At 47.5% G+C, this 117,478-nt stretch overlaps 3 protein-coding genes and 3 long non-coding RNA genes across 11 annotated transcripts; 3 read left to right on the plus strand and 3 right to left on the minus strand.

Annotated features, from left to right (window-relative positions):
* Positions 1 to 20,598: 20,598 nt before the first annotated feature.
* LOC122233409 lies at positions 20,599 to 21,637 on the minus strand. Its single transcript, XR_006210955.1, has 2 exons — positions 20,873 to 21,637; positions 20,599 to 20,709 (listed from the first exon to the last, which is right to left on the minus strand). It is a non-coding gene; the product is annotated as an uncharacterized LOC122233409 (long non-coding RNA).
* A 40,986-nt stretch (positions 21,638 to 62,623) lies between these two features.
* LOC102953686 lies at positions 62,624 to 67,799 on the plus strand. Its single transcript, XR_006210953.1, has 3 exons — positions 62,624 to 65,317; positions 65,416 to 65,542; positions 67,405 to 67,799. It is a non-coding gene; the product is annotated as an uncharacterized LOC102953686 (long non-coding RNA).
* Positions 67,800 to 70,556: 2,757 nt separating this feature from the next.
* Positions 70,557 to 76,464, minus strand: RNF112 (ring finger protein 112). The gene is made up of 14 exons (XM_042965402.1): positions 76,394 to 76,464; positions 76,158 to 76,198; positions 75,120 to 75,405; positions 74,722 to 74,928; positions 74,505 to 74,633; positions 74,156 to 74,260; positions 73,670 to 73,720; positions 73,305 to 73,361; positions 73,150 to 73,224; positions 72,892 to 73,009; positions 72,566 to 72,732; positions 72,421 to 72,474; positions 72,214 to 72,288; positions 70,557 to 72,099 (listed from the first exon to the last, which is right to left on the minus strand). The coding sequence occupies exons 1-14, from the start codon at positions 76,445 to 76,447 to the stop codon at positions 71,629 to 71,631; spliced, it is 1,890 nt and encodes a 629-aa protein (XP_042821336.1). The 5' UTR covers positions 76,448 to 76,464; the 3' UTR covers positions 70,557 to 71,628.
* A 92-nt stretch (positions 76,465 to 76,556) lies between these two features.
* MAPK7 (mitogen-activated protein kinase 7) lies at positions 76,557 to 106,258 on the minus strand. 4 transcript variants are annotated; one of them, XR_006210952.1, is made up of 7 exons: positions 105,397 to 106,105; positions 104,348 to 104,513; positions 102,644 to 103,722; positions 101,887 to 102,536; positions 101,336 to 101,469; positions 100,819 to 101,189; positions 76,557 to 76,612 (listed from the first exon to the last, which is right to left on the minus strand). XR_006210952.1 is itself a non-coding variant. In XM_042965401.1 (7 exons), the coding sequence occupies exons 2-7, from the start codon at positions 105,626 to 105,628 to the stop codon at positions 101,036 to 101,038; spliced, it is 2,415 nt and encodes an 804-aa protein (XP_042821335.1). In that variant the 5' UTR covers positions 105,629 to 105,633; positions 106,200 to 106,258; the 3' UTR covers positions 100,707 to 101,035. The 4 variants fall into 4 exon arrangements, 3 of the variants coding, with proteins under 3 accessions (XP_042821335.1, XP_042821334.1, XP_042821333.1); XM_042965401.1 differs by lacking the exon at positions 76,557 to 76,612 and adding an exon at positions 106,200 to 106,258 and having other exon boundaries at positions 100,707 to 101,189; positions 105,397 to 105,633; XM_042965400.1 differs by lacking the exon at positions 76,557 to 76,612 and having other exon boundaries at positions 100,707 to 101,189; positions 105,397 to 105,633; positions 106,039 to 106,116.
* On the plus strand, positions 97,366 to 100,667 carry MFAP4 (microfibril associated protein 4). Its single transcript, XM_042965403.1, has 6 exons — positions 97,366 to 97,438; positions 97,770 to 97,848; positions 98,090 to 98,244; positions 98,737 to 98,833; positions 98,932 to 99,114; positions 99,509 to 100,667. Exons 1-6 carry the CDS (start codon positions 97,433 to 97,435, stop codon positions 99,754 to 99,756), a joined length of 768 nt encoding a protein of 255 aa, XP_042821337.1. The 5' UTR covers positions 97,366 to 97,432; the 3' UTR covers positions 99,757 to 100,667.
* A 106-nt stretch (positions 106,259 to 106,364) lies between the features above and the next one.
* LOC122233741 lies at positions 106,365 to 117,241 on the plus strand. Of its 3 annotated transcripts, XR_006211435.1 has the most exons (4): positions 106,497 to 107,027; positions 114,894 to 115,016; positions 115,863 to 116,816; positions 116,948 to 117,241. It is a non-coding gene; the product is annotated as an uncharacterized LOC122233741 (long non-coding RNA). The 3 variants fall into 3 exon arrangements; XR_006211434.1 differs by lacking the exon at positions 106,497 to 107,027 and adding an exon at positions 106,365 to 106,452 and having other exon boundaries at positions 115,863 to 117,241; XR_006211433.1 differs by having other exon boundaries at positions 106,505 to 107,027; positions 115,863 to 117,241.
* Positions 117,242 to 117,478: the final 237 nt, after the last annotated feature.

A 117,478-nucleotide genomic window follows, 5' to 3' on the forward strand; every position in this document is an offset into this window, starting at 1 on the left:
TTAAAGGCTAAATAGTTCTAGAATCCTGTATTAAAACAGCACCCCAGACCCCCCCCCAGTCCATTTCTTTCTCTCGCGGGAAGCCATTTTCAGAGTTTTGTGCTTCTTTCTTTGTTTCTGTGCACCCCACGTTTATTTCACCTTCTGTTGTCTTGCCTTCTGCCTGAGCTGTGGGATCTGTGCATGTGCCTCCTATTTACAAAGGGGATGGCTCCGTTAAGTTAAATATTTTGATGACAAGTTTTGATCATAGTTTTCATTCCCTCTGACACCTTGTTTTCGTGAGCTAGACAAACTTTGTTTTTACTCATAGTTTCTTTGTGTAGACCTTGTGCTGGTTACTTTTTTAACTTTTGTTTTTTTAAGTTTATTTTGAGAGAGAGAGTGTATGTGAGCGGGGGAGGGGCAGAGAGAGAGAGAGAGAGAGAGAGAGATAACCCCAGAAAGCAGTGCTGAGCTCCTTGGAAGCGAGGGGTCGGGGGTCGATCCCATCAACCAGGAGATCATTACCTGAGCCGAAATTCAGAGTCCGTGGCTTGACCACTGAGTCACCAAGGCGCCCCTGGTTTCTTTTAAATAATATTTTTGTATTAGGTAAATTCTCCTTGAAAGGGCTTCTTTGCCAGGGATTGTTTCCCTTCTCATGAAAAAAAAAGAGACATGATATATTACAGCTATGTGTCTTATATGGTAGCCTCTGGCTACTATATTGTGGTATTTAGATATAAAGGTATTCACACCTTGACGATATTGTTTTTCAATTCATGAACATGAGTTATCTTTCCATTCTTGCACATCTGCTTTCATTTCTTTCAGCAATGTTCTGTAGTTTTCAGTGTACAAATCTTTTTGCCTTCTTGGTTAAGGTTATACCTAAATATTGGATTCTTTTTGATGCTGTTGTAAATGGAATTGTCTTCTTAATTTCCTTTGGGGATTGTGCATTGTTAGTATATAGAAATGCAATAGACTTTTGTGTGTTGATTTTGTATCTTATTACTTTGCTGAATTCATGTATTCTAAGTTTGTGTGTGTATTCTTAAGGATTTTCAACATATAAGATCATGTCATCTGTGGTTTTACTTCTTCCTTTCCCATTTGAATGCTCTTGTTTCTTTTTCATGCCCAATTCCTCTGGCTAGTATTACGTTGAATAGAAGTGGAGAGAGTGGGCATCCTTGCCTTGTTCCTGATGTTGGAGGAAAAGCTTTCAGTCTTTCGTCATTGAGTATGTTCACTGTGGGTTTTTATATATGACTCGTATTGTGTTGAAAGGGGATTGAATTGGTCAGATGTTTACTCTGTATCCATTGAGATGATCATGTGTTTTTAGTCCTTTATTCTGTTAATGTGCCATATTACACAGAGTGATTTTCGAATGTTGAACCATTCTTGCATTCCAGGAATAAACTCCATTTGGGCATGTTGGATAATACTTTAAATATACTGCTGAATTCAGTTTGCTAGTATTTTGTTGAGGATTTTTACATCAATGTTTATTAGAGATATTTTGGTCTGTAGTTTTTTTTTTTTTTTTTTTTTTCTTACAGTATCTTTGTCTGGCTTTGGTATTAGGACAATGCCGGCCTCATAGAATGAGTTAGAATGTGTTCCCTCCTCTTCAGTTTTTTTTTTTAATTTTTTTTTTTTAACGTTTGTTTTTTTTATTTATTTTTGAGACAGAGAGAGACAGAGCATGAACGGGGGAGGGTCAGAGAGAGAGAGGGAGACACAGAATCGGAAGCAGGCTCCAGGCTCTGAGCCATCAGCCCAGAGCCCGACGCGGGGCTCGAACTCACGGACCGCGAGATCGTGACCTGAGCCGAAGTCGGACGCTCAACCGACTGAGCCACCCAGGTGCCCCAAAGTTTTTTAAGAGTTTGAGCAGGATGGTGCAAGTTTTTCTTTAAAGCTTTTTAAAAAAAATTATTATTTTCAGTAGGCTCCATGCCCAACAGGAGACTTGAACTCACAACCCTGAGATCAAGAGTTGCATGCTCTACAGACTGAGCCAGCCAGGTACCCCGGTATAAGTTGTCCTTTAAATGTTTGGTGGAATTCACCAGTGAGACCATCAGGTTCTTTGTTGGGAGGTTTTTTTTTTGTTTTTGTTTTTGTTTTTTTTTTTTGTTTTTGATTGATTTAATCTCCTTACTAGTTATCATCTATGGGTTTTCTAATTTTTTCTATTTTTAGTGTTATTAGCAATCGGTCCATCCCATCTAGGCTATCCAGTTTGTGGGCATACAGATGTTCACAGTGCTCTTAATACGTTTTATTTCTGCAGAATTGGGAGTCACGTCCCCACTTTCATTCTGAATGTTATTTATTTTAAGTAATTCCAGCTAATGGTTTGTCAATTTTGTTGGTCTTTTCAAAGAACGAGCTTTTGATTTCATTGATTTCTCCATGGTCTATTCTGTCTGTTCGAATCTTCACCATTTCCCTCCGGACAGGTTTATGTTTGCTTTACTCTTTTTCTGGTTTCTTAAGCTGTAAATTTAAGGTTGTCACGTCAAGATTTTTCTTTATTGAGGAAAAGACTTTTTTATTTAAAAAAAAATTTTAATGCTTGTTTTTGAGGGGGAGGGGCAGAGAGACAGGGAGACGCAGAATCCCAAGCAGCTCCAGGCTCCGAGCTGTCAGCACAGGGCACGACGCGGGGCCCGAACTCACCAACTGCGAGATCATGACCTGAGCCGAAGTCAGACGCTTCCCTGACTGAGCCACCCAGGTGCCCCTCTACACCACTCATCTTAAGACATGGAACAGAATCAGTATCTTTGATGCTTTCTATGTGCCCCCCTCATTGCATCTCCTTCCTTTACCTCCTCTCACAATCACTAACAGGCAATTGATAATTACAAAATTAAGGACACTCATCCTTCAGAGGTAGTGATTGAAGGAACTCCTCACACTGCTGGGTCATAGGGCATGGCCACATACAGATACTAAGTCGCGTCTAAATGCATTCCAACATGCAACAACACATGCCTTCACCTCTGTGTAAGAGAACCCCGCCTTAATTCCTTGCAGACTTCCTGTTTTAATGTTTCTTTTTAGGCTTTGCTTCTCACCCAGACAATAGTAAAGAACAATCACTCCTTTCTTCTGAATTATAGTTCCCTGCATATGTGTCTTCTATCTCCGGGTTGACAGGGTGAGTCACATTTGTCCCTGCTTCCCTTTGTTCCCTGCTCAGGTGCAGAGTCCAGAGGGAGTCCTGCCCCAGCCTGTGCAACTTGTCGCCTTTCTTTTAAGGGAGGAGTTTGGGTCGTGCTTTCAGGATGCCACTCTCCTCTTGGAAATACGCACTCGGATGCTTTCCTTTGCATCTTCTGTCCCACTTTACCCACACATATGTTCAGTCTTTACTGTTCATTTTGTGGATCTGAATTTGTAGCTGTTTCCCCTGCATTTTTGGAGAAAAGAAGTGGAATAGGACCATCTTAAACCCAAAACACCCTGGGAAGCATTTAAAAGAAAAGAAAAAAAAAAAAAAAGAAGATAACTCAGTCCAATCCCAGGCCTAACAAGGCAGCATTTCCGAATGGAGCTCCCAAGCCTCTGTATATTTTTTTTAATGCTTATTTATTTTGAGAGAGAGAGTGCGTGTGTGTGAGCAGGGGAGGGGCAGAGAGAGGGGGAGAGAGAATCCCAAGCAGGCTCTGTGCTGCCAGCACCATGCCCGACTTGGGGCTCAAACTCACGAAACCACGAGATCACAACCTGAGCCTAAATCAAGAATCAGACACGTAACAAGCATCTGTATTTTTTTTTAAATTTTTTTAACATTTATTTATTTTTGAGACAGAGAGAGAGAGAGCATGAACAGGGGAGGGGCAGAGAGAGAGGGAGACACAGAATCTGAAACAGGCTCCAGGCTCTGAGCTGTCAGCACAGAGCCCATCGCGGGGCTCGAACTCATGGACCGTGAGATCATGACCTGAGCCGAAGTCGGACACTTAACCGACCAAGCCACCCAGGTGCCCCAAGCATCTGTGTTTTTAAACAAGCATAAAGCCAAGTTTAACAACCACTCAACTAAAATGCCTGTGTTCGATTTAAGTCATTTTCTCTTTTATTCTTTCATGGGCAAACATTTCTTTCATCCTTCGAGAAAAGACTATTATTCCTAAATACTTCCTGTGTACATTAGTTTTCTTGTTGCTATTATCACGTATTAACACAAACTTATCATCATCCTTCTCTGGAGGTCTGACATCCAAAATCAAGGTGTTACCAGGGCTGCATTCCTCTTGGAGCTTCCAGGAGAGGATCGGTGTCCTTGTCTTTTCCGGATGCAAGAGGCCTCTGCATCGCATGGTTTGGGGCCCCTTCCTCACGTCACTCCATTCTCCTTGCTTGGGTGATGGTATCTCCTACCGGTGATGTGTCTCCATCCAGATAATCCAGCATAATCTCCCCTTCTCAAGATTCTTTTTTTTTTTTTTTAATTTTTTTTTTTAATGTTTATTTATTTTTGAGACAGAGAGAGACAGAGCATGAATGGGGAAGGGTCAGAGAGAGGGAGACACAGAATCTGAAACAGGCTCCAGGCTCTGAGCTGTCAGCACAGAGCCCGACACGGGGCTCGAACTCACGGACCACGAGATCATGACCTGAGCTGAAGTCGGCCGCTTAACTGACTGAGCCACCCAGGCGCCCCTCCCCTTCTCAAGATTCTTAATCGTACCTACAAAGTCCCTTTTGCCATGTAGGGTGACGTATTCATGTTCTAATGTCCTGATGATTAGATGTGGATGTATTTGTGTTTTTTTTTTAATTTTAATAATATATTTTATTCAACCCAATATTCTAAAATACTACCATTTTGATATGTCATCAATAGAAAACATTATCAATGACATACTTTCTAGTATTTTTTCCCCTACTAAGTCTTTGAAATATGATACATATTTTACACTTAGAGCACATCTCAATTTGGACTAGCCAAATTTCAAACGACATGTGGCTGGTGAATAGTATATTAGTGTGATTCAATACCATGCCAATCTTACTCAGTAACCATCACTTTGATCAAAGTAGATTCTTTTAAGATTTTTTTGGTTTTCATTTTTGTTTTTTGTTTGTTTCTTTATTTATTTACATCCAAGTTAGCATATAGTGCAATAATGATTTCAGGAGTAGATTCCTTAGTGCCCCTTATCCATTGAGCCCATCCCCCCTCCCACCACCCCTCCTGTAACCCTCCGTTTGTTCTCCATATTTATGAGTCTCTTCTGTTTTGTCCCCCTCCCTGTTTTTGTATTATTTTTGTTTCCCTTCCCTTACGTTCATCTGTTGTCTCTTAAAGTCCTCATATGAGTGAAGTCATACGATTTTTGTCTTTTTCTAATTTCACTTAGCATAGTACCCTCCAGTTCCATCCACGTAGTTGCAAATGGCAAGATTGCATTCTTTTTGATTGCCGAGTAATCCTCCATTGTATATATATACCGCATCTTCTTTATCCATTCATCCATTGATGGACATGTGGGCTCTTTCCATACTTTGGCTACTGTCAATAGGGCTGCTATAAACTTTGGGGTGCATGTGCCCCTATGAATCAGCGCTCCTGTATACTTTGGATAAGCTCTTAGTAGTGCAATTGCTGGGTCATAAGGTAGTTCTATTTTTAATTTTTTGAGGAACCTCCATACTGTCTTCCAGAGTGGCTGCACCAGTTTGCATTCCCAAGATGTGGATATATTTGGATGGCCATTATTCACCTTACCACATGAGTTAGAAAATTTATTTATATTCTCAAGGTCTACTCCAAGCATTTTTTTTTTTTTTTTTTTGGTCTGTGAATCTTGCTACTCCTTTCTTCAGAGGTTGTATTTCTGTATTCAAACTCTCAGATAATTGTGCTCAGATTTTAAACTATCCTATTATAGATCCAGTATATTTTCTTGAGTAATATTACGATCAGTGATGATAGGAATTCGTCTCCACTTGTTTCTTTTTTCAGTGAGGGTGATGGGGAGTGGGGCGGGGTGGGGGGAGAAGCTAGGAAAACATGTCTCTTCCCTATTCTAGTGTATTTTTCACCATTTTTACAAGATTTAAAAAAAAATGTTTATTCATTTTTGAGAGAGAGAGACAGAGCATGAGCAGGGCAGGGAGAGGCAGGGGGAGAGAGACAGAATCCCAAGCAGGCTCCAGGCTCTGAGCTGTCAGCACAGAGCCCGACGCGGGGCTCGAACCCACAAACCGTGCAATCGTGACCTGAGCTGAAGTTGGAAGCTTAACAAACTGAGGCACCCAGGCACCCCCATTTGTCACCAATTGGATACAGCTCTGGTTTTCTAGCAATGAATTCTGTGGTAGAAGGATGCTGCTGACCTGGCGAAATGTGGGCATTTGCAAGTTGTGCATTTATATTTGTTGAATTCTTACCACATGTTGGATACAGTATTAGGTGCCTAATTTAAAGCATCTCATTTAATGTATTTAATTTATCCTTTACAAAAGCCCTATCAGCAGATGATAGTTGAATATGTAGTGTATCAATTTTCTAGGGCTGCCATAACAAAGTGCCACAGACTAGGTGGCTTGAACAACAGAAACGCATTTCCTTGCCATTCCCGAAGGTAGAAGTCCAAGATCAAGGTGTCAGCATGGTTGGGCTCTTGTGGGGCCTCTCTCCTTGGCTTGTAGATGGCCACCTTCTCCTGTGTCTTTACATCCTCTGTATATGCTATTGAATATCCTCCTCTTATAAGAACACCAGTCATATCGGATTAGAACCCACCCATACGATTCATTTTAACTTAATTATTTCTTTAAAGGCCCCATCTCCAAATAGAGCTGGTTAGGACTCCAACATATGAATTTTAAGAGGGCCACGATTCAGCCAATAACATAGAGTAAAATGTCTTTTAGCAACTGGATAGCAGGGGTGGGATTTAAACTCCAGTCCCGGGGCGCCTGGGTGGTGCAGTCGGTTAAGCTTCCGACTTCAGCCAGGTCACGATCTCGCGGTCTGTGAGTTCGAGCCCCGCGTCAGGCTCTGGGCTGATGGCTCGGAGCCTGGAGCCTGTTTCCGATTCTGTGTCTCCCTCTCTCTCTGCCCCTCCCCAGTTCATGCTCTGTCTCTCTCTGTCCCAAAAATAAAAAATAAATAAAAAACGTTGAAAAAAAAATTTATAAAAAAAAAAATAAAATAAAATAAACTCCAGTCCATCTGTCTGTAACTCAAGAGCTGTGCTTAACTCTTTTACTTCATTCTGCTTTGGATTATTCATCCTTTTTCGTTAAGTTCCTATTTCTTGTGCAAAGGGATCCCTATTATTTGGGCCCTCTTCTGTAAGAGTTAACTTAAACAACGGGCACCATGCCTAAAATGGATTATTTCTTAAGTTTGATGCTAGTGTGTGCGTGTTTTTTGTTTTAATGTAAATTTTTTTTTTAATTAAAAAAAAAAGGAAGGGGTACCTGGGTGACTCAGCTGGTCAAGCGTCCGACTTCGGCTCGGGTCATGTTCTCACGGTTCGTGGGTTCGAGCCTGGTGTCAGGCTCTGTGCTGACTGCTCGGAGCCTGGAACCTGCTTTGGATTCTGTGTCTCCCTCTCTCTCTGCTCCTCCCCCTGTCTCTGTCTCTCTCTGAAAAATAAACATTAAAAATTTTTGAATTAAAAATTGTTAATTTTAATGTCAATTTTAGATATTTTTAAAACTCTTTTTGGGGCGCCTGGGTGCTCAGTCGGTTAAGCGTCTGACTTCAGCTCAGGTCACGATCTCGCAGTCCGTGAGTTCGAGCCCCGCGTCGGGCTCTGGGCTGACTGCTCAGAGCCTGGAGCCTGCTTCCGATTCTGTGTCTCCCTCTCTCTCTGTCCCTCCCCCATTCATGCTCTGTCTCTCTCTGTCTCAAAAATAAATAAACGTTAAAAAAAATTAAGAAAAAACTCTTTTTAAAAATATATGTATATATATTTTTTTATTTTAGGGGAGAGGAGCAGAGGGAGAGAGAGAATTCCACGCAGTCTCTACACTCAGCGTGGAGCCTGACACAGGGGTCAGTCCAATGACCCTGAGATCATGACCTGAGCCGAAATCAAGAGTCGGACACTCAACTGACTGAGCCACCCACTGCCCTTTAAATTTTAGTTAACGTATACTGCAATATGGGTTTCAGGAGTAGAATTCAGTGATTGATCACTTACATACAACACCCACTGCTCATCACAGCAAGTGCCCTCCTTAATACCCATCAACCATCTAGCCCCTCCCCCACCCCACTTCCCTCCATCAGTCCTCAGTTTGTTCTGTCATTATGAGTCTCCTGTGGTTTGTTTCCCTCTCTACTTTTCCCCCTTCCCGTATGTTCATCTGTTTTGTTTCTTAAATTCCACAAATCAGTGAAATCATACGGTATTTGTCCTTCTCTGCTGACTTATTTTCTTTTGCAGAATACAGTCTAGCTCCATCCAGGTCATTGCAAATGGCAAGATTTCTTTTCTTTTCTTTTTTTTTTTTTTTTGTATTAGAGAGCATTTTCTGAATTTATTCAGAACGGCTCCGTTCTTTCCTAAAAGGTTATCAGTTCACATCCAAATGATGAGCTCTCATGCAGTTATGAAGGCGCACTTGTACAGAATTTTACCGAGCTCAGACGGTATGAGAGGTTTTGCATCCTGACCTTTTTCTTTCTGCGTTACATCACAAGCACTTTCCCACGCAATTAACATTCTTCACACATAGTTGGCAAACACATGGCAAGCATGAATACGCATATACATAGTCTGTTTGTAAATGCTTTTCAATGTCTTTCGGTTATTTTTTTCAACAAGTGCTTTTTAAATGCTTTGCTGGCACTTACTAATTGAGGAGAAAAAGGGACATCAGGAAAAAGGTAAAGAACAATGATAGGCTGATGGGGATCCAAGAATAGGCCAGGTCACAGATATTTCAGCTGTTTAGAAGAGGCAGTAATGAAGTGAAGAATAAGGATACTTGGCGGGAATTTCTGTAGGAGAGGAAATTGAAATTCATCAAAAAGGGGTGGGACTCAGAGAAGATAATGAAAAGAAATTTTCATGCTGGGGAATGGAATAGGTTAAGATTTGAAGTTAGAGACCTGTCCATCCTATTCAGGAAATGATAGGAGAAGTGAAAGGAGAAAAGTCTGGATTCCCAGGTAGCAGTGAGGTGGTCGATTTTGCTTTAATTTTCATTTTGTTTGCGTTTCATAAATATGAAAGATTTCAAACTTATGAAAATGTGTAGAACATTACATAGCAGACATCCAGTGTTTGATTCTTGGGCATTTTTTTTTAACTTGTTTTATTTTTTATTTTTTTTTAATTTACATCCAAACTAGCATATAGTGGAACAATGATTTCAGGACTGGATTCCTTAGCGCCCCTCCCCCATTGAGCCCATCCCCCCTCCCACCACCCCTCCCGTAACCCTCCGTTTGTTCTCCATATTTATGAGTCTCTTCTGTTTTGTCCCCCTTCCTGTTTTTGTATTATTTTTGCTTCCCTTCTCTTATGTTCATCTGTTTTGTCTCTTAAAGTCCTCATATGAGTGAAGTCCTATGATTTTTGTCTTTCTCTGACTGACCAATTTCACTTAGCATAATACCCTCCAGTTCCACCCACGTAGTTGCAAATGGCAAGATTGCATTCTTTTTGATTGCCGAGTAATACTCCATTGTATAGATATACCACATCTTCTTTATCCATTCATCCATCGACGGACATGTGGGCTCTTTCCATACTTTGCCTATTGTCGATAGTGCTGCTAGAAACACGGGGGTGCATGTGTCCCTTCGAAACAGCACACCTGTATCCTGTGGATAAATGCCTAGTAGTGCAATTGCTGGGACGTAGGGTAGTTCTATTTTTAGTTTTTTGAGGAACCTCCATACTGTCTTCCAGGGTGGCCGCACCAGCTTGCATTCCCACCAACAAGATTTCATTCTTTTTGATGGCTGAGTAATTGGTTTCGGTATATATAGCAAACACTAAGAGTATCGTATTTTTCTTCCCTAGTAGTTCAACTTTATTTCTGGTGATTTTCCCCGTTAACAATTAACGATGTATTAACAATGTAATTGTTAATAGCCTCTCGTCTGCTTTAGCACACTCATTTCATAGTCTCGATCCATCGTTTCTCAGGCTTCTTTGCCCCATGCCATACGCCGTCCAGTGATTGTTCCTCTTTCGTGGAAGTCGTGCTGCTCTTTGCCCTGAGTTCATCTTTCTGCCCTCGCTCTGAGGGGTGACTTCCTCTGGCAGAGTATTGAGAGGAGATGGTGGCCAGACCCCGCTCTACGTCCGGCAACGGAGAGTTTGAGGAATAGGAGCTCTGGCGCTGAGAGCACATAGCATACCCCGTGGCCACTGACATTGGGAGCCTTAGACTCCAAGAAACCCTTCAGGTCAGGGCTTCACCTTCAAGCATCCAAGAAGGGGCAGCATTGGGATTACACTGGAGTCCGCTGGGCCTGGAGGCCCGGAGAGAAAGAGGGGAGTCACGATTCCCTGGGAATGTTGGTTCCCATCCACTGTCCCCATTTCCTCATCTCGTGTTACTTGGATGTCACCTCTGATAACACCCATCTCAGCAGACTTGACCTTTGCTACTGATTGCTGCTGTGAGGGTGCGGGACAAACAGTGACTGTCAACAGGCAATGGTTGAGGAAAGCCCAGAACAGAGCTGAAATCTTTACTGTTTTCCTCTCATAGCTGGAGTCTCCCTGTGCCCCAGGCTGCAGACACACCCCACTTAGCCCCCAACCGCCCCCCCCCCCCACACACACACAGACATGCACACACCACAGGCCAACCTTCCCTCCTTCCAGAGGTTTCTCATAATGTGGGTCTGCTGGTTCCTGGCTCCGTGTTTTCCGCCACAGGTTTTGTCAGGGGTGGATTTTTATGGACAGAGCCAGCAGCCTCGGCTATTGCCTCATTGTGGCAGGAACCAAACCTCCTGTTTGTGTTTTCAGGTCTATTTTAAATGCACATAGGGGCGCCTGGGTGGCTCAGTCGGTTGAGCATCCGACTTCGGCTCAGGTCGTGATCTCACGGTTCATGAGTTCGGGCCCCATGTCGGGCTCTCTGCTGTCAGCGCAGATCCCACTTCAGATCCTCTTTCTCTCTCTCTCTCTGCCCTTCCCCTGCTTGTGCTCTCTCTCTCTAACAAAAATAAATAAACATTAAAAAAGTAAAATGCACATATTTTCTACAACTCTGATGAGTGCTGGGAACTCTGTGGCCTTTTCTTTCTTAATGTTTTTATTTATTTTTGAAGGAGAGAGAGAGAGGGCATGAGCAGGGGAGGGGCAGAGAGAGAGGGAGACACAGAACGCGAAGCAGGCTCCAGGCTCTGAGCCGTCAGCACAGAGCCTGATGCGGGGCTCGAACCCACGAACTGTGAGATCATGACCTGAGCTGAAGTCGGACGCTTAACTGACTCAGCCACCCAGGTGCCCCTTTACTTTACTAAAGAAAAGGTGTGGCCTTCTCTTTACTCCAAACCTCAGCCTTCAGTCCTCCTGATGACCAGTGACTGGGACTGTCCCCAGAAGCCACATTCTCCACCCACCTCTGATGGCACTCCTCCCAGGTTCAAGCAGCTTCCAAGGCCCCATTGATTCCAGCCCAATGCTCAAAATCCTTTGAAAGCCTTGATTTCTCTGCTTGGTTTTCATGGTCACTGCCTGGTCTCTCCTTCCCAACCCAGCTTTACCTCCACTGCTCCCCAATATTTGCGTGTGCCCTTGCCATGCTGGTCTCCATGCACCTCGTCTAAAACTCCCTGTCACCTGGCCCTCTAGCCTCAACTGAAGTCCTGCCGTCCTCCAGCTTTTGACTTTCAATCTGTCCTTCACCCAAACCATATTAGGGGAGTTTTCCTTGACTAACTCCATACCGTTAAAATAATTTTATGATTTTATGGGGATGGAGCCAGGCTTTCAGCAAATAATTTCTGAAATGATTCCAATATGCAGTCAGTGTTGTGAACTATAATAGTAGAAAGTCTCTAAAATCCTTCAAAATTTTACAGTCTTCATATCAATACCCTTGTTGGAGGAGGCCAGCTGATCAGAAGGCGTGTGTTTATTTTCAGACAGACTAAACTTTTGCCCATTGCTAACTCCTCGTAGCGAGCTGGGTTACCCCCACACAATATCAAAACCCCTGCAGCATTTCCAACAAAAGAAACAAATAATAGTGATTGCATTAATTTTTGAAGGCTACTATAACAAAGCACCATAGAGTGGGTGGCTTATTAACAGAAACTTACTTTCTCACAATTCTGGAGCCCAGAAGTCCAAGATTAAGGGGTCGTCAGATTCTATTTCACCTGAGGCCTCTCTCCATGACTTGTAGATGGCTGCCTTTTCCCTATGCTTTCACATGGTCTTTCCTCTGTGTGTCCCTGTCCTAATTTCCTCTTCTTATGGAGACAGCCATCATATTAAATTAAGCCCCACCCCAGTGACCTCACTTTAACATAATTACCTCTTTAAAGACCCTATCTCCAAATGTGGTCACATTCTGAGTTACTGGGGATTAGGACTTCAACATCTGAAGCCGGGGCTGGGGGGTGGGGGGCAGGGAGAGTTACAATAACAGTATTCTTTATATTCTTTGTTTCTTTTCTCTTTTTTTCCCCCTTCTTTGGTTCCAGGTGCTTAATTAAGATACAGTTAAAAATGCTAGCTGACCACTAAGCTAACGGCCGCATGACAGTGAATGAGTTTTTTTAGGGCATCTGGGTGGCTCAGTCGGTTGAGCGTCCAACTTTGGCTCAGGTCACGATCTCCCAATTCATGGATTCAGGCCCCGCGTTGGGCTCTGTGCTGACAGATCAGAGCCTGAAGCCTGCTTCAGATTCTGTGTCTTCCTCTGTCTCTGCCTCTCCCCTGCTTTTGCTCTCTCTCTCTCTCTCTCAAAAATAAATTAAAAAAAATTTCTTTAAGATGCAAAATTAGTTTTTTTTTTTAAAAGTCACTAACAAGCAAATAACAACAGCTCACAACAAGCAGTAGCAACAGGCCCCAGGGAGGTGGGAGAATTGTTTTCCAGTGTTGCCACATTATAATATTCAAAAGGTCTAATTTTCAACAAAAAACTATGAGACATGTGAAGAAACAAGAAATGAAGGACAATTCAGTGGAAATGGGGAATGAATAGAAACTGTCTCTGAGGAAACCCAGGTGTTCACTTATTAAACAAAGACTTTATATCAACATCCAAAGAGTGAGAGGAAACCGTGGACACAAGACAAAAGGATACCAGAGAAACAACGTCTCACCGAATAAAGAGTGTCAGTAAAAAGAAATTATAAAACAAATTCTGGAGATGAAAAGTACAACCACTGAAATTAAAAATTCACGAGAGTCCAACAGACCTGAGGAAGCAGAAGAATCCGTGAACTTGAAGATAAGCAAATTGGTATTATTCCATCTGAGGAGTAGAAAAAGAATAGAGAAAAATTAACAGAACCTAAGACGTCATGCATACCACCAGAAACTCCAGAGGGAGAGGAGAAAAAGAAATGAGCACAAAGATAGATAGTACCCAAGAATTTCCCAAATTTGATGGAAGACATGAATCTACACTTTCAACAAGGTCAAATAGGCGCCAAACAAGATAAACTCAAATAGAGTCATACCAAGACATATTAAAGTCAAATCATCAAAAACAAAAGATAAAGAATCTGGAAAGTAGCAAGAGAGAAGCAACCTCTCACATACAAGTGATCTTCAATAATATTAATAGCTAATTTCTCTTCAGAAACCACGGAAGCCAGAAAGCAGATGGCATATTTCAATGCTGAGACTTTAAAACATCAACCAAGAATTCTATATCCACCAAAACTAGCCTTCAAAAGAGAAAGAAATTAAGACTTTGCAGGTAAAAGCTGAGATAATTGACCACTAGTAGACCTGCTCCACAAGAAAGGCTAAAGAGAGTCAGGAACAAGGCGGGGATGTCCACTCTCACCACTTTTATTCAAAACAGTACTGGAAGTCTTAACCACAGCCATTAGACAATAAAAAGAAATAAAAGGCGTCCAAACTGGTAGGGAGGAAGTAAAAATGTCACTATTTGCAGATAACATGATACTGTATCTAGCAAACACTAAAGACTCCACAAAAAAACTATTACAACTAATAAATGAGTTCAGTAAAGTTGCAGGATACAAAATTAATATAAAAAAAATCTGTTGCATTTCTATACAGTAGTAACAAAATAGCAGAAAAATTAATTGCAAAAACAATCCCACTTACAGCTGTACCAAAAAGAATGAAATACCTAGGAATAAATTTAACCAAAGAGGTGAAGGACCTGTACTCTGAAAACTATAAGATATGGATGGGGAAAAAAAAAAAAATGACACAAATGGAAAGATATACTATGCTCATGGATTGGAAGAATCAATATTATTAAATTTTTCATACTACCCAATGCAATCTACACATTTAATGCAATCCTTATTATAATCCCAATAGTATTTTTCACAGAACTAAAACAAATCATCCTAAAATATGTGTGGAACCACAAAAGACCCTGAATAGCAAAAGCAATCTTGAGAAAGAACAAAGCTGGAGGTATCACAATCCCACGTTTCGAGACACACTGCAATTCTATAATAATCAAAACAGTATGGCACTGATACAAAGACAGACATATAGATCAATGGAACAAAATAGAGAGCCCAGAAATAAACTCATAATTATATGGTCAATTAATCTATGGCAGAGGAGGCAAAAATATACAATAGGGAAAAGACAGTCCCTTCAATAAATGGTGTTGGAAAAACAAGACAGCTACACGCAAAAGAATGAAACTGGGCCACTTTTTCACACCATATAAACTCAAAATGGACAAAAGACCTAAGGGTAAGACCTGAACTCATAAAACTCCTAAAAGAAAGCATAGGCAGTAATCTCTTGGACATTGACCGTAGCAACTTTCTCTGGATTTGTCCTCCTTGGGCAAGGGAAAGAAAAGCAAAAATAAACCATTGGGGCTACTACAAACTAAAAAAGCTTTGCACAGCGTACAAAACCATCAACAAAATCAAAAAGCAACCTACTGAATGGGAGGAGATATCTAGAAACGATAAGGGGTTAATGTCTAAACTATGTAAATAACTCAAACAACTCAACACCAAAAAACCCAAATAATCTGATTGAACATGGGCAGAAGATCTGACCAGAAATTTTTCCAAAGAAGACACAGATGGTCAACAGACACATGAAAAGATGCTCAACATCACTGATCACCATGGAAATACAAATCAAAACCACAATGAGCTATCTTTTCACACCAGTCAGAATGGCTAGTATCAAAAAGGCAAGATATAACAAGTGTTGGCAAGGAGGTGGAGAAAAGGAAACCCTCGTGCACTGTTGGAGGGAGTGTAAATTTGTGCAGTCGCTGTGGAAAACAGTATGGAGATCCCTCAAAAACATTAAAAATACAAATATCATACATACAACCCAGTAACGCCACTCCTGAGTCTTCACCCAAAGAAAATGAAAACAGTAATTTGAAAAGATACATGGGTCCATATATTTATCTCCGTGCTATTTACAGTAGCCAAAATATGGAAGCCACCTACGTGTCCATCAACAGATGACAGATAGGGAAATTGTAGGGTATAAATACACATAACATAATTCAGCCATAAAAGAGAACGAAACTTGCCACTCATGGCAACACGGATGCACCTAGAGGATATACGCTAAGTGACATAAGTCAGAAAAAGACAAACATCGTAGGATTTCACTTATATGTGGAATCTAAAAAGCAAAACAAAGGAACACACACACAAACCAGAAACAGTCTCCTAAATACAAAGAACAAACTGGTAGTTGCTCAAGGGGAGGGGAGGTGGGGGTGGGCAAAGTAAGCGAAAGGGATTAAGAGGTACAGTCTTGCAGCTATAAAACAAGTAAGTCACAGGGGTTCAAAGTACAGCAGAGGGAATAACTCTGTATGGTAACAAGATGGTAACCAGGCTTACGGTGGGGACCACGGTGCAATGTACAAGATTGCTGAATCACTATGTTGTACAGCTGAAAACAATAGAACATTGTATGTCAACTACACTTCAGTTTAAAAAAAAAAAAAAGTGAGGGGCGCCTGGGTGGCTCAGTCGGTTAAGCGTCCGACTTCAGCTCAGGTCACGATCTCGCGGTCCGCGAGTTCGAGCCTCGCGTCGGGCTCTGGGCTGATGGCTCAGAGCCTGGAGCTTGCTTCCGATTCTGTGTCTCCCTCTCTCTCTGCCCCTCCCCCGTTCATGCTGTGTCTCTCTCTGTCTCAAAAATAAATAAACGTTAAAAAAAAAATTAAAAAAAAAAAAGTGAAAAGGCAACCCATGTAAAGAGAGTACATATATTTGCAAATGGTGTATCTGACAAGGAACTTGTATCCAGAATATAGAAGGAATTCTTTCAATTCAATAGTAAAAAGACAACCCAATGAAAAAATCTGAATAGGCATTTTCCCCCTAAAAAAGATATACCAGTGGCCTAAGGCGTGTGAAAGGACACTCGACATTGTCATCAGGGAAAAGAAAATCCAAACCACACCGAGGTGCCACCTCATGCCCACTAGGATGAGTATAATTAAAAAGACAGATTAAAAAAAAAAAAGTGTTGGCAAGAAATGGAGAAATATTGAAATATTTTTTTAGTTCTCTGTATTTAAGCATCTCTTATGATTTGTCCCCCGCCCTGTTTTTATATTATTTTTACTTCCCTTCCCTTATGTTCATCTGTTTTCTATCTTAAAGTCCTCATATGAGTGAAGTCATATGATATTTGTTTTTTTGCAACTGACTAATTTCGCTTTGCATAATACCTTCCAGTTCAATCCACGTAGTTGCAAATGGCAATATTTTATTCTTTTTGATCACCGAGTAATATTCCATTGTATATATATATATACCACATCTTCTTTATCCATTCATCCCTCGATGGACATTTGAGCTCTTTCCATACGTTGGCTATTGCCAATAGTGCTGCTATAAACAAGGGGGTGCATGTGCCTCTTTGAATCAGCATTTTTGTACCCTTTGCATAAATACGTAGCAGTGCAATTGCTGGGTGGTAGGGTAGTTCTATTTTTAATTTTCTGAGCAACCTCCACACTGTTTTCCAGAGTGGCTGCACCAGTTTGCATTCCCACCAGCACTGCAAAAGGGTTCCTCTCTCTCCGCATTCTTGCCAACATCTGTTGTTGCCTGAGTTGTTAATTTTAGTAGAATAAGTTTCTATAAACAAAGTTTAATTTGGTCCTTAAGTCCTAGATGAATTTTCTTTCTCAGGTCACAGGCTGAGCTATATTCCCCCACCCCCCAGCCGGATCCCTTCCAGCTGATGTCCCAGTAAAGTCTCGGCTTCCTGAGTCAAACTTCAGGGCTGGTCGCTGCAGGGTTGTAACCACCAGTCGGTGCTCAGTTCAGGGCTGGGATGTGAGGGGTGTCTTGGTGGGAAGAAGCTTCCAAGAGATGGATGTGCCAGGGAGGGAAGGAACCTTCTGGAGAGGCGGGCAGGACTAGCCACTGAGTCCTCCAGGAGGGACGAAGTTCGAGGAATCCAAGGATTCAGGACGAAAACGTCCATCCTCGGGGAACATTTTACTGATGCATGTTTTCCCCACATGTACACTGACGGGGGAGGCGAAGTTGCCAAAGAGGAGTGTGCAAGACCCTCTCTCTTCCTGACAATGTCTTGTCTTGCATGAAGACATTAGAGGGAACTACGGTTGTTACCGAATTAGCCATCGGGGGGCACTCCAGGCACAGAAGAAAAATCCCATGCCTGATCCTGCAGGCCCTGAACTGGGGACCTATATGGCAGCCCAAAGCCTCAGGCAGGGAAATGTGCAACTCGTGGCATTCCCCTTGGGTGAACACAGGCAAGGAAGCCACCAAATAAAGTTTCCTGAGGGTAAGAAAGGTTATATGCCGCTGGACTTGTACAGGATTTATAACAGGTAGCAGGCATCCAACTTACGACTATGCTTTTGTTTCTGGGGTTTTTTGTTTGTGTTTTTTTTGTTTCTTTTTGTTTTGTTTTTTTAGAGAGAGACAGAGCACATGAGTGGGGTAGGGGCAGAGAGAAAGAGGGAGACACAGAATCCGAAGCAAGCTCCAGGCTCCCAGCCTTCAGCACGGAACCCATCGCAGGGCTCGAACCCACGAATTGCGAGATCGTGACCTGAGCTGAAGTCAGACGCTTAACCGACTGAGCCACCCAGGCACCCCCCATGCTTTTGTTTCTGTTCTCACATCCTGAGTTTGTAGTTTGATTTGGACAACTGTTCTTTGGCCCACAGGCTCTCTATCTGCAGAGTGGAAATTTTGGATGGGTGGCATATGAGGTCACATCTGGCTCGGACTTTCTGGAGTTCACATATTTGCCGAGATGGGAGGAACTTCCATCATACCGGTCTGAAAATTTTCCTGGGTTGTGGAGATGATTGAAATCAGATAAAAGGAATGAACCCTGTCTCCATGTATTGCCAGACTCAATAACCACAACCATCCCACAGAGCCCTAGGCCAGCCCGGTGCTGGGTTAAGAAGTCTTCCCCACACTTGTCCTGGTGCCCACCCTGGCCAGTCCTGCTGGGAACATCACACATGGCTTCAAGTGCCTCAGCCTTAGGGCACGTCAGGAATCACCTCACCTCAGTATGGAGGTGTTGGGTTTTGGGGGGGGGATTTGGTTTTAATTAATTGAGGCACTAAGAAACTTCTCTTCTGCTGGAGAAAAACATATGTGCCATTATCATTTCCCCCCCCAGGCCCTCCCACCCCTACCCTAACTCAGTCCCCAGAACCCCTGAAATTATTCAAAGTGGCCAATCCCAAGCCTGTTTCCCCTGTTTCACCCAAACCTTCCAGCAAAAACTAAAGGCTTTTGTCTTTTGCCTCCCGACTGACCTGGGTGCCTCCCCCAACGTGGCCCTGCATGGTGTGATATGCCCCCTCCTCTTAGGAACTATAACAGACTGTCTCTCAAGAGCAACCATTTTCTGATGTTGGCCTCACCATACCTTTTTTTTTTTTTTTTAATGTTTATTTTTGAGAGCGAGAGACAGACACACAGAGCATGAGCGGAGGAGGGACAGAGAGAGGGGGAGACACAGAATGTGAAGCAGGCTCCAGGCTCCGAGCTGTCAGCACAGAGTCCGACGTGGGGCTCGAACTCACGAGCCGTCAGGTCACGACCTGAGAGCCGAAGTTGGACGCTTAACCGACTGAGCCACCCAGGCGCCCCGGCCTCACCATACGTGAATAAAGCCAACATCTTGGGTACATTTTAAAAAGCACTGACTGTCACGGGAGTTGGGCACTAGGTGTATGAAAGATGACATGAAATGGGGTCATAATGTCAAGGGGCTGTAAAACGAAGCGGGAGGCCGTTAAGGAGATGGGCTTTATGTATGTTCTCACCAGCGGAACCACGAACTTTTGAAGTGGGCCAAACCGAAAACTTTCCCAGGACTCACCGTGAATACCAGCAACTTGCTACAGCAAGAGACTTCGCTTACGGATATTATAGCAACCCATTATATTCAGTAAGGATGACCTTTCTGCCACCAACACCGATCAAAGGTTGTTTGTAAACAGCAGATACAAGCATTCCCTTTTTGCTTTAAAAACTTGACTTTTGGGGCGCCCGGGTGGTTCAGTCGGTTAAGCGTCCGACTTCGGCTCAGGTCATGATCTCACGGTTTCGTGGATCTGAGCCCCGCGTCAGGCTCTGTGCTGACAGCTCGGAGCCTGGAGCCTGCCCCAGATTCTGTGTCTGCCTCTCCCTCTGTCCCTCCCCTGCTCGTGCTCTCTGTCTCTCTCTCTCAAAAATAAATAAACATTAAAAAAAGATTTTTTTTTTAACTTGACTTTTGCTTTCTAGTGGGACACTATTTGGGTAACTACCCATGTCTGTACCCCAAATAGCAATTCTTTAATCCCAAATAAATGCTCTCGCCTAATTATTACCTCCTGACAATTTTAGGTTGACGAGGGAAGCAGTGTGCAGAGTCCCATGTGGAGCTTACACGGAGGGGTGACTCTGGGGCCGCAAGGGACTGGAGAGGGCAGATGGGGAAAGGACACCCCATCTCTAACCATCGCTGAATAATTGTGGGTAGTTTTGGACTCACAGACTGTCAGGCCCATAGTGAGCCCCAGAACGGAGCTAATCTTCTCTCTTGGCACATGGAGAAAATGAAGCTGGGAGGGGAAGGGACATACACACAGTGAATCAGAAATTTGATCTCATTGCCTCTCCCTGACCTGCTCAGAGTCTGAGCCCAGACTAAAGGCGAAAGGGGAAAACCAATCCCTTTTTGCCACCCCTAGAAGCTTGGGAGCTAATCTCAAGGCTGTAAAATGGATATGGGGAGCCTGAGTTAATGGAGTCCTAAAGTTCAACCACCATGACTCCATCCAAACAACGCGGAGGACCACTGATGTCAGAGACCGCTTTCCTGGGTGTGCCCAGCCTTGTCATGTGACCCTGGGCAAGGTCTTCCACTGGTCCTTATACCCCCATAAATGATGAAATGTATTTGGTCTCCAGATGCTACGATAACCCCACCAAAAGATATGTACCAGGATACCCAAGGCAGCTTTATTCATAATATCCTTTACGTGGAAATAGCCCGGGTTTCCAGCAACAGGAGAACGGAAAGTATGTATGATCATCCGCATGATGGAGAACTGCCCAGCAATAAAAAGGACATGCTTCTGATACAAGCAACAGCATTATGTCGAGAGAAGAAAACCCTACCCAACACAGCACACACTGTATGCTTCCACGAACATGAAATTCTAGAATAGGCAGGACGGACACTGGTGGTCTTTGTGGGCTCAGAGGCCTTACCTGATCAGAGGGGAGCCGCGGAACACAAGGAGGATGGATATGGCCGTCCGAAGGACGTACTGCTCCCTAAGTACGCCTGGTTGGGTAATGATTCATCTCACAGGAGGGGAAAGGCTTTGTGCAGGCTGCTGTCTCATGAATAAGCCATGATTGTGGACTCAGGTTCATTCATCACTTGGGTGGAGAAAATACCATATGGGAAGTGAGAGCCCAGCACGACTTTTGCTCTCTTCCGCAGTACCTCTGATGAAGTGCTCATTAGGATTCTGAGTTTTCTTCCAAGGTTTTACATTTTAAAACCCTAGGATTTCCCATGACTTTGGTGAAGCTCACTGAGCTCGCGATATTGATCATTCTGGCGATGGGCTTCCCTTTGTTACTGATCCACAAGGTTCCAGATTTGGGGGCTCAGCTTGGTGTCTTTCTGCTTTTCTGTTTCTTTTTAGTTGCCTCAGGATAGAAAAGGTAGATGGGGGAAATGGGAGACCTGAGTCTATACCGGAAGCCTGGGAGACTGGGAAAGGGGCCCTGAGTGGGTGCTGAGGCGGTGGGGAGGACGAGACCAGCAGAAAACGAGGTACACCCCTCCCCAGGGACTCTCAGTACAAGGTCTGCTCTGAGCCCGGCTTTTTATCCCACCCTGTGCCCACCCGGCCAATCCCAGCTAAGACTCCACCCGCGTCACAATGGGACGTCTGTGATGCCCTGCACCCCCCTGCCCCCATGTGACTCCATCCATGGAAGTCTACTCAGCCTGTCCAGAGTTCTCCCTTACAGCAGGTCAGGGGACATCCCTTAGTTTCTTGTTACATCCACCGTCGAATTCATCATGGTCTGTTGCTCATGCGGGCACAGGTGAGCTCGCAAGGAAAATCTAAGAACGCAGGAAATGAGAAGGTAGATTTCTAAGGTTGACTCTTAACTTGCTGAGGGGTGTGGAGTCTTGCGAGAGTTTGTTCTTGAACTACTGCATTGGCTGCTCTGGTGACAGTGAACACTATCCCAACAGAGTAAATAATTAAAGAATTAATAAGAGTTACAACATATGTCCCCCAAGGGGTTTCCCTGAAGGAATCTCTGTGAAGTGGGTCAGACAGCAAAGTGGTAACAAACGTGTACAGCTTTCTCTAAAGTGTGGCTCACCGTAGCTGACCCGCAGCTCCTTCCCCCTACAATCAATCTAAAGTTTCCAGGAAGCACAATGAGATGGTGTACATAACGCCCACATCTCGAGAATAATCAAGATGCTTTGGAGCTGGGCTATCTGAATCTGAGTTCTGACCCGTCACTAACCCTCATGTGGGTCTCGAGTGTGTCTTGTTTAAACTCCCTCACCCTCGGGGCGCCTGGGTGGCTCAGTCGGTTGAGCTTCCGGCTCCGGCTCAGGTCATGATCTCTCGGTTCGTGAGTTCGAGTCCCGCGTTGGGCTCTGTGCTGACAGCCTGGAGCCCGCTTCGGATTCTGTGTCTCCCTCTCTCTCTGCCCCTCACCTGCTCACCTTCTGTCTCCATCTCTCAAAAATAAATAAACATTAAAAAAAAATTTTTTTTAAACTCCCTCGCTCTCACCATCTGGAAAGAGGAGGACAGCAAGGGCCTGACCCGGGGCTGTGTACGGTTAATGTGGGTGCCATTTGTGGAGTTTGTTCATGTTTGTCCATCTTTGTGGTGACAAAGCAGATGGAATCACGTGACCAGAAGACGGCCATGGGTGTGTGGAATAAGACTGAAGATTTCCCATGGGAAGCAGGTGGAGGAGTGAGAACAGGGGTGAGAACTCGAAGACGAATGACAAAAACTTTCACCTAGAGCAGAGTGCTGCAGGGAGAGTGTCAAAACCATCCCCTGCCAGGCCTCCCTCAGTCCTTGCGGCTCCTCACCTGCATTTGGACTCCGAACCCTAAGACACCAACGTTACCTGATTGGCAGCCCCCTTTGGGCCACTGTGGAGGAAGACATAATGTAAAGGGTTTCCATCCATATTTGTGATTTTCAAACAGTTTCCGTTGAAAGACGTTTCATGGGTTGGGAAAAACTAGGGACTGGGTTTACCTTATGCTGGCACTATTTTCTCAGGTACTTTGTAGTTTTTAAATCTGCAGGCTAGGGGTGGAGTAGTCGAACAAAGCCCTTTAGATGACAGAAACTTGAGGCTATATCACAAGCTCTAACTTTACAGGAAGAAGCTTCCAGCTTCAGGATTTCTGCATTTTTTAATTAATTATTATTTTTTTTAATTTGAGAGAGTGGGCACGAGTGGGGGAGGGGGGGAGAGGGGGAGAGGGAGGGAGAATCTTAAGCAGGTTCTGCACTGATGGAGCCCAACGCAGGGCTCAATTCCATGACCCTGGGATCATGATCTTAGGTGAAATCAAGAGTTGGATGCTCAACTGATTGATCTAGGCACCCCTGGAATTTCTGCATTTGGATGAAGGGATTGGCTCACGCGATTATGGAGACTGAGAAGTACCAAGGCCTGTAGTCAGAGGCCTGGGAACCAGGAGAGCCGATGGTGTCACTCCAGTCCAAGTCTGAGTACAGGAGAAAACCAAAGTTTCAGCTCAGAGACAGGCAACTAGACAGCACATTTTCCTTTATTCCATCATTTTGTTCGATTCAGGCCTTCGACAGGTTGGATGAGGCCCACCCACATTGGGGAGGACAATCTGCTTAATCTACCAACTCAAATTTCATCTCATCCAGAAACACCTGCCCAGAGAGGTCCAGAATAATGTTTAACCAAATATCTGGGCACATTGTGGCCCAGCCAACTGACACATAAAATTGCCTGGGTGGCTCCGTTGTTTAAGTGTCCGACTCTTGGTTTTGGCTCAGGTCATGATCTCACAGTTTGTGGGTTCAAGCCCCACATCAGGCTCTGCGCTGACAGTGTGGAGCTTGCTCAGGATTCTCTCTCTTTCCCTGCCCCTGCCCTGCTTGAGCTCTCACTGTCTCTCTCAAAATAAATAAATAAACTTTAAAAAATTAAAAAAAAATTAAACATGTACTAACAAAGACATTTTTCAGGGAAATCTGACTATGTGAACTGAAAAAAAAATGTGTCACTAGAACAAATAACTTTATCATATATTTAGATTACCTCTTTTTGAAAAAAAAAATACAGATCCACAAAGAGGTATGTAAAGATTATTCATGCTTATTGATTTATAGCTGCAAACGCAGAAGAAATGCTCTCTATACCCACCAACTTAAAATATTTAAATGGATTGCTGCCATTCATTGTATTATGTGGCTTTATATTATGTGGAAATTAAAAATAATGGCATAGATATATATTCTGTTACCTGGAAATATCTCTAAAGCTTAATATGCTTTAAAAAATAAGTTGAAAGGGTGCCTGGGTGGCTCAGTCAGTTAAGCGTCAGACTCTCGATTTCATCTCAGGTCATGATCTCGCTGTCATGAGATTAAGCCCCAAATCGGGCTCCAAGCTTGGCATGGATCCTGCTTGGGATTTTCTCTCTCCCTCTGCCTCTCCCCTGCTCACACTTATGTGCTCGTGCTCTCTCAATAAACAAACAAGTTGAAGAATTATGAATATAATATAATCGCCTAAATGATATATTTGTGCATGTTTTTTTTAAGTATATGTTTTCACTCCTATGTGGAATTTGAGAAACTTAACAGAAGACCAAGGGGGAGGGAAGGAAAAAAAATAGTTTCAAACAGAGAGGGAGACAAACCATAGGAGACTCTTAAATACAGAGAACAAACTGAGGGTTGATGGGGGCAGGGTGGGGCGGGGAAAGGGGGTGATGGGCAATAAGGAGGGCACTTGTTGGGGTGAGCACTGGGTATTGTATGTAAGTGATGAATCACAGGAATCTACTCCTGAAGCCAAGAACACACCGCATATACTATTTGTTAGCTAACTTGACAATAAATTCTATATTTTTAAAAAGTATATCAGGGGCGCCTGGGTGGCGCAGTCGGTTGAGCGTCCGACTTCAGCCAGGTCACGATCTCGCGGTCCGTGAGTTCGAGCCCCGCGTCAGGCTCTGGGCTGATGGCTCGGAGCCTGGAGCCTGTTTCCGATTCTGTGTCTCCCTCTCTCTCTGCCCCTCCCCCGTTCATGCTCTGTCTCTCTCTGTCCCAAAAAATAAATTAAAAAAAAAAAAGTTGAAAAAAAAAATTAAAAAAAAAAAAGTATATCAAATGAATGGGACAATATCAAAATCATATAAACAAAAATTCTAACAAGTACCTCTAGAGAAGATTATATAACTCTGGGAAGGAGATGTTCACTCTTTCTATACATTTCTATTTACTTATCTATGTCTTTACAAGTTTGCTACCCAATCATCATGGTATGAGAGTGCCTGGGACCCTTACTCCTTTCTCATGGCCTTTGGTGGGATTAAATACAGAGACCAAACTTTTAATGTTTATTTATTTTTGAGACAGAGAGAGACAGAGCATGAACAGGGGAGGGGCAGAGAGAGAGGGAGACACAGAATCGGAAACAGGCTCCAGGCTCTGAGCTGTCAGCACAGAGCCCGACGCGGGGCTCGAACTCACGGACCGTGAGATCTTGACCTGAGCCGAAGTCGGACGCTTAACCGACCGAGCCACCCAGGCGCCCCGAGACCAAACTTTTAAACCATGAATGGATGTTACACTTACACAAGTGCATCTGTTTTTCTGCATCTGTTGAAATGATCATATTGGTCTCTTGCTGATGTGATAGGTCATGTTGATGCATTTACGAATATTGAACAACCTTGCATCCCAGGAATAAATTCCACCTAATTGTTGTGAATAATTTTTTTAATGTATTGTTACATTTGATTTGCTTATATTTTGTTGATGATTTTTGCATCCATGTTCACCAGAGATATTGGCTTCTCTCTCTCTCTCTCTTTGATAGTGTCTTTACTTGGTTTTGGTATCAGAGTAATTCCAGTTTCATAGAACGAAATTGGAAGCTTTCCTCCCTCTTTTTTGGAAGAGTTTGAGAAGAATAGGCATTCACTCTTCTTTAAATGTTTTGTAGAATTCACCTGTGAAGCCATTTGGTCCTGGACTTTTCTTTGTTGGGAATTTGTTGATTACTGATTCAATTTTGCTGCAACGTAGCTGGAATTCTTAGCTACAGAAATTAGGCAATAAAAAGAAATAAAAGACATACAAATTGGAAAAAGAGAAGTAAAACATCATCTGTTTGCAGATGACATAATCATATGTATGGAAGATCCTAAAGACTGAGGCAAAAAACCTTAGACCTAATAAGCAAATTCAGCAAAGTTGCAGGATGCAAAATCAATACGCAAAAATCAGCTACATTTCCATACACTAATAATGAGCAGATCAAAAAGGAAATTAAGAAAACTATTCTTTCTATTGACAATAGCATCAAGAAGAACAAAATACCATGGAGGCAAAAAAACCAAACAAACCCAAAAAAACCCTTATACACAGAAAGTTATAAAACATTTGCCAAAAGAAATGAAAGAACACACGCACACAAATGGAAAAACATTTCCTGTTCATGATTGAAGGAGTTAATGTTGGGGGCACCTGGGTGGCTTATTTGATTAATTGTCTGACTCTTGATTTCGGCTCAGGTCATGATCTCACAGCACCCCCCCCCCCATGTCAGGCTCTGCACAGAGCCTGCTTGGGTTTCTCTCTCCCTCTCTGCCTGCCCCCAAAATAAATAAATAAACATTTACAATAACAATAAAAAGAAAGAATTATTGTTGTTTAAATAATGTCAATACTTACCCAAAGCAATCTATAGATTCAATTCAATTCAATCCTTATTAGAATCCCAATGGCATTCCCCCCCACCCCCTGCCGGAAATAGACAAAAACATCCTAAAATTCACACAGAATTTCAAAGGACCCTGAATAGCCAAAACAATGTTGAGAAAGACCAAAGCTAGAGACCTCACACTTCATAATTACAAAATACATTACAAAGTTACAGTAATCAAAACAGTATCAGACTGACATAAAGACAGACATATAGGTCAATAGAATACAAGAAGAGTCCAGAAATAAACTTTCATGTATATGGTCAAATGTCTTCAAAAAGGGTATTAAGAATACACAGAGGGGAAAGGATAGTCTCTTCAACAGATGGTTCTGGGAAAACTGAATATCCCCATGCTGGAGAATGAAATTGGTCTCTTATCTCGCACCATATACAAACATTGGCCAAAGTGGATTAAAGACCTAAAATCAGACCTGAAACCATAAAACTACTAAAATAAAACATAGGGAAAAAGCTTCTTGACATGGGTCTTTGCAGTGATGTTTTTGGATATGATGCTAAAAATACAGGCAACAAAAGCAAAACTAGACAAGTGGAATTGCATCAAACTAAACAAACAAACAAACAAAAACCAAACTTCTGCACCACAAAGGAAACCACAGAGTGAAACAGCAGGGAATGGAGAAAATATTTGCAAACCCTACGTTGATAAGGGGTTCATATCCAAAACATATAAGGGATTCACACAACCCCGCAGCAAAAACAGAACAAAAACCAAATAATCCAATTAAATGAGCAAAGGACTGGAATAGATATTTCTGAAAATAAGACATACAAAAAGACAGCAGGTCCATGGGGAGGTGTGCTCAGCCTCACTCGTCATCGGGAAAACGCAAATCAAAACCTCAGTGAGATCACCTCACACCTGTCAGAAGAGCTGTTATCGAAACGACAGCGGACACTCACAAGCGTTGGTGAGGACGCGGAATAAAGGGAACCTTTCGACAATGCTGACGGGAATGTGAGTTGGCACAACCATTACGGGAAGTAGTGTGGAGGTTCCTAAAAAAATAAAAATTAAAAAAAAAAGCACTACCCTGTGATCCAGCAATTCCATTTCTGGGTAGATCGCCAAAGGAATTGAAGTCATCATCTCAAACACCTATCTGCACCCATATTTCCAGTTGGGGCAGGCCTTCTTTCTTCTGTAAGTAAAACTTGAATCTGAAGACAATCGTGTGATCTGACTACCGAAATTGCTTTAATGTCTCTTTGTTTTTGAGAGAGAGCGCAGGAGAGGAGCAGAGAGAAAGGGAGAGAAGAGCCAAAGCGGGCCCTGCACGGACAGCAGAGAGCCCTGTGTGGGGCTCAAACTCACCCACTGTGAGATCATGACCTGAGCTGAGGTCAGACTCTCAACCGACTGAACCATCCAGATGCCCCTGACTATAGGATTTTTTTTTTTTTTTTTTTTAACAAACAGGCATTTAAGGCTAAGATAGCAAGGAATTTCTCTGAATTTCTAACTCGGAAGTAACGATCACAGGGAAATCTGCTTTATTTTAGTATTCTGGGGTCAGTTTTTCCGCAACTGGTCCAGTTGGAGGAAGACAGAGGTAAAGAGATAAAGAAATAATTGTATAATGACAAAATAGATGAACGTCCTGAAGACAGAGTTTTATTCAAGAGGACAGGCGGGGAGAATGGAAAGGAATGGGACTCAATGTTGAGTTCAGAGAAGGGATTTCCAAGGAATTAACATTGAAACTAAGGCTGAAAGAAAATGGGAATGGGATGAGAATATGTCTGTGGGACTTGAGTGGAAATGAAGGATGTCAACAGGGCTCGGTGTAGAGACAACACCAACACTTAATTGTATTTGCATAGTTCTGAGAAGGGTTGCAAAGACTGATCCCTGGGTGCCTATCTAGGGACATTATTAACTAAGATTAGTAACTAAAGGAAGAAGATGTTTTACTTGTTTGGGGAGAAGGTAATGGCTTCACTATATGACAGATTTCATTTTAGGTTTCTATAGCACAAACACGTAGGGATTGAAACTCAGAAATGAAATCCATACAAAAGTTATGGACGTTGTTATAGAGAGACAGTGATGGAATAAATAGAAGAATATTCTGGATACTAAGCCCTTACTAAATAAATGATTTGAAAATACTTTCTCACCTTCTTTGGGTTGTCTTTTCACTCTCTTGATAGTGTCCTTTGATGCACAAAACCCTTTAATTTTGGTGAAGTCCTATTTATCTCATTTATCTTTTGTGGCTTGTGCTTTTAGTGTCATATCTAAGACTCCATTGCCAAATTGAAGGCCATGAAGGTTTACCTCTATTTGTTTTTCCAAGACCTTTACACTTTTTAGCCCTTATATTTAGAGATTGATTCCATTTTTAGTTGATTGGTATGAGGTAAGGGCTGAACTGCATTCTTTGTATATGAATATGAAGTTGTCCCATCCTCTTTTGATGAAAAGTCTATTCTTTCTGCACTGAAGAGACTTGACATCTTGTCAAAAATCACTGACTAAAGATAAATGAGTTTATTTCTGCCCCGTAAATTCTATTCCATTGATTGATATATCTATCCTTATGCCAATACCACACTGTTTTGATTACTATAGCTTGGTAGTAAGTTTTGAAATTAAGTGTAAATCCTCTACCTTTGTTGTTCTTTTCCAAGATTTTTTGGCTATTTGGGGGCCCTTGAAATTCCATATGAAAAATGTTTTAAAGCTTTATTGAGGTATAATTCACATACTACACAAGTTACCAATTTAAAGTGTATAATTCAGTAGATATTAGTATATTCACAAATATGTGCAACCATCACAATTTTAGAGCATTTTGTCACCTCAAAAAAAAACCCTATACTCTTTAGATATTACTCTCATATAATTGTGCACACCTGCATGCACACACATGCGTGTGCACACACACATACACACACACACACACACACATCTGGCCCAGGAAACAATTATGTATTATGTTTCAACCTATTTGTATCTTCAAATCTAAAGTCTATCTCCTAGGGGTGCCTGGGTGGCTCAGTCCGTTAAGTGTCTGACTCTTGATTTCAGCTCAGGTCATGATCCCCAGGTTGTGGGATCAAGCCCTGTGTAAGGCTGACCATGGAGCTTGCTTAAGATTCTCTCCCTCTGCTCCTCTCCCCTGCTCATGCTCTCTCTCTAAAATACAATGAAATAAATACGATGTGGAGCACCCGGGTGGCTCAGTCAGTTAAGTGTCCGACTTTGGCCACTTTGGCCACTTTGGTCACATTTTCTTTATCCATTCATCAGTTGATGGACACTGTTTCCATGTTTTGTCTATTGTTGATAATGCTGCTATAGCCATTAGTATGTATGTGTCCCTTCGAATTAGTATTTTTGTGTCCTTTGGGTAAATACCTAGTAGTGCAATTGCTAGATCATGTAGTTCAATTTTTAACTTTTGTTATTGAGTTGTAATAACCCTATATATTCAAGATACAAGTCCCTTGTCAGATATATGATTTGCAGATATATGATTTGCAACTAACGTCTCCCAATCTGTGGGAGATATTCAGGGCTAATGTCCTTTGAAGCACACAAATTTCTAATTTTTTTTGAAGTCTAGTTTATCTAGTTTTCTTTTGGTGCTTGTGCTTTTGCTGTCATCTATAAGAATTCATTGAAAAATTCAACTTCCTGAAAATTTACCACTTTTTTCTTCTATTTTTCAATTTTTTCTTTCTTTCTTCTACCAATTCTTTCTCCATTTATAGTCTTGGCTCTTACATTTAGGTCTTTGATCCATTTTGACTTAATTTTGTATATGGTGTGAGGTAGGGATCCAAATACATTCTTTGGCATGTCAATATCCAGTACCATATGTCAAATAAATATATACACATATATACATATATACATATACATATGTATACATATGTATACATATGTATATGTATATATGTGTATATTACATATACATATCCTGATCCCAGCTGACGTCCTCGCAGAAATTGAGATGCTTAGTAAAAAATTCATAGGAATTGCCAGGGGCAACCAATAGACAAAGACACGGTAACTGAATATATATACAATACTGTATATATACAATATACACTGAATATTACAATATATAATGGTGTGTGTATATATATATACACACACACATACATACATACACATATATATAATGGAATATTACTCAGCCCTAAAAAAGGATGAAATCTTGCCATTTGCAATGACATGGAAGGAGCTAGAGAGTATTATGCTAAGTGAAATAAGTCGGTCGGAGAAAGACAAATACCAAATACTATTTCACTCATATGTGGAATTTAAGAAAAAAAAATGGTCATAGAGGAAAAATGATCATAGAGGATCCTCTCTGATCATAGAGATCAGAGAGGAAAACCAGGAAACAGACTCCTAAATTCAGAGAACAAATTGATGGTCACCAGAGGGGAGGTGGGGAGATGGGTAAACGGGCAATGGGGATTAAGGAGGGCACTTGTCATGCACACCCAGTGTTGTATGTGAATGTTGAATCACTAAATTGTACACCTGAAACTAATATTACACTGTATGTTAACTAACTGCAATTTAAACAAAAACTTGAAAAAAAGAGAAAGAAGGCCACCTGGGTGGCTCTGTTGTTTGAGCATCTAACTTTTGATTTTTGGCTCAGGTCATGATCCCAGGGTCATGGGATTGAGCCCCGTGTTGGGCTCCACGTTGGGAATGAAGCCTGCTTAAGATTCTCTCTCCCCCTCTCCCCCTCTCCCCTGTTTGTGCAGTCTCTCTCTCTCTCAAATTTAAAAAAGAGAGAAAGAAAGAAAAGGCATCCAAATCAGTAAGGAAGAAGTAAAGACTTACACTGTTTGCATACGACACGATATTACATAGAGCAAAATCAAAAGACTCCACCAAAAAATTGCTAGAAATAATAAATGAACTCAGTAAAATTACAGGATACAGAAATCAATGTCCAGAAACCCTCTGCCGTTCTATATGCCAATAATGAAACAGCAGAAAGGCAATTTAAGAAAACAATCCCATTTACAACTGCATCAAAAGCCAAAGAGGCGAAAGATCCATACTCTGCAACTATAAAACACTGATGAAAAAAACTGAAGATGATACAAAGAAATGGAAAGACATTCCATGCTTATGGACTGGAAGAACAAATATCGTTAAAATGTCTTTACTACCCAAAGTAATCTATACATTTAATGTAATCCCTATCAAAATATCAACAGCGTTTTTCACAGAACTAGAACAAACCTAAAACTTGTATGGAACCACAAAAGACCCGGAATGGCCAAAGCATTCCTGAAAAAGAAAAACAAAGCTGGAGGCGTCACAATTCCGGACCTCAAGTGATAGCTGTAGAAATCAAAACAGTATGGTACTGGCACAAATACAGACACATAGATCAATAGAACAGAATAGAAAACCTAGAAATAAATCCACAGCTATATGGTCAATTAATCTTCAACAAAGCAGGAAAGAATATTCAGCGGGGAAAGGACAGTCTCTTCAAAATGGTGTCAGGACAACTGAACAGCGACGTGGAAAAGAATGAAAATGGACCACTTCCTTACAGCATACACAAAAATAAATCCAAAACAGATGAAAGATCTAACTGTGAGACCTGAAGCCATAAAAATCCTAGAAGAGAACACAGGCGCTAACCTCTTTGACATCAGCCGTCGCAACTTTTTTCTAGATATGTCTCCCAAGGCGAGGGAAACAAAAGCAAAAATAAACTCCTGGGACTACATCAAAATAAAAAGCTTCTGCACAGTGAAGGAACAATCAGCAAAACAAAAAGGCAACTATGGACTAGGAGAAGACAGTTGCAAATGACATATCTGATATAAAGGGTTAATACCCAAAATTTATAAAGAACTTATAAAACTCAACACCCCCCAAAAACAAATAATCTGATGAAACTCAGTGTCTTTTAAAGAAGCTTAGAGAAGAAAGGAGAACAAGTATATATTTATCACTTTAGTCATAATAACCTATTTATCTTTTCTGCTTATCTTTATTTGTTCTTGTAAATTCAAGTTACCATCTGGACTCATTTCCTTTTGCCATTCACCTCTGTTAAAATAAAAAACAAATGGACACCAGCCTTGAAAATTCCCTGAGCAGACAAAACCCGTTTAGTCATACAAACAAAGCTTAATTTAGCTTATTATGCAATGCTAACTTGACCAGGGTCACTTTTGCTTATGCCTCTGGAAATCATAAGCAAAACTTCAACTGTTTCCCAAGACTGATATAAGGTAACCACTGACCAATTCCCTATCATTTAAGGAAATTCTAATATTATGACCAATCACTGTGAAAAATAAACAGTCACTGCTTTCTCTCCATATATAGGCTGCTTTATCACAATATACCTCTGAGCCTCATTGACATGTTTTTGTTTGTGTGCTCCTGGCTTGCAAACTGTCTTTTTGGTGTGTGCACAATAAACTTTTACTGATTACTGCTTCAGCGATTCATGGTTTTGCTTCTGTTATTTCTGAACTTTTGGCACCTTTAGCCAATATCATATCACATTTTTTTTTTTTTGTTACAGGCCTAAGAGTACATTATGTATGTATTGCTTTATATAATGTCTCTCTAAATAAGAGATTAAAGGAGAAAAATGTGCATCTATACTATTCTAATTACATAGTTGCCTTTACTTTTGCTCTTTGCTTTTTCATGTGGATCTGAATTACCATCTGGGATCACTTGCTTTCAATTTATTAAATTTTTTTTAAACGTTTATTCATTTTTGAGAGACAAAGTGTGAGTGGGGGAAGGGCAGAGACAGAGGGAGGCACAGAATCGGAAGCAGGCTCCGGGCTCCGAGCTGTTGGCACACATGGGGAGGGCTTAAACCCATGAACTGTGAGATCACGACCTGAGCTGAAGTCAGATGCTTAACCAACTGAGCCACCCAGGTGCCCCGTCCCTTGCTTTCAATTTAAAGAATTTCCTTTAGAATTTCATGTAAGTTTAGTCTGCTAGTAACAAATTCTCAATTTTTGTTTAGGTGGAAATGTCTCATTTCGCTTTCATTTTTGAAAAAAAGCTTTTACAGGGTTCATGGTTGACTGTAGTTTTCTTTAAGCACTTGGAATGTTATCCCACTTCTTTCTAGTATTGTTTCCTGGGAAGAAGTTAACTGCTAATCTTACCGGGGTTCTCTTGTAAGGGATGTGTCTTTTCTTCTCTTGCTGCTTTTTCAAGATTTTCTCTGTGGTTTGCTTTCAGCATTTTTGCAATGATGTGTCTGTTTACGGATCTCTTTCCATTTATCCTACTTTGAGTTTGTTGAGTCCACTGAACATTCTTCCCCCCACCCCAAGGAATTTGGGAAGTTTTAGCTATCATTTCTCAGATGATTTTTTTTTTTTTTTTTTTTTTTTTTTTTTTTTTACCGTTGTGCAGCCCTAGTGATTTTTAAATTTCAGGTAGTGTCCTTTAAATGCCAGGATATCCAGGGGCGTCTGGGCGGCTCAGTCAGTTGAGCGTCCAACTTCGGCTCAGGTCACGATCTCACAGGTTGTGGGTTCGAGCCCCGCGTCGGGCTCTGTGCTGACAGCTCAGAGCCTGGAGCCTGTTTCAGATTCTGTGTCTCCCAATCTCTCTCTGCCCCTCCCCCGTTCATGCTCTGTCTCTCTCTGTCTGAAAAATAAATAAAACGTTTAAAAAAATTTAAAAAAAATAAAAACAAAAAAAATAAATGCCAGGATATCCATTTGATCCCTTTTTCAAACAATTTCTATCTCTTTGTTTATATTCTCTATTTGACACAGTACCTTTATGACACCTTCCTTTAGTCCTTGAACCTACTTATAATGGCTACTTGAAGGCTTTATCTGTTAAAACCAACATCTGTTCTCATTCACCGGCGGTTTCTGTCCTTGCTTTTTTTATTTTCCTGGTATATGGATCAAACTTTCCAGTTTTTTGGCATGTCTTTTTTTTTTTTTGGACCCTGGACATTTTGGACAATACATTGCAGTCACTGTGGGTACTGGTCCTCCTCCCGGGCACGCTATTGTTATTTGCTTATTGTTTCATTTAGTGACTGGCTGGGTTATTTTTGTGGCGTCTATTTCCATCCCTGCAGTGGTAAGCCTGGGATGTTGCTTCTCAGTGGGCACAGCCTTGGCCGTATCTACTCACAGTTGCCTTGGAATGACACTGGTCTGGGCAGGGCTCTCTTTTCTCTTTTCCTAACTACATCCAGCTGTTAATTTGTGCCTATCCCTCTATTATTTCGACAATAACCTGAGGGCAGAAATTCCTCCACGGACCAAACCCATCACATTCCCACTCCTTTAATGCATATTTGTAGAGGTCAGTATTAGGGATCTCTTCTGACCCCCAAGTGGACTCCTCCCAGCTCTTGGTTCTCTTGGGCAAACCAGCCAGCCTACAGTTTAGCTTATATTGCCAGTTGCCTTCCAGTTGCCTTTCACCACATCCTCTGCTGCTGAGAGCCCCCTCGGGCTTACACTTCTCCACACCCTACTGCAGTGAAGTCAGTTCCTCTGGGAAAAGATGAGGATTTATCTGCTTCTGTGACCTGTTTCCCTCCCCACCTCCCCACCTCCCCCACCCCCGTTGGGGGAGAAAAGGAAGCCCCCACCTCTTGGCCACAGTTGTACAGAATATAGTTCCACAGCAAGTAGGTGGGAACAAAATAAGCAAGGCTGAGTCCTGCCTTCTGGGAAATCAGCCCTCTGGTGGGGAGTTGGGGGGAGAGGGAGCTCTGTGTTTTTGGCTGCCCCAGTCTAGAATGGGTTTTCCATCTCGCCGAGCTGGGAGGGAGTAGGAAGTGAGTGAGCCCTGATTCAAACACCACCACTGTTTGGCATTCTTACTCAACTGTAGTAGATCTTCTTGAGTGAATGTGTCCCCCGACCATTTCTAGAGACTTTAAATGGCTGTACTTTTCCAATTTTCACTAGTTTCACTGGAAAGTGGGCCCACGGAGTTCCTCACACTGTCATGTCTATTATGTTTTTCTTCATATACATGTTCCCCTTTTTAAGTTTTTAAGCTGCTTTCATTAGGGAGCAAACCACCACACCCCCACCTTGCTCTCATAACCCTTCAGAAGTCTTGCTCACCAGTTATCTGTGACTGTCACCCATACACTGGCCAATGAGTCCTGGCCCTGTGTAGGGACAGCCTGTGCCCCGTGATCCTGAAAAATACACAGGGATCCCTATGAATTTTACAGTCTGCCTTTCCATTTTTGCAAGAAAGGACCAAGGCACCGAGTCAATGTCTCACTGGGGGTAGCGACATCTTAACGTTAAGGGTTCCCCTCCATGAACAGAGGGTGTCCTTCCACTTATTTACGTCTTCTTTGATTTTTTTCGGCGCCGTTCCGTACTTTTTGGTTGTACGAGTCTTACACCTCCTTGGTTAAATTTATTCCTATGTATTTCATTCTTTTAAATATTATTGCAAGTGCAATTGTTTTCTTACTTTCTTTTGAGGATTATTCATTGTAATTGTATAGAAACACAACCGATTTCTCTCTATTCATCTCGTAGTTGTACATCTTTGTTACATTGATTAGATTTAGTAGTCTTTCTGTGAATTCACTAAGATTTTCTATATATAAGTTCATGTTATCTGCAAGCAGCAATAATTTTACCTCTTACTTTCCAATATGGATGGTTTTAATTTACTGATCTTGCCGAACCGCTCTGACTGGAGCTGCCCAGGAGAACATTGAGAGGCGTGGCAAAAAATGGGCATCCTTGTCTTGTTCCTGATCTCAGAGGATAAACTTTCTTTCCTTCGGCTTGATTATGTTAGCTTGGGGTTTTTCATCTATGTCTGTATCAGGTTGAGGATATTCCTTTCTATTTAGAGTTTATAGCATGATTTTATCATGAAAGAGTTTTGGAGTTTGTCAATGTCTTTCTGCATCAATCGAGATGATCGTATATTTAAAACCTTCATTCTATTGATATGGTGTATTACATTGATGAATTTTCATATGCGAACCATCCTTGCATTTCTGGGATAAATATCACTGGTCATGATATACAGTCCTATTAATGTGATGCTGGATTTGGTTGACTAGTATTTTGGTGAATATTTTTTGCATCTGTATTCATAGGGGACATTTGCCTGCGGTTTATTTTCTTGTGATGTCTTTGTCTGGCTTTTGTATCAGGTTATCATAGTATGAGGATGTGTTTCCTAATCTTCAGTGTTATTCAGAGAGTTTGAGAAAGATTGGTGTCAGTTCCCCTTTTCTCTTCAATCATCCAGGAAAAAAAAGAGGAGTTACAAACCAAAATACAATCATAGTTTTTAATATTACCTTTTCTCCCCCCTCCTTCCCCAGTGTTACTGTTTTCTTCATATTGTAAGGGTTAAATTGTAGTGTAGGGCTAACCTGTAGCCTTGGGAAATAACAGCTTTGTTTTGACACTGTAGGTTAAGAGATAACAGCCTTGTCCTATCAATCAAGGGGACAAAAGTTCAAGGGAAATCAACTGGATTAGTGTTTGATTGGATTGGGGTAAGGGCATGTTGAGAACTTTGAAAAAGTGGCGCTGGAGGCAGGGTCAAGGGGGTCAACTGGTTGCGGCTTAACCACAGAAGATCTGAACTGTTTCCACCCCCATCTGGGAACTATTTCTTTGTTCTGTTCCCAGGTGATGATAAGACGATGTGGTCGGCTATAAAAACTCTGTTCTCCGGCTGTTCGAGGCCGCACTCTGATCAAGAGTGTTGGTCCCGATCGGTCGGCCTTGCCTCTCGTTGCAATAAACTTTGCTGTGACTGTCACTGGTGCCCTTAGCATTCTGTTTCAGGAGTCGTGTGGATGCAACAATATGACTTTGAATTGCTGTCTAATTTCCTTTCTTTTCAGCCTGAAGGATCCTCATAGGTTTTCTTGTAGGGTATGTTTGCTAGTGACCAACTCCTTCACTTTCTGTTCTTCCAGGAATGCCTTAATTTCTCCTTTTTAAAGTTTATTTTTATTTATTTTGTGAGAGAGAGAGAGAGAGCAAGTGGGGGAAGGTCAGAGAAAGAGGGAGACAGAATCCCAAGCAGGCTCCACACTGTCAGCACCGAGCCCAATGTGGGGCTTAAACTCATGAACCGTGAGATCATGCCCTGAGCCAAAGTCGGACGTGTAACTGACCAAGTCACCCAGGCACCCCTTAATTTCTCCTTTTTAAAGGATGGTTTTACCAGGTGTGGAATTCTTGGTTGGTATGTTTAACTTTCAGCACTTTGACTGTCTTTCCACTGCCTTGTGATCTCTGTGGACTCTGATGAGAAATTAAATGTTAACATTATCAAGGATCTTGGGGCGCCTGGGTGGCTCAGTCGGTTAAGCGTCCTACTTCGGCTCAGGTCATGAACCCGCGGTTCGTGAGTTCAAGCCCCGCGTCGGGCTCTGTGCTGACAGCTCAGAGCCTGGAGCCTGCTTCTGATCCTGTGTCTCCTTCTCTCTCTGCCCCTAACCCAGTCACGCTCTGTTTCTCTCTCAAAAATAAATAAACATCAAAAAAAATTAAAAAATATATTATTGAGGATCTCTTGTATATGACGAGTCGTCACTTTCTCTTGCTGCCAAGATTTGCTTTTTGTCTTTGGCATTTGACAGTTTGATTATAATGTATCTCCGTGTGGATCTCTTTGACTTTATCCTTCTTGGAAGTTTGTTGAGCTTCTAGAATGTGTAGATTCATGTGTGTTATCAAATTTGCGAAGTTAGGCCACTCTCCACGTAGTTTCTCTGTTCCTTTCTGCCCATCTTCCTCTGGGAATCCCATTGTTTGTATGTCGGAGCTCATAGATCTCTTAGGCTCTGCTCATTTTTCTTCATTCTTTTTCTTTCTGCACCTCAACCTGGATAATTTCAATTGAGCTATCAAGTTTTGTGATTCTTTCTTCTGCCTGCTTAAACCTGGTGTTGAAATACCATACTGAATTTTTAAATTTCAGTTATTGTACTTCCAGATCCAAAATCCCTATTCCTTTTTAAAATTTTCCACCCATTTAATGATCCTCTATTGTCTCCTTTGCGTTTTTGTCCTTGATTCCATGTAGCCCTTTGAACATATTTAAGACAAATAATCTAAAATCTTTGTCTAGTAAGTCCAATGTCTGCGTTTCCTCAGGGACAGTTTCTATTAATTTTTTTTTTTTTAACCTGTGCATGGACCTAGGAATGGTCCATAATTTCTGCTTCCTTTACAGGCTTTGTCATTTTTTTAATTAAATTTTTTTTTTTTTTTTTTTTTTTTGCTGAAAATGGAACTTTTTGGATATTATAATGTGGTAACTCCAGAAATCAGATCCCCTTATCTCTCTATTGCTTGGAGTTGTTTGGTTTTTTTTAAGGAATCTTTCTAAACCATTTTTGTAAAGGATGTAGTTTCTTGTTGTATAGAGTCTCTGAAAGGACTGTGCCTTTAGTGAGTCCAGTTAGTTGGTTGACAGAGATTTCCTTCAGCATCGGGAGAGAAAAGAGGAAAAAGAAAACACTGTCTCTGTATTTAGCAGATTGGCTCTGTGTTGGGGGCACTCCTTCAGAGCTTAGCCTAGCTGTCTACAGCTCTGCCTCAGTCTTTACTTCTTGCTAATGGGAAGCCTACAGATCAGCCAGAAGTGAAAATGGTGGTCTTCTCAGATCTTTCCCCAGTCACTCAGAGCCATTATTACCGGAAGTCCCTGACTGCCCATTTTTCCTCCCAGGTTTTTGGCCTTGAGTGTTATCTTGTGCCACGGGCAGCCGCAAATTGCCCCCTTGTCTTTCAATGTTTTTGAGGGATGCCTTTCTATGTAATCATTTCCACACCCTAAGAGAGTTCTGAGTTAGGGAAATAAAAGCAAGGCTCGTCGAGCAGTATGTCAAGGGAATTCCAGACATGTGAACACAGACAAGCACAAATCATTTAGAAGATTGTCGTGGGCTGACTTCTATGCCCCTAAAACTCATGCATTAAATTCCTAACCTCTGGTACCTGAGAATACGATGGTATTTGGAGATAAGCTCTTTAAAGAATATGGGGGGCAAGTAACCCCATATCACTGGTGTCCCTATAGAGCAAGAAGAGATTAGAAATGCACCCACACTCTCTTCGTGTGCTTCGGTCAGCCTGTCCTCCGTAAGCCATCACAACCAAGGTTGTGCTAGGCCTTTGGCCATTTCCAGAGCTGACAAAGTTGAGACTGACTGCTCTTGCCCATTTTTGGTTTGTTGGTGGGTTGGTGTGGTGTCTCTTTGGAAGGATCGGTCCCTGGGGCCTCTTGACACTGTCATCTACTCCCCTGGTGCTGTTCATTTTTCCTCATTATTTTTCCTTTCTGCTCTTCAGAGTGGATCATTTCAGGGGGCCTGTCTTCAAGTTTGCTGGTTCTTTTATACTCAAGCTGGAGTTGAAGCACTCTGGGGAATTTTTTGTTTCAGTTATCGCACTATTCAGCTCCAAAATTTCTATGTGAATCTTTTTTTTTTTTTTTTAAGTTTTTAATTTCCAGTTAGTTAACATACAGTGTAATATAGTTTCAGGTGTCTAATCTAGTGATTCGGTGATTCTGTACAACATCCAGGGCTCATCACATGTGCACCCTTAATCCCCATCACCTGTTTCACCTGTCCAAACCCCCCAACCTCCCGTCTGGTAACCATGAGTTTGTTATCTATAGTTAAGAGTCTGTTTCTTGGTTTCTCTCTGTCTCTCCCTTTGCCCATTTGTTTTGTGTCTTAAATTCCACATATAAATGAGATCATACGGTATTTTTCTTTTGCTGACTGACTTATTTTGCTTAGCACAATACTCTCTAGCACCATGCATGTTGCAAATGGCAAGACTTTCTTTTTTAAGGCTGAGTAATATTCCAGTGTGTGTGTGTGTGTGTGTGTGTGTACCTCATCATCTTTACCCATTCATCAGTTGACGGACACTTGGGCTGTTTCCATAATTTGGCTGTTGTTGATGCTGCTGCTATAAACATCGGGTTGCATGTATCCCTTTGAATGAATAGTTTTTTATTCTTTGGGTAAATACCTAGTAGTGTAGTTGCTGGGTTGTAGGGTGGTCAATGAATCTTTGACAAAGCAGGAAAGAATATCCAATGCTAAAGCAAAAGTCTCTTCAAATGGTGTTGGGAATACCAGACAGCTACAAGCAAAAGAAAAACTGGACGGCTTTCTTACACCATATACAAAAATAAATACAAAATGGATTAACGACCTATATATGTGACTCAAAACCATAATAATCCTACAGAAAAACACAGGCAGTAACTTTTTTGACATTGGCCATTGAAACCTCTTTCTATATATATCTCCGGAGGCGAGGGAAACAAAAGCAAAAATAAACTATCGGGACATCAAAATACAAAGCTTCTGCACAGTGACAGAAACGATCAACAAAACTAAAAGGCAACCTACAGAATGTGAGAAGATATTTGCAAATGATATATCTAATGAGGTTAACACTCAACATACATAAAGAACTTCCAAAACTCAACACCCCAAAAATGAATAATCCGATTTAAAAATGGGCAGAAGATGTGAACAGACATTTCCCCAAAGAAGACATCCAGATGGCCAACAGACACATGAATAGATGCTGAACATCACTCATCATCAGGGAAATGCAAATCAAAACCACAAGGAGATATCACCTCACACCTGTCAGAATGGCTAAAATCAACAAAACAAGGAAGGACCGGTGTTAGGGAGACTCCAGAGAAAGGGGAATCCTCTTGCACTGTTGGGAACGCAAAGTGGTGCAACCACTCTGGAAAACAGTACGGAGGTTCTTCAAAAAATTAACAATAGAACTACCCTACAATCCAGCAATTGCGTTACGAACTATCTACCCCCAAGATGCAAAAATACTAATTCCATGTGGATCCTTTTAATAATTTCTACCTCTTTATGATATTTTCTGCTTGTTGAGACATTATTCTCCTGGTTTCCTTTAGTGCTTTTCTAGTGGTTTCTTTTAGCCCTTTGAGCATGTTTGAGACAGTTTATTTAAAGGCTTTGTAGGGGCGCCTGGGTGGCTTAGTCAGTTAAGCATCCCACTTCAGCTCAGGTCATGATCTCACAGTTCATGAGTTTGAGCTCTGTGTCAGGCTCTGTGCTGACAGCTCAGAGCCTGGAGCCTGGTTCGGATTCTGTGTCTCCCTCTCTCTCTGCCCCTTCTCCACTCGTGCTGTGTCTCTCTTTCTCTCTCTCTCAAAAATAAATAAACATTAAAAAAATGTTAAAGGCTTTGTATAATAAGCCCAATGTCTGTGTTTCTTCAACAACAGTTTCTTTCTTTTTTTTTTCCTATATGTAAGTCTTACTTTGTTTCTTTGTCGTTTTTGCTGATAACTAGACATTTGACTCTTACAGTAGGTAACTCTGGAAATCAGATTCCCCACCCTCAGGGTCTGTTTTTGCTGCTTGCTACAGGTTATAGTTGATTGATTGTTTAATGACTTTTCTAAGTTATTTTTGCAAAGACTGCATTTTTTGGTCACGTGTGGTCAAAGAAGTCTCTTTCCACTGGCTCAGTTGTCAGCTAGTGATTTGACAGATGTGTCCTCGAACGCCTGTATCCAACAAAAATCCTAACCCTAATAGCGTGTTTGTTGTCACTGTGTGATGTATGCACTCCTTTCCTTGTGGCACGTGTTGGGACCCTATAAACAAGCGAGGTGAAGGGAAGCCACCTATGGGGAAGTCACTGTGGAACACTGCTCAGCACCGTGCGGTGGAGGACGCCATTGTTGGTGACCTTATGTTGAAATCACAGAACTAGGGGCGTGACTGATTCAGTAGTGATGTCTCTGAAAACTTTTCTTTGGCAGGGTACGGTGTCTGAACTTCCTTTTTAGTGATGTCGAAGCTGTGCATTCAATAGGGAGCAAGTGATTTTGTTTTCAGTGAAGTGACATCTCTTTGAATCACTGTTTAGCATTGTGTCATGCATGTAGTCTACATTTAGTGACATGTTTCGAAACTTTGGGTTTTATAAGACTAATTTCCTGATTCATCCGGTAATGTAATGTCTCTGAAAACAAAAACAAAAACAAAACATGCTTGGCAATGTGTGACACAGGCACATCCGTTCCTTTCTTTTGAGACATATTTTTGAACTCTGGTTTTATTTATTTTTATTTTATTTTATTTTATTTTATTTTATTTTATTTTAGAGAGAGAGAACATGTGAGTGGGGAGAGGGGCAGAGGGAGAGAGAAAGAGAGAGAGAATCTTAAGCAGGATCCTTGCTCAGCACAAAGCCCAACACGGGGCTCGATCTCACGGCCCTGGGATCATGACCTGAGCTAAAATCAAGAGTCAAATGCTCAACCAACTGAGCCACCCAGGCACCCCGAACTCTGTTTTATTTAAAAAAAAATTTTTTTTAAGTTTATTTATTTTTGGGACAGAGAGAGACAGAGCATGAATGGGGGAGGGTTAGAGAGAGAAGGAGACACAGAATCTGAAACGGGCTCCAGGCTCCGAGCTGTCAGCCCAGAGCCCGACGCGGGGTTGAACTCACGGACCGCGAGATCATGACCTGAGCCGAAGTCGGCCACTCAACCGACTGAGCCACCCAGGCGCCCCCTGAACTCTGTTTTAAAAGCTCTGTGTGCATGATTGATAACGTCTCTGTGACGCACCATGGTTAGCAATCAATGGCGTGCGTATCTTTCCCTTTAGTGACGTATGTTGAAACTTGGGGTTTATCAGATGTCGGTGCACGAGAGATTCTGTTAAGTGATACCTTTCTTTCACACAGAATTTCAACATATGTTACTAGAGAAAAGAGTGCTTGCACATTTCAGTACTATACACAGTCTTTCAAAGAGACATCATTCTACTGAATCAACCATGCTCCTGGTGGAGCTAAGTGTGTAGTTTAAACATATGTCACTAAAACCAGAGCATGTGGACCACAGAGTGCTAAACAGTATTACAAACACACATTTCTATACTGACTCAATCAAACACCACCTTCTTTTAAATGCACCTTCAACATATGTCATTAAAAAGTAGCACATATAGGGGCACCCGTGTGACTCGGTCGAGCAACCGACTTCAGCTCAGGTCATGATCTCGCAGTCTGTGAGTTCGAACCTCGCGCCGGGCTCTGTGCCGCCAGCTCGGAGCCTGGAGCCTGCTTTGGATTCTGTGTCTCCCTCTCTCTCTGACCCTCCTCTACTCGCACTCTGTCTCTCTGTCTCTCTCTCAAAAATAAAATAAACATAATTTTTTTTTTTTTACGAAGGTAGCACATGCATCACATAGGCCCAGACACAGATCCCTCATAGAGATCTGTTGAACATGAGTTTCAATATATGTGACTATAGAAAGGACTCTTTGCAACCACTCAGTACTAACCACTGTGTGTCCCAGAGCACCATACTGAATTGATCGTGCACCAAGATAGATGAAGCGCAGTGTTTTAACTTATGTCACTCGAGATGAAATTATATGCACCACATAGCGTCAGCACCATATGGACTCAATATGCTGGTTCCATATTGATTCTATATCCGTACCCGTGCACACATACGCACTGAGCTCTTTTAATAGTTTCATTATGTCACCCTAAAGAAAGAAGCCCACACACCACAAAAGCCTAAACTCAGAGACATCACTATGCTAAGTAAATAACAACACAGAGCTATGTTACTACAATATACAACAGCTATTCCTCAAGAAAGGACTCCAGGCACCACACAATCTTAAGCATAAAGCTTTTCACAGAGACACCACTCTACTGAGGACGACACGCACGTGACTAGCGTAAAAAACAGTTTCATCAGATGTTATCAAAGAAAGGGCCACATGCACTGTATAATGCTAAACACAGGGTTTCACGGGGACATCACCATGCTGAATCAGTCACATACCTAGCTCTGGTAACACAGAGCTTCAACGTTTTTCAATAAAGAATGAGCATATTTCTGCACAGCAAAGGAAATCATCAAGAAATGAAAAAGCAACCTCCCAAATGGGGAGAAAATAGTTGCAAACTGTCTATCTGATAAGGGGTTAATATACAAAATATATAAAGAATTCATACAACTCAATAGCCAGAAGAAGAAGAAGAAGAAGAAGAAGAAGAAGAAAGAAAGAAAAAGAAAAAGGAAAAAAATCAAACCAATTTTTAAAAAATGGCCAGAGGATCAGAACAGATTTTCCAAAGAAGACCTGCCAATGGCCAATAGGTACATGAAAAGCTGTTCAACATCACTGATCGTCAATGAAATGCAAATAAACCCCCCAGTGAGATAGACCACCATACCTATTAGAATGGCTAGAGTCAAAAAGACAAGAGATAAGTGTTGGTGAAGATGTAGAGAAAAGATGTAAATAAGTGTTGGTGAAGATGGGTTCAAGCCCCACATCAGGTTCTGTGCTGATAGCTCAGAGCCTGGAGCCTGCTTCTGATTCTGTGTCTCTGTCTCTCTCTGACCCTCCCCATTTGTGCTTTGTCTCTCTCTCTCTCTCAAAAATAAATAAACATTAAAAAAAAACTTAAAAGAAAAAGATATCTGTACATCCATGTTCATTGCAGCATTATTTACAATAGCCAAGATATGGAAACAACCTAAGCGTCCATCGATGGATAAATGAATAAAGAAAATGTGACATACACACACATGTGCATACAGTGAAATATTATTCAGCCATCAAAAAAGGAAATCCTGCCACTTGCAACAACATGGATGGACCTTGAGGGCATTGTGCTAAGCGATATAAGTCAGACAGAGAAAGCCACATACTGTATGATCTCACCTATATGTGGAATCCTGAAACACACACACACAGGGGGAGAAGCCAAGATGGAAGAACAGCATGGAAGTTGTGTTGTTGTTGTTTTTTTTTTTTTTTGCATCTTGCGTCCATGAGATACAACCAGATCAACACCAAGCCATCCTGCACACCTAGAAAACTGATCTGAGGATGAACACAACAATCTGCACAACCTGAACCACAGAATTCAGCAAGCATGTGGCGTGGAGAGGTGAACTGGGAGAGAGCGAAGCCACAGAGGGCAGGGAGCTGTTTTTGCTTGTGGAGAGAGGGTGGAGACGGGGGAAGAGTACAAGAAAAGCACCCCCCACCAAAAGCAGCTGGAGAGAAAGTGGGAAAGTGGAAACAGCCGCAGAGACTGAACTAAAACAGGACAAAGGAAGGAGAGGGTTTAAATTCCATGAAGACTCTATAAACAGGGGGAGCGCAGAGTCTGAAACTCCGCAGCTCGATACCTGGTGGTGCTCTGGTGGGAAGGGCGAATCCGCAAGAGTGGAGAGTGAGGTCTAGGTGTCCTCGGGCCAGCAGACCCTGGAGAACAACCACATTCACTGGTGCTGGACAAGGTCATTAAGGGTGAAGCCTGGCGCCAGATGTGTGTTGTGATTCTCCATAATCCCGGAAGCGCTGCTGCTACACGATCGCGTGAACTTTTTCTGGGGTGGGCTGGCACCTGGATGCAGTCTCTGGGCCTCGGCAGCAGCACGGTCCCTCGAAAGGTCCTGGATGAGGCAGGCACCTGGCCATTGCTCAGTGAGACCCTCCCACAGAGGGTCTGAGCGGGTTAAAGCCACAGTCCCTCAGAAGTGAGGGGTCGGGAAACACAGCCGCATCTGAGATAAAACTCAGGAGGGCGGGGCCACCTGGCAACCTGACAGCTTGGTCAAGGACTGTGCAAAAGTGGGGAGTGGATGGAAGCCAGAGACAAAAGACGGGTGCCCGATTGCTGGTCAGGGAGAGCACAGAGTTCTGATACTAGAGACTGGGTAGCTGGGTGACGCCATTTTCACCGCTCCCGTGCATGCACATAAGCACCTGCGATGCACCACAACAAAATCCACCCCAGTAAGCTGAGCAGCGCCATCTGGTGGAGAACGGAGCCATTACGGTAAGCCCCGGCCAACTGGGCAAACCTCATTCTTCAGGAACACAAGTCTCTCCACCTGCTTAGGTGCTTTAGCACTTTAGCACTTTAAAGTGCTTCATAGTTTGACTTCTAAGGGAAAACGAAGTAATTTCAATCATATTTCAGTCTGTTTGCTGATCCATCTATGCAATTTTCTTTTTTCTCTTTTTCATTTCTTTTTCTTGAATACAGAAAGAGAAAAAATTTATTTTTATTTTCAATTTTTATTAAAATATTTTTATTTTTTCTATTATATTTTTTACTTGTTTGTAAATTTTTCAAATTCTAATTTACTTCCAACATTTCATTTTATTCTATTTTATTGTATTCATTTTTTCAAGTTTTCAAACGTTTTATTCCCCCCCCCACCTTTTTTCTCTAATCTATTAAGCTTCTTTTGACACCCGATCCAAAACACACCTAACGTCTAGCATCATTTATTTGATTTTGTGTGTGTGTTGTTTTTAATTTTTTAATTTTTTTTACCTTATTCCTTTTCTTCCTTCAAAATGATGAAAACAAAGGAATTCACTCCAAAAGAAAGAGCAGGGAGAAAAGACAGCCAGGGACTTAATCAACACAGATACAAAGAAGATGTTTGAACCAGAATTTAGAATCACGATAATAAGAATACTGGCTGGGGTAAAAAATAGATTACAATCCCTTTCTGCAGAGATAAAGCAAGTAAAAGTTACACAGGATGGAATAAAAAATGCTGTAACTGAGCTGCAATCTCGAATGGATGCCACAGCGGCAAAGATGGATGGGGCAGAGCAGTGAATCAACGATATAGAGGACAAACTTATGGAGAATAATGAAGCAGAAAAAAAAAAGAGGGAAACTAAAGCAAAATAGCATGATTTAAGAATTAGAGAAATCAGTGACCCATTAAAAAAGAACAACATCAGAATGAGAGGGGTCCCAGAAGACGAAGACAGAAAAAGGGGTAGAGGGTTATGTGAGGAAATCATAGTGGAAAACTTTCCTAACCTGGAGAAAGACACAGACATCAAAATCCAGGAAGCACAGAGGACTCCCATTAGATTAAACAAAAACCTACCATCAACAAGGCATATCATAATCAAATTCACAAAATACTCAGGCAAGGAAAGAATTATGAAAGCAGCAAGGGAAAAAAGTCCTTAACCTATAAGGGAAGACAGATCAGGTTTGCAGCAAACCTACCCACAGAAACTTGGCAGGCCAGAAAAGAGTGGCAGGATATATTCAATGTGCTGAATCAGAAAAATTTGCAGCCAAGAATTCTTTATCCAACAAAGCTGTCATTCAAAATAGAAGGAGAGATGAAAACTTTCCCAGACAAACAAAAATTAAAAGAGTTCGTGACCACTAAACTAGCCTTGCAAGAAATGTTAAGGGGGATTCTCTGAGGGAAGAAAAGATGAAAAAAGAAAAAAGAAAAGAAAAGAAAAGACCAAAAGCAACAAAGACTAGAAAGGACCAGAGAACACCACCAGAAACTCCAACTCTACAAGAAACATAATGGCAATAAATTAATATCTTTCAGTACTCACTCTAAACGTCAATGGACTAAATGCTCCAATCAAAAGACATAGGGTAATAGAATGGATAAGAAAACAAGATCCATCTATATGCTCTTTACAAGAGACCCACTTTAGACCTAAAGACACCTTGAGATTGAAAGTAAGGGGGTGGAGAACCATCTATCATGCTAATGATTGACAAACGAAAGCTGGAGTAGCCATACTTATATCAGACAATCTAGACTTTAAAATAAAGACTGTAACAAGAGATGAAGAAGGGCATTATATCATAATTAAGGGGTCTATCCACCAAGAAGATCCAACAGTTGTAAACATTTCTGCTCCAAATGTGGAGGCACCCAAATATATAAGTCAATTAATCATAAACATAAAGAAACTCATTGATAATAATACCATAATAGTAGGGGACTTCACCACCCCACTTACAACAATTGACAGATCATCTAAACAGAAAATCAACAAGGAAACAATGGCTTTGAATGACACACTGGACCAGATGGACTTAACAGATATATTCAGAACATTTTATCTTAGAGCAACGGAATATACATTCTTCTCCAGTGTACATGGAACATTCTCCAGAACAGATCACATACTGAGGCACAAATCAGCCTCAACACGTATGAAAAGATAAAAATCATACCATGCATATTTTCAGACCACAATGCTGTGAAACTTGAAATCAACCACAAGAAAAAATTTGGAAAGGTAACAAATACTTGGAGACTAAAGAACATCCTACTAAAGAATGAATGGGTTAACCAAGAAGTTAAAGAGGAAATTAAAAAGTACATGGAAACCAATGAAAATGATACCTCCACAATCCAAAACCTCTGGGATGCAGCAAAGGCAGTCATAAGAGGAAAGTATATAGCAATCCAGGCCTTCCTAAAGAAGAAAGAAAGGTCTAGGTACACAACCTAGCCTTACAGCTTAAAGAGCTGGAAAAAGAACAGCAAACAAAACCCAAAACCAGAAGAATACCGGAAATAATAAATATATTAGAGCAGAAATCAATACTATCGAAACCAAAAAAAAATAGTAGAACAGATCAATGAAACCAGAAGCTGGTTCTTTGAAAGAATTAACAAAATTGATAAACCACTAGCTAGTTGGATCAACAAGAAAAAGGAAAGGACCCAAATAAATAAAATCAAGAATGAAAGAGAAGAGATCACAACCAACACAGCAGAAATAAAAACAGTAATAAGAGAATATTATGAGCAATTATATGCCAATAAAATGGACAATCTGGAAGAAAGGACAAATTCCTAGAAACATATAAACTACCAAAACTGAAACAGGAAGAAACAGAGAATTTGAACAGACCCAAAACCCGTAAAGAAATCGAATTAGTAATAAAAAATCTCCCCAAAAATAAGAGTCCAGGGCCAGATGGCTTTCCAGGGGAATTCTACCAAACATTTAAGGAAGAGTTAACACCTATTCTCTTGAAGCTGTTCCAAAAAATAGAAATGTAAGGGAAACTTCCAAATTCTTTCTATGAGGCCAGCATTACCTTGATTCCAAAATCAGACAAAGACCCCACTAAAAAGGAGAACTATAGACCATTTTCCCTGATGACCATGGATGCAAAAATCCTCAAGAAGATACTAGCCAACTGGATCCAACAATACATTAAAAGAATTATTCACCACGACCAAGTGGGATTTATACCTGGGATGCAGGGCTGGTTCAATATCCGCAAAACAATCAATGTGATTCATCACATCAATAAAAGAAAGGACAAGAACCACAAGATCCTCTCAACAGATGCAGAGCAAGCATTTGACAAAATACAACATCCTTTCTTGATAAAAACCCTCAAGAAAGTAGGGATAGAAGGATCATACCTTGAGATCATAAGATCATAAACGCCATCTAATGCTAATATCCTCAATGGAGAAAAACTGAGAGCTTTCTCCCTAAGGTCAGGAACAAGACAGGTCAGACAACACAAAGAAATAAATGGCATCCAAATTGGCCAGGAGGAGGTCAAACTTTCACTCTTTGCAGATGACATGATACTGTATGTGGAAAACCCAAAAGATTCCACCAAAAAACTGCTATAACTGATCCATGAATTCAGCCAAGTTACAGGATATAAAATCAATGCACAGAAATTGGTTGCATTCCTATACACCAACAATGAAGCAACAGAAAGAAAAATCAAGGAATTGATCCCATTTACAATTGCACCAAAAACCATAAAATACCTAGGAATAAATCGAACCAAAGAGGTGAAAAATCTCTACACTGAAAACTATAGAAAGCTTATGAAAGAAATCGAAGAAGACACAAAAAAAAAGGAAAACGATTCCATGCTCCTGGATAAGAAGAACAAATATTGTTAAAGAACAAATATTGTTAAAATGTCAATACTACCCAAAGCAATCTATATATTCAATGCAATACCTATCAAAATAACACTAGCATTCTTCATAGAACTAGAACAAACAATCCTAAAATTTGTATGGAACCGTAAAAGACCCTGAATAGCCAAAGCAATCTTGAAAAAGAAATCCAAAGCAGGAAGCATCACAATCCCGGACTTAGAGCTGTATTACAAAGCTGTAATCATCAAGACAGTATGGTACTGGCACAAGAACAGACACTCAGATCAATGGAACAGAATACAGAACCCAGAAATGGACCCACAAACGTATGGCCAACAGATCGTTGACAAAGCAGGAAAGAATATCCAATGGAACAATGACAGTCTCTTCGGCAAGTGGTGCTGGGAAAACTGGACAGCGACATGCAGGAGAATGAACCTGGACCACTTTCTTACATCATACACAAAAATAAACTCAAAATGCATGAAAGACCTCAATGTAAGACAGGAAGCCATCGAAATGCTCGAGGAGAAAGCAGGCAACAACCTCTTTGACCTTGGCCTCAGCAACTTCTTACTCAACACATCTCCGGAGGCAAGGGAAACAAAAGCAAAAATGAACTACTGGGACCTCATCAAAATAAAAAGCTTCTGCATAGAGAAGGAAACAATCAGCAAAACTAAAAGGCAACTGATGGAATGGGAGAAGATATTCACAAATGACATATCAGATAAAGGGTTAGTATCCAAAATCTATAAAGAACTTCTCAAACTCAACACCCAAAAAACAAATAACCCATTGGAGAAATGGGCAAAAGACATGAATAGACACTTCTCCAAAGAAGACATCCAGATGGCCGACTGACACATGAAGAAATGGTCAACATCACTCCTCATTAGGGAAATGTAAGTCAAAACAGCAATGATATACTTCACACCTGTCAGAATGGCTAACATCAACAACTTAGGCAACAAAAGATGTTGGTGAGGATGTGGAGAAAAAGGAACCCTCTTGCTCTGCTGGTGGGAATGCAAACTGGTGCAGCCACTCTGGAAAACAGTATGGAGGTTCCTCAAAAAATTAAAAATAGAACTACCCTACGACCCACAATTGCACTACTAGGTATTTATCCAAGGGATACAGGTGTGCTGTTTTGAAGGGACACATGCACCCCAATGTTTACAGCAGCACTATCAACAATAGCCAAAGTATGGAAAGAGCCCAAATGCCCATCGATGGATGAATGGATAAAGAAGATGTGGTATATATATATACAATGGAGTATTACTCGAGAATCAAAAAGAATGAAATCTTGCCGTTTGCAACTATGTGGATGAAACTAGAGGGTATTAAGCTAAGCAAAATTAGTCAATCAGAGAAAGATAAATATCATACGACTCCACTGGTATGAAGAATTTAAGATACAAAACAGATGAACATAAGGGAAGGGAAGCAAAAATAATATGAAAACAGAGAGGGAGACAAAACATAAGAAACTTAGATATGGATGGGGCACCTGTGTGGCTCAGTCGGTTGAGCGTCCGACTTTGGCTCAGGTCATGATCTCGCGGTTGACGAGTTCGAGCCCCTCGTCGGGCTCCGTGCTGATGGCTCGGAGCCTGGAGCCTGCTTCAGATTCTGTGTCTCCCTCTCTCTCTGCCCCTCCCCACTCATGCTCTGTCTCTCTCTGTCTCAAAAATAAATAAACATTAAAAAAATTATTCAAAAAAGAAAATTAAATATGGAGAGCAAACAAAGGGTTACTGGAAAGTTTTGGGAGGGGGTGTGGGCTAAATGGGTAAGGGCATTAAGGAATCTACTCCTGAAATCATTGTTGCACTATATGCTAACTAAACTTGGATGTAAATTTAAAAAAAAAAAAAAAAAGAACATGATAAAAATAAAAAATAAAATAAAATAAAATAAAATTAAATTAAATTAAAAAACACACACAACAAAAAAAACAAAAACTGAGTCCATAGATACAGAGAACAGATTGGTGATTGCCAGAGGTGAGTGGTAGGAAATGGTCAAAATGGGGGAAGATGGTCAAAAGATTGCACAACTCCCAGTTAAAAATAAATAAGCCTTAGAGATGTAATATGCAGCATAATGACTATAGTTAACATACTGTATTATATATGTGAAAGCTTCTAAGAGGGTATATCTTTTTTTGATGTTGATTTTTGAGAGAGAGAGAGAGCGAGCGTGAGCAGGGGAAGCAGAGAGACAGGGGAACAGAGGATCCAAAACAGGCTCTGCACCGACAGCAGAGAGCCCAATGGGGGGGCTCGAACTCACAAACTGTGAGATCATGATCTGAGCTGAAGTCGGACGCTTAACCGCCTGAGCCACCCAGGCACCCCTATATCGCAATTTTTATTTTATTTTATTTTTTTATTAAAAAATTTTTTTTCAAATGTTTATTTATTATTGAGAGACAGAGACACAGAGTGTGAGCAGGGGAGGGGTAGAGAGAGGGGGAGACACAGAATGTGAAGCAGGCTCCAGGCTCTGAGCTGTCAGCCCAGAGCCCGACACGGGGCTTGAACTCACAGAGTGTGAGATCATGACCCGAGCCGAAGTCGGTCGCCTAACCAACTGAGCCACCCAGGCGCCCCTATATCTCAATTTTTAAATAGAACCAGGGAACAAGAGAAGAAGCCCAGGCAGCTCAGGCTGCTAAACACAGCGCTTCCCTGACATGGTACTGATTCAATCACGTGCGGGCTCAGATGCAGAGTTTTGTGACTTAGATAGTAACACACTACATACTAAGTAAAGAATATTTTAGTTACATGTTACTAAAAACAGAGCAACCCCCCACCCTCTCCAAAACACAGTGTTTCACAGATCTATCACCCCTGCATCAATCCTGCAAAGAGCTCAGTTAGACACTGTTTCCACATAGGCAACTAGAGAAAGTTGGACACCTATGACACCGCGGCTAAACGGTAAAACAAGCTTTAGAAGAGAGGTCGTTAGGCTGACTTTATTCCAGAGGGGGCTTGCGGGACACAGGTTTCAATCCATGGCACTAAGCCAAAGAGCCCATATGCTAAACATTTCTCCACGACATCGCTGTTCTGAGTCAACTATGCACCCAGCTCCGGTGGGATGGTTTCCACGCATACCAATAAGAGAGGAAAGAACACCTGCTAACCAGAAATTCACAGAGATGTCACTGCACTGACTCAACCTCTCCCAGAGCTCTTTCAAACGTGGAGTCTCAGGGCGCCTGCGTGGCTCAGTTGGTTAAGCATCCAGCTTTGGCTTGGGTCATGATCTCACAGCTCATGGGTTCGAGCCCCGCGTCCGGCTCTGTGCTGACCGCTCGGAGCCCGGAGCCTGCTTCGGATTCCGTGTCTCCCTCTCTCTCTGCCCCTCCCCCACTGCACTCTGTCTCTGTCTCTCTCTCAAAAATAAATAAAAACCATTTAAAAATTTTTAGAAAAACACTGAGTTTCGACACATGTCGCAAATGACAAAATACGCGAGTCACACAACGTTAAACACGGTGGATATCACTATATTTCATCATTCATGCACCTAGTCCTTCAAACGCAGAGTGCCAACTCTGATCACTAAAAACAGAGTGCACACACAACCGTGTGCTAACGTCACTAAAGAGGAGTAAATGATGCATAAATTCTTTTTTTATATGTTGAAAAATTTATATTTAGATTTAGCCAGCTGGGCTTAGCTCAGATGATCCCAATTTTGCTGGCAACGTCCAAAGCATCATAGTCAGGAGTCAGCCGAACATATGCCTTCTTCTCTCCATCGGGCCGGATCAGCGTGTTGACCTTGGCCACGTCAGCGTCCTAGAACTTCTTCGTAGCCTGTTTGATCGGGTGCTTGTTGCCCTGGACGTCCCCAGTGAACACAAGTGTGCTGTGTTTTTCTATTTTCTTCATGGCCGACCCGGAAGTCAGGGGGAACTTGGTGATGGCATAGCGGTCAAGCTTGTATCTCCTGGGGGTGCTCTTTGGAGGCTATTTGGGCTGCCTTCGGAAGGTGGATGCAGATCTTGTTCGTATGTGACTTTGGACACCTTTCAGCACAGCTTTCTCGGCTTTCAAAGCCTTTGCGGGCTTTGGCTTTGGGAAGGGCAAGGGCTTCCTCCTTCTCTTTCAGTTCCATCCTCCTGAAAGGGCCATGATGCACCAATTCTTAATCACAATGGTTCCCAGAGACTTCACCACGACAAAGAAAACATGCACCTAGTTCTGGCAGGACAGAGTCTCAACAGATGTCAGCAAGGGACATGCGTGACAGAGAACTGAACACAGCGATTCAGTCATCGCCGTACTGAATCGGTCACGCACAGAGCTCTGATGAACAGAGTCTCAATATATGGCGATAAAGAAATGAGTACACACGCACACCGTGTCGCACGCATCCTTCCACACGGTCATCTATGTACCAAGCCGGTCACCACCTGTCGTACTTGTGTGAAGAGTTTCAACGTATGGCACGAGGTCAGGAGCAAATGTACCACACAGGGCTCCACGGAATGCATCAGGCAGACGTCGTATACGAAATATTCAGGCCCCCAGCTCTGTTCTGCAAAGTTTCCACTCCTGGAAAGGAGTATGTGCATAAACACGCTCTTTTACAGGGATGTCCCTCCAAGGAATAAATCACACGCGCTGGCCTATTATTCCAATGCCAACATGCGTCAGTTGGTGACATGCACCATGCATTTCTAAGCAGTTTTTCACAGAGACTTCACTTTCTGGAATCAATCATGTACCCAAGCTTTATATATATATATATATATATATATATATATATATATATATATATATATTAATATATATATTTATATATATAAATATATATATATTATATATATAAATATATATATATTTATTTATTTAAATGATGGTTTCTAGATCATAGGATAGTTTTTCCTTTTAATTTTTTCAATGTTTACTTATTTTAGAGACAGACAGAGACAGAGTGTGAGCGGGGGAGGGGGAGAGGGAGAGGGAGACACGGAATCCGAAGCAGGCTCCCGGCTCCGAGCTTTCAGCCCAGAGCCCGATGTGGGGCCCGAACCCACGAGACACAAGATCACGACCTGCGCCAAAGTCGGACGCTTTCCCCACCGAGCCACCCAGGCGCTCCCCTACTCTATTTTTAAAACGCTTTAAGCATGCGCCACCAAGAAAGGTATACATCCGTTGCAAGTTGCTAAACACTGTAGGTGTGTCCGTGATTCGGTACAGTGCTGTCTCTGATACACTGTGGTTAGTGCCGTGTGGCACATGCACCTTTTGTTCAGGGACACGTGCTGCAACTTGGCTTTTAAGAGCGAGGCGTGTGATTGATTCAGTATATGATTCCTCTGTGAAGCAGTGTTTTCAGCACTGGGTGGTGCACGAATGAATTGCTTTGTTGAGATATGTGCGAACGCTGCGTTTAACAGGGCATGGTGTGTAATAGCTTTGTGAAACACTGTATTTAGTTGTACTGTTTCACGGATGTACTTGCTTAACAGTATGTGTTAAAACTTGGCGTTTAACAGAGTCCAGTGTATTTAGATTCTGTGTAGCATGTCTCTGTGTTTAACACTAGTATGGTGGGATATGTGTAGACCTTTCCTTAATGACATATGTGAAAATTCTGTGTTCAGGGCCCTTGGGTGGCTTGGTCTGTTAAGCATCCAGACTGTCGACTTCGGCTCAGGTTGAACTCACGGGTTTGTGAGTTTAAGCCCCGCATCGGGCTCCATGCTGACAGTGCAGAGCCTGATTGGGATTCTCTCTCTCTCTCTCTCTCTCTCTGCTTCTCCCCCTCTTGCACACGCCTGCTCTCTCTCACTCAAAATAGATAAATAAACATTAAAAAAAAAAAGAAATTATATGCAAGAATCAAATGGTGGGGGGGTTGCCTGCGTGGCTCAGTCAGTTGAGCATCCGACTTTGGCTCAGGTCATGGTCTCAGAGTCTATGATTTCAAGCCCCTCATTGGGCTCTGTGCTGACGGCTCAGAGCCTGGAGCCTGCTTTGGATTCTCTGACTCCCTCTGTGTCTGCCCCTCCCCTGCTTGTGCGCACTCTCTCTTTCTCTATCAAAAATAAATCAGCATTAAAAAAAAAAAGACATACTGAAGAATATTCTTCAGGCTGAAAGCAACTAAACTCAGATGGGAATTCATACACACACACACACACACACACACACACAAACAGAACTGATAAAGGTATCTCTAATCATAAAAAATTATATAAATGCATATTTCATCTACTCTTTTCCCTTAACTGATTTACAAATTAAGTTTTAAATCGATGATCAACATATAAGAGCTGAATCCATGAAACTTTTAGGAGAAAACATAGGGGTGAATCTTCACGACTTTGGATTTAGCAGTCGATTCCTATATAACACCAAAAGCACAAGTAACAAAAGAAACACAGATAAATTGGACTCCATAAAAATTAAAAATGTCTATGCATCAAAGGACACCATTAAGAAAGGGCAAGGACAACTTATAGCAGGAGAAAAAACATTTACAAATCATATATTTGATAAAGGTCTAGTATCTAGAATACATAAAGAACTCTTCTCCAAAGAAGATGTATGAATGGCCAATAAGCCTATGAAAAGATGCCCAGCATCATTAATCATTAGGGGGATGCAAAATGAAGATCACAGTGAAATATCATTACAACCTATGAGAATGGCTATTAGTAAACAAAACAAAACAAAACAAAACAAAAACACAGGGCTACCAAGGGTTTGGAATAGTTGAATCCCTTGTGCACCGCTGGTGGGAATGGAGAACACTGCTGACTACAGACAAAATGGTGGTTCCTGAGAACATTAAATACAAAATTAATATACGATATTCATAGCAGCATTACCAACAACAGGTGGAAATGTCAAATATCCACCCACAAATGAACGGAGAAACAAATACGTATATACACACGATGGAATATTATTTTTTTTTTAATTTTTTAACATTTATTTATTATTGAGAGACAGAGACAGAGCATGAGCGAGGGAGGGGCAGAGAGAGAGGGAGACACAGAATCCGAAGCAGGCTCTGCGCTCCGAGCCGTCAGCACAGAGCCCGACGCGGGGCTCGAACTCACGGACCACGAGATCGTGACCTGAGCCCAAGTCAGACGCTTAACCGACTGAGCCACCCAGGTGCCCCGACAATGGAATATTATTAGGCCATAAACAGGAATTTGATTTTGACACGTGGTAGAACAGGGATGACCCTTGAGAACATTATGCTAAGTGAAATAAGCTAGACACAAAAGAATGAATACTGTCTGATTCCACTTATATGAGTACCTAGAATAATCAGATTCATAGAGACAGAAGGGAGGGTGGTGGTCACCAGGGGCTGGGGGAGAGGGAAGGATGGGAAGATATGATTTAATGGGTCTGAAGTTTCCGTGTGAGATCATGAGAAAAGTCCTGGAGATGGATGGCGGTGACGTCTGCACGAGAACGTGAATGTACTCAATGCCACAGAATTGTACACTGGGAGTTAAAATGGTCAAGCTTATGTTATGTGGATCTTACCACCATAAAAATAAATAGATTTTTTAACTGAAAAAGAAATGTTAAAGGGTGTTGCGTGAATTGCAACTCGCAATCCATTGCTGCATCGTGGGGAAAGGATACAGGGCTGGGCTGGGAGGAGATGTCTGCTGCAATCCCCTCTCTTCTGCTGAGGGAGGGTGGGTTACAGACAGGGCTCAGCCCTCAGTAGAAGGTGAGGTCTGACCACCTCTTTGTTTAAAAAAGCCGCACCCTTGGGGCGCCTGGGTGGCTCAGTCGGTTGAGCGTCCGACTTGGGCTCAGGTCACGATCTCACGGCTCGTGAGTTCGAGCCCCGCGTCAGGCCCTGTGCTGATGGCTCAGAGCCCGGGGCCTGCTTCGGATTCTGTGTCTCCCTCTCTCTCTGCCCCTCCCCTGCTCGTGCTCTCTCTCTCAAAAATAAATAAAGATTAAAAATAAATAAATAATAAAAAGCCCCACCCTTGTGGAATTAGAAGATAATCTCTAGATTCCGGAAGGAGTTGGCTATATAGACATTAAAGCTAACGGCAATGCTTCCATCCATGGTAGGTGTGAGGGGAGCGGGGGAGGCTGGCTGAGTTCTACAGGAGATGGAGGGGAAATAGGTCTGTGAGCCTTTCTGCTTCACTTGGAGAATGAGCCTGCCCTGAGCCAGCCTGGCCCACTTGGATGGCTTAAGGAGCCGCAGTAGTGGCTGTGACACTTGGGGCCCTGCCTGGCGAGGTGCTGTGCCTAAACCCTTGAAGACTGTGGCCAGCACAGCCTGCCCTACCCCCACCGCCTGGACCCAGCTCCCATCTGACCCACTCCGCCCAGCTCATGCCAGGGAAGAAGTGGTAAGGACCAGAGGGGCAGTGGGCAGGGCTGAGTGCAGACAGGCATGCTCCTGGCCGGCTGCAGTCCTCTTACAGGGCCCAAATTAGTTTGGCCTCCTGGGAAGATCTGCATCTCTGGAGCCCAGATCTTGAGCTGTGGATGGGATGATTTACGATAGTAACAATTAAGAATGGTAAACAGTCCCTGTTTGTGGCCAGCTCCCTTTGAAAGAGAATGCTCCTAGGTTTTTTTTTGCGTCTGGGGAAACTGAGACAGGGAGAGCAACAGTGTATGGGACACGGGCACACAGCTGGTAAGTGGCCCAGCTAGAACCCTGGCCACGCCCGCTCCACAGCCCCTGTGCTAGGCAAAAAAAAAAACCTGTTACAGGATTTGGGCATTGGGTGGGTCATTTGGTCCAGATGGAGTGCTATTAGAAAGCCGGCAACATGGGGCGCCTGGGTGGCTCAGTCGGTTGAGCATCCGACTTCAGCTCAGGTCACGATCTCGCGGTCCGTGAGTTCGAGCCCCACGTCGGGCTCTGGGCTGATGGCTCGGAGCCTGGAGCCTGCTTCCGATTCTGTGTCTCCCTCTCTCTCTGCCCCTCCCCCGTTCATGCTCTGTCTCTCTCTGTCTCAAAAATAAATAAACGTAAAAAAAAATAAATAAATAAAAAAAAAAAAAAAAGAAAGCCGGCGACAGTTTTATCATTGGGCACTTCGTGGGATGGACAGTGGGCTTATTTGCATCCGTTCTTAGATGAAATTATGAAGCGGCTTTGTTTTGTTTCATTTTTACCCCTGGTCTCAGAGTAACCCTCTGAGGCTGGTAAGTCTATGAAGGTCCTTACATCCAACAGAACAAAATGGCCTGGCTGTGAGCCTCAGACGGGCTCATGATCATGCTGAGATCTAGCTACAACTGTTAGATCAGTTCCAGATGTCAGGGGCTGCTTTTCCCCTCTCAGTTTCTCTTTTGGCCAAGGACAGATGACGTCAGGCTCCAGGACATGAATTCATGATGTCTAGATTTTCACTCTTGTCAAGATGTTGTTGATTAAGATCAAAAGCCTGTGCATCGAACATACTCCATAGTTGACCCAAGGTCAATCTCTGTTTTTCTCTCTGTCGTAGGACCTGATGTGACAGTGACCACGCAGTAGCATTTAAAACTCTGGACAGGACAGGGGCGCCTGGGTGGCTCAGTCGCTTAAGCGTCCGACTTCAGCTCAGGTCATGATCTCACAGCTCAAGGGTTCGAGCCCCGTGACGGGCTCTGTGCCGACAGCTCAGAGCCTGGAGCCTGCTTCGGATTCTGCGTCTCCCTCTCTGCCCCTCCCCGACTCACGCTCTGTCTCTCTCTCTCTCTCAAAAATAAATAAACATTAAAAAACTTCTTTTTAATAAAAAAAAACCACAACTCTGGACAGGACATATAAATCAACAGTAACATAGGCAATTAACACAAACAAAATGACTATTAACGCCGGTAATAGGTCTCCAAGCCAATAGGTCCCGCAACCTAGTGGGTCTGTTTTAGAGAGTCAGGTCTTTTCCTTTAGCCAATCATGGACCTTTCTACTTGCCCCATAGCACTTACATAGGTATCACAAGATGTGCTTTAGCCTTAGCTCCCCTTGACTGGCTAGGAGCAAATCAAAGCTTACAGGATTGCCATGGCTACGTTAGCTGATGCATTTAGATTGGTTTGTTGGGCCTTCAGAACAGAAGGGTCCTCTTTTATGACTTTGGTGAAGGTTAGAGGAAAGTGTGAACACGTTTTCTAGTTGTTTCGTTCCCTTTGTGGTCGTTGTATTTTGGGGGAGTGTGCAGGAAATGAGAACCGATGATCCTTCTGAAAGCTTTGAAGAATAATTTGTGTTTCTTTTGTTTTAGGAATTTCTGGATGTCCCTTTTAGGACGCATGATTGACTAGAGGGGTGGTGGTTTTAAATATCTGGATACCTCTAGGGGCGCCTGGGTGGCGCAGTCGGTTAAGCGTCCGACTTCAGCCAGGTCACGATCTCGCGGTCCATGAGTTCGAGCCCCGCGTCAGGCTCTGGGCTGATGGCTCGGAGCCTGGAGCCTGTTTCCGATTCTGTGTCTCCCTCTCTCTCTGCCCCTCTCCCGTTCATGCTCTGTCTCTCTCTGTCCCAAAAATAAAATAAAAAACGTTGAAAAAAAAAATTAAAAAAAAAAATATCTGGATACCTCTAACCATTACTCAGGTTACACAGAATAAATGAGAATGTGGTAGACAAGTATAAGCCTGATGTCCATATGAGAAGTAATATCCTAGTGAAGTTTATATTATATTAGGAGGATAAATATCATTTCTTATAATAGGAATGAGCCAATTAGGACTGTGTTTCTAGATTTATGGTGTCTTGAGTCTTCGTGGATACCAATACAATATTTAAAATTGGCCTTTGGGGGCACCTGAGTGGTTCAGTAGGTTAAGTGTCCGACTTTGGGGTCACGTCATGATCTCATGGGTCATGAGTTGGAGCCCCGCTTCAGGCTCTGTGCTGACAGCTCGGAGCCTGGAGCCTGCTTCAGATTCTGTCTCCTTCTCTCTTTGCCCCTCCCCCACTTGCGTTCTGTCTGTCTCAAATATAAATAAACATTAAAAATTTTTTTTTAATTGGCCTTTTGCTTAGTGCCCCTAAGGAAGCTTTTTTCTTTTTTTTTTTTTTTTCCCCAGAAATCTGATTTGGAACTTGTAGACTGAATAGTCATTGGCACTCACGCAGAGCTGGGAAAAAATCCAGCATGGAAAGAGGCCTTGTAGTACACGAGACTAGATATTGTCTTTCTCGAAAGACTGCTGTACTTTGTTCTGGAAAACAGCTAAGCTACTAGAGATCCATTTGATCCTTTCAAGCTGTTTGTTAGAAGAAAATCCCACACTCTTTAAAGGAATTCAACAACATTTGGGACCTGACAATGGGACCTCACAAGGTCTAGCATTCGATTAAAAATCAGTAGGCCTTGGGGTGCCTGGGTGGCTCAGTTGGTTCAGCACCAACTTCGGCTCAGGTCATGATCTCACAGCTCATGGGTTCAAGCCCCGTGTCAGGCTCTGTGCTGACAGCTCAGAGCCTGGAGCCTGCTTCAGATTCTGTATCTCTCTCTCTCTCTCTCTCTGTCCCTCCTCTGCTCGCACTCTCTCAAAAATAAATAAACGTTAAAAAATCTTTTTAAAAATCGGTAGGCGTGGGGCGCCTCAGTGGCTCAGTCAGTTAAGTGGCGAGCTCTTGATTTCAGCTTAAGTCATGATCTCGGGGTCGTGGGATCGAGCCCTGTGTAGGGCTCTGCACTGAGTGTGGACTCTGCTTGAGATTCTTTCTCTATTCCCCCCACCCCCTGCTTCACTTGTGTATTCCCTCTCTCTCTCTCTCTCTCTCTCTCTCAAATATAAATAAATAAATAAATATCAGTAGGCCTGACTCAAAAAGGGGAAAAATCCTGTCACAGGCTACGATGTGGATGCACCTTAAAGATGTTATGCTAAATGAAATAAGCAAATCACAAGAGGACAAATATTGCATGATTCCAATCATATGAGGTCCCCAGAGTACTCAGACTCATAGAGACAGAAAGTAGAGTGGTGGCCGCCAGGGCTGGGGGGGGGGGGGGGGGGGGGAGGGACATTATTTTTTAAGGGAGACAGGGTTTCAGCTTTGCAAGTTTGGAGTCTGGCAGTGATGGTCACACAGTAATGTGAATGTAGTTAACACATTGACTAGCACACTGAACGGCACACTTAGAAAACAGTTACGATGGTAAATTTTGTGTTATATATATTTTACCAGTATTTAACTTTTTTTCAGAAAAAAATCAATAGGCATGGAAAGAAGCGGGAAGATATTACCCATAATCAAGGGGAAATCTATCAGGAGAAGCAGATCGCTAAGTGGCAGAGATGAGGCAATTAATGGACAAAGACACAGAAACAGTTATAAATATCCTCTGTGTACTCAAGAATGCAGAGGATCGGGAGTGAAAAAGAAGATACTTTAAAAAGAAAGACTAGATGGGATTTACAGCAGAGTGGATATTAGAGAGTAAAGATCAGAGAAGGCAAATACAGAGACGGGAGAAAAGAACTTCAAGGACTTGTCGGACAATAGCAGATGGTCCAGCGTTCATGTCATTGAAGTCCCAGAATGAGAAGAGGCAGGAAAAAGTTCAAAGAATAATGTCCTGAAATATTCTGAATTTGACAGAAGCCAACAGATCGAGGTTCAGTGAACCTGAAGCACAAGGAAACATAAAGAAAACCACACCGAGGCACGTCCGATTAATAATTACTTTAAATGTAAATGGCCTAAAGACTGCAAACAAAAGGCAGGTATTATCAGACCGGGTAAAAAAGCAAGACCCGAAATATGCCCTCCATAAGAACCACGCTTTAAATATAAAGACACGGCTGGTTAAAAGTGCAAGAATGAAAGAGATATACCAGCCAAGCACTCCATAATACACACATGAAGCAGCTGTATCAGTATCAGACAGAGAAGACCGCAAAAGGACTATTAGCGGGGTGATAGGGAAACATTTCATAATATGCTGCATTCAGGGGAGGACAGGACATTCCTGAACATGCACGCACTTAAATAACAGGACTTCGAAACGCACGAGGCAGAAACTGATAGAATTGCCAGGGGAAGTAGACCACCATTTATGCACATCCTATTTGGAATGTATTTATAAATAATCCACCATTATAGTTAGAAATGTTCACATCCCTCTCTCAGTAGTTGATAACTGTAGATAAAATCGGTAGGGACACAGAAGGTTTAGCAATGCTGTAAACAATGTTGACCTAATTACCATTTTTTAAAAGACTCCACCCAAAAGCAAGAGTTCTCAACGGTTCCTCTTTCTCTGTGGTTCCCTCCCTGGCTGAGGAACAGCATTCTTACTCTCTCCTGATTCCCGAGTAAATCCGCAGGGGACATGCTTGCTGTGCACGTGAGAACCTACCGTATTCTGTGCTCCAATGGAGTGTTTGTGGACCTCCCTGGACAAAAGGCTGACCCGGCGACCCTGTGCCTCCTGAAAGAAAGGGGGAATCGCGGAGTGGCAGTCTCAGACCATGCTGGAAAAGCACCCAGCTGAGACAGATCCATGCAGCACTCTGGGGCTTTGGGATTTAGTATCCTGGTTTAACTGGGGATATAGAACTGATAAAAATACCTTACCGAAAAGGTAAGCCAGGGCCATGTGGAAAACCAGATCCTTCGTCAAGGGCTCAGCTGGAGAAAATCAAACACGTTATTGAAAAAGATCAGAAAACAAGCCATCATTTTTTCAAAGGGACACTCACTCTGTCATATTCCCATACCTCCAGCAAGGAGGGAAGGTGACCTTGAGATAGAGAGTTGGCCCCTGTAGGGCTTTGTACCAGATCTGAGAGAGGTGAATGAGTTTGTCGTTTCATTAAGCTCCGTGGTCCCCCTGCAACTTTTCTGACTTTGATTCTGTCGCCTACAGTTTTTCTCTACATTCTGCTGTGTTGTTTTTTTTTTTTTTCTTTCTTCTGTTCCTCTAGCTAATGAGTTCCAATTCCCATTTGCTTTTACCTTTGAAGGAGTCCAGTGTTTAGAGCAAAGTGTTCCTCAGGATTTGGGGGACTCCTACTGTTTTGTCTAGCCCGTTTAGGGAAATCTGTCTCGCCGAGTGATCTATAATTATTCGGTATGGGGATGATTTGCTGGTAGCTTCAGAAACTGAAGTGTAACGCAGAAGTGATACTTTGGCTTCTCGCCATTCCTCACCTGGCGGGGACATACGGCCTCACTAGACAAACTGCAATATTGCCAAACTGGGGTCACGTATTTAGGGAATTTGTCGTGGAAGTCCACAAAGTGTTAGAATGCCGGAGTTAGCCAATTTCTCGGATGAAATAGCCAACAACAACAACGAAGCAACAATTTGGGGGACAAGTGACATATTCTCCACGGTAGATTCCAGCTTTTTCAAGAGCGGGCAAATCCTCTGCTAGACCAACCGACGGATAATACTCTAGACCCTTGTGTCGGATCCCTAGAATCCGCAGGAAGCTTTTGAACCATTGAAATTGGTCACGGTCTCTCCCCACGCTGTGAGGATTCCAAATTTTGAAAAAGCTTTCCACGTGATTTACCATGGAAACCAAGACACTGACTGCCGGCAGAATTGAGCTCTGAAGCTGGCATTTGACTCTAGACCGATAGCATTATTTCTCAGTTCTTCTGGATGCCTCCACGCTGTGGTGGTAGCAGCCACACTTACGCAAAGAGCTCAAGCCTTTCTTTGGATCGTTTGACTTCTGTGTATGTCCTGGACCGTCTTTTAAGTGCAGAAGCGCTGCAGGTGCACGATCAGACCAGTAATGTGTCATCAACAAAATCATCTGAGTCAAACATCTGAGAGGAATTTTAAAGGCACTAGACTCTTACCAATGACGACCAAACAGGTGACCTTATCCAAAATGTATCAGAGACGTGCTGTCTGTCGGTAGAATTCTTTTCGGGCCACTGCCAAGGTGAGCACAGGAGACACTTGGTGGCAGTTCAATTCCATAGAATTGACACCTGTGGAAAGTAAGAGATCTTTGTCTCGTTGTGTCTGCGGGATTTGCAGGTGACCTGACATCCGCTGTCATTCGGGAGGCGTGCAAATCATGCTGGGATCTGCCCTGTCCCCTCAGCCCTGCAGACAAGTGGAGTGGATGAATCCAACACTGCAAACTTCATTTAGAAGTCTATAGGTGAGGGGATGCCTGGGTGGCTCAGTCGGTCGAGCGTTTGACTCTTGCTTTTGGCTCAGGTCATGATCTCACGGTTGGTGGGATTGAGCCCCGCATCAGGCTCTGCTCTCTTTCTGCCCCTCCCCTGTTCGTGCTCTCCCGCTCTCTCTCTCTCTCTAAAAATAAATAAACATTTAAAAAAAAAAGATGTCTATAGGTGAAAATGGCCTATAGCACCCCCTCAGAAAGTATGGTGTCTCTCCCTTTGAACTTATGAACTTCAGTTTGATAGGCTGATGAATTGGGGTCTGTGCCCAATTTGGTGAATCCTCTCATAATCATGTTCAATACTTAAAAGGGCTGTGAGACCTAAAATCATAAGGACCTGGAAGGGCCCATTGGAGGACATCGGAGGAGGCCTGCCATCCTCTGCTGGGGGGATTTCATGTACATAAAGGTGTTCCAGAGGAGGGGTGCCTAGGTGGCTTGGTCAGTTGAGTGGCCAACTCTTGATTTTGGCTCAGGACATGATCCCAGGGGCGTGGGATCGAGCCCCACATCGGGCTCTGCGTGGAGCATGGGGCCTGCTTAAGATTCTTTCTCTCCCCTCTGCCCCTCTCCCCACTCACATGCACACTCTCTCTATAATCTAAATAAATAAGCACATAAATAAGTAAATAAGTAAATAAGTAAATAAATAAATAAATAAATAAATGGCATTCTAGAGGAAAGATGCCTGTCACCACACTGGGAGGGACCCTTTTACATGTTTTGATATGGTTATCAAACTGAAAGAAAAATCCAGTTGGATTCAGGCTTCTGATGTGAAGTCAGCATCTCAGGAGGAAAGGACTGGGGTTCCCACAAGGACTTGAAACAAGTTTTCTAGAATCACTGACATTGATTCTGAGCTCAATAGAAAAGAGCTTGCTTTTTTTTTTTTTTTAAGAAAAGAGCTTTTCTAGTGAAATTATTACCATTATCATAATATTTGTTTAATGATTCAATCGAGTAGCATCTAATCTAGCAGATAGGAAGGAGCTCCACAGAGCTGTATGAAACAGAAGACTTTTATAAGCAGAAGGGAGCAGGAACAAGAAAGTTCTACCAGGCAGAAAAGCAAGTTGCTTATTACAAGGTCACTTTCCTTTAGGAGATTACCAAGGGTCTATCAGTAAGGTCTGATTTCTAGAAGAGCCAAAACTCTAAGTTAAGTCTCAGTTTGTTGACATGGGCTTAGCATAAGCAATTCCATTTAGGGCCTGTTGTTTTTAACAAGTAAAACGAAAAGATATTTTTTCCTCCCTTATGTAATCAAATATTTGCTTTAAGTAAATTAAGCATATCGTTGGTACACACATTTAAAGACTCTTCTTCCTCAAGTCCATATTGTACTGAATTTTCTAATTTATCCCAACGTGATTCTGATAATTACTTTGCTTCACATTTCCCCACACAATCGCTGAATATTTCAGTGGCTGCAAAATGCCAAGAGAAACAGAAATGGAGATCATTAGAAATTATGCTATTACAATAAAATAGTAACAAAAGGGTAAATAAAAATAAGGTTGAGTTTCCTTTCCAAAAGGAATGAGATCTTTTCTCCTCCTTTTTCTTAGAACATTTCAGAGAGAAAACTTGTATTTGTAAAGGATTCCTGTGGTGCCTGGCTGACTCCGTTGGAAGAGTGTGTGATTCTTGATCTCAGGGTTGTGGGTTTGAGCCCCGTGTTGGGTGTAGAGATCACTTAAATAAATAAGACTTTTTAAAAAATAATAAAATAAAGATAGAAAGAATTCCTCTGTCCTTTTGATACACATGCAAATCTTATTGGCGGTTAAATAAGCCTCTTATCAGAGTTAAAACCCAGGAATATTTTTCAGCAGGGCCTGGGAGCCATCTCTTTTCAATGTCAACATCAAGGAAGACAATGCCCCATCGCCCTGTCACTGTGGGAATCTAGCTGAGGCATCTCAACTACCTGCTCGTCGTAGAGGTACAAGAATTTTCTTTTCTTTCTTTTTTTTTTTTTTTTCCCAGATAGAGGCCATTAACTCGCACAGATGGCCACTCCAATGACCAGGTGAATGCAGAGTGAACTCTGAAAGCACGTGGAGTGAGCAGGACTGTTGAGTCTCCTCACCCGACAAGTGCTCATACCTGGGAACATGCAAACAGGGGTTGTATCTGCTTGGCTTATAGGGAAGCAGGATGGGGAGGGTGCCTGGCTGGCTCAGTCGGTAGAGCATGTGACCCTCGATTTGTAAGTTCAAGCCCCACATCGTGGTTGTTTGTTTTTTTTTTTTTTTTTAATTAAAAATAAAATCTTTTTTTTAAAAAATGGTGGGATTTCTTTTCTGTCGTAATAATTTTATTTTTTAAATAGCAGGTCACCTGGGACACAGGCCAGGCTGAGCTCATGCTTACTCAAAACCAGAACTATTCCTTTTCGACATTTGCGGGGAGGGTTTTCTGGGCTGGCAGGTTTTATTTTTAGAAATGAAAATACAACAGTGTAAGGGTCTGTCTTCAGTGTTACTGTAGAAGATAGTTTTACCCAATATTTCATCAGGCCATAAAACGGATCCAGCACTGTGTTTCCTTGCTGCCCACCACCCAGCCAGGACTATTTCAGGCCTTCGCCCCATTTCCGGGAGCAAATTTCCATGTTAGTGAGGGTAGGACAGGCTGTGGTGCAGTAATAAGTAAACCCATACATCTCATTCACTTCATGCAAGTAGTGTTTCTTCCTTGCTCAGAGCATGGTTTATCGCAGATCCGGGCAGGTAGGGGGACCCCTGGGCCACGCGATCGAGGGGCTGCTCTAACCACCGCAGGATGGGAAGCATACAAACAACAAATATCTCTTTCCCACAGTCCTGGAGGTAGGGAAAGTCAACATCAGGATGCCAGCAGATCTGGTGTGGTGGCTGGTGAGAGCCCACTTCCTGGTTCCTGGACGGCTGTGTCCTCACATGGGGGGTAGAGACCAGAGATCTCTCCGGGACTCTTTTATAAGGGCACTAATCCCATTCGCGAGGGCTCCACCCGCATGATCCAATCACCTCCCAAATGTCCCACCTCCTAATACCAACGTATGGTGGATTAGGAAGGGGTGGGGGGTGGGGTTCAGTCCACAGTAAGAATTAAGAATGCAGGTTCCTTCGGGTTGTGGTTCCACCATCTCCAACATGAGGACTGGCCTCAGAAACTGGAGCCGCAAGCCAAATCACCAGATCTCCAACCCTGAGAATCACCTGAGAATCTTCGAGTCAGTGACCTTCAACAGGTCACAGAGGAGAAACCAGCCAGACGTCAGCACCCTGCTGGGACCTTGACCACAGAGTCGTGTGGGCTCTTGTGAATTCCAGAACCGACCTTGAAAGTCCAGGAAGCCCCCTAATTGGGTTTGGGACCCAACAGCCTGGCCGAGGAGCCTGGAGAGACTTGTGCGGTGAGGGCTCACCTAAGCAAGGAACCTGGCATCAGAAAACATTGGGTTCAAGTCTTGGCTTACGTCTGACTAGTCATGTGTCCGGGCTTCTGTAGAAATGGACACTCCACATGCGGCATGAGATGGTGTGGAGACTTAAGGAAGCTGCTGTTTGGGAGGATGCTTTGAACTACAGGGCACAAGACAAATGCTGTACCACTTAATGCGACTCATCTTGCTTATGCAGAGCATTTCCACTAGCTTCCGTTCAAAGTAGATCACGGCAACTCCTTGCAGCGCTATTGGGTGGGATTCTCGCTAGACGAAACCTTCCCTCAGGGTCTCCTCGGAGGCTTCCCCCATCCAAGTTCTAAGCCTCCCAGCCCCAAAGTCCGGGAGGTTGTGTAGCTCACGGGTTCACCACATGATGATGGCAGGGCCCCACAGACGCTTCTAGGAAGCTTTTCTGGGCACACACCAAAGTCTGGACCCTATCCCCACCTCTGCCCCAGTCTCCAAAAGTTAGGATCACCCTCGGCCCTCCGTCTTCGCCCCTCCTCTCCCCAACTCTGGCTTTGGGATTTCTTGGCATCATTATTTTGCCCCCAGCTTGCTAACTGAAGCTTCTACTGTGAAGCCACTTGTCCCACACCAAGTCCCTCCGTCTCAGTCCCCGCAACACTGCTTCCCAGAGCTGAACCAGAGTGGGAGGAAATCACCTAAGAAGAGCACCTGGATTTCAGGACAGCTGACCTTAAAAACTCTGCGGCGCCTGGGTGGCTCAGTCGGTTAAGCGTTCGACTTCAGCTCAGGTCATGATCTCGCGGTTCGCGAGTTGGAGCCCCACATCGGGCTCTCTGTGGGGACAACTGGAGCCTGGAGCCTGCTTTGGATTCTGTGTCTCCCTCTCTCTCTGCCCCTCCCCTGCTCATGCTCTGTCTCTCAATAATAAATGAACATTAAAACAACAACAACAACTCTTCTGATGGATGTGGGGGAACACCAGCTGGGGAATCGGAGTTTGGAGCTGCCCTACTCTGCCACCAGCCAGCTGGGGGGCATTAACTGAGACGTCCCTTCTCTGGGTTTGCATCTGTAAAAGGCAGGGCTTGGACACGGTGACCTCTGCTGAAATTCTGAGGTGGGGAGCTGAGGCAGGGAGGAGACACAGCATGGGAATGCCTGGTTGGCTGACCCCCCCACCCCCCCGGCCCCTGACCAGAGGTAGGCCTGGGGTCCTCCTCCCTCTAGTTCTTATGAAGCAAAGACTCCTCACCTACACCTCCAACTCTCTCCTTCTGCCAGGACAGATGCCCGGTGACAATCTATTCCCAGGGCCATCTGAGGCAGGAGAGACCAGAAGAGCAGGACCCCAAGTCTTAGTGGAAGGTGGCTGTGCCCTTGGCCTTTGGCCTGAGCAACCCCCAAGTGGGGTGTTGGACACTCAGGTCCCAGATCTCCTGAATTTCAGTCTTGGTCTCCCTGTCCACAGGTCCCCACCATGGAATGCCTTGGTTTACCTCCCCCGCCCCTGTGCCCCAAAGCCCTTTGGGGGCTGAATTCGAGTATTGTTTCAATAATTTACTGGGAAATTGACACTCAAGCACACACAGTTTATTTTTCATATAAGGCGCCCATGAATACTTTACAGCTTAATAGCCTAGAAGTCTTCCAGCAGGACTTTTCTGTCCCATGGAAGGGCGCTGGGCCCTCTGGGTTCCTGTGGGGGGTTGCACCCAGGTCTCCTGCAGACATGGGCTCCAGAAAAAGGGCGTGTTCGTGTTCGGGATGGAATGTGTTCTTCCCTTTGCTGTCCCTTGCAGGACTTTCATAGACTCACGAGGGCTGTCCGATTTAGCTCAGAATGCAATTACTGGCATTTTTCTTTGGCATCTAACCCATTGCTGGGACAGCATTCCAGAAAGAACTTGGGCACTCTGCTGTCTGAGCTTGCTCAACAAAGGACACACCCATGAGGGAAGATCTACAGGGACCCCCATTCAAAGTGCATATGTGGACTCCCTGGGGCTGCGGAGGGTCAGGGAGGCCACCATTATCCTCCTGGGGGCAGCTCTGGGAAAAGTCATCAGAGCAAAGTGTCTCCACTCTGGGGATTAGGTCGCTGTCCGCCACACTGGACTCTTTGGTTCTGCCCAGTGGCCGCTCCTTCTCTCTCTCCCCCAGCCCCTCATTAGTGCTCCCTGGTCCTGAGCACCAACGTCACCCGACCCCGCGGCTTCTCCCATCTGTGAAGGGACAGATCCTCTCCACCCAAGGGAGACTTCCAGAATGGTGCCTGCTCAGCCTTCCTACAATTCAGGGTCATCAGGAGAATAAGCCAGGACAGGGAGGCCAGTGGAGCCTCACTCTGGGTGGGAAACCCTGGGGTCAAGTTGGTCCGGGAACCACAGGCAGGTTAGCAGTGGTCTGCAACCAGGAATGGGCCCTATCCTCTATCCACTGCCCCCAGACACTGCCTCCTGGCCCCAGGCGGCCTCCCCAGGATCCTGGAGCCACCTGGATTGTCCAGCTCGGCCAGCCACCCGGACACTGGGCATTGGAGCAGGGCGGTCGGGCACGCCGTGCTTCTCCACACCGCCCCCAAGCCCTCCCCTCCGGCACCTCCTGCCCTCCCACCAGGCACCTCTTCCTCCCTTGGGTCTCCTGGGCCCCGTTATTCTTCCTGCAGTAGGGGCTCTCGGTCCCCTTCCTGCACCCTCTCGTCCTCCTCCTTCTCCATGCAGCCCACGGTGGCAGCCAGCCCGGCGCCCACGCCACCCCCGACCACCGCAGCCCCCGTGGCCCCCACCGCCGCGCCGGCCGCCACCATCCCGGCCTCCGCGGCCAGCGCGGCCGCGGCCATGCCGGCGCCCACCACGCCGCCCGCCAGGCCCATGAGCCCGGCGCCCACGGCGCCCCCGACGGCGGCCAGGTGGCCACAGAAGCGCATGGTGTAAGAGTCCATGAAGACCTTGGCCTCGGCCTGCAGCTCGGCCTCCAGGGCCTCCAGGGTCTGCTCTCTGCCCTTGCACAGCAGGGCCGCCCCGTGGCGGGCCAGGATGGCATCTTTCTGGGTGGCGAGGAGGGTCCGCATGGTGTCGGGCAGTACCCGGAGCGCAGAGAATATGCGCTTGGTGGCCACGTCCTGTGGCGGGGAGGAAGGAAGGCGCGCTGACCTTCCGCCCCGGAGCCCTGTCCCGGGGAGGGGGGGGTGGTCCCCGCCGCCCGAGGCGCCGCCCCCCGCTCGAGGCTGGCTCACCTGCTGCCGCACGTACTCCTCAAACTCCTTCTTGGCAGCTTCCACCGTCCTCAGGTCGTGCAGCTGGGCGGCCATCTGTCCACGGCAAAGCCAGGCTGCCTGTCTCCTCGGCCGCCCGCGCCCTCCGCTCCATCCCGGGGCCCACGGCGCCGCCCCCGCCCGGCCCCCCAGACCCTTCCCCGGGGTTGGGGGGGGAGGGGCCCCTACCTCGTCCGGGGAGGCGAACCCGGGCCCCGTCCTCCCCATCCAGCCTGAGAGGTTCTGTAGAGACATCACGGGAGGGGTCAGGGAGGGCGCGGGGCGCGGGGCGGTTTCTCCGGGGCCTGGGGCCTGGGGCTGGGGGCTGGCCCACCTTGATTTCCTGAGCTAACTGCTGCCCGGTGAGCAGGCGTCTGTCTCCCCTGGCCGCGGGGCGGCCCTCGCTCCAGTACCCCTGGCAGCGGCTCTTGGCGTGCTGGGGGGCCGCACTCAGCACATCGGCGACGTAGGCACAGAGGTGGCGGACATCGTCATCTGTGTCTGAAGAAGAGATTCCTCATGCTGAGGACCGGGGGCTGAGCAGGACCGGGCTTTGGGAGGAGAAAGGGTGTCAGAGGCAGGGAGAGGCTCGCTAGGGCAAGGGGGGGGACCACCCAGAGGAGGGCAGGCGGGGGAGGCCTTGCTCCCCGGGACACTCACCGCCTGGGCTTCCGTGGTCTTTGCTGGCCCACCGCCTCTCGGGAGCAGGCAGGAGGTAGCAGCGGGCTCGCCTCCCTCGGAGCAGCTCCTGAACCTTGGGGTATTTGCTGGAGGCTTTCTGAGAGCGCAGAGGGGAGACCTGTGAGCTAGGGGCCACGCTCCTGTTCTTAGCTCCCTGCAGGCGCCCTCCCCAGCTCCCCTCACCTCCTGCCCAGCTCCCCCACCGCCACCTTCATCCCCGCCCTCTGCACCCCTCACCTGGATGACGTCACCCACGCGCCCCAGCCCTGCCTTGTTGGGGTGGGATGAGTCCCGGACTAAGAGATCCAGGTGCTGGAAGAGAAGGGGTCCTGACACCAGCAGCTGTGGGGTGTTAGAGTCTGGGGTGACGTGTCCGGACATGGGTGTCTCACCTGGATCGGCACCATCCCATAATGCCTGCCCATCACCTCGGCCACGTGCACAAACATCTGGGGGTGAGGCACCGAGGGTCATGGCTGGGCCACTGCAAGGACTGTGGCCCCCTCCCCTCTGGGCACACTGGGGAACCCGCGCCCCCCAGCTCCCGGCTCTGGGACTCCCCTGCCTCTCCCAACCAGGCCTCCCACACGTCACCCTCTGCCCTTGACCCCCCCACCCCCCCAGTCCAGCTCCGGGTCTTGCATGAACTCCTCGGCCAGAAATGGAAGGCACCTCTCTGATTGTGGCTGATCCAGTCCCCTGGCCTTACGGTCAGGACAGGGACAGGGTGGCACCCCAAGACCAAATGTCTCCTCACCTCCAGATATTCCAGGTCCGTATCCTTCAGCTCCGGGTCGGTGTTGAGGATCTGGAACCAAGGAGAACAAGATGGAAGAGGGTCTGCAAAGGCAAAGAGATACTGGGAAGACCCCGGGGAGGAAGGAGCTCGCAGGCCGACTGTGAGGCCGGGACCTGGGAGACACCTGCCTGGGAGCCTGCACAGCCTGCAGGGCCTGGACTGGCCTCGAGGGGGTGGAAGGTCCTGCTGACCTTCAGCTGCTCCCAGCGGCTGTTGACTTCCCTTTAGAACAAGCCATGTTCCCACCTTCACTGACCGGGGGCAACCCTCCCTTGCAGGGGCAACCCCAGAGTCTGTGGGGACCCTGGACACGGAAGTCTATGAGATCAGGGTAACCATCCCTAGCACTCCCAGGGCTGGACGGGGCTGAGATGTCCAGTCTGGAGAGATTCCTGAGCTGGAGCCGGGCAGATAGGGCCGATGACCAGGTCACAGCGCCCTCACCTGGTAGGAGCTCAGCATCGTGGTGAGGGCACAGAGCTTGGTCCTGGTTTCCCTGCTCAGCTCCGGGCTCATGGCGTCCCCTGTGTCCACCAGGAACACAGCCACCTGCACGGGGGGTGGGGGTGGGGGCTGAACCACGGGGTCAAGCCCGCCTCGCTCTTCCATGTGCTCCCCCCAACCCTGCCTCTCCCTACCCCGTCTTCCCGTCCCTGTCCCCAAAACCTTCTTTCTCCATTTCCCCTCCCCTTTGTCCCTGCTCTCCCCCACCAACCCCCCACCCTCCACGTTCCCCCTGATACCCACCCCCCCCCCATCCAATCTTCACCTCCTCTGCCCTTGGGCCCCTCACCTTCCTCCCCTCCTTCCCCAGCAGGAAGGGGTGACTCCACATCCATATGCCCCTGGTGAGGCTATTGGCACCCCACCTGAACCCCTGCAGGGACCCTCCTCCTCTCGGCCAGCCGCCCTCCCCTGACTCCTGTGGGGCAGAGAAGAGAGCATCAGGTGGACCCTCCAGCCCCCACGCCCCTCCCAAAGCCGGGCGGGGACCCCTAACCTGCCCTCACCAGGCCCGGCAGGCCCCGGAGCAGGTGGTTGAGGAGGAAGGTCTTCCCTGAGTGCTGCTCCCCCAGGACAGCAAGGAGGCAGACAGGGGTGTCCCTGGCCAGGGGGTGCTTCAGGCAGCGGTTGATGGCCCCCATCCTCAGGATGAGGCCTCCGGAGGCATTGATGCGCACCAGCAGCAGCGGCTCGGCCCTCACGGAGCAGGTCTCCTGGGCCGAAGGGGGGGGGGTGGGGAGAGGGTTCCCTGAGCACCCAGGCAGTGGGAGCCGGGCCCCAAGCGGGGAGCGTGTCCAACCCCAAACTCCGCTCCCCGCCCTGACATGCTAGAATGGAGACGGAGCCACCGTCAGACCCGGGGGCCTCCACGCCCCCTCCCCACGCCGAGGCCGGGACCCTGGACCTGCAGCACAGCGGGCAGAGGCCTCTGCGGCAGGAGCTTCATCTTCTCCCCCAGACTCCGGAGGCCCCTCTTCTGCTTGCAGATCTTCCGGCACTCTGGACAGCAAGGCGGCTCGCAGCCCGGGACGCGGTGTGTGCTGAAGCACCGCGCGCAGAAGTCATGGCCACAGTCCAGCGAGACGGGCTCCCGCAGCCTCTCCAGGCAGATGGAGCAGGCGGGGAGCTCCCGCGGCACTGCGGGCCGGGACCCCAGGCCCAGCTCCAACTTGGGGAACGGCGCGTGAGACCTGGGGGTGCAGAGCAGGCTGTCGGGAGCAGTGTGTGGGGCGCGGGGAGGGCGGGTCAGGAGTTTAGGGGGGCGGGGGGCTCCCAGCGAGGCCACGCCCTGCTCGTTCCTCACTGACTTGCACCCCAGAGCCTGGGACCCCAGGGCGGGAGGCAGCAGAACAGCGGTGACAGCGCTCCCGGCAGGGAGAAGCCTGGATGGAGTCACCGTGTGTCCATGGGCAAGCTCCCGCACTGATCTGGGATCTGGGCCCCGGTTCCCTGACTGTCCGAGACGGGAGGTTAGCGGTCCCTGCCTCACGGGGCCACTGGGGCGATCGCACGAGCTGGTGCATGTGCAGAGCCCTGCCCGGTGCCCGGCACGAATACTCACTGAAAACCGTCTCCCACAGCCTTCTGCTGCAAGGGCTTCCTCAAGGAGTTACTGGCTTCGGCCGGACCCCCCAGGGGTGATACCTGCATATGCTACACTATGGGACCATAAGGAGTGGATGGGAGCCTCCCAGCGGTGGGGCAGATGGCTCCGACTCTTAGAAGATTCCTTCCGCTCTCCCATTCTGAGCTGGATTTGGTCTCCGTGCGGCACCCGCCGGATTTTCTCCGTCCCTCCCTCCACACCCTGGCAGATCCCGCTTCAGGCCCTCCCCTGGCACAGCCCTCTGGAGGGAGGCCGGGTGGCCCCAGGCCTCCGGTTCCCGGACCAGCCGAGCGAGCAGGATCTGGGGCAGTCCGGCCGGGTGGCCCTGCCACTCACCAACTGTTGCGGCTGTTTCCCATGAAGCTCCGTTTTCTCTCCTTGGAGACATAATTGGGGGTGGGGGTGGGGGGGGATAAAACATTATCTAGAAGAGAATCCAGATTTCTGTCTTCCTCCTAGGTCTCAGTGGCCCCCATCCCCCCTCCAAAGACCCATCCCTCCCTGTCCCCGGGTGGCCCTTTCCACCCCCATCCCCCGACCCTGCACCCCAGATCTCAGGACCCAATGCTTGCCTGTTTGCCAAGCCGATGACAGAAGGAAATGATTGACAAGGCGGACCTCGGCATGGGGGGCTGGGAGCGGGGAGAGGTCTGGAAGCTGAGAGCCGAGGCCCCGAGACACTGTCAGCTGCAGTGAGGATGGCTCTCCTCCTAAGGGCTGGCCGAACAGTGGCAGGTGGACGGTGGGTGGGGGATGGTCTCCCCAGAGGAGCCGGCAGCGACTCGTCAGAGCTGGAAAATAGATGTGACAGTCGGGAAAGAGGAGGCTGCCTCTGGACTCACCCCAGGGGGAGGAGACAGGACTGCGGGAACCAGGGCTCCGGAGGAGGGAGGGACAGAGCCGGGCTCAGAATCCCTGGCAGAGGCTGGGATGCAGGCGAGCCGAGGTGGTGAGTCGCCATGGTGACGGAAGGGAAAGATAAGGACAGGGAGGGGGAGGAGGGATGGAGAGAGAGAAGCCATATGGGCGCGTGGCAGAGATGGAACTGTGGGCAGGCACTGCCCCTACTGGCCCAGCCAGGGTTCTTCCCAGGCCACTGAACAGGGTGTGCCAAAGGGGAGGTGTGGGAGATGAGATATCGCACCCCCGGAGAGTGACGCGGAGCCTCCCTTGGGTCCCTGGAGGGACAGTTTCCTGAGCAGCCAGTTCTGTGTGGGGCCCCGGGATGCCAGCATATTGCGTGTGGTCCGGCGCATCCCCTCCTGCCCCGGGCATCTCACTGGTGCCAACGGTGAAAAGCGGCAGCTTTCCTGGCCCCCTGACTTCTCTGACACTGGCTGTGTGTTCCCTGGCATCTTCCCTTCCATGAAGCTTTCACGTGTGACTTCTGCTTCAAACGTGTGACTCTCACCTCTAGCCCCTCGCATCTACTCCCCGGTGCACGGCCAGCAGAATCTGCCTGAACACAGCCGGGTCCCATGCTGCTCCAGCACCGGCCATGGCTCCCTACAACATCAGATCAAAATCCAAACCACCTGGCCTGCGTCTGCGGGCCTGAAACTTCCTCTCCAGCCTCCGCCCTCTGTCACCCTTCTCTGCCTCTGCACCTCTGCACCTTGCCTGCGGCGGGGCTCCCCCTCATCCCTCCTGAGAGACCCTCGCAGGTCCAGCTCAGATGCCATCCCCTCCTGGAGCTTCCCCGCCTCCCCCTTCCCAACTGGGCGTGATCTTGCCATCAGGTAGCTCATGGTCAGGCTCCTGATTGTGACGGTTTCCGAGGGGCCCAAGTCCTGGAATCAGACTTCCCATCTGACCCGTATGAGCCAGGGGCCCTGGGCGCTTTCCTTCACTCCTCTAAGCTCTGAGGTCACAAGTATGTGCAGAAAGCCACTTGCCCAGAGGAAGTTATTCTTAAGCCCTGGGAGCTTGGTGCAGAGGGGAGGGGGCGAGGGGGGGGAGGGGTGACGGATTCACCAGAAGTCCACTGGAGACCATCCCCAGCAGGTGGGGCTAGATATGGCTCGCTCCTGTCTTTCCCACCAGGATGGAGAAGCTCAGCTGGCGGACCCGAACCCACTGTGGGCCGGCAGCAAAGCCCCACGATGTTTGTTGGGTGAACGAACGGACAGATGGATGGAATAATGAACGAGTCTGTCTCCGGGGCCTGAAATTCAACTCCATCCGCCCCGCCCCAGCCTGAGCCTCGGCTTCCCTCCCCAGCCCCGCATCCCTGTCCGGGGTCCCCCTCCCTAGATGCAAACAGCTCTCTCTGGCTGTGGCCCAGGCAAGAGTCTGTCACTCCTTGCCTTCTCCCACAGCTTCTTCCTCCTGCACCATGTCTCTAGTAGACTTCTGGGTTGCTCCTGCCCTGGGAAGCCTGTGAAGGTCTCTGCTGCAGCTGCTCCTGGGAGAGCCCAGAGACCCTGATCACTGAGCAGGATGTGCTGTGTACTGACTCCCCCCAACGTGTCCCCGAGGCCTGGCAGGTGAGTGAGGGGTCCACTCACCCACCCGTCCATCCACCCACCAATTCACTGTCCGTCCCTCCAGCCATCCATTATACATGCACTGATTAGCTACCCGTTTATTATCCACTTACTTATCCACCCACCCAGTCAGGCATCCACTCCTTCATTATCCTTTATTAATTCACCCACGTATACACAACTCACGTCCTGTATTCTTTCGTCCATCCATTCCCTGGATACTCATCCATGCGCCTTTGTGAGCACGCGCACGTGTATGCTTTCCTCCATCCACTTACCCACTCGCCCATCCACTCGTGCACCTACCTGCCCTCCATCCAGCCACCCCCACCCACCTGCCCCATCCATTCACTCCCCCACTCCCCTTCCCCCACCCACCCATCCACTCGTGCAACCACCTGCCCCCCCTCCTCCCCAGCCATCCATCCATCCTTTCAGCCATCACTCCACTTTATGTCTGTCCATCCAATCATCCATTCTCGCACTTATCCATCCACATGGCAAACATGGATTAAGCACTATATACCAGGCATCATGCTGGCCCCAGGCGTAGGCTAGTGAACCTTCATGGTGCTTCCAGTCTAGTGGTGGGGAGGCAGAAAAATCATTAGACAAGTCCTGGGTGATCTGACGAGGGTGAGGCAGGGGTGAGGCAGGAGTGAGGCAGGAGGACCAAACAAAGGCACCTCACGCAGATCTGGACATCTGGAAGGCATCCTCCACAAGGCAATGCCCAAGCTAAGCCTGAATGACAAACACGAGCTGGCCAGCAAAGCTGTGGGAGCGGGAAGACATTTCTGGCAGGGACACCAGTACTCGCAAAGACCCCGAGGTGTGAGATAAAGAGCCTAGTTTGTGTAGCTTACGAAGCGACGAGAGGCAAGGGGAACAGGGGCCAAGGCCCACAGGGGCACGTAAGCCCCCAACCCTTTGCCATCATCCCTCGTGTCCCGCCCCGCAGTGCTCTCTTGCGGGGCTCAGGAGCCCACTATCTTGTCAAGCCAACAGCCCCTGGGCTGTCAGGTGTGGTGAGCTGGGTGCGGCGGGTGCTGCAGAAGCCCCAGCTGCCCTGGTGCCCATGCCAGCACAGCTGCCTTCATGCCCTGGCCCTCGCCCTGGCCCCCGAGGTGCTCCCCACGCCCTGTGGGCCCGGTGGTCGCCCTCACTCTCACCGTGGCCTTTGCCAAGGTGCCTCCGTGCCGGGCCCCCTTGTGCAAGCCTCAGAGCCCCGGCCCACACAGCTGGGCCCAGGGGTCAGGCCTCCTTCAGCTGAAGGAGAGCAGTGGAACGAGAACCAGACCGGAGACAACGGAGCTGGAAGAAGGCGCCAGCTCCCGCAGCACCTGCCATATTGGCCGGCATCTTTGAGTTTTGAGTAAAGAGCAAGATAAGGCCGAGCATGTGTGGGATTCCTGCTTTTGTGGAGACAAAACAAAGTAGCCACTAAGCGGACGCCCCCCCCCCCCCCCCCCCGCCGGCAGTATCCGTCAGTCCTCTTTCATCACAGGTGCCCCGGGCTTGCCCTGAGACACCCCCTTGGATTGAAAGGCCAATTCCAGGCTGCAGCCCAGATGCCTGAAACCCTGATGACACGGGGGAGGCTGCGGCCAGCTCAGTCGGGAGGCCACATGTTCCCACTCCACAGATGGCCGTGCTTATAAGTGGTGCCTAGTTTCAACATCTGTGTTCAGAGCTGGGGTCCCAGGGGGACAGTTAGCAAAGAGCGATATCAAGGCCAGTCCCAGAACTCTACGGATGGGCAGGAGACAGTTCAGATGCTAGAGGGGCCAGGCCCAAGTGTGGCTGCTCATGACCCCGACCCGTAAACCTGGCTGCACCTCCCTGCTGTGTGCCAGCGTATGAGACTTCCCGTCAGAAGCTGGAGGAAAGTCTGAGCTCCCCCCGCCTCCTTTTCGAAGCCCCCATCGTCAGTTTGATCCCAGGCTTCCTGAAATAATCTTCATAATAAAAAAAATATCCAACATTTACTTAGCAGTATAGGATTCGTATGTTGCCACACGAACCGCCTCAGTGGATTCCCACAACACGGTTATTATTAGCCCCATTTTTTGGATGGGGAAACTGACGTTCAGAAAGCTGAAGAGACTTCCCGTGCCAGGCCTGGCAGGGGGAACCAGGCTCCCTGACTCCCAGGCCTGTGTCGCCCCTTCGAATGCTCACCCAGTCCCGTGGGCTTTACCACGTCCAGAGGGTCTCTCAACATCTCACCTCCACGTTTTTACCCCTGCCACTCCCCTGCCTGGGACACCCTCACCATTCTCACCCGGGTCCAGGTTGGCTCCCACTTCCTGCAGGGAACTTTCCCCAGCCTTCTCTCTCCTGCCCTTTGCTTCTCGGTCAGAAGATGCCTCCTCTGTACCAAGCAAGCATGGAGCCCGATGCTGGAGCTACAGGTAACAAACAGGGTCCCTGCCCCGCGGCGCTCGAAGACTAGGCTCAAACAAGGAGGCAGGCAGCTTGACCCTCAGCGTGGTCAGTGCTGGTACACAAGCCCAGGGACCTGTGGGCCCCCAGGGGAAGCCCCTGTCCCAGACTTGGGGGCCGCTGAGGCTCAGCGCTGTAGGATGAGTGGGAGTTAACCCCGCGAAAGATACCGGGGGGGGGGGGGGGATTCCAGGCCACGTGCAAAAAAGGCCAGTGCAGGTATGGCACCGCAAGGGGGCTAGTCAGAGCAGAGGCAGGGTGGGGGGACCCAGAGCGCAGTCCACAGGGCACAGGTTGTAGGGAGCCAGGTAGAGTCTCTCGCTGCGTGACAGTGGGAACCATAAATGATATTAAGCAGGTGGCATGTGATCAGATCCGTGTCCCTGAACCATTACTTCGCCTGAATGGACCGGAGCAGACCACTTGTGGTTCTGGACAGCTACCTCTCTTTAGGCACCTTTGAGTATATTTAACTAGTCTCCCACAAGTCCTCTAGTGACAGACATCAAGGGCATCACTAACGTTTTGCTGTCACACGCGGTGCTGTAGCGAACGTTCCTGCTCTGACGCGCTTCCCACCCGGATGATGTGATCTAAGGACGTCCTTACCGACACAGCGCTTCATCACACGCTTTGATCTTTGCCAACTGCAGCCACACAGGTTAAAAGACGCTTCTTGCGGTCTACTGGGCTTTCCCAGTTTGCTCCAGAGTTTTGAGGTCATCTATCTGTCTTGTGGCCAAAAACAGGGTTGTTGTTGTTGTTGTTGTTTTTGTCCTTTTAAAGGGGAAGCTTTAAAGCATCCTAAATACCCAGCTATAAATAAGTAGTTGATGAAGTAACGAGACATAACTCAGAGACTTAGGCAAAGCTGGTGTTGATTGCTGAGTCCATTTCCGTTTAGAACCCAAGCTGTTGGGGCATCTGGGGGGCTCAATCTGTTAGGCATTGGACACTTGGTTTCCCCTCAGGTCATGATCCCAAGCGGGCTCTGTGCCGATACGGGGCTCGACAGCCGAAGTCAAGAGTTGGGACGCTTAACCGACTGAGCCACCCAGGTGCCCCTTTTTGTTTGTTTGTTGTTTGGAATTTTGGGGGCAGGGCTGGTTTCTTCTGAGGCCTCTCTGCTTGACCTATAGATGGCTGCCTTCTCCCTGGGTTCTCACGTGGCTTTCCCTGTGTCTGTGTCCCAGTCTCCTCTTCTTATATGGGCACAAATTATTGGATTAGGGCTCACCCCAGTGAATTTTACCTTAATTACCTATTTAAAGGCTCACCCCGGGGGCGCCTGGGTGGTTCAGTCGGTTGAGTGACCAACTTCGGCTCAGGTTATGATCTCATGGTTTGTGAGTTCGAGCCCCGCGTCAGGCTCTGTGCTGACAGCTCAGAGCCTGGAACCTGCTTCTGATTCTGTGTCTCTCTCTCTCTCTCTGCCCCTCCCCCACTCATGCTCTGTCTCTCTCTGTCTCCGAAATAAATAAACATTTAAAAAAAATTTTTTAAAGGCTCACCCCAATTAATTTTACCTCAATTACCTATTTAAAGACTCTGTCTCCAAATAGAATCACATTCGGAGACACTGGGGGTTACGACTTCAACATGTGAATTTTGAGGGAACACCATTCAGCTCATAACAGGCCCCAAGTGGATAACTGTGAAAAGTAAGGGTGATGATTCATTTTCAGAAATGCCAAATAAAAGCTGTGCTGTCTAGTTAACATTAAGTTTACAACCTATTGGAAATATGTACAACCCCCCCAACCAACAACGGGGTCCCAAACCCTTAGACACTTCACTTCCTGGTTCTACTTCCCTCTCCATTTCGCAGGCTTTGCAATGAGCACGCACCAAAGAACTGAAGTCTCTGCGTCACCCCAGGAATGAACATTTGTTGCAATCAGACTACTTTTTGTCTTACATGGGCATAGGTGACTTCCGGGTAAGGCTGTAAGCTCTGTAGTGCTCAGCCAATGAGGAACCAGGGGAGGGACTCACCTCTGTAGTGCTCAGCCAATGAGGAGTCAGGGGAGGGCCTTGCACGCTAGGAGATAAATTGCCTGCAGTAACTGCCCCAAGTGTGCCTGTCCATGAGACACCTGCTCTTGCAAGAACGCTGAGTAAAGCCTTGCTTCACTGCGCTCCGAGTGTCGGTGTCCCTCCTCTGATTGGGTCGGTGGCCTTATTTCTCACAACTAGCATGTGAATGTGGACAGAGTGAGGAAAGAAGCTTGGAGGGGCTGGCAGGAGCCAGAAAGGTCCTGGCTATCAGGCTAAGAAAACTAGACTCTGTCCCCTAAAAATAAAACCTGGAACCAAAAGGGCAGAGTTTTCAGCAGAGCATCTGGGCCCTCGCCCTGGCAGCTGGTGTGGAAGATCAGAAGGGGAGAGAAGCTGGGGGCCAGTCTGGGGGGTCGGGAGGAGGGGCAAGAGGCACCTGGAGACGGGAGCCACCTCTTGTTAACCCTCACGACCCCTGACGTGAGAATGGACCCTTCCCCCATTTTACAGAAGAGGAAACTGAGGCTTGGAGGGGTTAAGTGACTTCCTCAACACTCACATCAGTTTCTTCACTGATGCTTCAGCAGCTGAAACAGTCAGGCCTAAGGTGGCCTAACAGACATTTGCTGAGTGTAATGAAAAAGTGGAGAAGCCAAGATTCAACTATCAAGAGATAGGAAGGTCTGTGGCAAAGGCAGGGTCAAGCAGGATGTACAGGTTGGGGAGCATTAACTGACTTGGGGGACAGCAGGAGAGGAAGAAGGAGGTGATAGTGGTGACATCAGAAGATGCCACAAGCACCCTTCTGGAGGTTCACACTGGCTGGCAGGGGGCCTTGGCTGCGGGCAGCCAACCCACCCTCGTGCATCATCTCCCCCCCGGATCAGATTGGAGACTTGGCTCCAGACCCCTTCGCTCCCCTGCTCCACCCCCTTTCCGACTCCCATGCCGCCTACCCAGGTCTGGAGCATCCAGGCGGCCAGCCAAGAAGCTGGGAGTCGCAGCCAGCTGGCCCCTGAGGAGCAAACTTCCCATCACAGATTCTGCCCAGTTGGACCCAGGTTCCCCCGTGCCTCGCAGCTGGACATAAGCAGTCAGACTGAACAGAGCCAGGGGCTGGCTGCGGTCCAGACCTCTGCGTATAGACCTCCCCGGCCAGCTGGCCTACACCTTCCTTCAGCGGGACCAGACCGGCAAGGTTGTGGGGGGCACTGGATAGCACCCAGGCTTTGGCATCAAACAGGCCTCAGTTCAAATACTGGTTCCACCCAGCTCCCCAGGCCAAGTAACTCCTCTCACTCGAGCTCAGTTTCCCGGCAGTAAAACTGAAGGTAATAATTGCTCCTGTGCAGGGTTATTGCAGACAGCCTAACGTGCAGTTGGCGCCCGATAAATGCTAGCTCTTAAAGAGCCTTGGAGGCAAGCCTGGTGGCTCACCCCACTGTGCCCACGTGTCCCCAGCTCCATCCATCCCCGCCTTCTGACAGTGAGTCTGGCGGCAAAAGGGCAGGAACCCCCCACCCTGATCAGATGACCCAGTGTGCAGCATCCTAACGATGTCCCAGTGCCAGAGCAGAGGGACCCGGTCAGCTGAGAGGCCTGAGCAGCCTTGGGAGCCAGACGCAGGGCCGAGGCCACAGGCCACTCCCGCCCCACCCACGGTGGCCCCTGGGAACGGATGACCGGCCTGAGAAGTCCACTCCTTCCCCTGCCCTTCACCAACCCACCCTCCACCCAGCCAGCCGGGGTTTTTTAAAGACTGTGAATCAACATGAGTCCTTCCCAGGACCAGGGAAGGGAGCCTGCCGGGCTGTCGGGTATGCTTCAACTGGGTGGTGGTGAGCGGGTGTACCTGTCTGTGAAGACGGGTCTGCCGCACTGCATGGACGTTACACCTCGTTATAATTCGGTTTAAGGGACTTGCGCTTTGCAGAAGATGGAGAAGATACGCTTCTTCCTCTTCCTGTGCAAGATATGAGACACTGTGGACATTAGAGACGGTTAAAGAGCAAAAATTCAACCAAGTAGTCTTAAATATCTAATTGGCTCTATTCACCATCCCCCCCTAAGAAACAGAAGGGGACTCCAAGGAGTTGCACAAAATGGAAGGCTTTTATGGGCCAGTAATGGGTGGGACAGGATGTTATTTAGCAAAAGAAAAGACTGTTTCAGGCAAGGTCACCTTCCCTTAGGGGAAGGCAGGGGGATGGTATCATGCAGATTACCTCACTGGTGCTGACCAGAAAAATTCCAGATTGATTGGTTTAAAATTCTACTCATGGGAGAGGCTGAAACTGCAATTACGTTCGGTGTTAAGTCTTGATGGAGCTTAATATAGTGACTCCATTCTGGCTCTGTGGTGCTTTTTTTGTTTGTTTTTTTAGAAAGAGAGACTCAGCATGAAAGTGGGGGAGAGGGGCAGAGGGAGAGAGAGACAATCTCCAGCAGGCTCCACACTCAGCGCAGAGCCTGATGTGAGGCTCAGTCCCATGACTGCGAGAAGTGAGAGGATTCATCTTCTGAAATACCAAATAAAAGCTGCGCTGTCTAGTTAACAATAAGTTTACGACCTGTTGGAAATATGTACAACCGCATCCCCCTCCCCCGCACTTGGAGTCCCAAACCCTTAGACACTTCACTTCCTGGTTCTTCTTCCCCTCTCCATTTCACAGGCTTATTTTTGCGGGCTTTGCAACGAGCATGCACCAAAGAACTGAAGGCTGTAAGCGCTGTAGTGCTCAGCCAATGAGGAACCAGGGGAGGGACTCACCTCTGTAGTGCTCAGCCAATGAGGAGTCAGGGGAGGGCCTTGCATGCTAGGAGATAAATTGCCTGCGGTAACTGCCCCAAGTGTGCCTGTCCATGAGACACCTGCACTTGCAAGAACCCGATTAAAGCCTTGCTTCACTGCGCTCGAGTGTCTGCGTCCCTCCTCTGATTGGGTCAGTGGCCTTATTTCTCACAATGACCTGAGCTGAAATCCAGAGTCGGTTGCTCAAATGACTGAGCCACCCAGGTGCCCCTGGTTCCTTTTTGACAATATAAGAAAGAGACACGGAAAGAGAAAAGAAAGCAAATGGGTTGGGAACCTCAGAACCCAAGGAATGACACAGAGGTGCATGCCCTGGGTTTTCCTTTTGTCTCACTGTCACAGACTGGGGGCTGGCAGAGCAAGCATTCTGGAAATGCCAGTGGGCACAGACAAAAACAAGAACAACGACAACAACAAAAGCCTGTTTCTCTAGCCAAAACCCCAGGAAAGGGACAGCCTGGCAAGTCAGGAAGCTTTCTTTTTTCTTTTTTCTTTCCTTTCCTTTTTCCTTTTCTTTTTCCTTTCCTTTCGTTTTTTTCTTTTCTTTCCTTTCCTTTCCTTTTTTCCTTTCTTCCTTTCCTTTTTTACAATTTTATTTTATTATTTTATTTTATTTTGAAGTCAGGAAACTTTTAGATAATAATACTTCAGCCAGAAACACAGAAAAGATGCAGCCCCACCCCCACTCATACCAGTGGAGACTGGGTGGAAAGACCAGACATCCTGGCTGTTGTCAAGAGAAGGCCAAGTGGAGAGGTTTGACTTTCCTCCCAGCCGGAAACAAGTGCTCTCCCTGACCATGAAGTGTTAACAGAGGCCACATGGGGAGCCAAAACTCTGATCCGCCCAGCAGTCTCAGGGAGCCCCTGCTGGCATTGTCAACGAGGCAGAACGAGAAACCTGGACTTCTCCCTCACCGGGCATACTGAGGCAGTGCCCCTTTCTCCCTGCCAGAGGGGAGCCAGAGAAAGCCAGCTCAGATAGCTTTAAATAGGACGCAGTGTCTCACAACATAACTAGACATTTTCCAGGTTTCGTTTGAAAATCACTGATCACACTGACGCGTGGTCTGCAGACCCAGAGGGGGTCCCACCGGACCGGCCAAGAGGGTCATTGGCTTCGCACGGCACAGAAATCAACCGTGGGCCAAGAGGAAATGAGAACACAGCCTGTGAAAGTTGTAGAGGGAGTGCAGAGACAGACAGGGTGTCTGGGAGACTCAGAAAGAAGAGGGAGTCTTTTTACTGAAGACGGAGGTGCACGTGTCCTCTCAGCAATCCAGGAACAAAGGTCACTTGGTCACTCCTTCGATGTTATCTATTGTGCTGAGAGACTCCGGAGAAATCATGAACTCCCTGACCCTCACAAGGGGAACATACATTATCTGCTCTACAAGGCATATGTAAGGTGGGGGTGCAGGTCATAGCGAGAATAGGGGCAGGAAAAAGGGGAAAGAAAAAAATTAGCTTTTCTGCATGGGGTCCCTCCAGTTTCTCTGTCTCAATACCAAGAATCAGGAAGATCTCACCATGAATGAAAAGACCAATCAATAGAGGCTGACAGAGATGTTAGAACTACCTGAAAAGATTAAAAAAAAAATTTTTTTTAATGTTTATTTGTGAGAGAGAGAGACAGAGTGTGAGTCAGGGAGGAGCAGAGAGAGGGAGACACAGAATCCGAAGCAGGCTCCAGGCTCTGAGCTGTCAGCACAGAGCCCGACGCGGGGCTCAAACTCACGAAACGCGAGATCATGACCTGAGCTGAGGTCGGACGCTTAACTGACTGAGCCACCCAGGCACCCCTAAAAAAGTTTTAATGCTTATTTTTGAGAGACAGAGAGAGCATGAGCTGGGGAGGGGCAGAGAGAGACAGAGACCCAGAATCAGAAGCAGGCTCCAGGCTCTGAGCTGTGAGCACAGAGCCCGACTCAGTGCTTGAACTCACAAACCTTGAAATCACGATCTGAGCCGAAAGTCGGACGCCTAACCAACTGAGCCACCCAGGCACCCCACTACCTGAAATGATTTTAAAGCAGCCATGATAAAATGCTTCAACAAGCAATTACAAACACACTTGAAACAAATGAAAACCTCACTTTTCTCACTTTGGTGAGAAAGCCTCACCAAAAAAGATAAAAGCTGTAAAGAAGAATCAGATGGAAATCTCAGACCTGAAAAATACAATAACAGAAATATAAAGCTCAGTGGGTGGGCTCAGCAGCAGAATGGATGGGACAAAGGCAGACCAGTGACAACTCACAGAAAAAAAAGATGGGAAAAAAAAAATTTAAGAGTCAGGGACCCATGTAACTGTAACAAAAGATCTAACATTTATGTCATAGGAGTCCTAGGAGAGGAGGAGGGAGGGGCAGAAAAGGTACTCAAAGAAATAATGGCTGAAAACCTCCCAAATTTGACAAGAGGCATAAACCTACAGATTAAAGAAGATGAGCAAATCCCAAACAGGACACCCTCCCCCAAATTCTAGGCAAGACAGTTCATAATTAAACTTCTGAAAACTGAAGAGAAGAAAAAAATATTTAAAGCAGCCAGAGAAAAACAACACATATCTACAGGAGAAAACAATTCAAATGACAGCAAATTTCTCTTCAAAAGCCATGGAGGCAGAAGAAAGTGACACAGTATGTTTTCAGGAAGGAAAAGATCTCCAGGAGCAAGGGGTTTCACTGGAGAATTCTACCAAACTTTTAAAGAATAAGTAACATGAATTTTATACAATATCTCCCAGGAAAATGGAAGGAGGAAGAACCATTTCCCAATTCATTTATAAGTTTTTTTAATGTTTATTTATTTTTGAGAGAGAGAGATATGACGTGATCAGGGAAAGGGCAGAGAGAGAGGGAGACACAGGATCCGAAGCAGGCTCCAGGCTCCGAGCTGTCAGCACAGAGCCCAACGCGGGGCTTGAACTCAAGAACCATGAGAGCATGACCTGAGCCGAAGTCAGACACTTGACCAACTGAGCCACCCAGGTGCCCGATTCTATTGTTTTTACCAAACGATCTTCAGGAAGAAGGCTCTTGAATACGGAGGGCACTTCACAGTTTACAAAGCGACGTCACTTTTGCTCCAGGCTTACAGCCCTCCTGTGTTATGAGCTGACCCCCAACACCAGCTCTCCCTTTCTCACCCTTCCCTCCTCCAGGCCCTTGGACTCCCCATCCCCTCCCGGAAACCCCTCCATGGCTCTGCTCCTTCCTTCTTGGGACCCCAGAACCCAGACTTCTTTCCTTTAGCAGGTGTTAGCATCTGGAGGGAAAGCTGCCCCCACCCTGCCCATCAGCACCTCAAGGTGGCTCTCCGGTGTTTGCCAGGTGCCAGGGGACAGGCTCAGGGCCAGCTCCCGTCCTCAGGGAGCTGACGGGCAGGCAGGTACGGGAAACAAAGCGACAGAAGCCAGGACCTGGCTGACCAGGCACTGTGGGGCAGGCACCACGGAGAGTGCTGTGTGTACCAGCAAGGGCCTGTGTCATGCCAGCCGCCTGGGGCCCTAAGAAGCCTTCCTCACCCTCCATGGGCTGGGAGTCTCCGTCTTCCTCCATACTTGGATCTCCCTCTAACCACGGCCTCACTGAATATGGCCTGGCCTGCTCCCACACGTGTCCCACGTACCTAATGTCCTCCTGTCCCATGGGATCACAAGTCTCTTGGGGCTCCCAGAAACATGGGAAAAGAACGGGCTTCGGGTTCGAGCCCCGGTGCCACCACCTCTTTGAGCATCAGCTTCTTCATTGATAGGAGGCAGAACGTTGTGCCAACAGCAAGAAATGCTTTAAAATCAAACGAAATACGCAAATAGTCCGGGGGGGGGGGTGGTTTAAATCTGGTGGATTTATCTCTCACATTCGTTTCCTCTTCCTTCCAAAATCCACCGAAAATACAGGAAGGAAATGCAAAAAGTTACAGCTTCTCAAGTAGCCCTGCTCTGTCCATTTCTGTAGTTTGTTTCTTTCTTGTGGAAAAACAGAAACAAAATACCCCCAACTGGTTGTGCTACTATAGTGAGGTTTCCTGTTCTATGGAGGATACACCTTCTGACCCGTCACCCACAGCGAGGCCCAGCCCCACCGGGGTCCACAGAGCTTCCTAACAGGTTCCAGAGCCTTCTCCCAAATTTGAACAAATCAGCAGCAGGTGTTTGAAGAAAGCCTCAAACACACGAGACGGCCACCAAGTCAAATAAGCAAAATGGAGGAGGGGCACCTGGCTGACTCAGTCGGTGGAACGTCTGACTCTTGATTTTGGCGTGGGTCATGATCTCGCGGCCATGGGATCGAGCCCCACATCAGACTCTGCACTGAGCACGGAGCCTACTTAAGATTCTCTCTCCCTCTCTCTCTGCCCCTCTCTCCAGCTCACACGCACACTCTCCTTCAAAATAAGTAAACATTTAAAGAATGGAGGAAGTAGAGATAACTCAGGAAACGGAAGAAAACCTCACAGTTGTGATTGATATCTCCAAAGAAGAGAAGATGCACATTCATAAAACACAACAAAACAAAGCAAAACCAAAAACACTGCATGCGTTAAAAAGGAGCAATTGACTCAACAGCACGAAAACAACCTGATTTAAAAATGGGCAAAAGATCTGAAGAGATGCCTCACCAAAGAACACATGCAGATGGGGTGGCTGGGTGACTCAGCTGGTTGAGCATCTGACCGGCTCAGGCCATGACCTCACAGTTCATGAGTTCAAGTTCCGTAACTGGTGAGTTTGGGCCCCGCTTTGGGTGAGCGTGTTTCTCTGTCCCTTGTGAGGTTCTCTCCCTCTCTCTCCTCCCTCAGTCACTTGCACCCTGTCGCTCTCGAAAAATAAAATACAATAAAAGTTTTTTAAAAGACATGCACATGGCAAGTAAGCATGTGGAAAGGGGCCCCACATCACATGTTGTTAGGGAATTGCAAATTAAGACAACAAAACCACAAAAGCCAAAATACCGACAACACCAAATGCTGGCAAGGATGTGGCACGACAGGAACTCTCAATCATTGCTGGTGGGAGTGCAAAGGGGTGCAGCCACTGGGGAAGACAGTTCGGCCGTTTCTTACGTTGCTAAACGTACGTACTCTTTATCATATGACCCAGCGACCACACTCCTTGCTATTCACCCAAACATAGCAGCTTCGTTCACCACTGCCGACACCTGGAAGCAGCCGAGGTGTCCTTCTGTAGGTGAGTGGGTACATTGTGGTCCATCAGACAACGGAATATTATTCAGCACTACAAAGAAACGAGCTACCAAGCCACGAGAGGCAGCGAAGAACCTTAAATGTGCATCACTAAGTCAGAGAGGTTCCTCTGAGAAGGCTACGTACTGTATGATCCCAATTACGTGATACTATGAAAAAGTCAAAGCTATGGAGACGGTAGAAATATCCGCGGTTGCCGGAGGGGAACGGGGACGAATCTGTGGATCACGGAGGGTCCTTAGGGCAGTAAACTATTCTATATGATGCTTAGTGGTGGGATGTGGTTATACATCCATCCAAACCCATAGAATGTACGACACCGAGAGGGAGCCCTGTATGAACTATGGACTTGCGGTGACGATGATGTGTCAGTGAAGGTTCACCCACTGTAACAAATGTCCCACTCTGCTAGGGGACGTTGATCGTGCATGTGTGGGGGCAGGGGCTACATAGGAAACCTCGGTACCTTCCTCTCAGTTTTGCCGTGAACGTAAAAGTCTTCTAAAAAATAAAGACTACTGGGGCACCTCGGTGGCTCAGTCATTAAGCATCTGACTTTGGCTCAGGTCATGATCTCACACAAGTTCAAGTCCAACATTGGGTAAGCACGAGCCCCACTATGGGTAAAACACAAGCCCTGCTTTGGGTGAGCCCCACTCTCTCTCTCCCTCTCTCTCTGTCTGCCCCTCACAGGATTCTCTCTCTCTCTCTCTCTCTCTCTGCTACCTTGCTCACTCGCACCCCCCTCTCTTAAAAAAAATAACTAAAATAAAATAAAGACTATATTTTTTAAAGGAGCGGGTAGATTTTATGATATGTAAATTATACCCCAAATAAAGCCTTAAAACAAGAGGGACCTGGAAAATAAAAATAACATGAAAAGCTAATATTGTAGTCAATAGGAATGTTGGACATTAAGGGTGTGCTCCAGAAATTAGAATTAAAAACACAGAGATGAAAAATGTCAGACAAAAGATAAGAACAAATACAGGATTGATTTGGGAGGTCCAGCATCTAACTAGTAAAATTATAAGAAAGAGAACAGAGGGGTGCCTGGCTGACTCAGTCGGTGAAGCGTGAGACTCTTGATCCTGGGGTCATGAGTTTGAGCCCTACACTGGGTGCAGAGATTACTTAAGAATAACATTTTTAAAGCTAAAAAGAGAGAGAACAGAGAAAATGGAGAACAGGCAACAGAGCCGAACATTCTCAGAATGAGGACACAGCCTCCAGTGTGGAAGGGCCCCCAAGTGGCCACACAATGAAACGGAAAAGACCCACCAGAAGGACTCAAACACCAGGGTGGGAATGCTGTTTTTCAAGGAAGGGCCTTTCAGCACACCTTTTTCCCAACTATGCCTATGCATTCCTTTATTTTATTTTATTTTATTTTATTTTATTTTATTTTATTTTATTTTATTTATTTTATTTTTTTAAAAAATTTTAACGTTTATTTATTACTGAGAGGCAGAGAGAGCGAGCAGAGCAGGGGAGGGGCAGAGAGAGGAGGAGACACAGAATCTGAAGCAGGCTCCAGACTCTGAGCTGTCAGCACAGAGCCTGACGTGGGGCTTGAACTCACGAACCATGAGATCACGACCTGAGTCGAAGTCGGACACTTAACCGACTGAGCCACCCAGGCGCCCCTCCTTTATTTTAAGAAAGGAAGACCAACCTATCACCTGTATGTTTTCCCTGGTAAGCAGCATGCACACCTCTCTCCCACCAAAATAAAATCAAGCTCCCAGGTTACATAAATCCCAGGGGGCAAACAGGAGACGCAAGATCATGCCTCAACACACCCCAGTTCCAAAGGCCTCGGGGTCCGCTTCGAGTGACTTGGCCTGGCATTCGATTCCCTCCGCATCTCCAACCTGCTTTACTCTTGGCCACCCTCTGAGCTCCATCAACTGAACTTGCCCCAAACTACCAAGAAAAGTGGGGAGAGGCACCAAGTGCTTCCTCATTGCCCCCTTGACAAAGAGGGAAAATACAGGGAGGGAAGCGTCCCCCACCACAAAAGCGACGGCGGACCTGGGACCCCGAGTCAGCCGTCACCCCTTCTCACCATGGCCTTCCTTCCCACCCCTCCTCTGCTTTCTTTTTCACTATGCTCATCATTTCACATTGTCATTTCTTCCCCCTCTAGCTCCAGGAGGGCTGAAAGTCATGTCTGTCCACAGCTGCCTATGTAGGGATTAAAGGATGCCTGATGTGTCCTAGAGGTGCTCGAGGGACACTACATCCTTGTCCTGCCAGTGACCCTGAGGGCCCCAGCCCTCTTCCCAACAGCCCCTCCCCCTGCTGCAGTAGCGGCCCTTTGCAGCCGCTCAGCCAGGGTCTCTCCTACAGGCAGCCTCACCCTTCTTGGAGCCCCCTCGCATGGCCCGAGTTGGGGGACACACCCTCTCCCCTCCTTGAGTGCCCTCTGCTCCTAGGAGTTCCCTTCAAAAACTCCCCTCCTCAGCCCTCTCCCGGTTCGGGCTGAAGGCCGGGTGATGAGCCGAGGAGCAGTTAGGAAAGTCCTATGGAGACACGATGCCCGGCACCCACAGACAGTGTGGGGGTCTTGTCTTTGGCTGTTGTCTAAGACAGTCCACGGGAGCTGGGCTTTTAGAACAAAACCTAAGAAAGCCCTGGTGTCCGTCAGGGTCCTGGCAAGAAACAAAGGCAGCCTCAGCTTTTGTTTGTAAGGGAATTTAATGGACTACTTACTTGGGCGTGGGCATTAAGGAAGCCACCCTGGGACTAGCAGTGGTGGGGGCCTTAGCATCCCAGGCGGCAGGGGTAAGGGGAAGATATGGAGTTATCAGGGCCAGTGAAGGGGGTTACGGCAAGAGCTATAATTGGAGGTGGGGAGGCGGGCACAGCCATTGCTGAAACCACAGTCCTAGGCAGGGTGGGAGCCAGGGACAAACACCCCAACCTCCCTCTTCTTCCACCTCCTGTTGGTGCCTCCCACTGGCCGAAACCAGCCAGAAGCCAGGGGCCACGGGAACCCAGTGATGAGGAGGTGGAGGGGCAAATGCCAAGTGGGTAGGCAAGCGACCAAAGCAAGGCCAGTGGGACGGGTGCTCCCCACCTCCTGGCTCGCAGGCTGACCAAGACCCGGCCTGTCCAGGGAGCAACACCACCCTGACAGACTGTCCCCACTACAAGACCACCACTGAGGACCTTGGAGCAGCCTGAGCAACCACTGGTCCCCAGTCTTGCTAGTTCTCCACAATTCCAAGGCCCCGAAAGCCTTCCAACAAAGTTGGTCAGGGTTGGCATCTGCTGCTGGCCGTGAAAAAGCCCTAATGTAAACATCTTCACTCATGAGAAGGGGTCTTTTGCAAACAGATCGTGGGCACAGAAAACCAATTGCCAAGAGGTGCTGAGAACCAAGCTCAGGGCTTTGCAGCCCGAGCCAGAGTCTATGTGACTCAGCACCGTGCTTGCAAAGCCACCACCAACCAGCCAGAGGACCAGAAGTCAGATGCCTCAGGGGTCACTACCGCCCCAAGAGTGAATTCTTCAATCTCCTGCTTCTTAAACCAAGCTCTCCCTAAACAAAGCCCAGGGCAATGCTTTTGGTTGGCTGAACCGAGGTCAGGTGCCCTCAACAGAACCGCAAGGAAGGCTGGGAGAGCAAGCACAGGTATTCCAGGTGGGGGGGAGGGGGATCCCCCAAACACGGGAAGAAGGTTCCCACGGTGGGCGGCCCACGAATATGCCCACTGACCAGTACACGTGCCTTGTCAAATGTCAGAGTATTTCCTTCAGACGGCAGCTTCAGAGAGGTGTTCCTGACTCTTGGTATGTACCAAGCCTCTTTCTCTGGAAGGTTCAACGAATTCCCGACCACATCCAGTGAACAGAGTGCCTGCTTTGCCACACCTACGTACGTTCTTGTGAAGTTTAAAAAAAAAAAAAAAAAAAAAAAAAGGCAAAATATGACTGATGCCTCCCTGCTTAATTTTTTCTGCCTACTTTTTTTTTTATTAGTTGTATTCTACTACTTATTTTATTATTTGTTTTGATAACTGATTTTTCATGATTTTCCTATTTGTAGCCTGTGCTAAAATTAGCTGGCATTTGCTGAAAGGAGAGATGTATTAGGATTAGATTCAGCTGTGTGTAACAGGAGAAAAACAACGGAGGCTTAAGCTAGATAAAAGTTTCTTTCTCTTGCACGTAAATGAGGCTTAGGGAAGGGCAGTCCAGAGCTTGGCCTTGGACCCACTCCACGAAGTCCTGAGGGACCCAGCTCCTCCCTGATCATGCTCCACCATCTCTCTCTCTCTCTTTTTTCTTCTTCTTTTTTTTTTTTTCTTTTTTGAGTGCTCTCTACACCCAACGTGGAGCTCAAACTCACAACCCCGAGGTCAAGAGTTGGATGCTCTACCGAATGAGCCAGCCAGACACACCCACCTTCTGCCATCCCTTGACGGGGCCTCATCCTCACTGGCCAAAGAGGTGGCTGGAGCTCCAGCCATCGTGCCCGGCAACAGGGCAAACGGCAGGAAGACGGAGTAGCTCCCTGCCTTTACAAAGGACCGAGGGAACGATGGAGGGTGTGGAGAGGCAGGCAACTCTCTCTTCCACAGGCAAGGATAAAAATCACATGGAAGGCACACCGTTCACCTGAGATCACAATCGTGACGTTAACGATGATAACTAAAATTTCTTACTTACCGATTGTAGGTAGAGTCACGCATCGTAGGTATCGTGGCATATGGTATATAGGCACTTGTTATAGATTACTTCTTAGCACAGCCCTGGGAAGGAGATACTATTACTATCCTCATTTTACAAAGGGGGAAACTGAAGCAGAGAGCACTTGTCCAAGGTCTCCCAGCTAACAGGTGGCACAGCTGGGATCTGAAAGCTGGCAACCTGGCTCCAGGGCACGACACAGCTAGGGGGAGAGACAACTCTTACCAGCAATTACACAGCCGAAGTCAAGGAAGCCAACTGGGCTCATCCAAGGGGCTTACTGACTTAGGAGAGGGGACCTGGGCCAGAGCCCTTTCTTACTCTGTGCCTCTGGATACCTCATTTGTTCATCCATTCCACAGAGGCTCCTGTATAACCACGTTAACATCTTCAATGAGCTAATGCCGGTGTTTGCCACTCCTTAAGGGCAGAAACTGTGTCCCCAACAGCCAGCACAAAGTGGGTGCTCAAAAGATATTTGATCTGTGACCGAACACACATGCCAGTCTGTGATGTGTGCAAAGCGTGCAGGAATGACACTGACCTGGCCCGTTTGCACCCGTGACCTGGTAGAGAAGACTCTACCGGGTGGGCCCCTCAAGGAACAACTGAGTGGGCAAAGGCGGGGGAGGGGGGAGCTCCACGGCGAGAAATCTGGTGTGGCCAGATCGTACTTGAGGAGTCACAGGCAGTCAGGGGATGAGGTCCTTAAGGTAAGTCTAAGCCGGGACTTAAAATTCCTCTCAAGTCCAAGGTGAGCAACAGTCTCAGCCCTGAGGCGATAGGGAACCACCAGAGGCTTTAAACAGGTGATGACAAAGCAGCCCTCCAGAAAAATTGTGCTGGCAGCCTGCGCAGAGGATGGAAGGAAGGGGAGGGAACAGAAGCAGGGGCATCCATGAAGAGGCTGGGGGTGACGAGCACCTGGGAGGGCTCGAAGGACGCCTGGAACCTAAATGGAGAAAGGAGCAGGTGGGCCCCAGGAATGCTTGGGAGGCGGACAGGAGGACACCCGGGCTCAATGGGGGCGAGGAGGCAAGAGGCAGGCTTTCAGGGCTGAGAAAATGAGACACTACTTAAGAGGGGTCTAGTGGGGAGGCTGAGGTGGGATGGGGGCTGAGGTAAAAGGTTTGGGAGAAGGAAGGGGGGTGGGGTGAGGTGAAGAGAACAAGAGGCCCCTCGCTCAGTGCGCTCAGTGCAGGAGCCAGACAGATCCCCGGGGAACACTGTGGGAGGGGAAAGGAGGGGGCCTGAGGGGCCAGAGCAAGGGGGGCTGGGAGGGGGCTGGAGAGGGGCCCTGGCTTGAGCTGGGGCAGACAGCAGTTGGACGCCTGCAGGCTGTGCTCATGGCTCAGAAATGTCCCAGCCCTGCCAGGAGACGGCCTGGCCCCCGCTGCCCCTATCCCCCTCCAGCCCCAGACAGGCTCCCACATCAGGAGCTCCTAAGCTGCCTCCCCAGCCCTCTGCTCCCCCATAACGGGCCTCCCCTCCCCAGAACCCAGGCATGCCCACACCCTCCCCACCACTCCTTAGCCTTCCCCCAAAGGCTGATGAAACACAGGCCGGGGAAGAAAATAAACAGACATCTGGGGGGGGTGTGTGTTGGGGGGGGGACATTGGGAAGCAGGGGATGGGCTGGGGGTACCAGGTCCAGGGGGTGGGTGGTAGAGGGGCTCCAGGGAGCGGGGTGACTCAGCAGGGAGTGAACTCCCCAGTAATCTACCCCTGACAGGCCTAATGAGACGCAGGTGGTCCCCTGGCCCGGGCCCCACATCCCCTGGCCCCCCTGACCATGAAAGCAGATGCTGGTTCAGAGCCGGGGAGGGGTGAGGGGGGCTCTGCAGCTACAGGGGGCGGGGCCAGGGCGGCTGGCCAGGGCCCAGCACATAACTCTGGGCGGGTGCAGTCTGGGGCGCAGTCTGGGGCAGCAGACACCCAGCCGCTTCGAGCTGAACTGGCAGCATGAAGGTACCGGGACTGGGGCAGGGGACTCACGGCACCGGGGGCCTGAGCCCCCTTGGGGGAAGAGGGCCCTTACCAGAGAGGGGGCTATGAAGGCACAGGACATTCCTGTGATCCAGGGGAGACTCTTAAGCTGTGAGGCCCCGGGCCCGTCCCAGAGCGTGGTGTTCCTCTGGCGGGGAAAGAGGGGCCAGAGGGGGAAGGCAAGGGGCTCCTGGCAGGGGGTGGTCTGCTTGAGGGACCGGTGCAGAGAACGCAAGGAGCTCTGGGGCTGGTTGCGGGGGGGGGGGGGGGGGCGGGGGGGCTGTGGTGAGGTGACCCTGTCGTCCTGTCCCAGGCCCTCCTGGCCCTGCCGCTGCTGCTGCTTCTCTCCACGCCCCCCTGCGCCCCCCAGGCCTCTGGGATCCGGGGAGACGGTAAGCAGCCCGGCCAGCAGGCTGGGCGAGGAGAGAGTACTCTGAGCCGTCATTTCTGGGAGCCGGGATGCCATCCCCTCCTCTACAGCACGGGGCAGGTGGAGGTGATCTTTGAGCATCCCCCCTGCCCCACCCCAGAAGAAATGCCGTGATTGCTTGTGCCCCTAGGAACGGGGGCAAGCTGCGGGGTGCCGGGTATGCCTTGGTCTCCTCTCCTCACCCTCCCCGCCCCTGCCCCCAGCTCTGGAGAAGTTTTGCCTTCAGCAGCCCCTGGACTGCGATGACATCTATGCCCAGGGCTACCAGGAGGACGGCGTGTACCTCATCTACCCCTCGGGCCCCAGCGTGCCCGTGCCTGTCTTCTGTGACATGACCACCGGGGGCGGCAAGTGGACGGTGAGTGGGAGGAAGGAACGGAGGCCAGGTTCTTGCCCCGGCTGTGTGACCGAGCTTCACCTCCGGGAGCTTCGGTTTTGTCATCTCTAATGGGGTCACGATATCCGCGGTGTAGCTTGTGAGGCGCCGCCAACACTGAATTCCAGGTGCCTGAGGCAGGCTAGTGCCTGTATCCTCACAATAATCCTGGGAGAAAGGTACCTTCTATAGAGGAACTGGAGCCCAGAGAGGTGAAGTCATTTGCCCAAAGTCACACAGCCCACACTGGAACTCACTGCCAGCTGCCTGAACTCTAGAACGACTTACTCCCCCTCTTAACCCTTCCCTGGCACTCGGGAGCTGCTCACCGAGGGGCCTGGTGCCAGTGTGTGCCTCGTGTTAGGTCCCAGTCTGGTCCTTTAACGAAGCCCCTCAGCACCACAGGGTCCGTGCCTGCGTGAGGCCCCCACCCCCTGGACTCTTGATCGTCCAGGCCTGTCCTCTGTGCTCCAGGTTTTCCAGAAGAGATTCAATGGCTCCGTGAGTTTTTTCCGGGGCTGGAATGACTACAAGCTGGGCTTTGGCCGTGCCGACGGGGAGTACTGGCTGGGTAAGGCGGGGGCAGGGGCGTCCGGTGGGCTGGGGGCCGCCCTGAGCCAGAGCTTTGCTGAGCAGCTGCCCCTCCCCCCACCCCCACCCCCTACCCAGGGCTGCAGAACCTGCACCTCCTGACGCTGAAGCAGAAGTACGAGCTACGAGTGGACCTGGAGGACTTTGAGAACAACACGGCCTCGGCCAAGTACGCCGAATTCTCCATCTCGCCCAACGCGGTCAGTGCTGAGGAGGACGGCTACACCCTCTACGTGGCAGGCTTCGAGGACGGCGGGGCAGGTACCCCCTGCTGCCGCCCTAACAAGGGGCTGTGGGGGGGGGGCGGGGAGGCGGGGAGAAGGCAGGGCTGGCACTGCCCAGCTGGCTCCCAGCCCCTTCTGGGCCCCTCCCTCCCCGCTTGGCCCGAAAGGGCCCTGCTGGCTCCCACCCAGCTTGGGCCTCGGCCCTGGGAGAAGCTGCGTCCCCTCACTCCAGGCAGCGCTGCGGGGAGCAGCTGTTTCCCTTCACTGCAGGAGCACAGCTACCCAACAGCGGACTCAGGGAGGGTGCCCCGTCCCGCCAGGCTGCCACGTGACGCCTCGCGTAGCGTCCCCCGTCCCCGCCATCCCCGTCCCTGCCAGCACGGGGCCCTGCACCCCGCCTCAGTGGCCCCATCCCTCCTCCCCTCCGCCAGGCGACTCCCTGTCCTACCACAGCGGCCAGAAATTCTCCACCTTCGACCGGGACCAGGACCTCTTTGTGCAGAACTGTGCAGCCCTCTCCTCGGGAGCCTTCTGGTTCCGCAGCTGCCACTTCGCCAACCTCAACGGCTTCTACCTGGGCGGCTCCCACCTCTCCTATGCTAATGGCATCAACTGGGCCCAGTGGAAGGGCTTCTACTACTCCCTCAAGCGCACCGAGATGAAAATCCGCCGGGCCTGAGGGGCTGGCCCCCGTCAGGCCCCGAGTTCCCCCTCCTAGCTGCTCCAGGTTTCCATGAGTGCTCCCTCTGCGCCCTAGCCTCACCCCTGCCTACTGCTCTCTTAGCACCTGCTTCTCACAGGGGATCTCGCGGCTCTCGCCCCAGCGGATCCCGTCACCCCCAGGGTGTCCATCTCCAGGCCAGGCCTCTGTTCCCTTCGTCACAGGCCACGCGGCCAGCAGCTGACCCAGGCCTCCTCCGAAAGGCGCAGCCGTCCCGGCCCAGACCTGACTGGGCTCCGCGAGACTCTTCCTTGCCTCTGCCCTACCCCAAAGGCCGAACCGCTCTCCTCGGCTGTGGGCTTCGCATTCCACCTCAGCCAGCTTCCTCACCGCGGGCTCCTCGGTCTGGAGCCACCCTAGTGTGCTAGACTGAGCTGGCGTAGCCTGACTGATACCCACGGCGTGCGCCAGGCTACCCACGTGTGGCCACTGCCGCCACAGCCCGGCGCTCCCCGCACCGTTCCGAGTATCTCCGTCCTCCACTTCCCTCCCACTGACTCATCCCCCAACGGTGAGCACCATGGACCCCCAGCCCCATCTCACTGTCATACTCAGCTTCCCCTACCTGCCTGTCCCGGCCCCCAGGGCCCAATGCCAAAACTGTATTTCAGCACAGTTACCGCATGCCGCTCGAAAACAGGTACAACCACGGTAGGCATAGACACAAGGTCCCCCACCCACCCCAGGGTTGAGGTTTGATCACATGAGGGGGCAGAGGACCACCTCCTGTGGGGCTGGAAGCAGGTGGGGAGCGAAGATCTCAATAAACCTCAGGATCTGAATGAACTGGTTTTGGCTGTTGTGCATGCAAGTGTTGTCTGCTCGGCCCCCAAACGTGGGGGGACCCGGCTCCCCCTTGCTCCCCTACTTATGACACCCTGCTCTCAACTCCAAAAAGACACCTAGAGTTAGGCACTAAAGGGAACCTTATATTTCACAGGCCTCATTTTGATGGCAAAAAGACTGTGTAATAATATTAATATAATAATAATAATAATAATAATAATAAAAATACAATACTGAAAAGGATCGCTCAAGGAGTAGAGGTTTCCTGATCCTTCCATGGCTTGGTGGTGGCTCAGGTGGCTGCTTAAGGCTGCAGAGTGTGTCTGAGATGAACCTGCAGAATAATCTAGCCAAGCTTCTGCTGCTGGGCCCAAGGCTCCAGCCCTTGGAGACGTTTCTGTGAGTCTTGTAGCTGGGTCTGCCCCCCGCAGCAAGGCACAGGCCGTGGGCCTCAGGGCTCCTGGAGGTCAGGCAGGTCAGCCAGCAGCATTGGGGAATCCATCTGGATCTCACGCTGCAGGGACTCAATGTCGGCAGGGTTCATGCCATGGCCCTCCAGCCAGTCAGCAAGCAGGGAAGCCGAGAGTGAGGCCGAGTCTGCCTGGCTGCGGGGATAAGGGAAGCAGGGAGAGTGGAGGGGAAAGGCACTGTTAGCCTAGGCTGGCTCCCTGCCCATCCCACAGGCGAGCTCCTCCTCCAACAGGAAACCCTACCCACAGCCCATTCCAGAAGCTCGGTCCTGCCATCTTACCCATCCTGTGGCCCGTCAGCCACGCCCATGTCGAAAGACTGGTTTAGGAATTCCTCCAGGTCAAAGCCAACACCATAGCCGGCCCCACTGCCCTTCGGAGTGCCCGAGAAGACCGGGGGCAAGGGGTCCTCCACCTGCAACGGATGATGGCAGGTTACGACACAGGCACCATCAAGAGCGGACAGACGTCTACATAAGTCCGTCCTGATGCTGCCGGCGACTCTGCCCGGACACCTGTGGGAGATGACAGCACCACCCTTGACAATCCTTGACAATCATCGAGTGCTAATTAGGGACCAGCTTGGTCCAAGCCCTCTTCCCAGGAAGCATCTTATTTGTCCCCCGACAGCCTGCTTGTTGGCATTACGCTTCTTCTAAGAGCAAGAGAACAAGTTCAGAGATAAGCCCCATCTGCCACTCAGTTTTCATGGAATAAAGATACACCAAAGACTCTCCTATCCCCCATCCCCACCAAACAGCAAGGACTCCCCAGACCCATCTTCCCTGGGCCCAGATCCAGGAGAGCCCACAGCCCGGGCCTCGCCTCTCACCTGTGACTTGGACAACTGCTGGGTCACCAGGTTGACATCGGGCGATTCTGAGGTGGAGGGTTGAGGGGCCCCTCCGGGGTCTGGAGGGGGCGGGCCAGATGGGAAGTAAGGCAGAACACCTACGGAGCCGGGGCCAGGCAGCCCAGCGGGTGGCACAAGCGACTGGGGAGCCAGGAGGCTAGAGGCGGCATTCTGGAGTGGAGCAGGGCCAGGGACGGGCCCCGGAGGGCTGGCAGGGTGGGGAGCAGGGCCAGGGGGTGGGCAAGCAGGCTGCGGTGGGGGGCCAGAGGTGGAGCCTGCAGGTTGCGGTGGGGGGCCAGCCGGAGGGCTGGTGGGCTGGGCTGGGGTGGGGGCCGGGACTGGGGCGTGGGCCGGGGCCGGTGTGGGGGCTGGGGGCCGGGCCATGCGAGTCCAGCGCTCCAACAGGCTGCGATCATTATCACTGAGCACCAGCCCAGCCAGGGGATCAGTGGAGGGACCCCCAGAGGCCCCGGCCCCCCGCTCCTTGCGCTCCCGCTCCTGCCGCCGCTTCTCCCGCTCCTTGGCTCGCTCCTGCCGCCTCCGCCGCTTCTCCTCCCGCTCCCGCTGGCGCTCCTGGGCTGTCACCGGCTTCCGAGGCTCAGGAGCTTCCAGAGGAGCACTGGGGCCATCTGCAGAGAAGTTGGCAGGGGGAGGGTAAGAGTCTGTGGCCTGTCCAAGCTGGGAGTACCCCCTCTGCAGCCCCACTCCCTGGCCAGCCGCTGCCTCCACAAGGCACCTCGGAGTCGGCTCCGCAAGGACTTGAGCAGGGCAGCTTTGAGGGCCGCCTTGGTGTTGTCTGAGATGGCGCCCTCTTTCTTCGGAGGGGCTGGTTCACTGGCGGGCAGGGGTGGCTGCAGGGTCAGATCGATAGTGTCAGGTGCCGGGCCCGGACACGGCGGCGGGGCTGGCGGAGGGGACTCCATGGCACAGTCCCCGCTGGGAGCCCAGGGGCTGGGCATCTCAACGTCGGGGCAGCCAGGCTCACTGGCCACAGGCTGCAGGGAAGGCTGGAAGCGGATCTGCTGGCGGATGCCCTCGCGTCGCGCGTGGAAGTCCTCAATCTCAGCCACGATGGCCTCTTTAATGCGCTCCCGGGTGAGGGCTTCACGGTCAAAGGCGAAATCAAAAGGCGGGGCGCAGTCGGGCTCATCATCAGGATCGTGGTACTTGGCCAGGAAGGGGTGGCGAAGGGCAGCAGCTGCGGAGATGCGGGCGCTGGGCTCAAAACGCAGCATGCGCCCCAACAGTGAGAGGGCCTGGCGGTCAGCGCCCGGGTACACTGTCTCCCAGGGCACGGGCTGACGTGGCGGCAGGCTCTGGATATAGGCCCGCACCCTCTCGGCCCCGACGGCCTGAATCACGGCCGGCGATGGAGTACCCAGCACCATCATGATCAGCTGTAGTTGGTGCACATAATTTTTGCCTGGGAAGAGCTGGCGCCGGGCCAGCATCTCACCAAAGATGCAGCCCACAGACCACAGGTCGATGGCCTGCGTGTACTCATGCAGTGAGAGCATGAGCTCAGGAGCACGGTACCAGCGCGTGGCCACATACTCAGTCATAAAGTACTGGTGCTCAGCCGGCGAGGTGCACAGGCCGCGGGCCATGCCGAAGTCACCGATCTTGAGCTCACAATTCTCATTCACCAACAGGTTGGAGGGCTTGAGGTCGCGGTGGATGACCTGAGCCGAGTGCATGTACTTGAGGCCCCGAAGCAGCTGGTACAGGAAGTAGCGCACGTGCTCCAGAGTGAGTGGCTGGGAGGAATGGATGATCTGGTGCAGGTCGCTCTCCATCAGGTCCAGGACCACGTAGCTAGAGGGGGCAAGAAAGACGGGCATGGCTGCCTCGCCGGCGCGGCAGCCCCAGCCTCAGCCTCACTACTCCCTCCCAGCGCCGACAGGTAATGGCCTCATCCTTGCACTCTGCAGGGGCCAATGGCATGGTATGAAGAGTCAGGATCTTCTCCAACTCTTCCATAACCTCAAGTGAAGTTAAATCATTTTTCTGTCTAGATCCAGTTTCCCCAGGGTTGGACTAAACCAGGGCTGGCCGACAGGTCTAGTTTGGGGGCCGTCTCCACTGTTTGGTGTGGCTGCTTGAAAGACTATGTGAAAACTGTGCAGGCTTGCCCAGGTTTTGTTAAGAAAGTGCTCTGTGATTGACCAGTGATATCTGCTATGAGAACAAAAGGGTGACGTTATCTCACGAAGGTCCCACGTCTCCCATCCCACATACCGAGATTTCATAAAACCGTAACGTCTGTACTCTTCACGAGTAATCACGGTTGTCCTGGGCAAAAGCCTAAGGGACACTGGTCCTGGAATCACGGGACATTTCCCAGCCTGCCTTCAGCTGCCCTTCGGAAACTTCAGCAACATGGCCCCGGCCTTCAGAAAAGGTCCCGCCTCTGCCTTTCTCTCCCATCCCTGCTCCTTACACAGATTTGAACTCCCCGTAGGGCACCGTGGGCCTCAAGATGTCCTTGATGGCGATGATGTTGTCGTGCTTGAAGTGTTTGAGGATCTTCAGCTCCCTGAGGGTCCGCTTGGCATTGGTAACCACGTCAAAAGCATTAGGGATCTTCTTAATGGCCACCTGCTGGCCTGGGGAGCAGGGAAAAGGAAGATACCATGACGTACCTTAGAGTGGCAAAAGGCCACTCTCAGCATCTCCCGTCTATTTTTTTTTTTTTTTTAGTGTTTTATTTATTTTTGAGAGAATGTGTGCAAAGGTGGGGGAGAGGCAGAGAGGGGGACAGAGGATCTGAAGCAGGCTCTGGCTTTTAGCACACGACCCTGTGCGGGGCTCCAGCTCACGAAACCACGAGGTCATGATCTGAGCTGAACCCACTGAGCCACCCAGGCCCCCCCAACATCTCCCTTCTAGAATGCAGTTACCATATACTGAATAACAACTACCCTATAACAAGAACCTACTATGTGCCAAGCCTTGTCCTAAGCACACATTATCAGATTTCCCCTTCACATCTGTCCTGAGACAGATACTAGTAGTTCAATGTTGGACATGATAACCCCCCATAGTAACCTAGTTACCTGCTAGTAACTAGCTAGTTGTGCAGCTAATCAGTAGCAGAGCCTTGACTCTAAATAACCTGTGCTCGTTCTCCCTACCTACACTCTCTCTCCATCTCAGACCTCACCCATCCCACCACCAATTCCTTGCGCCAGTCTCTGGCTCCAGAACACTTTTCTCTTTTAGAAACCAAAGATGGGATCTCCATTCTGGTCTAATTGGTATTATCATTTTTTTTTTTTTCTAAAGAAATAGGCAAAACCACCAATGGCAGCTCCCGAGAACTGTGCCCAACACAGAGCCTGGCACCCCAGAAGACACTTCATCGGTATTTGTTGCCTTCAGCCAGAATGTAGATCCCAGCTTTCCTGGCTGTTTGAGATGGAGCAGGTTTCTCACTCTCTAGGGAACCGGCTTCCAGATCTGCAAGCGGTTCACGATAGGGAAGCTCACCGGTGAGACGTCGGCGCGCTGAGGACACCACCCCATAGGCCCCGTTGCCTATGGTCTCAATGATCTCGTACTCGTCCCCCACGTCAAAGGTCACATCGAAGGAGCGCGCTTTCAGCAGGGCCAGGTTCTTGGCCGCTACACAGGCAGCGGTGTTGGTGGGTTCCGCCTTCACCGGCCCGGGCGGCTCCCCAGACCCGTCCTCGCCTTCTTCCTCCTTCAGGGGTTCGGCCATGGCTTCTGTGCGGAGACGCTGGTGAGGAGGGGCCCGCCGCCCTCCCAGGCCTCAGTTTCCCCTCTACGAGGCTGGGGAGCAGTACCAGGGAGTTACCAAGTTCCCCAAGCCGACGGGGGCCAGGTAGGGAGCGAAAGAGAGCGGCTGGCACGCAGTCGTCGTCCCACACCCGGACTTGGAACCCAGAGCTCAGGTCCGGGGTGGAACGCAGGGTGGGAGGTGGGGGAGGCGCCGCCAGGCGCGGTCCAGGAAGAAAGGGAGGGGCGGGGCACTTCGCTTTTCTCGGTCAACACTCACCGAATGGCGCCCCACTCCGACACCTCCTCGGGGCCTTCGGAGGTCGCCGGTGCCCCCTGTCTCCCCGGTCTCCCGTCCCCCGTGGAGGGGTACTAAAAGAGTCGCTCGCTCACTTGTTTAAGGCCGCCGCCACCACCTCAGCGTCGTGCTCTGCCCAGCCGGTCCCCCCGCCCCGCCTCCCAAGACCACGCTCCCTCCAGCCTCTAGCCAATCGCTGGGCGGTCTCTGAGGAGGTTCCCACCCCTTCTACTGGCTGCGTCCAATCCGAACCCACCTGCAGAGGAAGCCACGCCTCCGCCCGCGCGCGCGCGCCGCTGTCCAGCTTGCCCGAGGGAGCCGCCCAAAGGGCTCTCGGCGCTTCGCAGGGGTGCACCCTCCGCCCAGCGCCGTCTTCTGACGCATGCGCAGTAGCAGCCCCGGGCGCCGCGTGAATGGAAGGCAACGTCCCCGTGCGTGCGCGCGCACTGCCATCCGGCGCTTTGACTGCTCGCTCGTCACCTCTGGTCCCGGGAGCTGAAAGGGCTGAGGTGCGTGGATCTGTCACCTTCTCGGTCGGCTCATGAAATCTCCCTTCTTAGGCCCCTTTCCCTCTATCAGTCCCCATCGCCCGAGGAATTATGCACCACCCCCTCATTTTCCCGATCGGCTGGGAGCTCGGCTCTTGGTAATGCGCCACCCAAACTATAGGGTTGATCCGACGCGTCCAACCACAGAGACCATGTGCCTCTGGGATTCTAGAGCGGCCGGCCTGAAGCCGCCACTGACTTCCGGTGGTTGGTCGTCCGCCCAGCTTCCGGAGTCCCCGGGCGTCCGCTCGGGTTTTCCCGGCCTCCTGCGTGTTCTCTCCGTCGGTGGTTCTGCGGTGGTCTCCGCTCTTTGGGCTGCGGCGGAGCTGAGGGGGAGAGCGGGCGGGGCGTCCAGCCTCTACCCCTCCGCGGAGCCCGCGGGTCAGCCGAGCCCAGAGAGGGAGGAAGCAGTACTGGGATCCAGGTGCCCCGCCCCACTCCGGAGCCGGTAGTTCGTTCGTCCGTATAGCAAATACTCATCGAGCACCATCCCTCAAAAGCTCAGTGCGGAGGAGGCAGCGGTGACACGGGGACAAGTATGAACATGGTGGGGAGGAAAGGTTTTCAGGAAGCTCGAGGTAGTGCTGTAAGGAAAAGGGCTTTGGAGTAGGGACTCCAAAGGTGGCTCTTTCCGCCGAGTGAGAAGAGGGAAGGGCTCAGACAACGATATGGAGGCGAGAAGTACAGGATCGCAGGCTCTGCCCTGAATAATGATCAATGACCGGTGGGTGGAACCCCATGGTTAGACTCCGAGTGCCGGGTAGAGAGGGTCTCTTCCTTACCTCACTAACTAGCGGCTGAAAAGTGGATCCAGACCAGAAACGAATTTTGGCAAGCCCTACACTCTTCCTAAAAATTTTGTTTTGTTGGGGCGCCTGGCTGGCCCAGCTGGTAGAGCGTGCCAACTCTTGATCTCAGGGTTGTGAGTTCAAGCCCCACGTAGGGTGTAGAGGCTAAAAAAATAAAATCTTAAAACCTTTGTTTTGTTTATATTCCACACTGTTGTGTTTTGTTTTGTTTACTTTTTACGTACAGAAAGTCAGACGTAAGTGTATAGTTCAATCAGTTTTCACAAATTTAACACAACAGTTGTATTGAATTCAGATAAAAAAACTATCAGCTGCTCAGAAGCCCCTTCTCTTTAATGGTGACAGTTTCCCCCCACCCCGCTCCCGCCCCTTGGTAACTCTTCCATACTTTTTTTTTTAGCACTGAATTAAAAAAAAATTTTTTTTTTAACGTTTGTTTATTTTTGAGACACAGAGACACAGCGTGAACGGGGGAGGGGCAGAGAGAGAGGGAGACACAGAATCTGAAGCAAGCTCCAGGCTCTGAGCCATCAGCCCAGAGCGGGACGCAGGGCTCGAACTCACCAACGGTGAGATCGTGACCTGAGCCCAAGTCCGACGCTTAACCGACTGAGCCACCCAGGCGCCCCAGCACTGAATTTTAAGAGGTTTATTGGGATCATACATTAAAATGAAAAAGTAGATACTGCATCTTTTAAAAGTCAAGGAAAAACATACTTGTGTTAGGTCAGCCCCTGGAAAAATAGCTATCTAGTATTCAGACATATAAAGATCCCATATGGGTCTCCCCAGTTAATTAAGGTTGAACTATGAATTTGTTTCTGGTTTTTCTCACAGCATAACAAAAAACCATATTAACTGTTGCACTGAATAGTAATAAACCGTACTTGAGGAAAGGGAACATTTTCTGTCACTGAGGTCTGAAAATAGTACTTGGATGGCCTTTCTTTAGGGGGCACAGTAGACAATCTTCCCTAACTCGAGTATGTCTAATATGAGGCCTGCAGTGACCTTCAGTATAGGTAGAGGGTCATAAAACAGCAAGACACAGAAACTCACGTGGTCAGGGGACTGGGTGGACATCTGTGTGATGGTCCTGTCTGATTCAGGAAGAAAACAAAGTATCGTAAGAGAGTCATACATAGACTTTAATTACCTCTCTATAAAAACTTCAGCTAGGCTGGGTATACAGTTATAGGCTATGCAACATTCTCTGACAAAAACTGATTCTCATCCACTTTTTTTTTTTTTTTTTAATGTTTATTTTTGAGAATGAGAAACAGTGTGAGCTGGGGAGGGACAGAGAGAGAAAGAGACACAGAGAATCGGAAGCGGGCTCCAGGCTCTGAGCTGTCAGCACAGAGCCTGATATGGGGCTCGAACCCACGTACCGTGAGATCACGGCCTGAGCCGAAGTCGGCCCCTTAACCGACTGAGCCACCCGGGTGCCCCTCTCATCTACTTTTCCGTCTACTATGAGCTCCCTTCTTTGCCTCTACCCTCACTGGGCCCTGACTCTGTCCTGGAAAAGTCATCAATTATCTAACTATAGGCAAATCCAATGGATGTTTTTCGGTCTTTGCCTTACTGAGCTCTGCTGCATCGGACACAACTGACCATTTCTTTAGGAAAAAAGCATCTCGAGGCGCCTGGGTGGCTCAGTCAGTGTCCGACTTTGGCTCAGGTCATGATCTCACAGTTTCACGAGTCCGGGCCCCGTGTCCGGCTCTGCACTGACAGCGTGGAACCTGCTTGGGATTCTCTCTCTCCCTCTCTCTCTCCCCCTCCCCTGCTTGCACTCTGTCTGTCTCTCTCTCTCAAAATAAATAAACTTGAAAAAAATTACAAGCGTACAATTTAGTGGGTTTTAGTATTATGTTCATAAAAATTGTGCAACCACCACCTAATTTTGGAACTTTTTTCTCACCCCAAAAAGAGTTCCTTCAGGAGTTGCTCCTCATTTCCCCTCCCCAGCTCCTGGCAACCACTCATCTACTTTTCTGTCTCTCTGGATTTGCCTATTCTGAACGTTCCTTACAAATGGAATCTTAACAATATGTGATCTTTTGTGTGTGATTTCTCTCACTTAGCATAATGTTTTTCCAAGGTTCATCCTTGCAGCATGTATCAGAACTTCATTCCTGTTTTTTTTTATTTCTTTTTTTAACTTTAATTTTATTTTTAAAATTTAATTTAATTTTTTAAAATTTGCATCCAAATTAGCATATAGTGCAACAGTGATTTCAGGAGTAGATTCCTTAGTGCCCTTTACCCATTTAGCCCATCCCCCCCGCCCACAACCTCTCCAGTAACCCTGTGTTTGTTCTCTATATGTAAGAGTCTCTTATGTTTTGTCCCCCCCCCCGTTTTTATATTCTTTTTGTTTCCCTTCCCTTATGTTCATCTGTTTTGTTTCTTAAAGCCCTCATATGAGTGAAGTCATATGAGTTTTGTCTTTCTCTGACTAATTTCACATAGCATAATACCCTCCAGTTCCACCCACATAGTTGCAAATGGCAAGATTTCATTCTTTTTGATTGCCGACTAATACTCCCTTGTGTGTGTGTGTGTGTGTGTGTGTGTGTGTGTGTGTGTGTATGTATATATATATATACGTATATATATATATATACATGTATATATATATATATATATACACCCCACATCTTCTTTATCCATTCATCCATCGATGGACATCTGGGCTCTTTCCATACTTTGGCTATTGTTGATAGTGCTGCTATAAACAAGGGGGTGCATGTGCCCCTTCGAAACAGCACACCTGTATCCCGTGGATAAATGCCTAGTAGTGCAATTGCTGGGACGTAGGGTAGTTCTATTTTTAGTTTTTTGAGGAACCTCCATGCTGTTTTCCAGAGTGGCCGCACCAGTTTGCATTCCCCCCAGAAATGAAAAAGATCCTCTTTCTCTCTGTCCTCGCCGACATCTGTTGTTGCCTGAGTTGTTAATGTGAGCCATTCTGACAGGTGGGAGGTGGTCTCTCTCATTGTGGTTTTGATTTGTATTTCTCTGATATTGAGTGATGTTGAGCATCTTTTCATGTGTCGGTTGGCTATCTGAATGTCTTCTTTGGAGAAGTGTCTATTCATGTCTTTTGCCCATTTCTTCACTGGATTATTTGTTTTTTTGGGTGTTGAGTTTGAGAAGTTCTTTATAGATTTTGGATACTAACCCTTTATCTGATATGTCATTTGCAAATATCTTCTCCCATTCTGTCGGTTGCCTTTTAGTTTTGCTGATTGTTTCCTTTGCTGTGCAGAAGCTTTTTATCTTGATGAGGTCCCAGTAGTTCATTTTTGCTTTTGTTTCCCTTGCCCCCGGAGATGTGTTGAGTAAGAATTTGCTGTGGCCAAGATCAAAGAGGTTTTTGCCTGCTTTCTCCTTGAGGATTTTGATGGCTTCCTGTCTTACGTTTAGGTCTTTCATCCATTGTGAGTTTATTTTTGTGTATGGTGGTCCAGGTTCATTCTCCTGCATGTCGCTTTCCAGTTTTCCCAGCACCACTTGCCGAAGAGACTGTCTTTGTTCCATTGGATATTCTTTCCTGTTTTGTCAAAGATTAGTTGGCCATACGTTTGTGGGTCCATTTCTGGGTTCTGTATTCTGTTCCATTGATCTGAGTGTCTGTTCTTGTGCCAGCACCATACTGTCTTGATGATTACAGCTTTGTAGTATAGCTTGAAGTCTGGGATTGTGATGCCTCCTGCTTTGGTTTTCTTTTTCAAGATTGCTTTGGCTATTCGGGGTCTTTTCTGGTTCCATACAAATTTTAGGATTATTTGTTCTAGCTCTGTGAATAATGTTGGTGTTACTTTGGTAGGGATTGCATTGAATATGTAGATTGCTTTGGGTAGTATCGATATTTTAACAATATTTGTTCTTCCTATCCAGAAGCATAGAACCTTTTTCCATTTTTTTGTGTCTTCAGTTTCTTTCATAAGCTTTCTATAGTTTTCAGTGTATAGATTTTTCACCTCTTTGGTTAGATTTATTCCTCGGTATTTTATGGTTTTTGTGCAACTGTAAATGGGATCGATTCCTTGATTTCTCTGTCGCTTCATTGTTGGTGTATAGGAATGCAACTGATTTCTGTACATTGATTTTATATCCTGCAACTTTGCTGAATTCATGAATCAATTCTAGCAGTTTTTGGGTGGAATCTTTTGGGTTTTCCATAGAGTATCATTCATCTGCAAAGAGTGAAAGTTTGACCTCCTCCTGGCCGATGTTGTCTGATTGCAGAGGCTAAGACTTCCAATACTATGTTGGATAACAGTGGCGAGAGTGGACATCCCTGTCTTGTTCATTCCTTTTTAAGACCAAATATATTACATCGTATGGATAGATTACATTTTGTTCATTAGCTGGTGGACATTTGTTTCCACTTTTTGGCTATTGTAACAATGATGCTGTGAACATTCAAGTACAAGTGTTTGTGTGGACGTGTTTTCATTTCTCTTGGGTAGATACCTTAGAGCGAGCTTGCTGGGTCATACGGCAAACTTTCACATTTAATTTTTGGGGGGAACTGCCAGACTTTTCCCCAGCGGCTGTGTTCATGTTACAAACTGACCAGCAGTTTGAAGGTTCTCATTTCTCCACAGCCTCACCAACACTTGTCATTTCCACCCTCCTTTTTTAGTAGCCCATCCTAGTGGGTGTGAAATGGTACGTCCTTGTGGTTTTGATTTGCGTTTCCCTAATGACTAATGATGTTGAGCATCTTTTCGTGTGCTTATGGGCCATTTGTCTTTTGGGGGGAAAATGTCTACTCAGATGCTTTGTTTGGTTTTTAATTGTGTTATTTCCCTTTGTATTGTTGAATTGTAAGAGTTCTGTATATATTCTGGAAATAAGTTCCTTATCAGATATATAATTTACAAATATTCTGCAGATTGCCTTTTCACTTCCTTGATGGTATCATTTAAGAGCACAGAGGTTTTGGGGTGCCTGGGTGGCTCAGTCGGTTAAGTGTCTGACTTCGGCTCAGGTCATGATCTCATGGTTTGTGGATTTGAACCCCGCGTTGAGCTATGTGCTGACAGCTCAGAGCCTGGAGCCTGCTTCGGATTCTGTGTCTCCCTCTCTCCCCCACCCCCCGCTTCCACTCTGTCTCTCTCTGTCTCTCAAAAACGAATAAATGTTAAAAAAGTTTTTTTTAATTTAAAGCACAAAGGTTTTTAAAATTTTTAGTTTTTAATTGTGATGAATTCCAACTTACCTATTTTTGTCTCTTGTCCCTTGTGCTGTTGATGTCCTATGTAAGAAACCATCTCATTCTTTACAGCTAAATAGTATCCCTTTACAAAGTAATCTCTTTAACTAGCACCCTATAGGTGGACATTTAGATTCACTCAGATTTTCTGCTGTTGCAAACAGTCCTGAAATAAATTATCTTGAACACATCATTTTGCATGTTGCCAGTATACCTGCTGGATGGATGTCCAGAAGTCCAGGTGCCAAGTTACAGACTACGGCACTTATAATTTTAATAATTAATGTCAAAATTCTGTCCTTGGAGATCGTACCGTTTTGACTTGCCAGCAGGATGGGGGAATGACTCACACAGAGCTTTTTTAAAGCTTGGAGTTATTTGCCTATGTTAAAAATGGGGAGGGGCACCTGGGTGGCTCAGTTTGTTAAGCGGCCGACTTCGGCTCAGGTCATGATCTCACAGTTTGTGAGTTCAAGCAGCAAGTCAGGCTTTATGCTGACAGCTCAGAGTCTGGAGCCTGCTTCACCTTCTGCATCTCCCACTCTCTCTCTCTCTTCCCCTCCCCAGCTCATGCTTTGTCTCTCTCTCTCTCAAAAATGAAACATTAACAAAAATCCTGATCTCTGGTTTCTTTCGGAAAACCAGAAGATCTGTCAACATCAGACCCGCATTTACACATGGCAATGATGGATTACAACTGAGCAGAACCCCCCCCACTGGAAGGGCATGGCTCTCTAGTTCATTACAGTCCCCACCATTCCCTAATGCCCTCCCCAGCGTGGTCCAAGTGTCAGTGGTCAGATGCACCACTGTTTTCTACATGTATTAAAAGCAGGAAAACAAATGAGGCCGAGAGGACGTGTGTCTCAAAAAACAAACAAACAAACAAACAAAAAACCATGAGAGCAAGTAAAATGTTCCAAGTAGCCTAAAGGCTACATAATTCAAATTCACTGACCTGTGCCCTCTAGCCTGGGGTTTGACTAATTATAGCTTCTTTGAGATTTCAACAGAACACTAACCCTGGGGAAACAAGGACCCAGATGTCCCTAGAAGATCAAGCTTGACCACACTAGAAATTAGCCTTGGGGTGCCTGTGTGGCTCAGTTGGTTGAGCATCCGATTCTTAATTTCTGCTCAGGTCATAATCTCTTGGTTCATGGGGTTGAGCATCGCATCGGGCTCTGCACGGACAGCACAGAGCCTGCTTGGGGTTCTCTTTCTCCCCCTGTCTCTCAAAATAAATAAATAAATTTTAAAAGAAGGAAGGAAGGAAGGGAAAAGAAAGAAGAGAAGAAACGAAAGAGAAGGAAGGAAAGAAAAGGAAGGAAGGAAAGAAAGAAAGAAAAGGAAGAAAGAAAGGAAAGAAAGGAAGGAAGAAGGAAAGAAAAGAAAATAGCCTTTCCTGACACCAGCAGGTCTGCTTGAGGTCCTTTCGAGAATACCACTGTTTCCCCTGCACGCTGAGCCCCCAACACTTCCCTGTGCTTCCCTCTTCTAGACCCACTGCTCGGAGACTTCAGAGATGGTCTTTGGACATTGGTCCGCCATATCTTCCCAGGTTGCTGGCCTCCTGAATAAGCAGCCTTTCCTTTCGTCATAGCCATCATAGCCATCACTATCTCTCGAGCATTGGCTTTCAAGAGACAAGCGACCGAACTTGGGTTTCAGTAACACAAACGTTATCTTTGTGGGAATGAAGACCAGCATGTGCGTTAGATACACAAACTCAACTCTCTTGGCTCGTGTCTCCTGTCCGACCGTCATGGGCATTTGGGTTTACAATTCCTGGTTCAGAAAAATAATTTTGGCAAACGCTATGGAGGGCATACTCGAGAAAGAGACTGGAGGCCAGGAGGAGGTCATTGTGACAGTCCAGGTTGACAGAGATGATGGAGGTCTGGACTGGGTAGTGGCAGCAGGAATACAGAGCAACGTCCCTGAAACAGGTGTGTGGAGAGAGAGAAGTGCAGGAGATGTCAGAGTTTCTGGGCAGGTAGTGGAGATGTCCCCCAGATGGGCTCCCTGGAAGAGGAACAGGTCAGGGCTTAGGCGATGAGCTCAGCAGTGGATGCTTTGGTCCTGTGTTATCACATGATCTCTGACCCAAGCCCTGAGTGCCTTCCTGAGCTGCAGAACCTTAACCCTCATCACTTTGGGAACATCTAACATCAGACTCCTTCAAACAACCTCCAGGGGCCCCCCGTTGCGGCAGTGGGGGTAGTCAGAAGTCCCAGTAAAGGTTCAAAGTGGGCTCTCATTGGGCAAGCTAAGCCCAGGGAGAGAGTGTGGGTATCCCTCTCTCTATTGCATCTCATAGGTAGTGCATTTTTGTTTGTTTTTTTTTTTACAAATTGGAGATTTAAGACCAGCAGAGGAGGCCACTGCAGATGCTGTTGTGGAAACAACAAGAGAACCAGAATCAGAAGTGGAGCCTGAACACGTGATCAAAGGGCTTCAATCTCTGGATAAAACGTGAATGGGTGAGGAATTGCATCCTATGGATGAGCAAAGAACATGGTTTCTTTTTTTTCCTTCTTTTAATGTTTGTTTATTTTTGAGAGAGAAAGTGTGAGTAGCGGAGGGACAGAGAAAGAGGGAGACCCAGGGTCCGAGGCAGGCTCCAGGCTCTGAGCTGTCAGCACAGAGCCCGATGCGGGACTCGAACTCATGAACCGCGAAACCGTGACCTGAGCTGAAGTCGGACACTTAACCGACTGAGCCACCCAGGCGCCCCCATCCAGTCCCAGAGCTTTAAGAAGATGCGCTTTGGGATCAGAAACACCTAGATTTCAACCCTGCCACATCACGACCAAGGCATTCTTTATTGTCTGTGCTGTGCACTAGAGTCACGGCCCCAGCCTGCTCCCAGGGGAGACCACATCTCACCCAGGCAGCCACGGTCCCCTGTGTTAAGTGCCAAGGCGAGGGGTGCTGAGACACCGGGGAGCCGGGAGGAGCCTCTCGTCCAGCCGGGGAAGTCAAGGATGGACGTGTAAGTTGGGACCCAAGGGACCAGCACGTGTCGGCCGGGCCAAGGGGCCCAGAGAATGGAGGAGAAAAGGGGGCCAGAGAGGTGGGCAGAGGCCGTGGGGGAGCCAGGACCGGACAGCCCTGACCTCCATGCCCTCATCTGTGCAGTGGGGATGTTCAGACCTCTCTGGCTGAGTGGTTTTACGGACTTAGAAAGTGACAGCCAGGCAGGCGCCTGGCATTTCAGAGGCGCTAGACCAGCCATCGTTACCCACACGGACTCCTCCTTAAGCCCGGGGACATTTGAGCAGCATCTTAGGTATGTAACCATTTCTGTCTTCGCCTTCTCCTTCCAGACGGAGTCATCGTCACAGTTTACGTCTAAGCTCAGCTCAGGAGAGAAAGCGACCCAAGGCCACAAAGCACAGGGATGAGGGGTTCGGTGGGGGACTGTGTCTGCACCCGGGACTCCATGTACCCGGTTCCCATTCTTTACAGACGGACACGCCTCTCTGACTAAGGCAGGCAGCAGTGAGTAATCTGGTTCAGTCACCCAGTGAGTGGCGGGGGCATCCAGCAGAGAAAGCTCACGTGGCCCGGCCACGGCTCACACCCACGTTTACAGGGGCCACCGGAAGCTGCTCCCGGGGCCCCCTCTTCCGAGGGGAGGCGACTGTCAGTCTGCTGGGTCCCCTCCACTCTCTCCTTCCCTGCTTTCTTCAGCAAGCCCTCCTGGATCCAGTGCCACCCACCGGAGAGGGTGCCCTGAGGACACCATAGACAGAACGCGCCCTCCCAAGAAGGGGGCAGTTCGGTGGATGAACCTGCAAAGGACACTGCCTGTTCTCCATGGGGGCATTTCAGGCCCCCATGAGGCAGGTGGGCGAGGGGAGGTGGGAACAAGAACTCCCTCTAGGGGCCCATAGAACTCACCAGAATTAAGGACCAAGTTGTCATCTCCTCAGCTGGTAACTCGTGGCAAGCCCCAGCCCTCTCTGAACCTCAGTCTCTTCTTTGTCACGAGGGTAGCAATCTATTCTCCTGTCACTCAGCAGGAAGCCTCTCCGAGACTGGAAATGGAGAGTCGGTCTAAATGATAACTGATTCCAGGCCCGATCTGAACACGGATCCCGGTGTTAATGGCAGCGGCTGGAGGCGGGAAGGTCTCTGAGGAGGGAGGCAGGGCCCACCGCGGGCGGTGGGGAGTGCCGGGCATCCTGTCCTCCCAGCCCTCAACCTGGAATGATCGGTTAAGATTGCATTGGGCTGCCAGCAACAGAAAACCACCAACATGGCTTATGCACTTGAAGGTGTCTTTCTTTCATTGGGAGAAATCGAAAGCACTTTGTTGACCTTAGTTTAGTTGTCAGGGACTAAGGCTCTCTTTCCACTTTGCCGTTATACTCATGACAGTCTCCTTCTCTTAACTCATGACTGCAAGACAGCTCCTGGGATCCCGCCATCACATTCATGTTCCAGGCAGAATAAAAGAGGGAGAAGGACCTGGCACGCCGTGTGTCCCCTGTCGTCAACAAGAGTAAACCCCTTCCTGGTCACCCCCCGCAGACAGGCGCATACATCTTAGAACCATGTCACAGGCCATCCCTAGCTGCAAGGGAGGCTCAGAAGTCAAGTGCTTACATAGGCACGTTGCTTCCCCACAAATTGGGGTATGTTAGAAAGGAAGAAGTGGAGGGGGACCCGGGTGGCTCAGTCAGTTGGGCGTCCAGCTTCAGCTCAGGTCATGATCTCATAGCTCGTGGGTTTGAGCCCCGCACCGGGCTCTCTGCAGACAGCTCGGAGCCTGGAGCCTGCTTCGGATTCTGTGTCTCCCTCTCTCTGTCCCTTCCCTGCTCACGTTCTGTCTCTCAAAAATAAATATAAATAAATAGTAAAAAGAGGTACAAATGAAATAAAACTTAAAAAAAAAGGAAGGAAGAAATGGAGAGCAGATACCGAGTGGGGGGCTCTC

This window comes from Panthera tigris, chromosome E1, assembly GCF_018350195.1.
Source record: "Panthera tigris isolate Pti1 chromosome E1, P.tigris_Pti1_mat1.1, whole genome shotgun sequence".
In the NCBI taxonomy this organism is placed as follows: Eukaryota; Metazoa; Chordata; class Mammalia; order Carnivora; family Felidae; genus Panthera; species Panthera tigris.

Excerpts from the sequence above, each read along its gene's own strand:
- RNF112 (XM_042965402.1), bottom strand. The coding sequence starts at position 76,447 with ATGCCGAGGTCCGCCTTGTCAATCATTTCCTTCTGTCATCGGCTTGGC. Across the intron at positions 75,406-76,157 it reads GGAAACAGCCGCAACAGTTG|GTCTCACGCGCCGTTCCCCA; the intron begins GTGAGTGGCAGG and ends CTGCACCCCCAG. Across the intron at positions 72,289-72,420 it reads GGTTCGCCTCCCCGGACGAG|ATGGCCGCCCAGCTGCACGA; the intron begins GTAGGGGCCCCT and ends TGCCGTGGACAG.
- MFAP4 (XM_042965403.1), top strand. Across the intron at positions 97,849-98,089 it reads CTCTGGGATCCGGGGAGACG|CTCTGGAGAAGTTTTGCCTT; the intron begins GTAAGCAGCCCG and ends CCCTGCCCCCAG. Across the intron at positions 99,115-99,508 it reads CTTCGAGGACGGCGGGGCAG|GCGACTCCCTGTCCTACCAC; the intron begins GTACCCCCTGCT and ends CCCCTCCGCCAG.
- MAPK7 (XM_042965401.1), bottom strand. The coding sequence starts at position 105,628 with ATGGCCGAACCCCTGAAGGAGGAAGAAGGCGAGGACGGGTCTGGGGAG. Across the intron at positions 104,514-105,396 it reads AGCGCGCCGACGTCTCACCG|GCCAGCAGGTGGCCATTAAG; the intron begins GTGAGCTTCCCT and ends CCTGCTCCCCAG. Across the intron at positions 103,723-104,347 it reads TACGGGGAGTTCAAATCTGT|CTACGTGGTCCTGGACCTGA; the intron begins GTAAGGAGCAGG and ends TGCCCCCTCTAG.